The sequence below is a fragment of the Polypterus senegalus genome, chromosome 4, assembly GCF_016835505.1.
Source record: "Polypterus senegalus isolate Bchr_013 chromosome 4, ASM1683550v1, whole genome shotgun sequence".
In the NCBI taxonomy this organism is placed as follows: domain Eukaryota; kingdom Metazoa; phylum Chordata; class Cladistia; order Polypteriformes; family Polypteridae; genus Polypterus; species Polypterus senegalus.
Window position 1 is genome coordinate 228,580,743 of NC_053157.1, and position 144,179 is coordinate 228,724,921.

Genomic DNA, 144,179 nt, shown 5'->3' on the forward strand with positions numbered 1-144,179 from the left:
TGTGTGAAAAATAAGTTGTGATAATAATGAAATCAAGAATAAGACCTTTACTTGTTTCTGAGATTAATTTCTAAGTGATGTCTTGAATGCAATATTGTGAAAAAGTATTTGCCCCTCCCTGATGTACTCTATTCTCTTCTGAACTGAGTATTTTCAGTCCTTCAAGCAAAATCTAACATTAGATGAACGGCGTACATTACATTTGTAATTTAATTAATGACTAAAACTATTCAAACCCTAACTGGCATCATTTTTAAAGCAATTTTCCCTTACACGTAATAACTTGTTCTGCCATTTTAAACTATAATGACTAGAATCACTTCCTAAATCATTCAATTCAATTTCGGTCTTTCGGTTTTTAGCCAAATCCTCTATGAAGAACTTCTTAAATTTGAAAATATGAAATCAGAGAAGAACAGGACATTGGACAAAAGAGAGGAGACCAATCAGTCCATCCACCTCTTGTTTGGTAAGCTAATAGCTAAGTTATCACAACATCTCATCCAGGTACTTCTTAAGTGTACTTCTCAGTAGTTTGTTCCAGATTCCAAAAAACCTTTGTGCATATACGTGCTTTTTGGTTTCAGTCTTAAATATACTACCCTTTGGGTTTTCAAGAGTGAAGTAATTGTTTCATGTCTTTCCATATCATTATGGAATTCCATTATCTTTAGGTCAGGCTAAACAACCCTAATTCTGCCTTTTACAAGCCATTCTGATGTGGTCTTGCTTTTGTGTTTTGTTATTGCTGAGTGATCTAACACAGCTGATTTATAGAAAACAATACAATCTCCTATAGTGTTTTGATCTACAAATCTGAATTATGTGGACGCTAGAGGTCACTGTTGCCCCTTTAAACCCAACAGACAGACACTCAGGACACAGGGTAAAAGCACTGAGTATTTGTATTCTTCTGTACTTCTATAAATAGTGCCCTACACACCAGACACACCAATAAACAGGCAAGTAATCACAATGCACAATACTAATAAACACATTTCTCTCTATATATATCACCTCCACACCTCACAGCAAGATTCATCCACCTTCACCCGACTCTGGCTCCCTTGCTGGGTCTTTAGCAGTCCTTTTTATAGTCCTCGACCTGGAAGTGCTTCTGTCCTCAAGTTTTCTTCAGCCCGGAAGTACGTCTGGGCTTTCGTCCCCGTGACTTGTTAGTATTTCCAGGCTATGGGTGAGAAATGACCCCCCAGGTTCTTTTGCAGCATCTCCTGATGGCACCCACAGTACCTAGCTGGGCTGTGATGTTAAACTACATGTTCCATAGTGCCCTGCAGGAATCCTGGGCACTGCTGCAGTCCAGGGAAGCTGACATCCAGCGTCTTGTAGGAGAGTGTCCTAAAAAAGCTCCCTTCCCCCATCCTTCCATCTCAGGGGCATCCCAGCCAGATTCAGCTGCTGGCCATCTGTTACAATTAATTGACCCTTCAATTCTATCTTGTTGTCCCAAGTATCGTGACATTATCAATATAACACCCACGTGCTAAACTTCTGCCATATTTTTGCCTTACTCCATAATGTGATCCAAAAATTTCCATTTTCTGTCCATAGGTCATTCTTTCAAAAGTGTTGGAGATTATCCATGTGCTTGTGTGTGTTCCATACCTAGTGGTATGGATCGTGGACTACCTTACAGACAGATCTCAGTATATGCATCTCTGGAACTGCAGGTCTGACATTGTGGTCAGCAACACAGGAGCGCCGCAGGGGACTGTACTTTCTCCGGACCTGTTCAGCCTATATACGTCAGACTTCCAATACAACTCGGAGTCCTGCCACGTGCAAAAGTTCGCTGACGACACTGCTATCGTGGGCTGCATCAGGAGTGGGCAGGAGGAGAAGTACAGGCACCTAATCAAAGACTTTGTTAAATGGTGCAACTCAAACCACTTACACCTGAACACCAGCAAGACCAAGGAACTGGTGGTGGATTTTAGGAGGCCCAGGCCCCTCATGGACCCCATGATCATCAGAGGAGACTGTGTGCAGAGCCTCTTCTACACAGTGGTGTGTTGGGGAGGCAACATAAAGAAGAGGGACGCCTCACATCTGGACAAACTGGTGAGGAAGGCAGGCTCTATTGTAGGCACGGAGCTGGACAGATTGACATCCATGGCAAAGCGACGGGCGCTGAGTAGGCTTCTGTCAATCATGGAGAATCCACTGCATCGACTGAACAGGATCATCTCCAGACAGAGGAGCAGTGTCAGCGACAGACTGCTATCACTGTCCTGCTCCACTGACAGACTGAGGAGATCGTTCCTCCCCCACGCTATGTGACTCTTCAATTCCACCCGGGGGGTTAAACGTTAACATTATACAAAGTTATTATCTGTTTATACCTGCATTTTCATTTCTCTTTAATTTAATATTGTTTTTTGTATCAGTAAACTGCTGCTGAATTATTTGACTATCTATCTATCTATCTATCTATCTATCTATCTATCTATCTATCTATCTATCTATCTATCTATCTATCTATCTATCTATCTATCTATCTATCTATCTATCTATCTATCTATCTATCTAACAAATCAGAGACAAGTATTTATGTTCATTATGGTTAACAGTGGCTTTAGCCATGCTAATCTCCCATAAAGTTTTCTTCTCAATGTTTTTCTGACTGCGTACTCAAAAACATTGGCCTTCACTGAGGAAACAAGAGCCTGCAGTTCTTTTTTGCAGATTTTTTTTCTGGTTGTTTGTGACTTCTTGGATGATTATGTGTTGTGCACAAAGAGGAATTTTGGCAGACCATCCATATGTACTACTGTCCCAACTGTTTCCTATTTCAGAGATTAAGTGGAGCCCAGCAGCCATAGGTATGCCTATGTAGCTCTTCCCTGACTGAAAGATATCAATAACCTTTTTCCTGATCCCTTCAGGAATTCCTTTGAAGGTGGCATTGTGAGTTATTTGTACTGGTATCTTTCTTGATAGTATGTACTGAATGTAACCAAGTCGCTCTGGACTAATTTAACTAGAGGGCATTTGCTTTTTCACACAATGCCAGTTGATGTTTGATAACTTTGTCCATTTGATAAATGAAATAAGCAGAAAAAAAAAACAACAGATAAAGAATATGTTCAATATGTTCACTCAGGTGTCCTTTCTTTAATACTAGCAGTCTCACTCAGCAGTGCCCTGGCTCAGGAGTTGTTTGTTTGGTGCTGGAGCCAGTAGCTCTGACTCTTTAATTTGCAGGTTTGCCCCTTGTCTGTTGTGTTTCTTTGGCCCAGCAGATTCACTTTATTTTGACATCTGAAGATAGTTTTCTAGTTTTTCCGGTGGCATTATATGCATATGAATATAGTAAATTTGACAAAAAAGAGGAGTCAATTCAGTCCATCAAACGTGTTTGTTCAGTTAATAATTAAGTTCTCCCAATATCTCATCCAGATTCTTCTTAAAGGTTGTCAAGGTTTCTGCTTCAACTACATGTCTCAGTAGTTTGTTCAAATTCCCACAACTCTTTGCGTAAAGAATTGCTTTGTGGCTTCAGTCCTAAATACACTTCTTCTAAATTTCCACTTATGCTTGTGATTCACCCTTAATGTGAAAGAATGCTGCTGAATCTGCTCTATCAATACCTTCAAGGATTTTAAATATCTGGATTAGATCCCCTCTGCTTGAGACTAAACAAGTTTAATTCTCTGAGTCTGTCACAGTGGGACGTGTCTGTGGTATAGTGGGTCCACAGCTCCGAAAGAATAGTATTTTTTGTAAATAATCCATTGGCCGTGTCAGTCTCTTTGAGTGCGCTCTCCACAGGGAATTAATGAGGTAATTGGGGCGAGACGCACCTGCATGTGAAAATGCAATCATTCTCAATTGCTTCATTGAATTCCTGCGGTGCATGATTGAGACACTGTGCCTGGGGAGCCATATAAGTATGGGCCGGCACAAGAGATCGAGAGGGATAAAGAAGAAGAAGAAGAAGAAGAAGAAGAAGAAGAAGAAGAAGAAGAAGAAGAAGAAGAAGAAGAAGAAGAAGGTGGTGGTACTGGAGAGAGCGAGTGAGGCCAGACTCGGTGGACAGCAAGTGGCTGGGAGTAGAGCCCTGGAAGAGACACTCGGAGCAGATGGATTGATCTAAAAAGCTCAGCAGGAGTGACCAGGCTCATTGATGGCTCACCGCAGAAGGCAGCCGGAGTCCGGGAGGATTGGTAGGTTGAGCCCCAGTATGACCGCCTTGACTGTTGGGAGAACCCGAGTCTCGGTCTGATGAGTGGGCTGTACGTAGCCAGGGGATGGAAGGCTGCCAGACCAGTAGGAGAGTCAGCTGCACCTGCTGATAGGGCGACTCCCCTGTTGCAAGACCCATATGGGAGAAGCAGGGGAGCTGTAAGTTAAAAGGAGAATGCACCAGGTTTTTAAAAAGTACCGCTACCAGGCAGTATTTTTTTTAAATAGAATTATTTGTTGGGATTTTAACCTCCACAGTCACCTTTTTTTTTATGGATTATTTATTAACTTTAAGGATAGCGCTATTTATTTAGACACTTTTTAGTTTTGGTTTGTTTTAATAAAAGAACTTAAACACTTTACACCTTCCCTTTGCTTCATGTGTGATTTGTCCTCATTGCACAGCTCATCAGGTTACATTCCTGAGGTTCCCAAAACTGGAAGAGGGAGCATGGAGCAGGATGTCCTGAAGTCCTGGGATATACCTGGTTGCTCTCCTCTGCACAGCTTTAAGTGCTGCTTTGTCTTTCTTGTACTGTGGTGACCAGAACTGCACACAATACTGCAGATGCAGTCTCAATAGTGCACTATGTAGTCTGACCCATTGAGTTATTTTCAACAGTTTTTATGATATAATAATAAACATTTTATTTGCCATTTTTAATTGCTTCTGCACATTACTTGATGATGAAAATATCAATCAACCTAAACTCCTACTGTAAATCCTTTTCAGAGGTTTAGAATTAATATTTGGTGTGGGAAAACTATATCAAATAAACTGTACTTTGCTTCCAGCAAAATTTGTTATTCATAAAATGAAGAAAACCATGTACAGTACTTCCTAATCTGGAAGGATCTCCTGTTATCTGTATTCTTTGTCTTCCCTTTCTTCAAATTATTCAGAATCCTTGCTTCAACTTTAAATAGTTTAATCTGCATAAAAGTCTAGTCAGCTGTAAACTGACTTAAAATAGTTTGTTTTGCTTCTGCATTTCTAAAAGAGGAGCGACTCACTCAGTATTCTTGTGGTTAACAATCCACTAGGCCTATGGCACTACTCATATTCCTTTCTTTTGTTGAAATCCAGTCAGCTTTTATTGTCATTAATTAAGCTGCAAAAGTGATGTTAAGTGTAAACATCAAAAAACAAGCTTTTCTTACAACACATTATTTATTTTTTTATGACTGGTTATCTCTCTTCCTCTTTTGATTTTTTTTATGCTCAAACAGTTTTATTTGCCTGAATCTATTGAGAAACAGTAATATAAATTACTTTTTTGCTTTCAATGCACATGGGTAATGGCCGCAGCATTGAGTGCCAAGGTGGAAGAACCAACGCTGGACAGGACACCATACAGCAGAGCACAATAAAATGATATTTGAATGCATTTGACTGCAAATCATATAATGAGAGTGAGTTTATCCTAACATATTAACAGCAATGTTTAGAGAAATACCAGACGGAGTAAAAGTGTGCCTAAAAAAAATTTAGTAGTAGTAGTATCCTGTACCACACTGCTTATGCAACAATGTCTTCTGTTTAACTAGAAGAATCCTAATCTACAATCGACTGTGCTTTCCTTAAAAAGTATTCACCCCCTTGGCAGTGTAAAATTTAATGACAGTGGATTTAATCTGGCTTTTTCACAGTAGCAAAAGACTCTTTAATATCAATGTAAAAGCAGATTATTTCAAAGTCATCTACATGTATTACAAATATAAAACCTCTTGGTGACTGCAGGAAACTGTGATATCCTACCTCAGATATGGAGATCAAGTATCTTATAGGCCTACCTCTTTAAAGGCTACCCAGACCTGCGATGTGCCACTCAAACCTGGTGGTGGTGTAACATTACAGGGCTGCCCTGTTAGTGAAACATTGCAGCTGAACTGAGGGGTACAAACACAGACTGGAAGTCAGAGAAAGTGAGAAAGAGAAAGAGGGACAGCTGTTCAGAAGGCAGAATGTTTGATAGTAATTGGGAAAAGGGAAGTCACCTCATTAGACAAGTTTTGCAAAGTTCTGTGATGAGAAACAAAATGGCTGCAGGATTTGTTTTGCTATACAGCCGTTAACTTTGCTATTGTGTTTCTTCATTGATTGTTGCTGTTTTTGGTGCTTAAATAAATACATCATTTTGATTATTTGAGACGCTGTTAGCACTACGTGAAAACACATGACGGGAAGTATGCCTGTTATAGATTGCAAAGTCATGTTTGCACATTCCCATAAGTCGATCAGTGAATATTAAAGATAAAAAGTATTAGGGGTCACCTAGGCCTGTCAGTGTTGTACTAGTGATTTGTATATTTGTATGTAACGCACTCCTCTCAGGACTACCCAAAAAAGACATCAATCGATTGCACCTTATGCAGAATTCAGCTGCTAGAATCTTAACTAGGAAAAGAAAATCCAAATACATCTCTCCAGTTTTGATGTCACTAAATTGGTTACCTGTGTCATTTAGAATTTACTTTAAAATACTGCTTAAGGTTTACAAAGCCTTAAATAATCTCGCTTCATCTTATATTTCAGAATGTCTTACACTTTACACTCCAAATCGTAACCTTAGATCTTCAAAAATGAGGTCTGCTTATTATTCTGAGAGATAAACTTAAAAGAAGTGGTGAGGCTGCCTTCTGCTGTTATGCACCTAAAACATGAAATAGCTGACCAACAGAAATTCACCAGGTTAATACGGTGGAGCATTTTAAAAACTCCTAAGAACGCAATACTTTAACATGGCTTTCTCATAGCTTCTGATACTCTTTATACACATTTAATTATCATTATCATTCATGGTGGCTCCGAAATCCATACAAAACCTCTACTTTCTCTGCTGTTCTTATTCCGATTTTCTGTGATGCTGATCTGTGCCACCACCACCTGATCAAAGCACCATGATATCCCTACGTTGATGGACTAAAGGCCAGAAGTTCACATGACCATCATTATCAAGTTCTTACATGTGAAGCCTGAATACCATGAGGACTGATTGTAAGGTCATTTATGTTAGGTAGAATGCCTAGAGGTGGTCTCATGGCCTTGGAACCCCTGCAGATGTTATTTTTTTTCTCCATCTGTCTGGAGTTTTCTTTTTTTTTTTGCTAACATTACCTTGACTCAAGACGCAAGTCAAGTCACCACCTGGTCAAAGGAATGATCACATTTTGAGTACTTATCACATTCTAACCCTCTGTCTTCTAAATTCTATCAATGTTTTATTGTGCTTAATGGGCATAAATAATCTCTTAATGGACATTTTCACATTTCCACCCTTATCTTATGACCTAAGAAATAGTTGAGCATGGGAAAGGCTCTATATAGATAAAATGTATTATTATTATTATTATTATTTTTATTATTATTATTATTATTATTATTATTAAGATATAGTTGGCCATCTGGCCATAGGAGTGTCCATCTCTAATTTACTTGGCTCATTACTAAACCTCACTTTTGTTAACATTGGTGGCCTTCCAGATTAATTTAAAGAAAAGGTATGGGCTTTAGCCTTTAATATTTAAATATTGCATTGCCTGAGGCTATCTATTACATTCTTTACACGCTGAAGCAACCCATTGCAATATATGATACAATCCAATTAAGGCTTCCATTACTCATAGTTTTAATTTCTAAAGTGGGAGCAGGTCCCTTATTATTTCATTGACTATTAAGCAGGTCTGAAGAAGGTCTGGAGTCTGGAGGTTGTTACACTGAACTCTTAATATGAGGTCCAAAGAGTTGTCCAAGCAAGTTAAAATGGGCCATCTTTAGGTGGAGATAGCAATGCAACCACAACTGAGAGATAGCAGAAACACCAGGAGTGGTCAAATCAATCATCTTGTACATTCATAAGGAAAAGGAACACACTGGTGAGCTCAGCAACACCAGAAGGCCTGGTCAACCAAGAAAGGCAACTGTGCTAGATGATTGGAGAATTCTTTCCTTTGTGAAGAAAACACAATTCACAACACTTAGCCAAACCAAAAACACTCTCTGGGAGATAGGCCTATCATTGCCAAAATCTACAATCAAGAGAAGACTTCACAAAAGTAAATATAGAGGCTTTACCACAAGGAGCAAACCACTGGTAATCCTCAAGCATAAGAAAGGACAGATTAGACTTTGCCAGAAATTGTTTAAAAAAACAGCCCAGATGTGGAACAATTTTCTTTAGACAAATTAGCTTAAGATCAATATGTGCCAGAATGATGGATCAAGAAGAGTATGGAGAAGAGAATGGATGGCTCCTGATCTGTAGCATACCACATCATCTGTGAAACTTGGTGGAGGCCATGTTATGGCATGGGGATGCCTGACTGCCAATGGAAGTAGGTCACTGGTGTTTACTGATAATATGACTACTGACAAAAGTTGAAGGATGAATTCTGAAGTGTGCAGGGCGCTATACTCTCTGCTCAGATTCAGACAAATGCTTCAACACGACACTTCATAGTACAGATGGACAATGAGACAAAACATACTGTGACAGCAAACCAAGTGCTTTTCAAGGCAAAGTAGTGAAACATTCTTCAGTGGCCAAATCAATCAACTGACCTCAACCAAATTGGACATGGATTTCACTTACTAAAGACAAAATTGATGGCAGAAAGTCCAATGGACAAGCAGCATGTGAAGATAGCAGCTGTAGGGTAGAAAACCATAACTTGGAGATGGTCATGGGTTCCAGACTTCAGGCAGTCATTGACTATAAAAGATTTTCAACCAAGTATTGAAAATAATCATTATATTCATAATTATATTAGATTGCACAAATACTTTTGAGCCTCTGGAAAAAGATGGCTGTCTTTTCTAAATGGCTTATACATTGTTTCCATTTTACACCTTAAATTAAAACTGCAAGTCTACACTTCTTCAATCACATTTCGATTGCTTCATTTCAAACTCATTGAGGTGGTGCACAGAGCTAAAATTGTGAAAATTGTATCACAGTCCAAATACTTATGGAACTAACTGTACACACTCAATCAACTCAGCACAATACTTCTCACCTGACTGATTGTCCAGACTGTAGGCACATGATACCTAACACCATATTTGATAACTACACACTACTCTTGTGCTATTGACCGATTGTGGGAATTTTTGTGTTCCCCCTCATATGTGACACCTAAAGCACCATGAACCTGCATAATTATACAGATGTAAGAATTACTTAGCACAGTCCATTAATAATAAAAAGGAAAAAATGAGGCTTTACTGCAAAAAACCCAAGGCAGCAGATGAAGACACAAAGATTTTTATTCTGTATAAATCGTCTTGATTACAAACCTTTCAGATTCCCCTCTGCTACATTGATATTTGCTGTAGCCACCCACACATTTCTGACATTGTCATATTAGGAAAGACTGAGTTCCTCTTCTAGAGCGGTGTAGTAATATCAGTTACAAGATTTACAATCAGTACACATTCAGCTTAACTTCCTGACAGGTTCTCTGCATGAATGCTCATGTTATTCTATATTACCTGTTTAATATCAGCTAACTCTGATAATGGCATTCTTTAAATAAATATCCATGAAATGTGCTTTTTTAATTGTAATAAATGCTCTGAAAACAAGATTTCTACACAATCACTGTGCTGAAATAATTATTTCACATGTTGCTTCACAAATTGGACCGCACTGAAGTGAAAAGTGTCAATGTGCAAAGCCATCTTGTTGTGTATAATCTGCATATACATTGCAATAAAGTGGAGAAAGCAATCCAGTCCAATGCATAAATTAACAAAAATAATAAAATAGGTAGATAGATAGATAGATAGATAGATAGATAGATAGATAGATAGATAGATAGATAGATAGATAGATAGATAGATAGATATGTGAGGACACTATATAATAGACAAATAGACTATTGTGCTTTGTTGATCCTTGAATTGAACATAATTTGCTTCAGCAGCAACAATGTTGGTTTTGACTTTGCTGACGATGCTGTGATCTTTGCGGAGTCAATGTAGGCTCTGATCGGGGGTCTCGAGAGACTGATTCAGGAGTCTGAGTGTCTGGGCGTGCGAGTATCCTGATAAAAACAACATCAGGTCTTTAATGACCTCTTAGACCTGTCGACAGGTTTACTTACCTTGGCAGTGACATTCATGTCTCTTGTGATACTTCTTATGAAGTCAGTAGACAGATTGGGAGAGCATGGGGGTTTATGAGGTCGCTGGACCCCGTGTGGCACTCCCGATATCTATGCAAACGGATGAAGGTCCAAGTCTTTAGAGTCCTGGTGCTTCCTGTCTTGCTATATGGTTGTGAGACATGGATGCTCTCCAGTGACCTGAGATGTAGACTGGACTCCATTGGTATTGTGTCTCTCGAAAAATCCTTGGGTACCATTAGTTTGATTTTGGGTCGAATGAGCGGTTGCTCATGGAGACCAGAATGAGGCACATTACCTGCATTGTGAGGGAGCGTCAGTTACGGCACTACGGCCATGTGGCCGAGGGTGATTCAGCTCGTAAGATCCACATTGTTGTGGACCCTAGTGGCTGGATCAGGCCAAGGGGTCGCCTATGTAACACCTGGCTGCAGCAGATAGAGGGTTATTTCTGGAGGGTGGGACTGGACCACATGTTTGCCTGGGGGATTGCCAACTGGGATACTGAGTTGTTTCATCATGTAGTGGGTGCGGCAATGCACTGTACCAGTGCATGCTCCCCAACTTGACTTGACTTGAGTGGAACAGCTAATGCAATCTTTATATTTAGACAACTGATAGAAAAGCATGGAGAAAAACCGAAAGTCTTGCAGATGGTGTTTATTGGTTTGGAGAAGGCTTATGATAGAGTATCATGTCAAGAGGTCTGGATGTGCATGAGAGAGAAAGGAGGACCAGAGAAGTATGTGAGGATTGTCCAGGATACTTATGAATGAGTGAGGACTCGAGTTAAGCACAGTGTTGGAGTCACAGGTAACATCCCAGATAAAGTAGATCTGCACCAGGGATCTTCTTTAAGTCCTTTATTCCTTATTCTGGTTGTTGTTTGAGTCATGATATAAAAGACCAGTCCCCCTGGTGCAGACGTTTTGCTGATGACATTGTTTTGTGTAGCGCCAAAGAGAAAGAGAAAGTTGGAAGAATCGAGAAGAGGTTTGGAAGGTTTTTATAAATAAACTTGATAGCTTGGGCTTAATTATCAAGTCAGAAATAATAAAAAAAAGCTTATTTTAATAGATTCAGAATTAAATTTAAAAATGTAATGCATTTAAGATCTATTGCAAAAGTCTGATCTATATATTGACATCTCAGGATGTAAAACATTCATTTGTGCTTTTGCATTCAGCCAGCTAAGTTACTGTAATGCACTTCTGTCAGGATTACCTTAAATAGACATCAATTAACTTCATCAGGTTCAAAATGCAGCAACAAAAATCTCAGCCAAGAAAAACAAAACTGAGCCTGCTTCACCAGCTATGAATGGCTTCTGATATCCTTTAGGATTGATTTAAAAAAATTGTTAAATGCATATAAGACAGTAAACAGTCTCAGTCCTGCCTAGAATTTGAATTGTCTCTCACTCCAACTCACAATCTAAATCTGGTCTGGCCAAGTATACTGAAAACCAGGAATTCCATAACTACAAGCCCTAAACTGTGGAATGCCCTGCTGAGAGAGACCAACCATGCTGTCTCTGTGGAAATGTTTTAAAAAATATTCTAAAGACCCATTTTTCTAATTTGGCCTTTCCTTAATCTATCATACACGCATGTTTTATTTTAGTTTCACTTAATCAGTGACTAATCTGTTTTCCTTTTACCAATTAAGGTGGTCTGTCGTGCGTTAGGATGGCAAAACATCACAATGCAGAAGTAGACCGAGGCTGTACACGTCTGCATAATTAGACTGGATGGACTTAATCTTTAATTTTAAAAGAAGATGATCCGTTGTGGCAACCCTAAAGGGAGCAGCTGAAATAAGAGGAAGACATTCTTGTTGCACTGTTCTTTTATTATTACTTTAATGTTATTTACTGTTAGAGCTATTCCAATTACTACTTAAAACTAACAAATTCAGAGCCTAAATGATTGTTCTGTTTTCTAGATGTTGTCATCTTATATTGAGATGTTTAACTATCATGGTCATCTAGTATTGAGACTACTTCAATCCTGTCTGTACTTTCAAAATATAATACAGTGTACACCTAGATTAGTGTTTTATGTCTAATATTGACTCTTACCTACGCTTTTAAAATTACTGACTCTTTATTGGGTTGTGTGGTTCCTCATACATCAAGAGTAGTGTTTGGGGGTGGCAAATGGGGCGACCGCCCCAGGCCCCGTACTTAAGGGGGCCCCGATTTTGAAGTCCACGTGTCCCGTTCGAGCAGATTTGTCAAGTCATATTCTCCAGTAATATTTTGATAAAGTCTGCATGTTATCTTGCAAAATGTTAGCTGAAAACTGTAATGAGAAAATCAGGTGTATGTTAACATTATTTTTTATTAAATCTGTGCTCAAGTTCATACAGTAAAACATACCGGTAACAGTGTTTGATGTAATCATCCTGCATGGGGTTGGTGAGCCCAGGGCCCCTCATACCCCTAAGGCCGCCTCTGTCATACAGCCACTGCTTGGCAAAATACCATTTCTTTCTGCAAAGAGGTTTTTTGCATATATTGTAACGTTGGTTCTTTATGCTTTGAAAACTTACTAATATGTAGAAATAAACTGAATTTTTTTATGTATTGTGCACAGCAGGATACTAACAGATTAAGAAAATCTGGATTTAGCCTGTGTTATTGTCCTTTTAAAATCAGGAACTTGTATTTACCACCTCATCCCATAAATTAATCACAGTTGCTCTTGACATAATGACAAACATGCCATTTGCCTAAATTGTGGTTATGTGAAGTCCATTCTTTTTGTCCCAAGCCTCAGAAACCTTTCCTATTGGAAACTTTTAATGCCTTATATATTCAGGAATACTACATGCATAAACACATACATATATTCTCAAACCCATTTACAGTAATCCAATTCAGAACCTATCTTGGCAATATCCAGTGCAAGGTAAGACCCAAACCTGGACCGAGTGCCAGTTCATCACAAAGCCAATTCATGCACCCAACCACATATCAAGACTGTACTGTCAGAAAAATGAGCTGCACAAAAACAATGAATACTTAAAAGGCTAGGAAATTATTCACTTTCACAATACCAAAAAAAGTTTTTTACTGAAATGTCAAAACAAGAAAATGAGCATCAAAAGCCAGACATTAAGCAAGAGCAAAGTCAAAAAGCAGAAGATTCAATACCAGAATAGACAAAATAGGCATTCACAAAAAAAGGCTTTGACTTTCAGAATTTTTCCAAATCATGGATTGTGAGCAGAGTCACAACGCTGTTTAACCTCCCGTTAGCTAATCTCACGACGAACTGAACCACGGACCCAAGGAATCAAGAGACATGTATTAGCCATTTGTGAATTAGTAGTGCCCATAAACAAACAAAAAAAGATGTTATGGGACAATAAATAAGCAAGTAAACTTTTCCACTAATGAGAAAAAAATAATGAACAAAAAAGAGATTAATTATTTTTGCCTTGTATAAAGAAAGGTATATTCATATTCATTTATCCTCTTTCACAATATGGCTTTAGTTCAGTATTTTTTTTAAAGAAAGCTGGGCAACCCTCTGGAGCCAGGCCTGGCGGTGGGGCTCGATGGCGAGCGCCTGGTGGCCAGGCCAGCACCCATGTGGCTTGGCCAGGCACAGCACGAAGAGGCAACGTGGGTTCCCCTTTCCATGGGCTCACCACCTATGGGGGGGGGTGAGTGTGAGTTGGGTGGTGCCCGAAGGCGGGGACCTTGGCAGTTCGATCCTCTGCTACAGAAGCTGGCTCTTGTGACGTGGAATGTCACCTCTCTGATGGGGAAGTAGCCTGAGCTGGTGCGTGAGGTTGAGTGGTTCCGGCTAGATATAGTCGGGCTCACCTCAATGCACAGCGTGGACTCTGGAACCAATTTCCTTGGGAGGGGCTGGACTCTCTATCACCACTCTGGAGTTGCCACCGGTGAGAGGCACCGAGCGGGTGTGGGCACACTTATTGCCTCCCGACTTGGAGCCTGTTTATTGGGGTTTATCTCGGTGGATGAGAGAGTAGCCTCCCTCTGCCTTCGGGTGGGGGGATGGGTCCTAACTGTTGTTTGTGCATATGCACTGAACAGCAGTTTGGAGTATCCACCCTTTTTGGACTCCCTAGAGGGGGTGCTAGAGGGCATACTTTCTGGAGACTCCCTCGTACTACTGGGAGACTTCATTGCTCATGTGGGCAATGACAGTGAGACCTGGAAGGGCGTGATTGGGAGGAATGGTCCCACCGATCTGAACCCGAGTGTTGTTTTGTTATTGGACTTCTGTGCTCGTCACGGATTGTCCATAACGAACACCATGTTCAAGCATAGGGGTATTCATATGTGCACCTGGCACCAGGACACCCTATGCCTCAGTTTGAGGATCGACTTGGTGGTCGTGTCGTCGGACCTGCAGCCACATGTCTTGAACACTCGGGTGAAGAGAGGGGTGAAGCTGTCAACTGATCACCACCTGGTGGTGACTAGGCTTTGATGGTGGGAGAGGATGCCGGTCAGACCTGGTAGGCCCAAATGTGTTGTGAGAGTCTGCTGGGAACATCTGGCAGATTCCCCTGTCAGAAATAGCTTCAACTCCCACCTCCGTTTGAACTTCGACCACATCCCAAAGGAGGTGAGGGACCTTGAGTCCGAATGGGCCATGTTCCATGCCTCTATTGTTGAGACGGCTGACCGGAGCTGTGGCCGTAAGGTGGTCGGTGCCTGTCATGGTGGCAATCCCCAAACCCGTTGGTGGGGATCTGGGGACTCAGAGGTGGGCTCCCCCATCTCTGGGACTGAGGTCACCAAGGTGGTCAAAAAAATCCTTGGTGGCAGGGCCCCGGGGGTGGATGAGATACACCCAGAGTTCCTCGTGGCTCTGGATATTGTAGGACTGTCGTGGTTGACATGCCTCTGCAACATCGCATGGACATCGGGGATAGTGCCTCTGGATTGGCAGAATGGGTAATGGCCCCCCTCTTTAAGAAGGGGGACTGGAGGGTGTGTTTCAACTACAGAGGGATCACACTATTCAGCTTCCCTGGAAAAGTCTATTCAGGGGTCCTGGAGAGGAGGGTCTGTCAGATAGTTGAACCTCGGATTCAGGAGGAACAGTGTGGTTTTCATCCTGGTTGCGGAACAGTGGACCAGCTCTACACCCTTAGCAGGGTCCTGGATGGTGCATGGGAGTTTGCTCAACTAGTCTACATGTGTTTTGTGGACTTGGAAAAGACATTGGACCGTGTCCCTTGGGAAATCATGTGGGGGGTGCTACAGGAGTATGGGGTACCGGACCCCCTGATAAGGGCTGTTTGGTCCTTGTATAACTGGTGGCAGAGCTTGGTCCGCATTGCCGGTAGTAAGACGAACCTTTCCAGTGAGATTTGGACTCTTTGTCACCGATTCTGTTCATAACTTTTATAGACATAATTTCTAGGCGTAGCCAGAGCATTGAGGGGGTCCGGTTTGGTGGACTCAGGATTGGATCACTGCTTTTTGCAGATCATGTTGTCCTGTTTGCTTCATCAGGCCATGATCTTCAGCTCTCTCTGGAGCGGTTCACAGCTGAGTGTAAAGCGGATGGGATGGGAATCAGCATCTCCAAATCCGAGACCATGGTCCTCAGCCGGAAAAGGGTGGAGTGCCCTCTCAGGGTTGGGAGCGAGATCCTGCCCCAAGTGGAGGAGTTCAAGTATCTTGGGGTTTTGTTCACAAGTAAGGGAAGAATGGAGTGTGAGATCGACAGGTGGATCGTTGCAGCATGCGCAGTGATGCTGGCTCTGCATCGGTCTGTCATGGTGAAAAAGGAGCTGAACCGTTAGGCAAAGCTCTCAATTTACCAGTCCATCTATGTTCCTACCCTCACCTATGGTCATAAGCTATGGGTAATGACTGAAAAAACGAGATTGAGAATACAAGCAGCTGAAATGAAAAATACAGGGTGTCTGGGCTTTCCCTTAAAGATAGGGTGAGAAGCTCAGTCATCCGGGATGGGCCCAGAGTAAAGCCGCTGCTTCCTTCGTATTGAGAGGAGTCAGATGAGGTGGCTCAGGCATCTGATCAGAATTCCTCCTGGACGCCTCCCTGGTGAGGTGTTCCAGGCATGTCCAACCGTGGGAGGCCCCGGGGAAGACCCAGGACATGCTGGAGGGACTATTTCTCCTGGCTGGCCTGGGAAGGCCTCAGGATTCCCCGGAAGAGCTAGAAGAAGTGACCGAGGAGAGGGAAGTCTGGGCATCTCTGCTCAAGCTGCTGCCCCCGCAACTCGATCTCAGATAAGTGGAAGAGGATAGATGGATGGATAAAGAAAGGTCATTGCAAAATCAAGAAAATAATTTTCTAAGTTGATACATACAATTTCAGATTAACAAAATATACACAGGGATATGAGAAAAAGACAAGAGTACCTGTCTGTGTGTATACAGTATATACATATATATATATATTTTATATTTATTTATATATATATATATATATATATATATATATATATATATATATATATATATATCGTAGTTGCTCGTGTACCACACACCCTCGTGTAAGACACAAACCTAATCGCGGAAAAAGTTTTGCCCCGTGTACAACTTGCGTTGCGATTGTATAGGAAGCGTTTAGAGAGAGAGAGCTCGAGTGCACATGCAAGGGATCATGTATAACGCGCACCTGATTTTCTAATGCTAATTTTCGAGAAAAAATGTGTGCGTGGTACACGCATAAATACGGTATATATATATACCATATATATACGGTATATGTACATTCAGGTGGTCCCAAGGTTACGGACATCCGACCTACGACATACGAACGAGGCCGCAGCTGCGACACATGCACCTCAGTAACTGCTGCACCATCATCTTCAGCCTGAGGACGCTGCAAGCGGTGGCTAGACGAAGACTGGAGGGGGGCAATTTCGCTCCTCGCGCATTGTAGTGTCCCTCGGGCGCCTGCCGGCAGCAAGCGGTTTCACTGCCCGCCCACCACACAGCTGCCCCGTTCGTTCTAGGTGGGCGGCTGGTAATGCTGCAGCAGTGACCTAGTTTAGCATTGTAGTGTGCCTTGGATGGCTGTGTGTTGAATTGGGGCGGTGGTGGATGAACGCTGCAGGCAGCATACTGTAGTGGAGGTGACTGTGAGGTGGGCTGGTGATGAATCGCCCCTCGCTGTTCCCATTCATTCTCAACAGCAAGCCTGCTTGTACTGTTACGCACATAGCAGGAAGTTGTCTCTTGTCAGTACAGGGTGGTCCAGATCTACAGTAATTATGCAGATTCAGATCGTTTGGATGACTTTGATTTATGCAGGGACGATTCCAGCTTGGCGCAAAGGTGAGTCATCAGTTCTCACACTGCTCAATGGTCCAGGATTTTTCGGGTGATTTTCTATGTAATAAACTGAATAAGTTATAGCGTAATGAAAATTGCATAATTAGATCTGGACCACCCTATACATCAGATGTGTTGACGACTGGTGCCTTCCTGCTGTGATAGTGTGTACAGTGCTGTGCAGAAGAGCTCATCTTAACCTTTTGTCTTCACCCTTCAAGAAAAAAAGACTGAAAAAAAGTAGAAATAATAAAAAGGTCAGAAATGGGTGAAACTCCATCATTCATTGCAGAGCACTAGGTTACAGTCGGTCAACAATAGCATTTATTAAAATAATGTACCTGTTCTGACTTACATACAAATTCAACTTAAGTACAAACCTACAGTCCCTATCTCGTACGTAACCTGGGGACTGCAATATAGTGTCACACATATGTGGATATGAGACAAGTTAAGAGCTTATCTAACAGTAATTCCTCCCTGAGTCAAGGGTTGGCGTTCTTGCCTAATGCTTTTCCTGATATCTACCTTGCAAATTAGACAACCGGAAGCAACAGTGACATTTCTTCTGGGCCATGGTTCTCTGGTCTGGCTTCTTTTTAAGGGGTTACACCACCATCATGGGTTAGTCTGTTTTTTGAGTTCTGTTTGAAAAAACCTTTCCTGTATATGCCATTGTTTTTTCCCATCAATTACACAAGGTGCTCCAACAACTCATCTTGCTTTTTGCCTAATATGTATATACATAATACAATATTAATATATATTAAATAAAATACATACAATATAATCTTAAATATATAAATGTCTACACGTGGAACTGTGTGTGTCTATCTGTCCTGCCCAGAAGTGTGAAGCTCAAAGAAAGCAACTCTGTCACCAAAGTAAAACCGCCGAGAAAAGAAAAACTCGCTTAGTCACTAATACACAAGTGAGGCAAGCACATTGAGGTGAGAGAAACTCACTTAGCTGCTAACAGATAATGAAGGAGAGCACATCAGCAAAACAAAACTGCTGAGGAAAGAGTAGCTCACTTAGCCGCTAGTGTATAACCGATGCAATTGCTTGATTGATCTGTCTCCTTGAACCCGGACTTCTTACAGCACAGGCTTACACAGCCAATCCCAGCCAACACAAGGTGGAAGGCAGGAAACAAACCCCATAAAATGTACTATAACAGATAGATAGATAGTGGTTTAGGCGTTGACCTTTAAACCCAGAGGATTGGTTCAAATACTCCTACTGACTCAGGTCATGTCCTCTGTTTGTTCTCCAATTGGAAAAATAAAAGAAATGTAATCAACTGTATCTCAAATGTTGCTTGACTAAAGGAATTAGGCAAATAAGTACACAGTGCAAATTATAGTTCACAAAGCAACTTTGTCTTGTTGAAAGTTCACACCAATTCCATTACAACATATATCAAAACTATTCTTGTTAAAGAACATTCATTTTCCCATTTTCTTCTCCAAAAACCATCATCCCCCCAAAACATTATACCAACATCCATACTGCATACATTTATGTTTGATTTAAAATCAATTCCCAGTATTTCCTAAGACCTTCCATCTCTCTTTTACAGCGGTGAATCCCCACTTCTTAATATCTCTTTTAACTGGCCCTTCTAGCTCCTTTTCCAAACTCTTGTTTTACACACTGCACACATCGCTGGTCACAGTTCTCTTTAACAGAATACACCTGGCATCCCATGTGCTCTTCTTTGCCAGGCTAATAATAAGTACTTACTTCTACATTTGAAAACACAATCAGGCAAATAAGTACTGTGAATGTAAATGGTCCTATGTCAGTCCTTTAGATTTGTTGAATAAAGGATGTCAATTGGGACAATCGCTGTTATTTAAAAGAAAATGCCCAACAACAGATAAGGTGCGTAAAATTGCTCTTAGTGAAATAGATATTTAAAAGACATTTGGTCTCTTTTTTCATCAACTGCTAATATAACTTATTAATCCACATTTCCTTTCATTTTAACATAAGTGAGTTTTCCAAACTAAAAGGCTTACGGATGCAGTCAACCATTCATATCCTTTTAAAAACATTCTTATAAAAGACATGCACTTCTTCCAAAGCCTGTAGCTTCTGACCTGTTAGCTGATTGTTCTGTACCTCCTTCATTTTCTTTTGATTGAAGTTCACAGTAGTATAGAGACACTCGTCAGCCATCCTGCCAAGAAAATTACAAAGACTGAGGCAGGTGAGGTGATTTATGTGGGTGATGGATGGGGTTTGCACCCACAAATTGGTGACAGTTCAGTACAAGGCAGAAAGGCCATGAAATTCTTAAAACTACTATATGTAACGTCACTGGCTACATGAGGGATGTGATGGAGAGCAATGCGTTTATTTGATAGAATTTAATAAGCACACAAAAGTGTAACAAATTGATAACTACATGCAGCCAATAGGCCCCATATTTTACTATGTCCTTGACAAATGAGCTCTCTACAGGCTTCAAAACAACAAAATAATTTCAAAGGATAGTAAATCCAGGAAGATGAAGACACAATCAAGATTATGACTGAATATAGAGAGGAGCAGACTGACTGCAAGTGTCTGAATCAGAAGGACGGTCAGCCACTGATCTAAAATGCAAGAGTTAAAAATGGAAAAGTGGCTCACACCCTAAAGTCTTTGTACTTGAGTAAACCCTTCTTTCAGATACTGACCCCCAGAACAGCATTACCTTAAAAAAAAAACAAAGAAAAAAAAATAATTTATCAATTTCTAACCAAAATTAGAGAGATGCCAGTTGGAGTGCTGCATGCGAGCCATGCCCTACGTACCTTGAATGATTTAAATTCCACTTGTCACAAACATGCATAAGAAACTAAAATCAGTAAAACAGAATTTAAGTTTCAAACCTGCAGTGCAGCTCATCTCATTCACCTTCTCTATGACTGAATGTTTGCTGCTAATGTGATTTTTTTACTTCCTTCTCCCTAGTATAAACTTAACCAAAGTGTTATAAAACAGTCAACACTACAGAAGAACACTTTACTACAAGGAAGCAGACTGCTGCACTCACTGAAGTGTTGCAATCAGAGAAGTTCCAAAAAAACCATCAAGAAGGCAGGCAGGCTAGACTTCCTCTACCGAGGCCCTCAGCCTCCACAGATTGTGTGACGAGAACATGAAGGAAGACAGTCCTCACAACCTTTAAGTGCAAGACTGAGAGACTTAGTGCAAGTTGATCAATCTTTATTCTCAAAGTCTAAAAACAATTCTCAAAATCATTCTGGTTTTAAGTTTGCAGGCTTAAAGATCTCCTGAGTAGCTGTGATGTTTGACTCTGTTAATGTAACTATAACTAGTTTCATAGAATTAGAAAAGCAAAGAAAAATATTTGCTTAATTTTTGTGTAAAATGTACTCTGGCTTGATTTTTGAGTCTCTTGTTATTGGGATGTCTGTAAAATGTATAGTATCATCCATGATTCTTCCTAACTGATCGTTTAGGTATTGCCCTTCAAAACACAAGAATTACCAAATGCTGCACATAGTGCCATCTTTTAGAGGGCACAGCCACACACACACGCACACACTCCAGTGTGAGCCGTCCATTGTCCACATAAATGGATGAGTTTGTGAAAGCCCAAGATGATATTGTAAGAATATTATAAAACTGTAGTTTTAGTGACTGGGCAAAAAAGGGAAAGACAAGGGATAGAAACTATGATGCAGCAGCACTAACAATGTGCCACTGTTTTTCACTCTAGGCAAAGTTTGAATAAAATATGAAATAATAACAAGAACAATATTTATTTCTGTTGCACATTTTCATACAAATGATGTCGCTCAAAGTACTTTACAGGATGAAGAAAGAAAATAAAGACTAAATTTAACAAATAAAATTAGGCAATAATAATTAACATAGAATAAAAGTACGGTCCAATGTCCAAACGGCTGGAGAAAAAAAAATCTGCAAGGGTTCCGAGGCCACGAGACCACCCAGCCCCCTCTAGGCATTCTACCTAACAGAAATGATCTCAATAAGTCCTCATGGTATTCAGGTTTCACATGGAAGAACTTGATGATGATGGTCATGTGGACTTCTGGCCTTTAATCCATCAACGTAGGATTATCAATAATAATAATAATAATAATAATAATAATAATAATAATAATAATATGGGTGATGTGATGGCACAGTATAGTGGTTAGCAGTGCAGTTTTGCAGGCTTTGAAGATTTAAAGTTTGCTCCAGTCACCATCTGGATGGGGTTGGCACGATCCCGCTGTGCCTCCTTTGAGTGCTTTCACCACTAGTTCCTGTCCTCCAAAAGATGATGGTAAGTTAACTGGCTAATCTGACCAATTATGAATGAGTGCAGGTCTGTTCATGAGTGGTACTCCATCCACAGTTGATTCTTTCCTTTTTCTTGATGTTGCTCAGATAGTCTCTGCATTGGTTTAAGTGGTTGAATTAATGGAAGGGTCGAGGATAGTACAAGTTCACATTTTTTATTATCTTTATATAGTACATAATAGAGAGCAGGGTGCCCATGTGGATATTTCACATTGTTTACCTGCCTGCGTGTTGTGTAAGTATTTAAATATCCTGCTACATCCTCAAGACACAGTGGACTTGAGAGAATATGAGTGTGTGTCCTTTGATAGACTGGCATCCCATCCAGGGATGGATTCTGTCACGTGGCTCTCGGTGAAAAGACAGACAAGTATCATTACAACAGTGCTAGTCTACCGGGGATAGACATGATTCTCAAATGAGAATGCACGGCTGGGGACAACCTGTTTAAAAGTGTGTCATGAACAGCGGCAAAATCCTGTGCTGTAAAGGCTACACTCACAGAGCTTCTTCCGAAAGTAGCCGCCCCCGATTTCTCCAGTCTGTGCATTTTAAACTGCTTTCAGGGTTTCAGGGAGAGAGCAAAATATATGAACCAAAGACCTGATGCTGAGATAAAAAGAAAAGCTAAAATTGCTGTTATCCATTCATGAGCTCAAAGCACAAGGAAACTGAAGATCAATAATTAATTTGAATATTGTAATGAGCGCTGTTAACAATCGCAGCTACTGGGCTCCACACATTTGAGAACTGCCTCTGTCTGCTACGATATCTTTCTGCCACTTTAACTTTTGCATGACATAAAAACAGCCCATACACTTTAAATAAGAATTGTGCTCTACAACAACAACAACAACATTTATTTATATAGCACATTTTCATACAAAAAAAATGTAGCTCAAAGTGCTTTACATAATGAAGAATAGAAAAATAAGAGACACAGTAAGAAAATAAAATAAGTCAACATTAATTAACATAGAATAAGAGTGAGGTCCAATGGCCAGGGGGGACAGAAAAAAAAAAAAAAAATCCAGACGGCCAGAGAAAAAAAATAAAATCTACAGGGATTCCAGGCCATGAGACCGCCCAGTCCCCTCTGGGCAATCTACTTAACATAAATGAAACAGTCCTCTTTGTATGTATGGTTTTCACGGAAGGATTTGATGATGATGATGACCACATGGACTTCGGGCTTTTAGTCCATCAATGCTGGGGCATCATGGTGCTTTGAGTAGGTTGGTGGTGGCACAGGCCGCCACCACAGAGAAACCGGAAAAAGAAACAGAAGAGAGAGTAGGGGTCAGTACAGATTTTAGAGCCACCATGAATAGTTATTATGATGAATTGAACATACAGAGTATCAGGATTAAGATAAAGTGAAGTTATAAAAAGGCCATGTTAAAGTAATGTGTTTTCAGCAGTGTTTTAAAGTGCTCTACTGTATCAGCCTGGCGAATTCCTATTGGCAGTCTATTCCAGATTTTAGGTGCATAACAGCAGAAGGCCGCCTCACCACTTCTTTAAAGTTTAGCTTTTGGAATTCTAAGGAGACACTCATTTGAAGATCTAAGGTTACGATTTGGAATATAAGGTGTCAGACATTCCGATATATAAGATGGAGCGAGATTATTTAAGGCTTTGTAAACCATAAGCAGAATTTTAAAGTCAATTCTGAATGACACAGGCAACCAGTGTAGTGACATCAAAACTGGAGAAATGTGTTCGGATTTTCTTTTCCCAGTTAGGATTCTAGCAGCTGCATTCGGCACTCGTTGCAAATGATTTATGTCTTTTTGGGTAGTCCTGAGAGGAGTGCGTTACAGTAATCTAATCGACTAAAAACAAAAGCGTGAATTAATTTCTCAGCATCTTTCAATGATATAAGAGGTCTAACTTTAGCTATGTTTCTTAAATGAAAAAATGCTGTCCTAGTGGTCTGATGAATATGTGATTTAAAATTCAGATTACAGTCAACGGTTACCCCTAAGTTTTTTACTTCCGTCTTAACTTCTAAACCCTAATGCGTCAAGTTTATTTCTGATAACCTCACTGAATCCATTTTATATATATATATATATATATATATATCTATGGATATACAACATATTAAAATGCAGCAGTTACTTTGTCATGGCATGTTTCCATTTCTTTATTTATTCATTTAGACATGCAGTCAGTAGGTGTATGTTGTGCAGCCCCATCTGTGCTTCTACTGCTGTTGTTAGGCAGGTTTGTTTGCATATTTACATACGTTTCTTTTGCTTTTTTTGAGCTGTGCAATTATAGAGGGTTGACCGCAATGTGCCCCAAAACTTTAACATTGCCTTTTCATCTTTTACAATATATGTTGTCACACACACATGCCTGGGAGACAATTTCAGGGATTGTCACATATAACGCCTCCCCTCTCCTTCCCTCTGTAGAGAATATGACATTATTTCCAGTTCTGTGGCTCCTGAACCTGCCTCTTCCATCTCATCACCTTTATAACTGGCACTGCCTCCACCATCATTTTCCAGTCTAATGCTAGACTCATATATATTGCTTATGTTAGGGAAGGAGACAAGGTAAGAGCTGGGGCACTACTGCGATGAACTCCATTTAATGGAACAACAAGACAAAGAAAACCAGTCGCAGTAATAAAGTAACTCAGAGATCAGTGGCCACAACCAGTTTACATTAAGAATCAGCCCTGTAACACCTTTTGGTGCATTACAGTTTTATATATTATCTGGGTGAGGAGGAACTTCCAGGACACTAAAGGAATTAACCTTAGTCAGTTTTTGTGAGTTTATTCAGGACTGTGTACTTGTAGTTATTCTCCCTTCTGGTGTGGAGAAGTACTGCTTATCTTATCTGAGCCCTGATAAAAGATAGACTAACTTCTCTGTGCCTTTTCTATGGAGCCATTAAAAAGCAAATACTGTTGAAAGCTGCATTTGAATTGTAGGTAGTGTGAGCAGTCCTTCTCAGGAACGCACATAAAAGGGTGGCTACAATGGCTCAAGCCCCTGCCCTTTCATCTAATTGGTCAATGTGTATTTTTCTGCCATCGTAAGAAACTGAGAAAAAGCCATTCTAAGAATTATTCCTTGTTAACGCTATGTAGACTACTGTTTACCATCCTGATGTCAACTTCCCTTTATTCTTCCTCTTTTTTCTTCTCTTTTATTTTATTATCTCCTCTTTGCCATGCAGGCTCCCTTTATAGCCCTAACTGGGTGTAGGTGCTGTCCTTCCACTTCTCCAAGCACCTGACTGACACACTCACATTTGTACCTGAAATGCGTGATCAGCCAAGAACCCCAATCCACTCTGGAACAGCATGTGTGAACTTGCACACTCTTGGGACTCTCAATTACTTAGTAAAACCCACACTTCTCTATAGACCTCTTATCACACTAAGAGGCCAAATTTATTATGAAATTGAGAAAGAAGGTCATCTTATTTCACTTCTGCGTTTTCTGGAAGTGGGTTACAAATAAGATTAAATAAAGGTTTGCTATGCAGACCACTGTTTACCATCCCACGTGGAAATATAATGTGGCTTTTAACAGGGGCATCACTGCACTGGGGCACTTTTCTATTTTTTTCTTCTTTTCTTAAACATGCAGACTGCATGCAGAATTCCCAGTACGGAAGTGAACCTGCAGCTTGCCTAACTACTGCAGACAGGTGACATGGAGACCTCTGGTTTCAATACGTTTCCGTGAAGAAGATCATTCACACTGTAAGTAATACAACAAAACTAGGAGTGTTTTTATTGCTGAAATTCACCAAAGTATTTTTTAATGGTGTATTTGATTAGTTCAGTGGTGACCTTGTTCACCAAATGTTTCCCTGAAAATTTCCTGTGCAGCCAGCTTAGACAAGCTTCTCTTTTTGCCCCAGCACCCTGTGATGCTTTGTGAGGCCAGCTTGACTTCCCTGAGCTGTAGTAGCCAATGTTGGATGATACAGAAAACCGCCCCAGAAGTAAATAACACTGATCTTTGCCCCACAGTCTTACTGTCTGTCAGTCCCCAGCAGCAGAACAAAGAGCAGAGGCTCTCATCCAGAGGCGGTCAGCGTGAAGCTCTTCCTCTTCTATGCCCTCCTCTACCTCTCCATCTCCCAGATGCTGGATGTGTAGCATGCCTCTGTTGCCCAGCCACCCCCAAATCCAGTGCCTAAATGGGCACCTGGCAAAACTGTTGATGCTGCAGCTTCTACGTTATTGGCTGGTGAACACAGTCCCATTGACTCCCGAAGAGTTGTGACAGATCTCCAGCTGCCATTACTTTGTAATTCTGTGGGCAGACTGTCATAAAAATGAATTCAGTTCTGGATCAGCAGAGATTTCCTGACCCCTACTGTTTATTCTAGGGTCTAGACTATCTCTCACTTTCAATTGCTCTCCCTCTAGTTTTTTCTAACTCTTATGTGCACTGGGCTTATGGGAACCAAGCCTCCATGAATTCATGCTTCCTGCTCCTATTGCCACCGTTTAGAAGAAACTGTACTGTTCTGATATTTAATTCTAATAACTACATATCAGGATTAAAATTACAAAAATAAAAATACAACAGTTCTTTAAAAAGAGCACTCTTTGGTTTTTGAAAGTCTTTGAAGACAAAAGCCCCACTTAAATCAGTTTCAAAGGAGTTTAAGTCCATTTGGGTCTTCCTGAAATTAGAAGAATTCCGGGGCATTCCATAGAGAGCTGTCCCCCCTGAAGAGACACAAGGCTGCAGGAGGCATGTTTCAGATGGGTTAAGCCAATCATGGATTCAATCACTTATAAAGGTTTTTATTACCATGAGATATCAGAACTGTGCATGATCACAGCTGATCCAGAATTTCTTGGACTTCTGTCTGTGTGAAAGTGCACTGTTTTGTAAGTGAACCCACATTAGAAAGCAACAACACACTCCGATATGTGACATCATTTGATCTCAAGGAGACATGGTGACACAGTGGATGGCACTGCTGCCTAATAACTGAGGTCACATTTTTGGCCACAATAATCCATGCTGTGGAAACTCCTTTGTAAATAAAAAATGTCTCAAGTCATCACTCCAAGGATTGTTGAGGCTCACTGTATAAGCAGCAAAGCTCTCCATAGCAAGTCTGCTTAGCATTAAGAGAACAGCTCCTCTGATCACTTAGGCTCATGTACATTCTGTATACTGTAGTAGCTGGTAAACATGTCAATCCCACCAATGAGCTCTCAGATGAAAGGTACATTCTAGCAATACCACACTGCCATTAATTATTATCCTAAAGGTCCCAAAATAGCTAATCATTAAAAGTTTTGTCTAAACATTACAGAATAAGACCTCCTATATGTAATTTGTTATAACAGGACAAATCATAAAGTTGAATGTCGTATATGATCTCATTTCTTAATATAAAGTGTTCTGGTACAAAGAAACTCGGGATGTTCAAGTATAACAGGCAGGCGGCTTCAAGCACCTTATTTATTTATTTTTTTTATTTTCCCTTACATCATAGCATAGTTGGCAGGTGCTTCCAGCCCTAAGGTTCACCTAAAAGACCACTGCAGCATTATAATACACTCAAAACTAGTTCAGCTTCACCTTCGATTCAATGCATCAAACTTGCAAGGTTTGCTCATCACTAGTCGGCAAACTTTTATACACTGTGATGGACGGCTGGCAACTCAACCCGGCCGGGACGGCCAAAGGATGAAAGGATGGGCGAAGGCAGCTGCTTTCGGACAATGCCTCTCCCTGGATGGCAGCTTCCCCGCAGCATAGCGGTGCCCTGGATTCATGCAGGGCACAAAGGTACCGTGGGTGCCACCAGGAGACACTGCAGGATGACTGGGGAGTTTTTACTTTCTGCATTTCCCTGAACTACTCCAAAGTCACAGAGACAGAAGTCCCGAAGAACTTCCAAGCTGAAGAAAATGCAGGTTCTCCATCTGACCCAGAAGTGCTGGCAAGTCACGGGAACGGAAGGACAGAAGCACTTCTGGGTCAAGGACTATATAAAGGACTGCTGTAAACCCAGTAAGTGAGCCAGAGTTGGGAGGTGTAGCACAGAGCTTGCTGGGAGGTGAAGAGGAGAGAATATTTGATTATTTTTGTGATATTGTGTATTCACTTGCCTGGTAGTTGTGATGGAGGTGATTAAAGGCATTATTACAGGAAGAAAGGAATTAAAGGATCTTCCTGTTGCTTTTAACCTGTGTCCAGAGTGTCTGTTTGTTGGGTTTGAAGGGACAACACTGACCCGTAGCATCTTACAACACATATCACTTTGAATCACTTCCTGAAGGAAATTGCCTAAAGTTGATACTAAATGTATCTGACTGGCTGCTATCATAACTTAATCGATAAACAACTCTACTCTACCCAGTTGCCTGCCTCCTCTCTGTCATACACTGGGGTCTCACAATCCTGACTTTGGCATCCCTCTTCTCTCCTTTTTTTTTCTTCCTTTATATTTTATTCTCTCCTCTCTGCCATGCAGGCTCCCTTTATAGCCCCAATTGGGTGTAGGTGTTGTCCTTCCTCTTCTCTGAGCTCCTGACTGACCCACTCACATTTTTACGTGAAATGCACGATCAGCCCACTCTGGAACAGCACATGCACACGCACATGTGAATTTGCACCCGCCTGGATCCTTCATGCTCTTGGGACTTTCAATTATTTAGTAAAACCCACGCTTCTCCATGGACCTCTTATCACACTAACCAGCAACATTTATTATGAAATCGAGAAAGAGGGTCATCTTATTAAGCTTCAGCGTTTTCTGGAGGTGAGTCACAAATAAGGTTAAATAAAGGTTTGCATTCTTTAACAGGTTAAGAACCTTTGATTTAAGTGCATGTCCACTACAATACTTGGCAGGATACAGATTGTCACATATCCAGGGTGTCCAATGTCAATTGGCAAATCACAATAAAATGGAGAGAAAAGAAGGAGCCATTGTCAGGTGTCTGATAGATACAGCGTCACTGCTTTGCAGCGAGGAGTTAGTGTCGAGGGGACATGAAAAGAGTGGAGATTTCCAGAGAATTTATGTAACAGGCTTGTAGTACTAGGTTGTTGTACCGTGTTAGCTATTATGAATGTAGAGAAAAGCCAAGCAAAATGACACCTTTTATTGGCTAACTAAAAGATTACAATATGCAGCTTTCGAGGCAATTTCTTCAGGCAAGATGATTACATCTTGCCTGAAGAAGGGGCCTGAGTTGCCTTGAAAGCTTGCATATTGTAATCTTTTTAGTTAGCCAATAAAAGGTGTCATTTTGCTTGGCTTTTCTCTGTAACAGGCTTGAAAAGACTACTCATATCTTGACTGCTCATTTTCTCATCATCTGTGTTACTGTCAAAACCCACTCATAATAATTTTATTGCTGTTAATAAAGCTATGGTCCTGCAGGAGATCGAGGATGAGTTGAAAACATATGTTTTTTGGCACATAAATGAGACAACAGGCATTTCTTATTGTGTACAACATTCATTTTAATGAGTTTTTTATGCATTCTACTGGCTTAATTCAGGAGAGTTTTGTTGGTTTCTTTGATGATTCAGGAGAGTGGGATGCAAACAAGACCTCTTGTAAGCTGACAAGATTTTAAAAATAGTTGACCATATTATGCAGTAAAGTATAGATGGAGACAATAGTTATTATGTATTTTATTTTCATGAATGATGGTGACACACACTAGGCTTCAACATGGACAAAGCACTTCAGAAGAAGTCAAGAGGTCCACCTAAAGATAAGCATGTTCGGACCCGGCCAGTACATGGATGGGAGACCATCAAGGAAACATTTGGGCTGCTGCTGGAAGAGGTGTTGATGAGGCCAGCAGGGGACACTTACCCTGAGATCTAAATATCAATGCCCAGTGCAGTGATGGGCACACTGTACTGTAAAAATGGACGCATCCTTTGGATGAGACGTAAAACTGAGGTCCTGGCTTTCTGTGGTTATAAAGGATCCCTGGACATCAATCATAAAGAGTAGGGTGTAGCCTGATGTCCTGGCTAAACTTCCCATCATAGCCATGAAATTAAAATCACAGATATAACGATGCAGGATTAAAATGTACCAAATCTCATCTTGTAAAGTGCCCCTTCTCTCATTTACGAGCCACCGTCCACCAAAATGAATGTGCATGTCAGCTGCCTAAAAATAGCATAAAATGAGTATGAATTCATTGGGTCAGCATTGACAAGAACCACACCAAATTCAAACTACATTTGGACAAGGAGAAGACCTACAGTCCAATTTAGCAAAATGCCAAGTGCTGCCAAGGAGACCGAAAGTGGACTTCTGAGGAGTTATTGGAGATTCTCGAGGCTGAATTCCAGGATCTTGGATGCCATTTGCAGCATCAGTAGAGAAAGAAACACAGTTGATATATACTGTGAGAGATAGGGGGCACTGTCGTCCCCTTGAACCCTCAGACCAGATGCCAGACACCAGATAAAAGTCCAAATGATGAATGTATTCTTACAATAATGTGCACAAAGCACCTCCACCTCCACTATTCTTCAATAATACAATAATCACAATAATCAGTCACAATAATCACATAATCAATAATCCTCCACACCTCCCAGCAGCTCAGTCACCCTTCCTCCCAACTCGGCCCACTGCTGGGATCTCCCACAGATATATGTATATGTGTGTGTGTATTAGATGGATACTTTTATGAAAGCAGCATTCAGCTTTTACAAAATGGTTGATTATTGTTATTTCAACAGGTATGATGGACTGTGCCAATGGAAGGGCATCCCGGCCTGGATAGGGCAATGTTTCTTACCTGGAAAGAAATCCAGTCCTTCAATAGCACAAGAAAGAAGGCAAATCTCACCCTGCCTTAGCATCGGAGACAAGCTGAAGATGCCAGTGTGCCACTGGGTACATTGTCAACACAACAGGGCATGACTGAGCAAAAATACCCAGCTGAGAGACCAGTGTGGTGGAAGGACAGGGGGAGACAGCCTGGGAAGGCTACATTGCTCCCCCGACACCCACAAGACATGCTGGGAACTGCAATTCAATAGGTCAATCTTGTTGGCTTCCGTGGGTGCTGCCAGGGTATGATGCAGGGACCCATCACCCCTACTTTGTAGGACTGCCAGTTGCCCCAGAAGTACTTCCATTGGGCTATGCCCTAGCACCGGAAGAACTGCTGGGTCCAAGATAAAAGAAGCCACTGAGCCTCATCAAGGCAAATTTGAGTTGGGTGGAAGAAGGACAAAACTCGCGTGGAGGGATGGAAAAAGAGATAAAAAAGAGGAGGATAAGAATCCTGTTTTTGTGACTATCATAAGCTTTTTGAAAAGTATTTATGAAAATAAGTCTTTTTTATTGTACCAGGACATGGTAGTTTTCCTTGGGATTTTGGTTGCTACAACACACCCTACTGGTCACACAGGCTATTACGTATTAGCAATAATTATCTAAGTGAACTGGTATATTTAATAGAGGAAAGTACATGAGAGCAGTTAGTGAAATTATCTCTAAGGAGGGTCTGAAAAAAAGAAGCCTAGACTGTGGTCAACAATAGTCCTGATAATAAAAAGTAACAAAACAGGGGAGAGAAAGCATGGCATCAGCAACACCTCTCTTGGAGGCTGGATTAAATCATTAAAAAAATTTAAGAAATACTACAGAAGTTAAATAAATAAATAATAATAATAATAATAATAATAATAATAATAATAATAATAATAAATCAACAGGTGCTGGCCTTTGTACTTCTAATAAAAATAAAGAGAGCTACAGATGGAACTGACAAAGGAAAGAGGCTGGTGGCTGAAATGACAGATTAAGATCAAAGGAAGATTTGGGGAAACCAGAAAGCATCCTGCAGAGATCATCTAGGAGAGGTCTATCAGTCAAAACAATAAGGAAAAATGTTAAATTAGGCATTATCAATGCAAAGGAAAAAACTTGCCCCCAATGGAACATAAGAGGTGAGACACTACCTAAACTCCAAAGACAAGCGATGGCACTAAGATTTTGTGAACGGGGGGCTGAACGCACCCCCAGAAGACACGGACGCTCCTCCAAAACCCCCTCTTAAATGCTGATACAATGGGAATAAATACAGTTTACCTCCTCTTTGCTCCCTTACTTGCTGGACTGGTGCTGCTGCTCTGTTGTGTGATATGCTTCTAGTGCGGCACTTCGCATATTTAAAAGCATGAACAGCACCTGTTCTTATTGGCACTTTGCTTTGTCTCTCTCTCCTCCTCCAGACATCCTCTCCTCCTGACACGTAACCTTATGATGAGGAAAATGTTTTTGCATTCTTTTAATTGAGAGATGTAACTGTCACCTCTGTCTTCACATGGAGTTTGTTTTACTTTTGAAAGAGACATATTTGTTTCAAGTGTTTGAATAAAGTTCCTGTCTCTACAATCTCCTGTGTTTCTATGCAAATCTGTGACCCAAGCATGACAATATGCAAACCAGTCGAAAGGGAAAACATCAGAGACTATTTGGTGTGCCAAGGAGTGAAGTGGAATAAACACGTGACAAGTGCATGTGAAGTCTGTGTGGTAGAGTGATAAAAAATTGTGACAAATTGTTAAATAGAAAACAGGCTGGTGACATACAACAGAGGCAGCTGTTTTCAAATGTTACGAGTTGAGAAAATTCCGGAAATTGCCAGACAACACAGATATGATGGAGGAGTGAGAGCTGTTTTTTATTATACAATATGGAATTTCAATAGAAGATATCAAATGCACACACTCAATAAACAAAGCTCAAAAGTATACAATGCAATGTAAAAATTTTAACTTATTGCACATCGGTTAAACAGCTAAAATTGCACATCCACATCTCTCAACCGTTTCATTACTTTTGGGGTTGGACTGATAAAATCATCTTTATCTCAATGATAAGATCTTATAGGGGAATCAAAGACTATGATTTGTCACTCCGTTCCACAGTCACATTGAGCAGATACCCTGCTTCACAAAAGAATCTGCACAACACCCAGGATTTGTTCTCATGACAATTTAAATTACACCAGACACGCCAGGGCATATTGAAACCACACGGATTCTTGTCCTGTTTAATAAGTGCCATTCCGGAGATGCTTTTCCTAAGCATTCAACCTTTTATCATAATGTAAATTAACATTAAATAACATCATCCTTATCAACCTTTTGGACATTGGTGGGCGTCTTGAGAGTAGTCTTGACTGCTTGGTCTTGAAATTCTTGATAGCTGTATGAATGGGAAGATACTCATCTATTATTATATGCCACTTTAAAAAAGGGCAAGTGTCAGTGTGTCTGTCTGTGTGCCCATCCAGTTGTGTCAAGTTCCAAAAGATGGCGCATCACAAATATTATTAGACCTGTGCATTGTATAGTGCACTGAAAATATTAACTTTGACATCTAGGTTGATTTCAACCCGCCTTAGACAAATCTCCTCTACTGTATACATAATCCTTTAATTAATAATGTATTTTAATCATGTTCTGGAACATTTTTGTTCAAAACAAATTGTAGTTTAAAGTTCTCTACCAGAAAAGGTACAGTATGGATACCAGGGTCTTATTCATATGTAAAGATAAATGGATGTCAGACCAAAGGATTCATATAACATAAGGAGAACAGGTAGGCATTGTATAAAAAACTGGTATCTACAAACTTTGCGAGCCTACCTAAAGAATACACTTTATGATGCCAATGATCAGAATTCACTTACTCTATAGGATGCTGTCAGGAGCGCAAAAATTCAGGAGGACCATTGAGTATAAGAGCTGCTCCTCTGGACAGAGGTGTTTTGGATATGTAGGGAGCATGTTCTATTGGCACTTTCTACCAGAGGTCTATGTGAGATACTTAAACCTTTTAAGTTGACAGAATAACAGTAGTACAGTAGGTCTTATGTCTGAAAATTTTGTCATGCTAAACAGGAGGGAAGTGTATACTGGGAAAGCTGAAAGGTCAAGCAGGATTCAGAGGAGTTTACATTGTTAGAAAGCAATGCAGAACCTCAGACTATAAGTAGAATTGGATTTTCATGGGAAAATAACCTTGAGCTTAATGATGATTACATAACAATGTATTTTGAGAAAGTGAAAAAAATGTGTTGCACTCTGCTAATTTGATGACAGCACACAAGCCAAATGCTTATTTTGGACAAGAAGGGGATAACATGTTGGCCTTATATTGCACTTTAAAAAAATAAAAAGAGAGAGATTTCTCTCACTTCAAATGAAATGGGCATTTTCAACTGCTGTTTTTTCTCACATTTGTAAAAATCTCATTTCAGTTGCAAAAAAGAACATTTGCAAGGAGCGTTCCTCTCAAGTGAAATGGATACATTCATAGAGCTTTCTGTCTGTTGCTACTTAGCTGATGGACATTTGAAAAAGAAGCTTTAAATCTGGCAAGTTATCCTTCTTTTAAATATTGCAGCTAAAGTAAAGAAGCCATCTGGGAATTATCATTGGGGATGGAATAAATACTACAAAAACCTACCCAGGTTGACTAACTCTTTGTATTGCTTATATTTCTTGCTATTGGCTTTGAATCAAATAAATATCAATTTTTAAGTGAAAGCTTAAATCAATGTCTTTGTCTGATTGCTACTAGTGAGTAGAGATGCTAGCTTTCCCACTCCGTGTCTAGCTGCAGTCTCTTAAGGGCACAAAGGACACTTTTTTGACAGCCTCTATTAGTGTTAAACTTGACTAAAATGAAGGTTTGAAAGTAAAAGACAGTCCCAGTCAGCAAGCGGCCTGACATTAGACGTCCCATGAGGTACAGTATGGACAGTGAGACAGGTAAGAGGTTACCACTAATTGAAACATAACTGGTTTTGACATGTCTTCCTATACCCCATTAAGAAAAGAACCTAAGTGGTTAAGTTGGTACCTTTCATGTTGGGTACATTATGTGGACGAAAACTCAGACCAGACAGCAGGTGGAATTATAAAGCAGCTTTATTTTTCAGAGTCACTGTGAGAAGAGTTTCAGAAAAGCAGACAACCAAATATACATGACAGCGTCAGGGCTCTTCTGAATCCCGTCTGTTGGGTGGGGTCCAGTTTTATACCCCTAGAATGCGTGATTTAATATCATTATGAAATGTAACAGTCAACACTTGTTTATACACAATCCTTGAGCCCCTTCAATGCCCCTTTTGCAACTTGATTTCTTGGCCCCTTTTGTTATGGCATTCAGATGTAAGCTAAGGGAAAACGTGATAAGGCAGACTCATGTGTGGAATGCTTAGACCTTGAGTCCTTTGCACAAACATTTTTCTGTTTGCTAAAACAAAACATGCTGTTACTTGGTTTTGTAAAGCTTACTTCTCAGACATGAATTAGTACAAGGGAACGAAGAGAACATTCGTCTTCCACAATCACAATAAAAGAAATTTAAAGAGAGCCAAGGAAACACTCATGATGTGCTGAGAGTGGTGGTGTGAGAGGTTTAGGCATTTTTAAGAATTCTTCCACAGGAGTTGCAGGCTAAGGCATGGGAAAAGTACACCTGTCTAGAACAAAGCAATATGAATACTAATATAAAATAAAATATAATTTAAGGATATCACTAATTAACCCCAACTCCACCGATGGTGTTAAGTTTTCAGGAATACCATTATAACACAATAAATGGCATACACACTTATTACAGATATTCATAAGAAGTAAAAATCTAGACCAACATGAAATAAATGTAAGATAGGGAATGGTTTTAAATAAAGCACAAAGAAGTTAGAAGGGTTTTTTCTTTCTTCTTTCCATTTTATTCTTTGTATTCTTCATTTAGTACTTTTGCTTATTAAAGGCTCTATATTTTTGCATCCTTTTACCTCTTTGTGGATATTTCTAGGTGTAGAAGTCTGCCATGAGGGGTCTCCTGCTATCATAAGTCCATCAAGATCATTTTACATTTGTTAAAGGTCCACTAGTGGTTGAGTACAGCTGCCTTCTGTTATTAAGAGTATCACATTTCTCATTCCAAAGGTGGCAGTCTGACTGCAGATTATCAATTCAAAAACTCCCAGTATAACCAGTGACTTGTGAGTTTGGCACTTTATGGCCACTTTAATGTTAGATGTGAATAAGAGCAGCTGCTGCTTCACAGATCCTTTGTTTGGTTTCACCACACCATGCGTCATACCACCCGTTAAATAGTGTGTTTGTATTTATGTGTATGCAATGCTCTTTTTCTTTTGTGGATTCCTGAAAGTGGTCTGGCTCATATCCTTTATCATTATCTCTTTGCCCCCAGAACCTGCAAGAGAAGAAGAGTTATCAGTCATGTATTGGCACTTGCAGAACATATTGGGCTCAGCTTTAACAAACACATCAGTGATATAAGAAACAGTGGGTATCTTAGACACACAAAATAAATGAAGTGAAATAAGATGCATAATGTGACTTCAGTCATGTCAAGTTCTGTAGAAGGCAGGAGCAGCTCTAAGTGCAATTTCCACTGCTGGAGTGTGTGCATGTGTGAAATTAATATGTACTTTAGATGATTATAGTCTCACTGGTCTTAGTGTGGCAATCTACTATATAATACAATGCAAAGCTTTATCTGAGTGTCCAGTTCATCTCATCTGATTGGTCAGTATGGTTTTGGTGACACAATCAAAAGAGGAAGTGAGTGGGAGACACACATAAAGCAAGAGGCAATCAAATATTTTTAAATTGATTCTGTTACAGGTAACCTGGCTGGTTTCAAGTAAAAACCAAAAGAGAGAAAGAAACACAATCGTTGCATGTCCAGCTTCACAAGGACAATTAATCTTTGTGGTACACAAGACACCTGACCCATTAAGTCCATACTTCATTGGGCAGACCATGTAACAAATCTGGGATTTGGTGTCCTGGCATGCAGGTTATTTCATTTTTCATACCATATACATTCATTTTTGTGGTATTTTGCATTTGTTATAATCTGGCAATGCCATTTTGTGAAATGTTTTGCAAAATGTCAGCCATCCATTTTTTAGTCATTTTGCTTTTTGCCAGTCATGAGAAGAATTGTATAATCATTCTACATAAGAAGGAAGTACAGAGGTTTTAGAATCTAAGGTTAGAATCCATAATAAAAACAAACAATTTTGTTAAGAGATGGTTGTTAACCTGCTTTATTTACTACTTCCACTGCTTGAACCCTTCCAGAGTACAAAGTGTTTAAAAGAAGCATGGCATGTGACATCACAGGGAATAATTAAATGGTCATGGTGGCCATTTTTAAAAGAGAGACTTGCACGCTCAGAAACGATCTGCACCAGTTGTTAAATAAACGAAGGCCTATGGGCCAATTCCTTTTTTGTTTAAACTTCTTTCATCCTCACAGTTATGTCATCTAGCCTTTTTTGATTGGATTATTACATACAGTCCTATGTTAACAATCCCAGCCTGGTCCTGACTACTCTTTACATTTTTCCTTAAGACGCTTACTCTGCCTCACTCACTTTAAAATATAAAGCATGAGAACCTTCTTTTATGGAAATATCTAAACAGGCATGTCAAATAAGGAACAGGGATTTCTTCTCGGACATATACTGATTATCCTCAAAACACTCTTACCAGTCTGTTTGCAAAGAAACTCACAAAATGTTGCCTGAATCAAACAAGGTCACTTTACTGTATGGACAGAAAAATCACAAGTGAGTAATGATTCAGTTTATTTCTCAGGTGCCTGCGTTTTGTTGACAATAATGCACCTGCCACTTCCCACAAGAGAAAACCTTTCTGAAAATAAATTGGCACTGATCGAGAGACTTACAGTCATCATACAAGATCAGCATATTGCATATAGCATATAGTGTGGGAGAATTTTGAATACAATATTGAAGGCATTCATTATAAGCACATTGTCTTGGTGCAGAATATGTTGTGTGATGTAGACATTTAGAGTAAAAAAAACCCAACAAACCTTAAAATTCACCTAAATTTCATTACAAATGGGCCCATTCCGGGCAATAAAAGGAAAAGATGAAAAGTGCAAACAATCAGTGCATATTTGTTCAGCACAAATGACATAGAATTTTTTTTTTAATTATAAATTTGTATAAAATTGTTCATATTCAGTATCTGGTTTTGATGATGCTTATTTTATCTGACAAAAACAAAACCAGATAGTAAACCATATTGTGTAGTAAGCTTTTAAACTAATATCCTAACCCATTAAGTGTACAGTTCTGACTGATTGTAACACAAAACTAAACTCCATAGTAGCTCTTTAACCATACCAAAATTACTAACACTAAAACTGAAACTAATAGATATAAAAATAAAATAAAAATGTCTTTGTAAAATAAAAACTCAATTAAAACTAAATATGCATAATGGAGGAAAACTAAAACTAAACTGAATTTCCAAGCAAGGTCAGAAAAAAGATAGAAATAAAAACTAATATAAAAAGGCAAAACTATAATAACATTGGTTCCATGTATCTTGTTAAGTGAAGCCCCAGGAGGTGGGGCCACCCTAACATTGTTCTTGTGATTTTCCTTGGGCTGTATATTGAGCCAGTATGAGAATCTCAACAGCAGAATATCGAGTTAGTGATGGAGTTACCAAGTGATATTTCTCTTCATTCGCTTTTTTTTTGCTTTTGTTAGTATTTTGCCCTGTTCCTGAGATTTTGCTTTTGGATTGTGCCTTTGGGACTTGTTCGTCTACAATTGTTGTTCAGGCAAATCTTTTATTTATTTATTTATTTATTTATTTTTTTTTTGCTATTTGGGGTATGCTTGATATTTCTTCAATTTTTTAATTAACTCTTAAGGTTTGGAATTGTCTTTACAATCCACAGTTTTCACAGTTGTATCTCCTTTGTAAGGTATTTTTATTTTGGGACTTTAAATGTCTTCTTGAACTTTCAAAGCTAGCCTCCCATTTTAGGAGCCTCTTCAGGGTGTAGCCTCCTGGCAGGAGTAGGGAGGGTTGTCTGATTTAAGGTTGTGGTCAGATCAGTGAAAGTCCTGGGGCCTCATGCATAACGCCATGCGTAGAATTTGCACTTTAACATGACGTAAGCACAAAAGCCAAAATGTGCTTACACACAGAAAAATCCAGATGCATAAATCTGTGCATTCACCAACTTCCACGTTCTTCCACTACATAAATCCTAGTCAGCGTGAAAAGTAACGCTCGTGCACGCGTGTGCTGTCCCGCCCCAACCCCTCCCAGAATTACACCTCTTTGAATATGCAAATCAATTTAAATAGCCCTTAAGCTCAGCATTCTGTGAAAGGACAATGGGAAAAGCACGGGGGAAAATATAATTTCAGCGAATACCAAGTGGAGGCAAAAAAAAACGTACTATTTGTTGGTTTAAACAATGGAATAAACAACAAAAGGAAGTCGATCGCTTGCAATAGCGTGTCGGAGAAATTCAAAAGCTCAAGTTCACAAAGTCGCATAGTGCCCGAAATAAAAAAGAAGTTGTCAGATATCAAAGTCGCCGTGAAAAGGCAAGTCATAGCCCACCATCTGAGTTTCATATGAAAGCTCATTAGGGTACAGAGAAAAAAAAATAGGCACACAGTGGGAAAAAAGCACTAAATGTCAACTTCAATCTAAAAATTTCCACTTTAATCACATACTTTATTTTGTCATTAAAGTAGAACATCATAAACTTCATCTTAAAATCGTTTAATTTACTAGTTTCTTAAATCCCATCGTAACTAAAGTAGCACGTTAAATGCTTTGTTTTGTATTTGATCTTCTATGTGCTCTATCTGTGTGAATCACTACGTGCTTCCGGGTTTTGTCTTCCTCCGACAGGACACAGAATCCATTACATTCGTAATTTTACTGCTCTCTGAATAATTAAAATACTGAGATGTATACTTGATATAATTTTCATTATGATAGGAGTTAAAGCATGTTAATAAACATGGGAACATGGTGGCGCAGTGATTGATGAATTTATTGCAGCAACACTGTCTCTTTCAAACGTACTCACCCCCAATTCCTGTCCTTATCTTTCTTTCTCCAAATACCCAATTGCCACACAATCAGCTCTGTAATAGACGTTAAGCCATCTGTAAGCTTAGAACGCCGATTCTTCAAACCTTTAAGGAACATTGAAATATCTTCATAGTACATGTTTAATTATTCTATCCTTCACGCCAGTCCCAGTGAAGCATACAATGCGAGGCAGGAACAATCCGTGAATGGAGTGCCAGATCCTTGCTAGCTATGCGACACCGTGTCCTTTAATTATTAACGTTATAGATTATTTAAATGAAGTTAAAGTTTTATCTGTATAATATACTGTAATGAACATATTTTGCTGCATTTCATCTTTAAAATGATATTGTCATCATATGTAAATACACGCTTTATACAGTGGCTCTGGTTGTGCAATATTATAACTGTAGTGCAAGTTTACAGTGAGGTGACTGTACTAATAAGTCCGAACAGTTCTACAAGGAGCAGTACATATTGATTGCGTTTAGAGCTCTTGGGATGAAACTCTTCCTGAACCGTGAGGTCCGTACAGGAAAGGTTTTGAAGCATTTGCCGTGTGAAAAGCAGTTCAAATAGGAAGCATGGCTGAGGCAGCGTGTGCTTGATGCTGTATACCGATAATACTGATCAGCTTCTCTGAGTGGTGCAGTGAGAGTAATATGGAAAAAGATGATCTGCTCTGTCAACCCCTAACGGGAGCAGCTGAAAGAAGAAGAAGAAGGTTCAGTGAGAGTAACAACGCTAAAGCAGCTATGGTATTTGGAATAGTTTGGCCATTCCATGGACCATTATATTGTTACAGGTTAATTACAATCAGATGCATTATACTAATAAGCAATATGCGGTTAGTTTCAGTGTATTTATAAAGGGATGTGGATCTGAAAAAGAAAGACTAACCACACAGGAACAGTAGCACTGCTTTGACGCTGGGTGCCGCCAGTCTGCAAGACTGAGCAGAGAACTTGTGTACGACAGGATATGAGGTATCGTGGAAATGTGCGTGGCCTTACTCCAAGTATAGGTTTTATACATTGCGATTTCAATGTGGAAACATTCTTACTGAACATTTCTGTGCGTATGCACCGTTTAAACATGAGGCCCCAGGTCTGCTTTATGGTCACTTTGAAGGCCTTACACATCCTTTTTGCCATGTTTTTGATTCCAACACAGAGCAACAGCATAGGTAGATTTTTTTGCAGAATGGCTAGAATGTCACATAGTACCTTTAAAAAATAAATGTATTTGTTTTCTTTTAATAGGTGTTCTTTTCTATTGTTTTTGTTAGGAATTGTATATAAAAGGAATAAACGAATCATCTCACTGCGAGTACACCATGCGGGAATTGTATCACAAGAAGGAAATGAACGATATGGATGTCTGGTATCCCTGAACATCTTATGGATTTGGAGGAGCTGAAAAGACAAATTAATTTTATAAGTCAAGTTAGCACCAATAAGGAGCTTTTATTCTGGGCATGGGTATTTACAATGGTCCAGAAGACTTAGGAGAATAACAATTAGAAGAGTCCTGCCACTTAGTTTATTGGGGTTACTTAGTAATGTTGACAGTATAAAGGTACAGCAGTTTTTGCTGCTGACTAATGGATCTAAAGTCTAGGGTTCAAATCCCTTGGTCATTCTTTGTCTGTGTGGAGTTTGCACATACTCTGTTGGTCTGTGTAGACCTCTATGTACTCTAGTAATCTTTCCATATTCATCATTTGTGTTAGATTAGCTCTAAATTGGACCTATGTGTGGTAAGCCTGAGCTTGTGTCCAAGTCAGCACAGCAGTGGGTTGGTGTTCTATCCTTGTCTTAGTTTTGCCAGGATAGTCTCCCCCATGATCTTCAATTTGATTAAGTGAGTTTAAAACAGCATAAATATATAAATACTCAGTAAAGTGGAATCCTCTTCGTACTACGTGGATGATGAAATATATAATACTTTGGTTACCAGTTCATTTAAATTAAGTCATTTTGAAGACTGCCCCAGGTAACATAGCCAAAAAAGTGAGAAGCTATCATAAGAGTTTTGGCTTGTGTTAACATTAAACATTTTTGGCACCCTTATTTTCCATTAAATAATTCAGCGGGTTAGAAAATGGATGTGACAAAAAATGTGCAAGGGTCTAACTATGCCAGGGTGCAATCTCTTCTATTGCCCAACATCAAATATAAAGATTGTGAATGTTGAAAAGGGAACAGCTGATGTTGATCCCTCCTTAGACAATTAAATAAAGACAAGATAGAAAACAGGGAAAGACTCTTGTGGACAAGTTGACTGTTGCAATCTGGTGTCTCAGTCTGATACACACTTTACATTATATTACAAACTGAATCCATGTCTGTCTTGGCAGAGCATTTACACTGCTTATGGAATGGGATGTAAAAATGGTGACTCACTGGCATTTGTAAATTATCCTACCAGAGGCTAGATAGAATTTTATCACCTAATTATTTACTAAACAGTTGCATCTTTATGTATTTTGTTTTTAAGCACAACTGTAAAGTCATACAAAAACAGAGAATTCAAACCCGTTGCATGTTGAATGATCACATTCCTGTCCAGAGCACTGAGCCAACAGGTTCTAATGTGAAAAAAAAAAATTCTTACTTGATGCTGTCATTCAGAAGTCTGTTGTCCACCCAGAGGTACTGATTTTCTGTCTTCTGGTCAGTTAAACCAATCCAGTGAGATTTGTCAGTTTTGCTGGCTGTCTTATTCAGTAAGAAGTTCTGAAGAGTAAACAAACTTGTGTCTGTAAAGAAGTGCCTCTGTTACAAGTCAGTGATATCGCTATACTTCACTACCCCAATGTGATATTTTCTATTCAACTCCCCTCTGCAAATGACTTTCTGTGTTATCTCCACCAAGATGAATGGCTTACCTGTTCCTTTTGGCTCTCTATGATCACCAGGTGACCCCCCATTGAGGTGCAATTATCACGACTGTCAGCCCAGGTCTTTTTATCACTGGCGAAGTAGTAACATTTTGTGTTGAATGGCACCCAACTCTCTGGGCAGAAGACACATTGCCTTTCTGTGAGATTAGAGAACAGAAAGCTGAATGAGCGAGACCACCAGAATTCTGTTGTCAATGCTAAACTGAGACCCTCAGGCAAATGCAAGGTCTCTTCTGTGGTACTGGTGATTCAAATACCTACTGTTGACACTGGGATGTACCTCTGGGAGATACACGAGAAAGAAAGGGAGTGCTAGGGGTTGATGGGCCTGGAGCAGGAGGAATCACTTGTGATTAATGAAGGATTGTAACAACAACTCATGACTGCAACAATGATATCTCTTGTTTTTTAAATTTACAAATATGCAGGGATTCATAGAAATAAATTTATGAATAGGCAGGGATTCATTGAAAAAGCACTCACCTGGTTTTGAGACATCTTGTAGAGAGCAGTATTTATTAAGAGATGTATTCAGGGCCGTGTGATTCCCTTGTAATGCTGAGTACCTCATCTGCAGGTCACTAAAGCTCTGTGTCAAATTCATATTTTGGGATTGCAGTGCTGTGTTGTTCCCTTCTAATGCTGAGTATTTCAACCGCAGGTCACTGATACTTTGATTCAAGTTCATATTTTGGGATTGCAGTGCAATGTTTCTTTGATTCAGATCTATGTACTGGGTGTTCAGTTTTAAGAGCTGAACCTTCTGATCTGTGAAGTTCTCATGTAATTTCCTCAGCTCTTCATTGGTATTAGAAATGTTTGTTTCCAGTGTCTCTTGTTTTTTTTGAATTTCTTCATATTTATGGCTAAGGACAACTAAATGACAAAACAAAAAATACTTTTTTCAGTTTTTCAGGGTCTCAATTTTCCCATGCATTAATCCTTCTCCCACACTACAGCTTTTTTGTCCTGTGTCTTTTTTTCTCTTGCTTGAAGAATCTTTCTCCTCCATTACACTTCTTAATGACTGAGATGGTGAGCATAAGCACAGTTAACACTATAAATATAAAAGCAATTACTCTTTTAAATTTGCTCCCTTTCTTATTTCCCTTTTCCTGCAATCTGGCAAACTCCTAGAATCAAAATGTCAATGCTACTCCTAGAAGCAAGGCAATTCCATTACCTGTCACAGTTGGAAATTGTAATATTTTATAGCATTTTACTATTATTATTATTATTTATTTTACCAGATGAACTTTGTGCAATTAAAACATAAGAAAATACCTTTGACAAATGGTATTAAACTGAAACTCTGACCTCAGCTCCACCTTTTCTTCATTTATTTTTTCCTTTTATTTTCATATCACATTTCTTTTATTAATTGTTTCTTCTTTTTCTGAACTTATGGTGGGGCTCACAATTCTGACTACTCAGGTTCTGCTCCTAATGACTGCGCTGCCACCTGAGTACTAATTGGGAGATTCATTTGCTGAGCCATTGTACTGGATTGTCTTGCATGTCCCACTTTACTTTACCTAGTGTGACCTGTACGTTTAAGGTCAACATACCCACTTGCATATTGGCCTCTTTTGTCAGTCTTCTAGAAAGATTAAGGAATGTTCTGCCCTTCTTCCTGCACACTCACTACCCTGGCCTCCCAGCCAAGTGACCAATCCTGACAGGGATGCCAGCCCATACATGCCATTCATCACACTAGTGAACATTTCCTTTCAGTATTAGATCTAGTTCTAATTACTTCTGGTTTTTGGATCTTCAGGTTATGGTTTTATAACTGAAGGTGAAAGAGAACAACACACTCTGTTGTGTGAAAACAATGTCGTAGCTAGAATCCTTGATACTAGATGGCTCGGCTGAGTTTCTCCTTGAGTGAAATGGCAGGAATGGTGCAGTGACCTAGATTTGACCTGGTTGTGATGGTGTAGGGTGAGTCCTCGTGGGAGTCTGAGTAGTCTAAGTGGAAAGGTGGCACCTGAGAGTAAAGTGTGGCCTGAAAAAGCCCTTAAAGATTCCACTCTTGCTAAGGCATTAGTTATAATTGTTCAGCACCCTTTCTGTGATTCACTATTTTTGAGAGTTTTTGGTCTTTTAAACATTTTTGTTGTAGTATTTGTGACCTTTTGTTTTTGTTCTTGTGACCTGGTGAGGACATCTTCAATGTTTGAACTGCAGACTACTTTAATTATTTTACTCAGATTAACTGAATTTACAGGGTTTCAATTACAGGTATTGCAATACTTTCTTGTACATCCTTTTGTATTACGCTAATAATTTATGCATTTTATTCTAGTCTTTCTTTTCCAATTATAGGTAAAATTCTGTTACAACAAACTGCCAGAGACCTAAAAAGTATTTTGTTGTAATGAAAATGTCGTTGTAATGAGATTCTGTATTTGTCACTTTCTTTATTTTGCGTCCAGGCATTTGCAATCATTTCAATAGCTTCTTTCGCATTAATTTTAATCTTCTCCTGTCCAAGCTATGCTGACAAGAATTTTTCTCAGCATTTCCTTGAGATAATACACTTTCAGGGTGCGAATGTTACCCAATTCCAATGGCTGAAGCACTGCTGTGCAATTGGGTGGGAGGAATTCAAATGCGGAAATTATTTCTAAATGCGGAAGCATGTTGTGTGCAGCACAGTCATCAATCAGAAGCTGAATCATTCTTTTCTTCTTCTTCTTCATATTGTAAGGTTTCTGAAATCTTCTTCCCACTCCCCACTCAATGGGAACGTCATGCTGAAATGCGTCCCGAAGCGATTACCACATCTGTGTAAGATTGTTTGTCTGTTGCTGGGGCAACAGCAGGCTCACAGCGATGCAGTAAGGCCACAGAAGCGAATCCTAAAGATCATGGTCACGCTATAAATCCCTGTCTTGCATCTCAAAATACGAGGCTTGGTCTAAGTACTTTAGCAAAACCAGCTTTATTCAGCAAGAAACAGGAACAGCAGGGTTATTTATTGTAGCGGGATCTGCCACTTTCCTATACTCAGGCACAGCAGTCAGGCAGGGTTGTGGCCAGGTTAGTGGCCAAGTAATACTGTTCACTGCATTTACAATGTTCCTTGCATTACCCATCGAGCTTGCTTTGGCGGAGAGCGCAGCAGAGCTGTGAGTCTGCTGTTGCCCTGGCAACATATAAACAGTCTTCCACAGACTTGGTGATTGCACTTTGGGACACTCTTCGTGTGTCGTCCAGTAGGGGAAGTCCCAAGAGAGTTTAGAAACCTCACATTTTCTTGAATGAGTGCGCATTAATAAGAATGTTTCTTGAACGAACATCACTTAACCACATAAAATGGCTTTTCAAGATCTTTTTTTTGCTTGGCCTTTCATGAAAGTTCACAGTGTCGATGGCTAAATTCCAAAACACTGGCAACGTCTTCTTTCTTTATGTGCTGCAAAATGTAATTTTTTTTTCTAATATGAACTGTTATTTTTGTGTCTGCTGTTTCTGTAGGAGGGTGACATTGAGTTAAATTCCAATGGATTTTTTCAAATGTTGATGAGCAATAAGCAAAAGATATCACTGAAAACCACCGAAAAAAAAAAACAGTATGAGCAAAGTTCAAGGAAAGAATTTTTTTTTTACAATGTTTCTGTTTGGGGATCATTGTGCCAACTGAGCTGCGACCACAGAACTAACTGCTCTGTGGATGATTTTTTGGGCACTTTGTTGTAATGAAAGTATCCGCTAAATCTACCTCGTAGTAATGAGATTTCTATAGACTTGTGTCATATGGGGAAACCGTCGGGACCATAAAAATACTGCGTTGTAATGAAAATTTCATTGTAAAGATATTAGTTGTAACAGAATTTTACCTGTAGTTTATGACCAAGGAATGTGAAATAATTTATATCCTTGGAACGGATGGATATCATATTGATAAGAGTTACAGAATTACAGTTTGAGGAAGGAAAGAGCAATTTAAAAGATTAAACACTTTGAGTCATTCATCATCAGGAAAACATAGCCAATCAAATGTGTTTAATGTCACATGTTCCAACATCACATGTGTACATTTTAACATAAATATGGCTGGTCTGAGGGACTAAACAGAAGAAAATGACAGAAGGGAAACATAGAAGGCGATATCAGAGATCGAGAGACATGAGGCCATCTGATTTGAATGTCAGAAAGCGCGACCTGTGATATACACCGATCTCTGAACCAAAAGCCTTCCAAGACAATAGCCACCTCTGACATTTCTAATTTTCAGTAAGCTGTTATTTTTTGTTTTCTATTTGGTATTGTTACATTAATAAATACCATGTTGCTTTTGTATTTTCTATACCTTGTCTTTTATCCAGATTGATTAAAATTTTATGAAGACGTCAATTGTGTGCAAAATTGCCTCTTTCTTCCCTGCAGGGTTTATCAAGGTTATTGAGGTCACTCCTCAATAATTAAAACAACTGCAGTAAAAGTAAGACATAGATTGGCTAGCAAGTGGCACATAGCCAAAAGAGTTCCTGGCAAGTCTCACAAACTTCATGCGAACACATCTGAGTTTTATCTTTTGTTTTTACTGAGTTGATTTGTAACTTAGAGTAACCTTTAGCTTTAAACATTTTCAATAATTACAATTTAGTTCTGTTTCAAGGACAGTGTTTTTTAACAATTTTTGACTTTATTATTGCATGTTGAAATTTGTATCTTTTATGATATTTCTTTGTTTGGCTTTTTCTATACTAATAAAAGGCAAAGCCCTCACTGACTGACTGACTGACTCACTCACTCATCACTAATTCTCCAACATCCGTGTAGGTAGAAGGCTGAAATTTGGCAGGCTCATTCCTTACAGGCTACTTCCAAAAGTTAAGCAGGTTACATTTAGAAATTCTACGTCCAACGGTTATAATTGAATCCTACTTATGTACATATATACGATCATAGCCTTCAGTTCGGTCGCTGTGTGAGGCGGCGTTGCGTCCCCCATCACAACGCCTCCCACGTGGTTGGCTGCCCTGCCTATATTGCGTCCCCCATTCCCACGCCTCCCACGTAATTGACTGCCTTCCCATATAAGGCCGTCTGTCGCTTAAACCATGAAACAAACCAATCATGACAGCAGCAATCCAAGCTGTGAGAAAACAGTAAAAGGAGGCGTGTCAGACGTTGTGGTACATTTTCTGATGCAGCTAGACGGAAACAACTTCGTGACACTGCCGCCAAATACTGCAGAAAAATCCACAAGTTAATAGACATGCTATCGCTAAATACTGCAGGCAAATCCACAACTTAATAGAGATGCTGCCATTAAATACTCGCAGGCAAATCCACAAGTTCATAGAGACACTGTAAGCTAAATACTTGCAGAAAAATCCACAAATTAATAGACATGCTGTCGCTAAATACTCGCAGGCAAATCCACAGGTTAATACCGGGAATGCCTGTTAAACATCTTAGATTCACGAGTAGCGATTTGAGTAGTGAACACTTCGATTAATAAAACTGTTATCTTTACAACGGTTGACAAACACGGAATGTATTTTTTTTTTTTTTTTTTTTATTAATTTTATTACAATCCATACAAAGCAATCAAGTTTTTACAAAAAGAAAAATTAAGTTAAGAACAGATCGATCCCCACCCCTGAGAGAGCAAGCAAAAACGGCGTTAAATTTAAGGCTTGTATACATACCTAAATTAATAAATTCTCTGTGCTTTATGAACTTATTTTAAAATATTACTGATTAGATCCTGCCATGTTTTGAAAAAGTCTGTACGGATCCTCTAACTGAGTATTTGATTTTTCCAATTTCAAATAATATAACACATCGGTTTCCCACTGACTTAAAGAGGAGAGTTTGGGTTCTTCCAGTTTATGAGAATAAGTCTGCGTGCCAACAGTGTAGTGAATGCAATCACAATTTGTTTGTCTTTCTCCACCTTAAGACCCTCTGGAAGAACCCCAAACACAGCTGTTAATGGGTTAGGAGGGATTGTGAGTCCAAGGCTATCTGAAAGGTAATTAAAATGTTTGTCCAGAATAATGTTAATTTGGTGCAGGCCCAAAACATGTGACCCAGTGAGGCTGGGACTTGACTGCAGCGTTGCAGGTTGGATCATGCCCTGGAAACATTTTGGAGAGTTTTAGTCGAGACAGATGTGCTCGATATATAATTTGGAGTTGTATAATTGTATGCTTTGCGCATATGGAGCTCAAGTGAATTCTCTGCATTGCTACTTTCCACTCTTTTTCTGATATATTAATTGAAAAATCTTTTTCCCAGTGTCCTCTTGGAACACGGAATGTAACTTGAACAGAAAGAAATAATGATAATCAAATTCTTGATGACAGCAACACTCATAACAATGACAAAACAATTGCATTGACAATCATGTTACGTTATTTTTAAAATGTTTTCTTTTCTTTTTCATAACTTCTTTAACACACTACTTCTCCGCTGCGAAGCGTGGGTATTTTGCTAGTATTTAATAAATTGATGTTTTTTATTTAATTTTTAAAAATTACATACCACTAACCAAACACATTTTAAATGATCCATTGTTAAAACCTGAAAAAAGTATTTAAAGTTTTTTCATCTGAAAGAGAGTGTGCAGATGGTAATTTATAAGGTGAACCATCCAACATAGTGTCGCTATCAGAAATCAGTTAAATTCTCAACTGTGTTCAGAAGTTTAGTCTCTTCTGAAATAATAAATCATTTTCTAACTCAACATTTGCAATTTGTTAAAATAAACTTTGATCATGCATCTGTCCACAATGAACACTCGGCAGCTAATATAGCATTGTTTAACTTAAGATCTCTTAATGACAAAGTGCTGGTGCTGTCAGAATTCATTACAGACTGCAACCTTGACATGCTTTACCTAACAGAAACCTGGCAAAAAACTAACAATTTTACGTATCTCACAGAGGCGACACCATTCAGATATGTCTCCTTCACATAGCCTTGCAGCTCAAGACAGGGAGAAGGAGTCGCAGGCATTATTAGAACTGAACTAAACATCAAACGAATCCTAATTGACTGCCCATTGTTATTTGAGTGTCTTGCTCTTAAGCTAATAACAAAATCAGGTCCTGCCTTATTCATTGTTCTCTATCCGCGCCTTCTGCTGTTATGCACCGAAAATCTGGAATAGCCTGCCAATAGGAATTCGCCAGGCTGATACAGTAGAGCACTTTAAAACACTGCTGAAAACACATTACTTTAACATGGCCTTTTATAACTTCATTTTAATCGTAATTTAACTTAATCCTGATACTCTGTATGTTCAATTCATCATAACAACTATTCATGGTGGCTCTAAAATCGGTACTGACCCTACTCTCTTTTCTGTTTCTTTTTCCGGTTTCTTTGTGGTGGTGGCCTGCGCCACCTCCACCTACTCAAAGCTTCATGATGCTCCAACAATGATGGACGGATTAAAAGGAAGAAGTCTACGTGACCATCATCATCATCAAGCCCTTCCATGAGAATCCTAAATCCAAAGAGGACTGTTTCATTTATGTTAGGTAGAATGCCCAGAGGGGACTGGGCGGTATCATGGTCTGGAATCCCTACAGATTTTATTTTTTCTCCAGCCGTCTGGAGTTTTTGTTTTTCTGTCCCCTGGCCATTGAACCTTACTCTTATTCGATGTTAATGTTGATTTATTTTTATAATTATGTCTTTCATTTTTCTTTTCTTTAATATGTAAAGCACTTTGAGCTACTGTTTGTATGAAAATGTGCTATACAAATAAATGTTGTTGTTGTTGTTGTTGTTGTTATCCCCCCCAAAATACAATGTATCTTTTTTATCTGATCTGACTGATTATTAACCCACTTAAGTTCCCTTTTGCAGAGAGTCATTCTTCTTGATGATTTCAACATCCATATCAACATTACTACATGTAAATTAAGAAATTAATTCCTATCCTTACTGGACTGTTTTGATTTTCCTACCCACTCTGGTAGTCATATATTGGACTTGATCTGCACATCTGGCTTATTTTTAACAATGCTTATATCAGTGATTTGGGACTATTTCATCATAAAAGAGTTCACAGATCACTGTCTCATTACCTCTCCCTCCTCTTACCTATAAATGTAGGATTTCTTGCAGAAATCTTAAAAATATCTGTCCTTCTACCCTTGTTAATTCCATTTCTAATCTTATTCTGTATTCACCTATTCGATCAGATAGTCTTGATGATCACTATGACACAGTCCTTCTTTCAGAACTAGATAAAACAGCCCCTTTAAAGCATAAAGAGGTTTCCTTTAAGCATCCAGCTCCATGGAACAATAAAGAGATACGGTCTAAGAAAGCAGCTAGCCAATGCCAGTATGCCACATAAGACTGGCCTCACCGTGCACATCCAGGCTTTCTCTGACCATCAAACAGCTTACAGGGATCCACTAACTGCAGCCAAAAGCACACATTATGCAGAATAATAGAAAGTGGCTATGATAACCCAAAGGTTTTGTTCTCTAGTTAATAAACTACTTCTAGCTATATCTGGCCCAATTATATCCTCTACCAAAGCCTGGGAAAAAGTCCTCCACATTTTACGCAAATAAAATTAAATCTAAATAATTCAACTAACATAAATCTGTCATCCATTTAAATCTTTCCCTGTCTTCCCGCTCCATCCAGGTCCTTTTCTAAATTTTCACCAGTCACATCTGCATTTGTTATTGACCTGCTTTGTAAGATGAGGCCCACTACCTGTGTTCTGGATCCTATCCCCACTTCTTAAATCCTGCCTTCATGCCATAATCCCAACTGTTAAAACATTAATAAATACATCCCTTGAAAGCCAATACATCTTTGTGTCAGCCACTTTTAAAATCGCTTCTGTAACCCCATTGTTAAAAAGTCTGGTCTTGATGCTGATAATCTTAACAATTTTCAGTCAATTTCTTACCTACCTTTTCTGTCAAAAGTTCTTGAGTGTGTTGTAGCCTCCCAACTCACCAATTACTTAACTTCTAATAATTTGAATGAACCCTTCCAGTCTGGTTTCAGGGCACAGCTCAGCTGTGAAACTGCTCTGCTGCGGGTAACCAATGATTTGTTTATGGCAGCAGACAAACCAGCATATTAGTTCTATTAGACATAAGTGCAGCATTTGACTCAGTCAGACATGACATTCTACTGTACTATCCAGAATGGAGAGCATGTTATCTCTGACACTGCCCTCCAGTGGTTTAAGTCCTACCGGACTGACAAGCAAGAGTTTGTTAGTCTTGGCAACAGCAGATCCAGCTCAGTGCCAGTCACACAAGGGTTTCATCAGGGTTCTGTCCTTGGCCATCTGCTCTTCTGTATCTGTATGCTTCCCCTTAGCCACATCATTCATAGCTTTGGACTGGGTTATCATTTTTATGCAGATGATACTCAACTCCATATCAATGTTAAAAGTGAAATTTCTTCAGAGATTTCTTAGCTCACAATTTGCTCCAGTGAAATTAAAACCTGGATTGAGCAGAAGTCTTTAAAATTAAATTGCAACAAAACTGAACCCCTGAAAATCGGCACTAAAGCACAACTTAAGAAAATGAGCTCCTTCTCAGTTACTCTTGATGATGATCTCATCAGATCTTCTTCTGATGTAAGAAACCTTGGTGTCATTTTTGATTCCTTCCTTTCTTATTATTCCCACATAAACCACATTAAGAAACTTTCCTGCTTTCACCTCCATTACATATCCTGTGTTTGCTCATTACTCTTCCTTTCTTATGCTGAGAAACTTGTCCGTGCTTTTATCACTTCCCACATCCATTATTGTAACTCTCTACTGGCAGGTGCCCCTTCATATCTTATATCACAGCTCCAGTTGATTCACAACTCTGCTTCAAGAGTCCTAACATGAGCCAACAACAGTGAGCACATAACACATCCTGTTTCACCTCCGCTGGCTCCCTGTGTCTTACAGGACTGAATATAAAATTCTATTATTAACTTACAAAGTTTTAAATGGCCTCACACCAGACTACATCAGTGACCTTCTCCATCGCTCATCTCCTGTTCACCCGCTAAGGTCCTCTGATTCTGGCAATCTTCTTCTGCCCCACACTAACCTGCACTCTATGGGTGACAGGGCCTTCTGCTGCATAGTGCCCATACTTTGGAATGACCTCCTGAAATTAATTAGATCAGCTGATGCAATTAATTTAAAAAAAAAAAAACAACTTAAAACTCATCTGCTCAGGAAGGAATTGAACGTAACCTGACATTCTATGCCTTCTTCCAGTCTTGCTCTCTATCCAGATGCTCAATATAATTTTTCTGTGTGTTACATCACAAATGGTGTTATTTGCTAGGCTTTCTTTAAGTATTGAATTTAGCATTTTACTCTGATTTATTGTCTTTTATTTTGTTTAATGCCTTTGTATATCCTGTATCTATCTGTTGCAGTGTTTTATTCAGAAAATATTTGTATCTAATTTAACATATACCTGCTGTTTCTTTATGAAACTCTGTGAAACATTGTGAGCATGTGAAATGTGCTATCTAAATAAAATGTATTGTTATTATTATTAGTATTATTTTTTTCAACACACATAGAATTTGGCCATGATGACAGAACGATTTGACGTTAGATTGACCAATTTGGCATGGCCTTTGGCTAATATTTTGTCTTCTGGTTCCTATTTTTAGGCCTATGTGTTATTTACACTTTGAGAAGACATTATTCCTCTCCCTTTAAAATATAAATGCATGAGCATGGATGGAGCTTACCCTTTCAAATACAGTGCTACATTTTTAAATGGTAAACTCCTGAAATGTGAGTTCTTCTACTTATTCTTTTATCCTTTGGGTCTTTATTCCCTCTTACAAAGACTTAAGTGCATCCTTAAAAATATTTATTTTTCACATACATTATGTTTTTAGATTACAGAAATATCTGTTGGCAAAGGCAAAAATGCATCCCCAAACACCACTGAAAGATACTTACAAAACACAACAACTGCAGCAATGGCAGCCAGAAAGACAGCACACAGGAACGTTAACAACAACCACATTAAAAAGGTTTTATTTTTCTTTTTAGTAGGAGGTACCAATACATCTGGAAGAAAGAAAAATGAGTTTGTTAGTTACAGCAAGAATATTTTGCAGTGAATTATCACAAACTTCAGCTAGGGGAATGTGAGCTCACCGGTACTTTTGTTTCCACTTGACTGCTTGTCAATTCCAGTCATTTTCCAGCCTATATTGCAGTAGGTATCACTCTCTGCATGAGCAGCTGAAAAGCAAACATTGGAAATGACCCTTCATAAACTTTTCTTTCATTAATTATTCTAATGTTTAACTTAATTAACTTTGCTCTAAACAACTTTATTTTTGAAATTTGAGCTTGGGCTACCAGAGCCAGTGAAGAGGAAAGTAAATCCCATTATCCTGGCTAAGGCTGCAGTTAAGATGTAAGATGCTAAATTTAATCAAACATGAAATATAAGCAATCTGTTAAAAACTACGATGGGCTAGCACATGTAAGGCTGTACAATCCACTTAATGTTGACGGTGCTGATAAATGTGTTCAGGAAGTTAAAATGGAAAATGGAACATTTTATTGAGTTATAGATTTTATTTTAAATGGATATATGTGGCATTTTCAATCTATACCCAATAAACTATAATGACAAAGTGAAAGCATGTTTCCAAAATGATTTGCAACATTTATTAAAAATCAAAAACTGAAATCTCTCTTTCATATAAGGAGCACCTTTGACAGCAATTATGGCTTTGAGTCTTCTTGGGTAGATCTCTACAAGCTCTGCACATCTGTATTTGGGCAGTCAGTCCCATTTTTCCTGGTATATCCTCTCAAGGTCCTTTAGATTGGATAAAAAGTATCTGGAAACTTCAGGGCTCTCGTGTATAAATGGTGTGTATGCACAAAAAAGTTGCGAACTCCCATGTCTACGCTCAAATCGCAATGTATAAAACCTAAACTTGCCATAAAGCCATGCACATTTTCACAGCAGCTAAATGTTTGGCATACGCAAGTTCTCAGCTCGTTTTTGCAAACTGAAGGCATCCAGCATCAAAGCAGAGAGAAATGCGGAGAGACGTCATGCATAACACCGTGCGTAGAATTCACACTAAAACATGGCATAAAGACAAAAGCAGAAATGTGCGTATGCACAAAAAAAATCCAGAAGCATAAATCTGTGCGTTCGCCAACTTCCACGTTCTTCCGCTCCATAAATCCCGGTCAGCGTGAAAAGTAACGCATGTGCACGCGCCTGCTGCCACTCCACAAACTCCAAGAATTACACCTCTTTGAATATGCAAATCAAGGTACAGTAAATAGCCCTTAAGTTCAGCGTTCTGTGAAAAGGCAATGGCAAAAGCACAGGGGGAAATAAAAGAATTTCAGTGAATACCAAGTGGAGGCAAGGAAAAACATACTATTTGTTGGTTTAAACAGTGGCATAAACAACAAAAGGAAGTTGATTGAGTGACATAGCATGTCGGAGTAGCAGTTGCACAGTGCCCGACATAACAAAGAAGTTGTCAGATATCAAAGTGGCCATAAAAGGTGAGTCATTGCCCGCTGTTTGAGTGTCATATGAAAGATAATTGGGGTACAGAGAAAATAAAATAGGCACAGAGTGGGAAAAAAGCAAGAAAATTCAACTTTAATTTTTAAATTTCCACTTTAATCACATAGTTTATTTTGTCATTAAAGTAGAACATCATAGACTTCATCTTAAAATAGTTTAATTTACTAGTTTCTTAAATCCCATCGTAACTAAAGTAGCACGTTAAATGCTTTGTTTTGTATTTGATCTTCTATGTGCTGTATGTGTGTGAACCACTACGTGCTTCCGGGCTTTTTCTTCCTCCAACAGGACGCAGAATCCATTACATTCGTAATATTACAACTCTCTGAATAAATAAAATACTGAGATGAATACTTGATATCCTTTTCATGATGATAGGAGTTGAAGCATGTTATTAAACATGGGAACACGGTGGCACAGTGATTGTTCATGCCTCACGCAAGATGCTTGCTTTGCATGTGCAACCTTCAATGAAATACTTTATTATAGCAGTACTGTCCCTTTTAAACGTACTAACCCCCAATTCCTGTCCTTACTTTTCTTTCTCCAAATACCCAATCGCAACACATTCAGCGCTATAATAGCTGTTAAGCCATCTGTAAGCTTAGAACGCTGATTCTTTAAAACTTTTAACAAACATTGAAATATCTTCATAGTACATGTTTAATTATTCTATCCATCTGTCCTTCCAGTGTCACACCAGCCCCAACAAGAATACAGCGCGAGACAGGAACAATTCGGTAACGGAGCACCAGCTCCTTGCTAGCAGTGCGACGCTGTGTCCTCACATGTTTAATTATTAACAATTTAGATTATTTAAATGAAGTTAAAGTTTTATCTGTATAATATAATAAACATATTTTGCTGCATTTCATCTTAAAAATTATGTCATCGTAAAAAATGTCATCATATGTAAATACGCGCTTTATAAAGTGGCTCAGGTTGTGCAATGTTATAACTGTATCGCAAGTTTACAGTGAGGTAATTGTGCTTATAAGTACAAACAGTTCTACAAGGAGCACTTGATGGGCTGATTGAGTGTGTTTACAGTTCTTGGGATGAAACTTGTTTCTGAACCACGAGGAAAGGCTCTGAAGCATTTGCCATATGAGAGCAGTTCAATAGACAGCATGGCTGAGGCAGCATGTGCTTGATGCTGTATACTGATAATTCTCTTTCTGATCAGCTGTTGTAAAGCTGTGATTCCACACTCAGATACAGTGATATAAATACTACGAGTGGTACAGAGTTAAAGAAGAAAGAAGAGAAGTTAAAGAAAAAGGAGAAAAAAAAGAAATGGAGGCTGCAGGAGAGGGCGACAGGAACCAGGGAGTGGAAAGCCGGTGCAAAGAGCTAGCGAGCGAGCAAGCAGCTGAGAAGAGAGCCTGGGTGTTTGGCCGGCACCCGAAGAGCAGTCGATATGCTCGTTCCCGCGAGTTTATTGTGAAGAGCGGGAGTGACCAGAAGAAGGATGGCTCACCACGTAAGGCTGAGAAGGCAGCGGGAGTAGGGACTTGGGATGTATATACCCCAGCATGAGCGCCCTGGTCACTGGGGATCCCAAGTCACTTTTTGGTGGAGGCTACCGGAGCCAGAGGTCGGTGAGGCAAACGAACCAGCAGGAGTAGGGAGAGAGAAGGTCAGATGCAGGTAGGGTGACTCCCCTGGTACATAGGCTTTCTCTGACCACCAAAGAGCTCACAGAGAAGCAATAACTGCTGTTAAGAACACCATCTATGGCAGAATAATAGAAAGTGACCACAATAACCCAAGGGTTTTGTTTTCTGTACTTAATAAACTACTTGAACCCGCATCTGGCCCAACTACCTCTTCTATTGAAGTCTGTGAGGAATTCCTCCACTTTTTCCATAACATAATTAAAGATCTAAATAATTCAACTAACATAAATACATCATCTGTTTATATCTCTCCCTGTTTTCCCACTCCATCCAGCTCCTTCTCTAAGTTCTCACCAGTCACATCTGCATTTGTTAATAACCTGCTTTGTAAGATGAGGCTGACTACTTGTGTACTGGACCCCATCCCCAGCACACTACTTAAATCCTGCCTTCATACCATAATCCCAACTGTTACAACAATAATAAACTCATCCATTGACACTGGCTCTGTGCCTCTCACTTTTAAAATCGCTTCTGTAACCCCAATGTTAAAAAGTCTGGTCTTGATGCAGATAATCTTAGAAATTTCCGGCCTATTTCCCATTTACCTTTCCTGTCAAAAGTTCTTGAGCGTGTTGTAGCCTCCCAGCTCACCAATTACTTAACCACTAATAATTTGATGGAACCCTTTCAGTCTGGTTTCAGGGCAGCACAGCTGTGAAACTGCTCTGCTACGGGTAACCAATGATTTGCTTATGGCAGCAGACTCTGGACAAACCAGCATATTAATTCTATTAGACCTCAGTGCAGCATTTGACACTGTCAGACATGACATTCTACTGTCCAGAATGGAGAACATGCTGGGTATCTCTGGCACTGCCCTCTAGTGGTTCAAGTCCTATCTAACTGATAGGCAAGAGTTTGTTAGTCTTGGCGACAACAGATCCAGCTCAGCATCAGTCACACAAGGAGTTCCTCAGTGCTCCGTCCTCGGCCCTCTTCTCTTCTGTATTTATATGCTTCCCCTTGGCCATATTATTCATAGTTATGGACTGGGTTATCATTTTATGCAGATGATACTCAACTCTACTTCAATGTTAAAAGTGGAACTTCATCAGAGCTTTCTCAGCTCACAACCTGCCTTAGTGAAATTAAAACCTGGATGGAGCAGAACTCTTTAAAATTAAATTGCAACAAAACTGAACTCCTGCAAATTGGGACTAAAATGCATCTTAATAAAATGAGCTCTTTCCCAGTCCATCTTGGCGGTGATCTCATCAGACCTGCCTCTACTGCAAAGAATCTTGGTGTCATTTTGATTCCTCCCTCTTTTCTCCACCCACATAAATCACATTAAGAAACTTTCTTACTTTCACCTCCGTAACATATCCCATGTTCCCTCCTTCCTCTCCTTCTCTAATGCTAAGAAACTTGTCCCTGCTTTTATCGCATCCCGCATCGATTATTGTAACTTCCTGCTGGCAGGTGTCCTTTCTAATCTTATATCACAGCTCCAGCTTATTCAAAACTCAGCTGCAAGAGACCTCATTCAAACCAGCAGCAGTGAGCACATCACACCCATCCTGCTCCATCTTCACTGGCTCCCTGTGTCTTACAAAATCGAATATAAAATTCTACTAACAACCTACAAAGCCTTAAATAACCTCGCGCCAAACTACATCAGTGACCTTCTCCATCACTATGTGCCTGCCTGCCCACTAAGGTCCTCTGATTCTGGCAATCTTGTTGTGCCCCACACTAACCTGCACTTTATGAGTGACGGGGTCTTCAGCTGTATAGTGCCCAGACTCTGGAATGACCTACCGAAATTAATCAGGTCAGCTGACTCCATGAATTCTTTTAAAAACAACTTAAAACTCATCTGTTCAGGAAGGCTTTTAGCTCTACCTGACTTTATTCCCCTTCTCTCAGTTTACCTCTCTGTCAAGATGCTCATGTAACCTGTGTGTGTGTGTGTGTGTGTGTGTGTGTGTGCAGAACATCAATTATTTTGTCTGTTAGACTTTTTTTTTCTCTGAATTCACTATTGTAATCTTCTTTATTTATTTATTTGGTTTGTACAATGCTATATACTGTATACCCTGCCGTTCTTTCTTATATTCTGTAAGTGCCTTGAGCATGGGAAAGGCGCTATATAAATAAAATGTATTATTATTATTATTATTATAGCCTGGGAAGTCATCAGTAGAAAGGCACCGAGCTTTGTGTTTTCAAAAGGACAGCTTCCAGCTGTTTTTTAACCTTGGGTTTTAAAGTATTTTTTTTGTATTGGATTTTAACCTCCACGTTTCACCTATTTTATGGATAATTTTTTAAGGAACTGTGATGCACTGCACTTTAATTGGAACACTGTTTTGAGTTTTGTTGTTTTAAATAAAAGCATTTGGCACTTTTTGCACCATCCCCTTGCTTCATTGTTTGTACCTCATTGTACAGCTTATCAGTGACATTACCAACGATGTCGGGTTCGAGGGCTCCCAGAAGCAAGATGGGAGCATGGGACGAACCCGCATGTCACATGACCCAGTTGGTGGCCCAAACTTTCTTTTTGTTGTCTCAAGACCTGTCATTCCCACACTTGGTCACAATAGATTTATCATAGTCTTCATGGATTTACAATAGTTATTAATGTCTACCTGCAGTGGGCTGGCGCCCTGCCTGGGGTTTGTTTCCTGCCTTGCACCCTGTGACCCTGTAGTTAGGATATAGTGGGTTGGATAATGGACGAATGGATTAATGTCTACTTTTCTCTGCTATCATTTTTGGTTGTTTGGTGGTGTTGTTTAACTGCTTTTTAAAGGAGGCTCCTAATTTTCCTACCATCTCACACAAGCACTAGGCACTCAAGGAGCATGTTCTTCTAAGTTCTAGACCCAGCAACATTACAATATTTATAAAACACAAGAGAATAATTACATTCAGTTGTGGTTCTGATCAGTTTCATGAAGGTTAATGGGTTTTTATAACTGCTGTCCAGTGAATTGTGCAGTTTTTGATTCAAAACAAGAAAAAGCAACTCAAAAGTAATGTACTGTTTGTAATGCGTTACATTTCAAAATAAGTAACTATATGATATATTTAGTTTTCTTTTGTAAGTAAAAACTAATGTAACAAAGTTACTCTTAAAAAAGTAACATTCTCCAACACCTCTTGTAGGCAAATCTTTTGTTTTGCATTTTTTTAAATATAGACTCATTATTTATTAATGATGCTTTGTTGTTGTCAATTGGTCCAGGAATTTATGGTTCCCCTCTTTCTTTTCTGTTTTTTATTTATTTATTTTTTTAACTTATAAAAGTCTTCCCAAGTTACTGTTGGGCTTGTGCAGACCAGGAAGCCTATTTATTGAGTTTGGGGCCAGGCTAATTTTATGCTGGTGTATATCATACCTGATATAGGAGTACATATCTGACGTTCAATTGGAGGCCTGCCATACCTGTTTGAGTTTCTTTGAGTTTGCAAATCATAACACCAAACAATTATGGGTGTCTTATTTTTGGATTGCTGATTTTTAGGCCTGTTTTTAGAGCAATTTTTTATCACTTGCCCTAGATTGTTTGTGACAACTTAGCACAAAGTTATCCAAAAATATAGCACTAAGAGTCATTGAAGTATGCAAGCTCCCCGTACACCGTCAGCATGGCACTGCCAGATTTAAACACTAGCGTGGCGAGTTACTCGTGTAGTTATGTGACTTTAGCTACAGGTGGAAGTCCCACTTTAATTACAGTGCCAAGCAGAGTTGTGTCACAGTTCAGAAGCCTATTAGCCAGTGAGAGTGCTGTGAAGAAGCTGTATGTTGTTACGGTGCTGCCTTTGTCTAGAAACAGCTCCATAAGCTTTATGACCACAGACTCGGAAAGTCTTTGCCCTTGGGTTGTAATTCAAAACACAGTTCTCAACAAGACATTGCCAGATGTTCGAAATCACAGCAAATCTGTAATACAGTGGTGTGAAAAACTATTTGCCCCTTCCTGATTTCTTATTCTTTTGCATGTTTGTCACACAAAATGTTTCTGATCATCAAACACATAGATAGATAGATGTAACCATTAGTCAAATATAGCACAAGTAAACACAAAATGCGTTTTTAAATGATGGTTTTTATTATTTAGGGAGAAAGAAAATCCAAACCTACATGGCCCTGTGTGAAAAAGTAATTGCCCCCTTGTTCAAAAATAACCTAACTGTGGTGTATCACACCTGAGTTCAATTTCCGTAGCCACCCCCAGGCCTGATTACTGCCACACCTGTTTCAATCAAGAAATCACTTAAATAGGAGCTGCCTGACACAGAGAAGTAGACCAAAAGCACCCCAAAAGCTAGACATCATGCCAAGATCCAAAGAAATTCAGGAACAAATGAGAACAGAAGTAATTGAGATCTATCAGTCTGGTAAAGGTTATAAAGCCATTTCTAAAGCTTTGGGACTCCAGCGAACCACAGTGAGAGCCATTATCCACAAATGGCAAAAACATGGAACAGTAGTGAACCTTCCCAGGAGTGGCCGGCTGACCAAAATTACCCCAAGAGCGCAGAGACAACTCATCCGAGAGGTCACAAAAGACCCCAGGACAACGTCTAAAGAACTGCAGGCCTCACTTGCCTCAATTAAGGTCAGTGTTCACGACTCCACCATAAGAAAGAGACTGGGCAAAACGGCCTGCATGGCAGATTTCCAAGACGCAAACCACTGTTAAGCAAAAAGAACATTAGGGCTCGTCTCGATCTTGCTAAGAAACATCTCAATGATTGCCAAGACTTTTGGGAAAATACCTTGTGGACTGATGAGACAAAAGTTGAACTTTTTGGAAGGCAAATGTCCTGTTACATCTGGCGTAAAAGGAACACAGCATTTCAGAAAAAGAACATCATACCAACAGTAAAATATGGTGGTGGTAGTGTGATGGTCTGGGGTTGTTTTGCTGCTTCAGGACCTGGAATGCTTGCTGTGATAGATGGAACCATGAATTCTACTGTCTACCAAAAAATCCTGAAGGAGAATATCCGGCCATCTGTTCGTCAACTCAAGCTGAAGCGATCTTGGGTGCTACAGGACAATGACCCAAAACACACCAGCAAATCCACCTCTGAATGGCTGAAGAAAAACAAAATGAAGACTTTGGAGTGGCCTAGTCAAAGTCCTGACCTTAATCCAATTGAGATACTATGGCATGACCTTAAAAAACCTTAAAAATGCTAGAAAACCCTCAAATAAAGCTGAATTGCAACAATTCTGCAAAGATGAGTGGGCCAAAATTCCTCCAGAGCGCTGTAAAAGACTCATTGCAAGTTATCGCAAATGCTTGATTGCAGTTATTGCTGCTAAGGGTGGCCCAACCAGTTATTAGGTTCAGGGGGCAATTACTTTTTCACACAGGGCCATGTAGGTTTGGTTTTTTTTTCTCCCTAAATAATAAAAACCATCATTTAAAAACTGCATTTTGTGTTTACTTGTGTTATATTTGACTAATGGTTAAATGTGTTTGATGATCAGAAACTTTTTGTGTGACAAACATGCAAAAGAATAAGAAATCAGGAAGGGGGTAAATAGTTTTTCACACCACTGTATGTCACACGTTCTTTGTTGTCAAAGCGCAAATGCCACATAGTAGTCTGATAGCGGTCACGGAACATCGTATTTTTGATTGCCAGTACAGCAAATAGTTCTGAGCAGGCATCAGCCACAGCACCAACTGTGGTCATCGCTGCTCTTGTGAAAGAATGGAGATAAATGCCATCAACTCAGAGAGGGAGATGGAAGTTTGTTGTACCACATGAATGTCACTGAGAGAATAAAACTGAATAATAAAAAAAAGCACTAACTTTTACAAGTAGCCAAAATTTACACCAGGTGTTACAGACTCAAATCAAATGTATGTTTTTGTTATATTATCGTAATAACATTAGCAGCTCACTACTCAAAATGTGGAGCACCCGGACTCAAACCTTTTGGTTATAAGGCAGTAGTTCTTACTTCTGCACCATCTAAGACTACATATTAACTTTCTGTTGATTGACACTTGAGATTAGATTTGTTCCTGTGGTGGGTTGGCACCCTGCCCAGGATTGGTTCCTGCCTTGTGCCCTGTGTTGGCTGGGATTGGCTCCAGCAGACCCCCGTGACCCTGTATTCGGATTCAGCGGGTTAGACAATGGATGGATGGATGGATGGATTAGATTTGTAACTCATTGATAGCAACATGTAAATTGAATGATTTTTTTTTTTTGGTAACACTCTTGTATAAAAAGCCCAAATGCCAAATGTATAAAAGTGCACATGTTTATTTGATATTTAGACTAATGTCTCCCACATTATACACTTCACGTCATTATTAGTATACGTTTTAGGTATGTGTTCAGCATTTCTTGTTACACATTTCCTATCATCCTACACTTACCCAGATCTTCGTAGAGACGGAACACACATGAAATATATGTATTCCAAATAACGATATATAATTTACCCTATACAACTCCAGGCACCTCGCATGCAGATAAAGAGACTTGCTGAGAGAACTGTTTGTCCAACTTGAGCTGTGAAGGTGGGGAGATTGGGATAGCAGGCTGCTTGCTGCTTGTGCTGATTGACATATTTACAGACCAAAAGACAATGATGCAGAGGTGTGAAGGAATTTAAGATGGGCCGGGATTACAAGTGTTTTCAACGGCTTCAGGGATTTTAGTGTTAAATAATGAGTTCTGAATTTGTCAATAATTCATCTACCTCAGTAGGAAAGAAAAGAGTTTTCAAAAAATGTTTGTTTTATTTTTCAGTATGATTTTCTGATAACTCTATACACTTCATCCATTTTTCCTGCAATGACATTAACCCCTTTGAAAAAAAATCTTCTGTTTGACCTTCAAACCAGGACGTCACAGCTGCCTTGACATCTTCATCACTTGAAAAAGTCCATGAAAAGATTTCTTCAAAACTCAAAACAAAAAAATAATCTGGAGGCACTAGGTCAGACTGTATGGTGGATAGTTCCGCTGCTGGAACCCACATTCTCGGATGGCAGCCTGTGATTGATGTGACATGTGAACTTACGCTTTGTCATGAAGAATCTTACTTGGTTTGCACAAGGATTCTCCTGACATCTTGTCTCTTGGAATGTTAGACTCACACTCAACTGTGCATGAGTAACCTTGAGACGTGGTACTGCATCCCCTGACTTGTTTCAGCATGATTGCGGCTTTCTTTCATAGTCATATGGTACCCAACAGGGCTGAGATAAAGAACTCCAAGTCCCATGTTGTACTGTGGGGAAAAGGAGCACTGCTGCAATCGAGGGGAACTGCTATCTAGGATTCTGGGGGAGCAATGCAAAGCAATCCTTCCATGTCTTGGTAGTACCAGTTGTCCCTTACAATATATATGTGTACTATGTGACCTCTACAGTCCACTTTTGGAGTGATGATTGACCTCCAAGGTTATTCCTCTTTTTATTTTATTTTATTGTAGAATCAACTCTTGGCAGTGGGTAGCAGGGCTGCCATTTGGTGCATGTGTAAGGGCGCCGTTTTCACCCTTACCTCCTTTGCTGTTATTTCCCTTACCTCTTAATATCTTAAATCATTCTTGAGGCAAATTGAACACTTTTTTGCCAGCTTAAGTGAATAATTAAAGAAAACATACTAAGTAATTGCAACACAAACACTGACTTAATCAGTTTTAATGCTAAAAGCTGACAGTGTAAGAAGAAAAGAAGTGGGCCGCTAGGGTGGAGAAAAGACGAGTAGCTCAGGAAGCAGCAAGTGCATCAAGCAAACAAATGGTAGACGTACAGAGAAAGAGGATGACAACTATGAATGCTCAAGTCAAGTGTATTCACATACAGTTCATTTAGAAAGTGCCTTTATGTTATAGTATTTAGACAAGTGATTGTTAACCTTGGTTTGGAGGTTTTCACAAACACAGTATGGAAATGAATTTGCGGCAGACTTCTCTATTATATAAATAACATGAACAATGAACTCCTTTCAACCATTTCCTCTTATCACACAGTTCAAGAGCTGAAACCATTTCAATGAACACATGCACCGAGCTCATTTGCTTCCTTTGGCTACAGCACATAAATATATCATTAGCGCAATTGCTGAACATAAAGAAAATAGTATATAGTAAACTACATAATACTCACCTTTTCTTTTACAACCATGAAAATAAACAAATAAAAATGGATCAATTTAAATATAGAAAAGAACTGCAATGCAGATTGTTGGCAGATCAGGAATAACCAAATCAAGTCATGATAATAACTGAAAAACAATGTTACATTTATAAGTGAATGAAGCAGATGGTTACTTCCACTTTCCTTTTGGTTTAAATGCTAATGGAGGACCTTTGCATTGTTGGTGATACTCAGCTAAAACTGTTGTCCCCAGTGGATGACCACATGGTATTAGCTAGAATACTCTGCATGTTTCACTAATATTACAACCTGGATGAAGAAACACAATCTTCAGCTCAACCTGGCAAAGATAGACCTTCTTTTTATTCCAGCCCATCCATCTATTCAGCACGCCATTTCTGTTCAGCTCAGCTCACTATCACGTCAGTATGCAGCCTTGGGGAGGTGATCGATGACCACCTGTCCTTCAAGAACCATGTTGCTACAGTCTCTATGTCTTGCAGATTTCATTTTATACAACCTGTGCAAGATCACACTGTATGTAACAGAGAATGCAGCATTACCTCCTTGTCCAGACCTTGGTCTTGTGCATGTATGAACTACTGGCAGGAGTTTCAGAATTGTGTCACCAAGCTGCTGCACATAGTTCAAAATGCTACAGCATGTCTGTCGTTCAACCAGCTGAGGTGGGTACGTTTCACTCCTCTCTTTGGATCACAACATTGACTCTATTTTGCAGAATGTATTAAGTTCAAATCCTTGATCCTTGCTTACAAAGGAATCAACAAGTCAGTACTTAAATATATAGAGAGATACTTGTGAGGTTCTATGCACTTTCTTGTCCACTCAAGTCTGCCGACGAACAGTGTCTGTTGATGCCACCACTGCAGAGCATCAAATCTCGCTCCACTGCAGTTGTTTCATATGTAGCTTCTAGCTGATGAATGGGTCTTCCTACACCCTATGGATATGATGACTCCCTGCTGTGGTGAATTTCAGTGTAACTGATATTAGCTATCAGTTTGTGTAACCTAGGAATTTTGATTCACTTGTTTTTTTTTTCTGAGCTCTTGACTTGTGATGATCAATTTTTCAACCTTGTCCCATAACACTTGTTTCCCAAATAACTGCCAGACTGATGTTTATTCAGTTATGTCGACCTTCTTTTTTGTAAGTCACTTTGGATAACAGCATCAACTGAGCAAAAAAAGAAAGGAATGTAATGTGTCATTTTCACACTGTTGTCAGTTTTCTGAGGAGATGAGCCTGCCACCACTTCCACAGTAGAAAACACATTTTGGTCCACTAACAGCTTTTTGCACAAATCAATGAGTGGCTAAACTATTATAAATGACAGGTTATGCTCTGGAACAAATGTGACAAAACAACATTTTTTTTCTGACTCTATTCATGTTCTAACATTGATGCACCAGCAGTTCTGATGGCTGTCACTTCTGCCAATGTTAATGTAAATGAGAAAGCACCAATAGCTACTGTGTGCCTTTGATGCCATAATGAAGATTTTTTTTTCAGTCATACTGTAGCTACTTAGAACTCACAGTGCACCAGGTTTATTTAATATGTGATATCAAGAAGCCAAGGTGTTATTCTTCAACTCCTTTTCCCTCCATCTAAGCCCCCCACCATCCCACCATATTGTTCTACTGTACTTGCATCTTCATCAGCCTTAACAAACTTTGATTCCACCTCGAGGGACAATTTTTAATCCTAGTTGTGCTTACAGAATGATGCTGAAATGCATCAAAAACAAAATACTTTGCTGTTGCTTTTCTTACCAGGTTGTTGCTGCTTTAATAAAATGTTAGAACAGCATTTGAATATTTTTATTAATCTAGAATGGCTTCTCACTGGAAATCTAGCATGTTGTCAGAAAACTTTTAGCTCAGTTAAAGCCAAGGATGAGAGGTGCAACTGTTGTGAACCTGAAGAATATATAGATTTGCTTCAACAACAACAACAATACTGTATTTATTTATATAAATGTTGCAGCTCAAAATGGTTTACAGGATGAAGAAAGAGAAAAAAATGACAAAATATAAAAATAAAATTAGGCAATACTAATTAACATAGAATAAAAGTAATGATGGCCAGGGAGGGCAGACAAAACAAAAAAAAAAAACTCCAGACGGCTGGAGAAAAAAAAAAATCTGCAGGGGGTCCAGGCCACGAGACCGCCCAGCCCCCTCTAGGCATTCTATCTAACATAAATGATCTCAATCAGTCCTCATGATTTTCAGGCTTCACATAAAAGAACTTGAAGATGATGGTCACGTGGACCTCCGGCCTTCAATCCATCAATGCAGGGACAGCACGGTCACAAAAAAATGGAAACATTAGGCAATAAGTACGTAAAATCTATAATTTGAATAATAATAATGGTACTATAGTGATATTTTGAATTTAACAGAGTAGTTTTAATAAACAAGGGCTGATCCTGATAACTACTATCCAGTCATGTGTAAATGGTTGAATGTGTACCTTCTTCAGATTACCTATGAAATACTGATTTAATAACGCTTATATTAAACACATAAGCATGTCCACCTTGTTTCCACAAGTAACAATGAGCATTCCTAAAAGGTCCATGTAAAACACACTTCTGAGTCCAAGAAATGTGGGATGGAAGAGAATAGCACTAATCCCATAACATCACAATGGCTGAGCTACTTCATCAGGCAGGGTGAAAGGGCATGAAATATCCCCCAGTGGCAACAGCTTGGACTGACACCTACTGTAGAAGTGAGTGGAACCTGATAACTGACCTGAACCAGCAGTTGAAGTTTCCACTTAAAATCATCTCACTCCCTTCTGAACAAATATCAATGGTGGAAGGATGGTGATCATGATCAAACTCACTTTCCGGTGGGAGGATGGGATAGAGGAAGACTATTGAGAAGAACAGGGAGATGTACAAGGAGTTGGAAGAATCATATGTGAAAGCAGGTTGGAAGACAGTAGCCTGAGAGAGTTTGCTGTACAGGCGTCAGTGGAAAATCTACACAACAGTTTCTGAACGCTGTCAGAGTTACTGGATCCAGGGAAAAGAAGCGAACAAAGAACTGATAGAAGAGGCACATTAAGGGAGCTTCTGGCTTTGGCCAGAAAACACAAAAGGGGGAGAGAAAGGACCCTAGGGCTGGCTAGGAGTGGAATGGAGACATCTCTGCCACTGCCCCACCATCCTGAGATATTCTGGGACTAAAGGGGTGAAGCATCAGGGAAGGGTGGCTCCTGGGCTGATGACCCTACAGCCGGCCCATTTACACTGGTGAAGATGTGTTAGGTAACAATGATTTGCAGGCAATGAATACACGTGTTTCCATACACTTAAACTTTTAGTAAGGTTTACTGGAATAGAGAAAAAAAGAACCTTCCACTTAAACAAACTTACCTGCTTGAGGGCCTGAATCCATTTGTTGTGTTTTTTTAGGTTTAACCTCTGCATAGGTGACATCCTCATTTTGGTCTGTTTAAGGAAGAAAAGAAAAAATATTAAGCTATACTTTATACAAAATTAAAGATATAAAGTCATATATCCATTAAACTGTATATAGGTAAATAAATGTGATTTTATGCAACATATTACAAACATTCAACACAATCAGCTCCTCCATGTCATACACTTACAAACACTTTTATTGTTAAAGGGGTGCCCAGGCGCACACCGTACACTTTAGACAGATAATACTTTATTTGTCCCAGAGGGAAATTAAGACTCTACAGAAGCTCAGGAAAAATATAAATAATGTAACAAACAACACCCCAAACACAAACAAGAGATTCTGGCTTGGATACCACTTGACATTGGGCTAGCAGGTTGGATCATTCTGTGATCAGATCTCCAGGTGCCACAGGTTTATATTTACATTAAACAGGATGATAGAATTTAACCCTCTAGGCAGTAACATGGACAGAATTTAACAGTCAGTAATTCAATATCTGGATGATGCATTTTAGTTTTAAATGTAATGTGCTCAAATTTACAACATTGGTCAGTCACAAAGATTTACAGTTCCCTCCTGCCTTTTTTCACTCCATCAGATTGAAGCAGATGAATTCTGTTCACCATCTGTAGGATCTGTAATAAGAAGCTTAAGTCTTTCTCTGCAGTGCAAAATGCAACAGGACTTGAACTTGCCACGACTTGCTGTAAGATAACAACAGTTCATCCAAGTTATTCAACACTAATAAAAATACCTCATATATGGAGGTAGGCTAGTTCTGAAACCTTTTCACCTTACTTTAATTATCGATACGGCTTTTCTCCTTTTCCATCTTTGGACGAGTTGCTAATCCAATAAGGTGTAACAGAACTCCTTAGGAAGCAGTGATTGCAGTGCTAACAGCTGACTACGGAATATTTAATACAACACGCTTTATGTTCTTCAGCATCTCTTTCATTCTCCGATGTTGCAGAGGAAAGGTAGGCTTCAAATCTTCTTGACTCTTCTTTGACTTCTGTCAAGTTGGCAGCTTCTCCAAATGGCAATTGATAAATAAATCATCAACTATCATCATTGTAAAATACATTAATACATTTTTGTTGAAAGCTGTAGCCAGACTCATCTAATATTAACATCAGATAGATCTATCTATCTATCTATCTATCTGATGTTAATATTAATGAATTAAAAAAGAAAAGTTGATCAAGAAATAGTAATAACAAAGAAAAAGAAGAACAAATAGAGATAACATTTAGCTTCTGTCCTGACGCATGAATGGAAACAACAAGCATTACATTGTAAAATTCTTCAATAACATTTGACATGATAATTCTTGTTTTACTGGGAACTTAAAGTGAGGAAAATGTAAATTTATAATAGCTGAGAGAGCAGGAACTGTGTCTGACAAAAGCATTCACACGAATGAGAGGTGAGAGGATATTGGGTGTGATTGAAAATGGTTGAGAGGAGGGTGGGACTTGAAAAAATCTCTTGGCAATAGTCTTGTCTCAAGATTTTCTTTTAAAATAGAGAGATATATTCTACCACTTCTATTGTTCACCATATATTTTAAAAAGTTTACTAGTACTTCCCAACAATTGTGAAGGAATACATCCACCTCTTTGATACTGCAACTTACAAAATCATTGTGATGCTGTTAGCAGTGACAATGTCTTGAGATCTTAGGGTTTTAGATACTGCTCAAAATGCCTTTCTATGCTTTATGGTTCATGGCAACTGCCCTTGCTTGATTGAGGACAAGGCGCTGGCTCTTCAAATCTAACAGTACATGCTTGATCCAAGTTTTTTTGGGTGCAGTTCATTGTATTCTCCATTGGGTGTGGGACCTCCTCCACAGGAGTTGATTTGATAGGTGGTCTGGGCCCAATTGGCAGTCATGACCAAACCATCTGAGCTGCTGATGCTGGATTTGCTTTTCAACAGTGAGTTTTGTTGTGCACAAATTGGCCAGATGACTTCATCTGAGATGTGGAGAATCTGTTCCAGGCATCACATTTGAAATACCTTGAGTTGGTTCAGGTCTGATTGAAGTAGTGTCCACACTTCCAATCCATTTAGCAGAATCGGCAGGATGTGTGCATAAGAGACACATTTTATTGCTTAGGGTAGTGTTCTTCCACAGGCACCACTTGAGTGAGGTAAATGCTCCAGTGCCATATCCAATCCAGTTCATCCAGTTCCAGTTGCAAAATCTCATCTATCAAGTAGCATACATACCAAACAATACAACATCCATTTTAATAAGGCAAAGGAAAGCAGTATAATTCATTGTAGATTGTTTCAGGTCTTAACACCATTGTGAATACGCATACTGTGGTGATGTGAAAACATAATCACACAAGTAATGTCATTACTTATGGCAATGGCAATGGTGCATCTGCAATTCAACAAAATAGCAGCACCCATGTTAAAAATGTCCCATGTCCAGAGGAGCATGACATGTAGGATAATGTTAATTATTGCATGTAAAATTATTTCATTTAAAATTAAATAATACCTGTAAGTAAATATTGTTTATCTTGTCTCAAAACAGTTCCTTTTCTCTCTCTCTGTTTGTCTCACTCTTTAACAGTCACTTTCATGTCTACATTTTGTCAATTATTACTAAAACATGAAAAACATTTCTGTTGATGTGTTTACTGTGCATAGATCGTTGTAGACACGGAACACACATAAAATGCAAGTGTTCCAAATAACGATATTGTATTTATAAAAGGTGTTATTTTGCTTGACTTCTCACTCTATACAACTCTAAGCAACTGACACGCAGGTAAACAGACTTGAGCTGAGAAAACTGTGTAGGGTAGTGGATATGATAGCAGACTGCTTGCTGCTTATCAACACATTTAAAGGACAAAAGACACCGATGGTGAGGTGAGAAGCGTTTTAAGTTGGGACGGATCTACGAGTCTTTTTCATTGTAGACAAAAATATGTTAACAGTCCTCCCATCATTATCCCATCGTGATTGAAGACTGAGTGGCAGGTGGTGACTGGAGCATGAGACATACTGTACTAACATGCTGACATCATCTTTAAGATTGGAAGTGGAAAGTGGAGTTTTATGTTACTGAGATGTGAAAGTTAGTTAAAAGATGAATTTCACTACTAAAAACGTAGCTTTTTGCATTTAAGAAGTCATGCAAGAAGTTTTAACTTTTTATTTCCTTTCTGATGAGTTTTTTTCTTGTTTTTTGCCTGCAGAGGAGCAAAAGTAGCTGAGTGTTTGGGAAACATTTGCAAAAGTTACGTGTTACATGTACTTGTTATTTGAATTCAAAAGTAGGGCTGTAAGCGGCAGCTGAAACTAGTAAATCTTTAAGTAAACAACTGTCATCTTAATGCCGAATGGTGAAAAGTAATAGTGATTTCTGTAGTGGGAAGAAGTTAAGGCATATAAAGAATATTTAGATAGAGCACCATATAGACCTTGTGCAGTTAAGCATTAATGCAGTAAAAAGTGAAGGCACACGCATTCATAATAAAGAAAGTATTTATTTTAAGTATAGGTAGGTCACTAACTTGAAAACAGCTAAGAGAGGGGCTTGACTGTAAGCAAACAGGCATCTAGTGAGGAAGTCCTGATCAGGCACAAGTGACTGTAGAAACAGACAAGAAAATAAATAAATAACTTGTGTCAGATATTCATTAGAGAAATTTTCTTAGCATGAAGGAAGAAGTGTGTAAAAGTTTACTAGACTGAACAGTTTTCAGCGGTCAGAAAAGTAGAGCAATTAATAGGAAGACAGTGTAAGTTCATTAATACAAAGGAATACAAGTGGTGTTAGTGGAGAGCTTTTATGTAAGGAATAAGAGAAGCACAAAGTTAGGACAGCAGACAAAGAAAAGTAAAATTAACATATAGAAGGACAAACAACAGGCAGCTGAGGGGGAGAAAATTACATGAGCTTAAGGGGCCAGAAAGAATAAAATAAATAAAGTAGTTATTTAATCTATTTGTTTAGTTTAAGCTTTTAAGTCAAATCATTTAAATTTTAAGCAGTTTTAGTAATCCAAAGCCTATTTTAATAATGAAGTCAGTTCAATGCAAGTTGGATGTTGGACTTTTCAGAGGACAGCTTGGAGAAGCCCCTCTTCTATGAGGGCTACATCTGCAGGAGATGCCATCTGGTCCAGCATCTCAAGCTCAGGGTCACTGAATGGAATATTTTATATTCCGGTAACCACTTGGGAAAAAAAAAACATGTTCAAATGAAAACTCATGTTCAAATGAAATAGCATTTTCAAATACTGTCTTTTTCATGTATGAATGTGTGTGTGTGTGCGCAAGAGAGGCAAAGAAAGATTCGATCTCATTCAAGTGGATACTGCAATATAAAATAAACACTTTTGCAAAGGTATAATATGAAACAAGTGTGCTTTTATTCAAGAATTCAAGTGACAAGAAGATACAAAGTAGACATGATTCATTAGCGTTTGTGTGTCTGCTTATACCCCTTCAGTGATATGTTTGACAAGCAGCATAACTTTACACCAGCTGTTACAGACTGAATTTAAAGGCTTCTTCTTTTTGGGTGCATGCACTGTCAGCGTGACACTGCCAGATCTAAACACTAGCGTGGTGAATTGCTTGTATACTGAAGTGACTTTAGCTGCAGGTGGAGGTCCCATTTTACTTATGGTGCCAAGCAGAGTTGTGTCACAGTGCAGCAGTATACTAGCCAGTGAAAGCGCTGTTAAAAAGCTGTCTGTTGTTACAATTCTGCTTTTGTCCAGAAACTGCTCCACAACCTTTATGACCACAGACTCAGAAAGTCTTTGCCTTGGGTTGTAACTCAAAACACAGTTCTGAACAAAAAGTTGCCAGATGTCAGAAATCGCAGCACATCTGTTGCTTTTCAAACTTTCTGCATGGGTGTCTTCGTTGTCAAAGCACAAATGCCACATGATAGTCTGATGGCAGTCACAGGACATTGTATCTTCGATTGCTGGTACAACAAGTAGTTCTGAGCAGGCGTCCGCCACAGCAGCAATTGTGGTAATCGCTGCTCTTGTGAAAAGAATGGAGATAAATGCCATCAACTCAGAGTGGGAGAGGCAAGTATATTGTACCGCGTGAATGTCACTAACAGAATAAACCTGAATGATAAAAAAACAAGTGGAAACTTTTACAAGTAGCCAAAATTTAGACCAGGTGTTACAGACTCAAATCAATTTATGTTTTTATTATATTTTAGTAATAACAGTAGCAGCTCACTACTCAAAATGCGGAGAGCCCACTCTCAAACCCAGAACCTTTTGGTTATAAGGCAGCAGTTCTTACCTCTGCACCATCCAAGACTATGTATTAACTTTCTGTTGACTGACATTTGAGCTTGGGTTTGTAACTCATTGAAAGCCACATGTAAATCAAATGCTTTTTTTTTTTTTCCTTGGTTAGATTCTTGAATAAAAGTGCAAGTTTATTTGATATTAGGACTAAAGTCTTCACACATTATGCACTTCATGTCATTATTGGTATAACATGGAAAAAGTTTCTGCTTTACGTAAGTGTTCAGCATTTGTTGCCTCGCATTTCCTGTCATCCTACACTTACACAGATCATTGTAGACACGGAACACACATGAAATGCATGTATTCCAAATAATGATATACTGTATTATTTACCCAATACAACTCCAGGCACCACACATGCAGATAAGGAACCTTGAGCTGGGTGAACATTTTGCCGGAGTTGAGATTCGACGTTGCTTGCTGCTTGTGCTGACTGACACATTTACCAAACAAAAGACGCTGGTGGAGAGGTGTGAAGGAAAATAAGGTGGGCCAGGAATATGAGTTTTTTCTTGGGCTTCAGGGATTCTAATGTTAAACTTGAAAATTGGGATGAAGGAGTTGATGACAGGCCAGCTTTAGAATTGTACAAGAAGGGATGAACAATGGTGTCCAAATAAATAAGCATAGTAATGTTAATTCTAACTCAAATGTTTTAGTGCAAAGGTGAAAAAAAAGCTTGCTTTCGTGCTAGAAGTACTAGAATAAAACAAGTGAGATGGTGGTGTATGTAGCTCAGCATAATTATGATATTAGAGCAATAACAGAAAATTGGCACAGTAACAAAGATTGGAATGGGTATAGCATGAAGGAATACACATTTTTAGGAAGGGTGGACAGAAAAGAAAAAGAAAGTGGAGTTGATGTTTATGTCAAACAGAATGTATATTCTTTTGTTAGATGATGAGGCCCATCTTAGTGAGGGCATACAGATTCACCTGGAAAACATTAAGGAAAGAGTTCTTATTTTAGAAGAGTGTTAAAGACTGCCCAATACAGACAATAATTTTATATACTTTATATATTTTAATTTTAATAATACTAAAAAGGCAGGTTTGCACTGGGATATTATATTCATGGGGGACTTCAACTACCTGAACATTACCTGGGATAACCATGCAAATAGCGGAGCACAAGAGCAGGATATTTTCAGTTATCCGTGACTGTTTTTTAACACAATATGTTAAAGTCACCAGCATGAGGAAAAGCTTTTCTAGAATTAGTATTATGTAATAATCAGGAAAGAACTTTGTGTTTAGAGGTGATTGAACCACTAAGGTGAAGTGACCATACAATTCTCAACATTTTGGAAGAGCACTGATGCAAAGACCAAAACTGTTTAGTTTAACATTTGTAGGGCAAATTTTGAGCAAATGCAGCAAAGTCTGAGGAGGATAGACCAGGATAAGCTATTAAGTGTGGAGACAGCTGCGAAGTAGTGGATCAGGGTTTAAAATGTTTTATATATAATGCAGTGCAGGCACATTCCAAAATTTAAAATTAGTAGAAAAAAAGAAACTACAGTGGGTAACTAAAGAGTTGAAAAAGAATCTGCAAAGGAAAATACAGCAGTTAGAGGCATATAAAACTAATTACTCCAATGGCATATGAGAGCATTAGAGCAACCATTAAGAAGGAAAGTAGGGAAGCTAAAAGGCAGATAGAGAGGAATGTAGTAGATAAGTTGAAAGATGACCCAAAAAGGTCCTTTCAGTATTTTATTAATAGAAGAATAATCAAGGAGGAAGTGAAGTGCATCAGGAATAGTAAAGAAGAATTAAAAAATACAGATAGTAAAATAGCAGATGCTCTAAACTTGCATTTTTCTGAGGTCTTCACATAACCTCCTAGCTGTAAAACGGACTACTGAGTGATTTGGAAATTGTAGAGGGAGAAGTGCTGCTTAGAATAAATAAGCTGAATTCAAACAACATCACCAGGACCAGATAATATTTACCCTTGAGTTCTTAAGGAAGTTTGTGAGTACATTTATAAACCCTTGACGCATATTTTAAAAAGTTGCTCTGCACTGGGGAAATGCAGGGCTCCAAGCTGTAGAATGATCTACCTGCTAACATAAGAGATACCTCTTCAATCTCAAGGTGAAGACTCACAACTTTAGTCTAGCATACCTTGACTATAGCAGTTGATCAGCTGTCCATACTGCATTTTTGTTGGTTAAGTCATTTGAACAGAAATGTAAGTATCTCAATATTTTTAAACCGTTAATACTTGGGATCAGCAGTACAGAGTAATGGGGATTGTGGAAGAGAGCTTGAAGAAGAGATGCAGACAGGGTGGAATGTGTGGAGAAGAGTGTCAGGAGTGATTTTTGGCAGACGGGTATCAGCAAGAGTGAAAGGGAAGGTTTACAGGACGATAGTGAGACCAGCTATGTTATATGGGTTGGAGACGGTGGCACTGACCAGAAAGCAGGAGACAGAGCTGGAGGTAGCAGAGTTAAAGATGCTAGGTTTTTCACTGGGCGTGACGAGGATGGATAGGATTAGAACTGAGGACATTAGAGGGTCAACTCAGGTTGGATGGTTGGGAGACAAAGTCAGAGAGGTGAGATTGCATTGGTTTGGACATGTGCAGAGGAGAGATCAGGGTATATTAGCAAAAGGGTGCTAAGGATAGAGCTGCCAGGTAAGAGGAAAAGAGGACGGCCTAAGAGAAGGTTTATGGATGTGGTGAGAGAGGACATGCAGGTGGTGGGTGTAACAGAGCAAGATTTAGAGGACAGGAAGATATGGAAGAAGATACACTGTGGTGACCCTAACGGGAGCAGCTGAAAGAAGAAAAAGAAGAAGAAGAAGACTAACTCTCCTCTATTCTGTTTCTCTTCTCATTATCTGAACGTGGCACTCAGATGGAAAAGTCATTTGAGATAAACGAACATCTGAATTGTCAGACTGGAAAGATTCTCTCATCAGCTTGAAGTGCCTCTCCTGTAGATGGCTCAGGAGGGGGTAGACAGCTAGATGGTTGAGGACTCCAAGGCTAAAGTTGTCTTTGTCTTTTACAATTCAAATCTCCTCCATTGTCACCTGGCCATAGTTCATCAATTATGTAATTAAAGGACAGATATTGTTGGTTTCCACTTGTGTTAATCAGTTTATACTTTGTTTTCTGTGTGTCTAAACAAACCTGTATCTTTATAGGTACTAATTCGGTGTTTAGTAATTTGTGAAATCTATACTTAAATTTTCTGTACAACATTCTGTGCCTGTGTGTAGAGTGCTATACAAAAACAAGTAGTATTGTATCGTAAATAAATGGTGTTGCTGTGGTAAAGGCATTTTCTCACTAGTGTTAACACAATACTTGATTTTTATATTTTTTGACATCCATACTGTAAAGACTATAATGCAAGAATTATTCACAAATGTCAGAAACTTGCATCTGATATATTATTGTACACAGGAACTAATCTTTGGCCAATTGTAAAACCACAACCATGCAACATCCCTTCCAGGTTCCAGCTCAAAACCGTTTGATATCTTACAGTAAAAAGGTTTCTACATACATATTGCACAATGTTTTAATGCTATAAGGCATACAGTGTTCTCAGCTTGCAAATGGGTGAAGTGCCACATAATGTAAATTCCAGCCATTCTTCATCAATACTATTTAATTCAGTTTGGGGTCAGAGTACTGGATCTTATCACAGCAACATCAGATACAAACAAGAACCAACTCTGTATCGGGCACCAGTCTACCACGAGGCACACTCCATGCCCACTCTTACTGTGCCAGATTTATTCACCAATTAGCTTAACACTCATAATTTTGAGATGTGTGCGAGAAAACCAGAATACCCAAAAAAAGTGAAGACACACACACGCAGGGCACACAGACAAAGGCTGAGCCTGCATTCAAATTCAGATGTCTGGAGTTAATGTGGCAGCAACACAAAATTCTGCTCCAATGCACCACCCAATTATGAAACAAATATTTATTAAATTATTCAAACACACAATTATTTCTCAAATGCCTGCAGTTTACTTTTATTAAACAGTCCCTATTTCTCAACACAGTCTAACGATTCATATCATGAAAAGACTAATATTCAAATAGTTCAACAAATGGTGTCATGTTTGATCTTAACGTAACGTTTTCCACTCAGCCCCAATTACTTCCATTCCTATTTATAAATAGTAATATCAAATTACTGCTTCTCAACTTTGTCTGTCAAAAAAGCTTCTGAGATTGTCCCTTCTGTTATGGTCATTTGTCACTGCATTGATTCAAACACACAATCATCTTTGCTTCTGTCCAGAAGCTCACTTCACCTCTTCATCAGAACCCACACAACTCCCACATTGGGTTTTTCAAACCTTTGTGTGTTTCTCTCTAAAACTGTTTCTGTCTGCTTATTCTTCTTCTAATCAACTCTTTAAGTATTTTGTTTCTCCACCTTCACATCACGGTCATGAGCAGGCTGGTGTAAAGTTCAAGGTCTCCATTATTTTCTAATTTTTCTCTGTCCGGCTCATAATGAAGTTATACAATCAGTAGCCACTTTATTAGTTCTTCACAAACAGCCAGCTAATCAAGTGGTTAGAAAAATTAAAATACAAAATTAAAAAGCTAAATACTACAATCAATGAAACAAAAGATGTTATCTGCACAGACGTTTAAAAATGAAGATAACAAAATGAATGATACAAAAAGGAGGATCCAAAAAGAAAACTCTGAAAGGGCAAGTGAAAAAATATCCATAGCTGTTACTATCCTAAGAGAGAAATCTCACAACACTTTTTTCTTACAAAATTACAAAAATGGCAACCAACTTCAAAATGTACAATTCAAAATAAAAAAATAACGTAAAATTAAAATAATAAAAATAAAAAAAAACAGATACTGTACTTCAGTGAGCTCATTGTAAACCAATCAACTACAACATTGTAACCACTGACAGGCAAAGTGAATCACATTGATTATCTCGGTACAGTGGCATCTGTCAAAGGGGTGGGATATATTAGGTAGGAAATGAATGGTCAGCTCTTAAAGGTGATTTGTTGGAAGCAGGAAATATGGACAAATGTAAGGATCTGAGCGACTTTCACAAGGGCCAAATTGTGATGGCTACACAACTTAGTCAGAGCATCTCCAAAATGTCAGGTCTATTGGGGTGTTCCCGGTATACAGTGGTTAGTACCTACCAAAAGTGGTCCAAGGAAGGATAGCTAGTAAACCGACAACATGCTAAAACCCAATAATGTGTGTGGCTAGCCTGTCTGGTCTTATCCCATAGAAAAGCTACTGTAGCACAAATTGCTGAAAAGCTTTAACACTAGAATTACCAGAGCAAACGAAAAACTCGTAATTCCGCCCACCTTAATTCCCTTCGCACCTCTCCGTCAGCCTCTTTGTCTTCTAAATCTGTCGATAAGCCCAAAGCAGCAAGCAGCCTAATACATTCCCCCATCGCCTCAGAACGGCCAAGAAGTTCTCCCAGTTCCTGCCTTGATTGATTATCTGGGAGTGAGATGCTCAGAATTAGAAATGAAAATAACTTGATGTGCGTTTGTGTCTAAACAATCTATGTAAACAAATTGTTAAAACAGAAACATTTTTCATGTTTTAATAATAAATGACAAAATGTACACATGAAATATATAATATGTAAAGGCTGATGGCCAAATATCAAATAAACACTTCCATAAAAGGGCTACTACAATACAACAGCGTATAGAGCTGTCGACTTCTAATCCAAAGGTTGTGAGTTTGAAGCCAGCTCCTGTAAATTTACCATTTTGAGTAGTGAGCTGCTCTTATTGTTACTATCATACAATTAAAACATACATTTCATTTGTGTCTGTAACAGCCGTGTAAATTTATAGGACTTGTAAAGTTAGCTGTTTTTTCACTCTTATTTTCTCAGTCACGATCACGATATAATGCCCCACGCCCCACCACAGATCTGACATGGTTATTTTTATCTAAAACTGGGAAAAACTGGAGATGTGAGTGGTGTTTTGAGACAATGGAACTGGAAATTCTCTGATCTGGAGGGTAAGAGCTGACACACAAACACTGGTGAATCTGCCTTCTTCTGACCATCACTTGATTTTTTATTCACTTTTATTGAGTGTTCCTGCTTACGCTGAATTAGTACGCACCTTATGGTCCATGATGTCAAATAACCCATTTCATGACCTGTATATTACATTTCGGAAAACATTGTGGCACTGATGCAACATTATTCATAATATTCATATTCATTCACCTGCCTTCTTGTGCTTCTAATCAGTGATCGGGTTTTTTTATGATCTTGCCAGTGTCCACATTTTGGTGTACAGTACTGTTTCTTTTGTATTCCAGGACATGCAGAGGAAAGAACAGTAGAGAGGTCAGTTCCACACTATATGCAATCATCAGATTCCAATGTTAACAGTTCACATACACCCAAGGTCCGTCCTTTCTATGTTTAGGGCGTGTGTACCTGTTGCAATGTACACACTTCTCTCTGTGCTGTGGTTCCTATTACACTGAAGAGGCGCCTGACACTGACGGAGTTTGCTTTGCTGAGGAAGCGGTCGTCTTGGAACAGAAGTTGTCGATGTTGCATCCTCTTTGCTTTATCCATCGCCTTTTCTTGTAAGAAGCGACAACGAAGCTCCTCTACAAGTTGAGCAAAGAACACACTTCTTTTCTCAGTGCTTACCGTGCATGCCTTGTACAGTACATGCGCGGATCGCCAAGTCAAGCGTGTTATATCACACAGCAACTAGCCACCTGTGTGCTCCTGATGCACTGAATAAGCTCATGCCTTCTGGTACACGATGTCAACGCAGCACCAGGGAAAAAGAAAGAGACGAATATATGTGACATTTTGAAGAAAATCCTTTTATGACCTGAATAGTACCAATCAGAAAACAGTGTTGCACTAATGCAATATTATTTGAAATTGAACAGCGCAGATCGGGTGTGAATTTATACTGGTGCGAGTCAGATCAGAAGGGGCGAGGGAGAGTGTGAACGAGACTGAGATGATAAAACTGAAAAAGCTAACTTTTAGAAATGCCATACATTTACAGCTGATCTGACGCTGTTCGCTTTCAAATAATATTGCATTAGTGCGACACTGTAAATGCATTTCTAAACAAATGCATTGTTTAGACACAAAACGCACATCAAGTTATTTCCCCTTACAATTCTGAGTACCTCACTCCCAGATAATCAACCAAGGCAGGAACTGGGAGAACTTGTTGGCCATTGTGAGGCGGTGGGGGATTCGGGGATGGTATAAGGCTGCTTGCTGCTTGGGCTTATCGACACATTTAGAAGACTAAAGAGGCTGACGGAGAGGTGCGAAGGGATTTAAAGTGGGCTGGAATTACGAGTTTTTCGTTGGCTCTGGTAATTCTAATGTTAATGTTAGCCATGAGAGAAAAGTCCACATTCTGACCCCAGTCCACCATCAAAAGCGACTACAATGGGCAATGTGTATCAGAAATAGACCATTGTACAATTGAAGATGGTGGCCAGATTTGAAGAATCCCATTTTCTTTTAGTTTGCATGAATGGTTGGGTGAGTGTGCATTGTTTACCCAGGTAAGATATGACAGCAGGATGCACTATGGGAAGAAAGCAAGCTGGTGCTGGGAACCTTGGGTCCTGGTATTCATTTGGAAGTTACTTTGACACGTACCACCTAAACATTGTTGCAGACATTGGAAATGATATTCCCTGAAGGTGGTGGCCTCCTTCAGCAGGTTATTGCACCCTGCCACACTACAAACATGTCTTTAAAGAGCTTCTGTAAAAGTCAAATTTCCCACCAGCGACAAATTATGTTCCATCTATCCATTTATTGTAACACAAGAGGGCACCGTCGCTCCTCTAACCCAACACAGGCACTGACAACACGAGTTAAAAGCACCAAGAACACATTTTATTCTTTTTCTTTTCTTCACAGTGCTCTTCAACATCACTGCCACAAGTAATAAACAATTACGGAGCGCATGTACTATTCTTTTCCTTTCTCTTCTCCTCTACACCTCCCAGCAAGCTTTGACCACCTCCACCCGACTCTGGCTCACCTGCTGGGTTCACAGCAGTCCTTTAAATTGTCTCCACCCGAAGTACTTCTGTCCTTCCAGTCACATGACATGTCAACAATTCCGGGTCAGATAGGTAACTTAAGTTTTTCTTCAGCCTGGAAGTACTTCTGGCTTGCATTCCCGTGACCTTCTAGTACTTCCAGGCTATGTACAAAATAAGAGTCACAAGGTCTTCTCATAGCGTCCCCTGGCATTGCCCATGATACCCAGCAGGGCTGCGATGCTGAACTCCAAATTCTATGATGCCCTGCAGGAATCCAGGGCACCATTTTTCTACAGGGAAGCTGCCATCTAGCATCCTGGGGAGGCAGTGTCCCAAAGTAGCTGCCTTCCCCATCCTACTCTTTTGCGTCCCTCCCAGGTTGAGCTCAATCTATCTATCTATCTATCTATCTATCTATCTATCTATCTATCTATCTATCTATCTATCTATCTATCTATCTATCTATCTATAGCAAAGAATTTGGCCTTCAAATTGTTTCATATCTCAGTTCCATCAAGCATCTGTGGGATATGCTGGAAAAATAAGTCTGATCAGTGAAGGCCCCACCTTGCAACTTAGAGGGCTTAAAGCCACTGACATCTTGGTGCAACGTACCATAGGAATCCTTCAGAGGTCTTCTTGAGTCCATGAACTGATGGGTCAGACCAGTTTTGATGTCACAATGGGAACCTACACAATTTTAGGCAGGTTGTTTTAATTCTCTGTTTTATCAGTGTTGTGTGTGTTTGTGTATATACATATCAGTATATACTACATATATGTATATAGTATTCTAACAATGTCAAGAAATTTAATTGTTGTCTTATTAAATATTAGAATGGCGAAGATGTACAGTCTAAGGGACTTTGACCATGTTCTAATTAGTGATGTCAGACGGGTTGATTGCAGCTTTTGCCATATGATTTCCACACACTTCAGTACAGAAAATGGGTGACGGATTAAAAACATCTTTTTCTTCCTCTTTTGTTGCCCTCTTTGATGCATTTATTATTAGTGTAAAGTACTTTGAGCCTCTTTTATTTGTGAAAATGTGCTTTATAAAAATGTTGTTGAGAGGCAGTTATGTGGACTATAACACACTAGCAATGTGAAAGGTTGGAGGAGAACAACAAAACTCATTCAAGCTACCAGAAAGGTCTACTACAATGACATCACCACTCCCGAGAATTCTCTCTGGCTCTTTAAAAAAGGAAAAAGGGTGATGATGCGTTGAGTTTCAGGGAGTTTTTGCTTGTTTCATTTATATTTCCTGGGTCTTTGATTTCTTCCATTCTTTTCTTGTATTAAATTTTCTGGAACTGTGTATTGGGACTTGATTGCCGTTCTCCTGCAGATAAGTCGGGGCTTAATTTTACCCTATAATTTCCGGTATTTTATAATGTCGGTCGTATAAGTTGAATTTGAAAAACTCACGCTATTGGTCCAAGAGATTATGATATGCTTACGTCCACCTGAGAGAGTAACCACGGAGCACACTGCCTTTTTTTCTATGTATCGTGCCTACATGACCACACAGTAATACCCAAACTATTCCGAAGCAACGTTTGTACTGATTTGTGTTTTTATTTTATCTCACACCCTTATACACCTTTATCGTAAGAGCATCTCTTACCCATTAATGTGCATTCGATCAGATGAAAATATGAAGCTGATTTTAAATTAAAAGTCTTTGAAGTGGCAAAAGAAATTAGTAACTGCGCTGCTACAACAAATTTCGATGTGTTTGAGAAACTGGTGCAGAGGCAAGAAAATGTAAAGAAAAGAAAAATAATTAAGTGTCATATTTTTGAACGGGTATATAAGTTGGGGTCTGATTTTATGAACAATTTCTCGGGTTTCAAGACCCAACTTATACGCAAGTATATATGGTAAATATTTTCATTAAAAACAGATTTTTATTTTCTTTGATTGCAAGACAATAGTTTATCAACAGTTCCTCTAACTTTTGAGCCATGTTTTGAAAATTTTTGTTTATTTTTGAACTTTCATTCAATATCTCCATTTTGGGGTCTGATAGGCCTGAAGCCTACTGCTCTAGTTTGGAGTAAGCTGCACTGGGTGAGCCTCATCTGAGATGGCTAGTGAGGACCCTGGCCTGTTTCATTGTCTTCTTTTTACAGGACATCTTTTTGTTTTGTTTGAGACTCCATCCCAGAATAATCACTACATTTAGCCAATCTCAAAAATCCAGTTATGCGCCTTTATACAGTCGTCCCAATGGTGTCATCACCTCTCACTCCCAATACATCAAGGAATGGTGTTATCATTAGACGTTGTTGGCTAGCAGATCTGAGTGGACAAGATGGAGCATAGAAACTTATGAACACATATACTGTAGGTGCTGACCGACTCACTACTCTGTAGGCAAACATGAAGGAATTGAATTTAATGTGTGATTCTACAGGAGGCAAGTGTGGTGATCTGAAAAGAGGAGTGAAATGCACCAATCATGGCTACTTGAATATAAGACCTGCCACTGCATTTTGGATTATCTTCAGTGGCTTGAGAGCATGGGCAGATACTGCTGCCAGAAAGGAGCTATAGTAGTCCAGACATGAGAAGACCAATGTCTGAAGCAGATGTTGTGCTGCATATTGTGTTAGATATTACCCGATCTTTTTCTGCAGTTATATTATTGAATTAAAGCTCTGTTTTGTTATACTTGTACCTTTGGTGAAAGTGTTTATTTCATATTTGGACTTCAGGCTTCACACATTTTACACTTCAGGTCTACATTTTCTCAATTATTACTAAAACATGAAAAACGTTTCTGTTTTAATAATGTGTTTACATAGATTGTTCTAGACATGGAACACATATGAAATGCATGTATTCCAAATAACAATATATTATTTACCCTATACAACTTCAGGCAACTCACACACAGATAAACAGACTTGAGATGAGAGAACTTTCTGCCCTTTCTGCATTGGTGGGGGGATGAGATGGCAGGCTGCTTGCTGCTTGTGCTTATTGACACATTTACAAGACAAAAGATGCTGATGGCGAGGTGTGAAGGGATTTAAATTGGGCCGGGATTACAAGATTTTTCATAGGCTTTGGTAATTCTAGTGGCAAGGGATAAATGACTAATCCCTCTGGTGCATGCTTTTTGCTGATGATACTGTGTTGTATAGCACTAGAAAAGAGGAAGTGGAGAGGAAGGGCTTCGAAAGATAGATGGTTAAAGATAAAAGAGAAGAACACAGAATATACTGTATGAGGTTTAATAATGATCAAGATTAGCCTGTAGGAATGAGTTTTTGAAAACAGTGAAATTTTAAAATTTTAAATATCCAAGATCACTAATTCATTCATTCATTTTCCAGTGCTTATTCAAAGGTGGTTCGCAAGGGCAACAAACTTAGTAGTGAGACCCATACATCCTTTTCCCCAGTAACACTTCCTAACTCATATTGTGGGATCCCAAGGTGTTCCCAAGCCTTCTGAGAGATAAAATCCTTCCAGTGATCTCTGCTTCTTCCTTGTTGTCTCCTTCCAGCTTGTTGTTCCTGTAAAACCTCCAAAGGGATGCGTCCAGGAGGCATCTGTCTCAGACATCCGAAACACCTCAATTGGCTCCTTTCGATGTGGAGAGTCAATGGACTACTCTGAGCCTTTCTCAGATTTCTGTGCTTCTTACCCTCTCTCTAAGAGAGAACCCAGCCACTCTTCAGAAAAAGCTCATTTCGACTATTTGCACCCTCAATCTCATTCTTTTGGTCATTATCCAAAGCTCATTACCATAAGTGAGGGTAAGGACGTAGATTGCCTGGTAAATCGAGACCTTCGCGTTCAGGCTCAGCTCCTCCTTCACCACTACTGATCAGTATAGTGACTGCATAACTGCGCTACCCACACCAATCTCTCTGTTAATCTCACAATTCCTTTACTCCTCACTTGTAAACAAGACAACAGGGTACTTAAACTCTTCCACTTGAGGCAGTAACTCACCTCCCACTGGGAGAGGACATTCCACCTTTTTACCTATTGAGGACCATGGCCTCAGATTTTGAGGTACTGATCCTCATATCTGCCACTTCATGCTCAGTCACAAACCATCCCAATGCATGCTGGAGTTTACAGCCAAATGAAGCCAATAGGACCACATGTGGTGTTATTCTAAGGCCACCGAATTGGAACCCGTCCCCTCCCCAGCTGCGCCTTGATATCCTGTCCATGAAAATCACAAACAGGATTGGAGACAAAGCACACCCACTGGATAGGGTGCATATATTTTTTATGCAGACACAGCCCTCACTGTGATCATACAGTAAGTTAATAGACCTTATTAGGGACCCCAGATTTCCATACTTTCCCAGCACACCCCACAGCATCCCTCAAGGAACACAGTCATATGCCTCTTTATTTTCTCACTCAGGAGGCACAGTTCTTGATGACCACGCAACATTGAAAAGACATGTGAGCCATAACAGCTCAACAATGTCCAATGCCTTCTGCATTTCTGGGTGGATCTCATTCACTCCAGGGCTTTGCCACTGAGGAGTTGCTTAACTACCTCAGTGCCTTTCCTAGGCAATTGGTCATTGATCCCCCATTCTGGCTCTGCTGCCTCCACAGAGGGCTTGTCCATCAGGTTCAGGATCTCCTCAAAGCGTTTCTTCCACTGCCTAGACAACATCTTCAGTCCAGCTTAGCATTATTCCACCTTTGCTGCGAACAGCATGGTTAAATCCCTGCCTTCCCTTTCTGAGTTGCCTGAATAGTCTTTCAGAACCTCTTTGAGCTCAGTCAATAGGAGCTTTCCATGGTCTCTCTGAAAACCCTCCCACACCTGGGTTTTTGATGCAGCCCTTTAGGCCCATTGGTGCCTCTCTGCTGCTTCAGCAATCTCTCATGATAACCATACGTGGAAGACCTTCTTTTTTGGCCTAATGGCAACCATTACCTCTGGTGTCCAATGTGTCCTTGGGTTTCCACCTCGAAAAGCACCTATGGCCCTCAGGACGCAGCTCTCTGCAGCCACTTCCACATTTGGACATTATATTTCCAGTTTCCCCCTAGATGTGAAACAGTTCTTTTGGAGATTGGAGTTGAATGTCTTCTGGACAGTAGCCTCCTCTAGACTCCCAGTCCATCCTCACTACTTACTTGGGCTTTCCAGGTCTGTCCAGGTGCGTCCCCCACCATCTGACTTAATTCACCACTAGATGGTAATCAGTTGACAGCTCTGCCCTTCTCTTTACCTGAGTGTCCAGAACATACAGCCACAAATCTACGGAGTCCACTGCTCTGACCCTTTCCAGGATCCCCTCCAGTGACTCCAAGAAGGCCTGATGCTCCAATCTGACATATGGTGCATAGGCACATAAGGCAGTCAGAGTCCTCCAGTCCGCTCCCTTCAGCCACACATAGGCAACCCTCATTGACCAGGCAGGGACTCAGTAAGAAGCCCATTCCTGCCTGACACCTTTTCCCCCTGGGCAACTCCAGGGTAAAGGAGAGTCAGCCTCTTTTGAGTTGTTTGGTTCCAGAACCAAGTGAGTGGGTGGACATTAGCTCAACTGTATCTAGTTGGAACTCTCTGCCTCACCCACCAACTCCTGATCCTTCCCCCAAATAGAGGTAACATTCCATGTCCCAAGAGTCAGTCTGTGTGTCTCGGTTCCAGTCCACCAAGACCTTTGCCTTCGACTGCCGCCCAGGTCACATTACATTTTGCCCCTACTCCTCCTGTAGGTGGTGGGCCCACAAAAGGGATCTAGGAATAGTGGTAGCCCAAAATGGAAGATTAGGTGCAGAGATGATCCATTGAGTACAGTGTGGATGGAACAATTGGAAGAATGTATCAGGAGTATTGTGTGATCAAAGAATTAAGGTGAAGGTTAAAATTAAGGTATTTAAGACAGAGGTAAGAACAGCAATGATGTATAAAGCTGAGGCCTCAGCAGTAAAGGGAGCACAGGAGAAAAAGCTAGATGTGGTAGAAATGAGAATGATAAGATGAAGATGAATGTGTGTATTTACAAAGAAAGACAGAAAAAGAAATTAAAGTAATCAGGGGTACAATAAAAGTGTGAAGGATATCTAAGAAAGTAAGTTGAGATGGTATGGAAATGTGATGAGGAGAGATAATGAATATTTAGGCAAAAGAGTGATGGGAATGGAAGTACAGAGGTAGAGAAAATGAGGGAGGACAAAGCAGAGGTGAATGGATAAAGTAAAAGAAAATCTGAAGGAAAAGAGCTTGACTTGTGAGGAGGTGCAGACTAAGCTGAGCCTAGAAGGTTAATCAAACACAATGAACCCAAATAGAAGTGAGAAAAGATAAAGACAAAGAGGAAGAAGAAGAACGTCTTCTAAACTCATGAATATAGTCTTAAAGTAACCATGTTCCATCGGTGCTTATACTAGCCTGCTATTTTATTGAGCTATCAGATCACCATTGACATGCAAAATACTCTAAAGTCTGCTTTGCCTTTCTGCTTTCCCAGTATCTTTCTTACATGACATGGCTTTTCTGTTTTCAGCCATATATTTAAAATCTGTCATTTGAAAAAGTTAAAACATCTCCCATTCATCAAGTGCCTGTATCACTAGGTCACATGTTTTAAAATCTCCAATAGCTGGAAAACAATGTTCAATATATCTTAAACTGGAAAAAATCGATGTCTCTGTACGAGGATCAGTTAAGCCATTTTTCAGAATGGCACCTGTACTTAATCTTATTATTTTGGTTTTAGTTTTATCCAAAACAAATAACCATTTTAGTCTGTCTACTTGTAAAGCTCTCTTGCTAAGGTAGGGGCTTAATGACAAGTTTCATGGATTGTTGATGAAGCAGGTGCTGCACTTGCTGTTATTTTCTTTTGTTTGAGTTGTGTTCTGTTATAATGCCTAGTTCCCAAATGAAAGGAATTAGAAACAAGGAAGGAATTCATTAAAGGGAAATTATCCCCTAGTGGTACCTGTCTACATTATGGAGTTGACTGATCAAATAACCACAGTACAGCACCATTGCTCTTAATTCTCCTTCTGTTACACCATATTCTCTGATTCCTTCACCAGTTGAGCATTTGACAAATTGCCATCACTGGTGCCAAGCTCCAGCTTAACGATATGGACAACCATGAACCACATCCAGGCTCCTAGATGGTGTATTAAAGTCCTGGAGAAGCCCAATCATATAGTTAAGGGGCTCTTCACTGATACCAAGCAACTTAAGGATTCTTCATGCTTAAACAGAAATTCTCTGCTACCCAGCATTGTTTTTCGTTGATTGGAGATTTTTGTTTTCCTCTCCTCCAGTGTCAACAGGCTATAGTCCAACGAGTAATGGACTCCATTTATGCTAATCAGTTTCTAACTATTTTATGCCTTTATGTACTCATTATGTAAAAATTAATTGTATTTATCTACGAACTTATCAGCGGCACGGTGGTGCAGTGGTAGCGCTGCTGCCTTGCAGTTAGGAGACCCGGGTTTGCTTCCCGGGTCCTCCCTGCGTGGAGTTTGCATGTTCTCCCTGTGTCTGTGTGGGTTTCCTCCGGGTGCTCCGGTTTCCTCTCACAATCCAAAGACATGCAGGTTAGGTGCATTGGCGATTTTAAATTGGCCCTAGTGTGTGTTTGTATGTGTCCTGCGGTGGGTTGGCACCCTGCCCAGGATTGGTTCCTGCCTTGTGCCCTGTGTTGGCTGGGATTGGCTCCAGCAGACCCCTGTGTTCGGATTCAGCGGGTTAGACAATGGATGGATGGATAAGAACTTATCACAGCACTCTAAGCCTGCACTCAGCAAAGAGCGCTATACAAAAATAAACTGAATTGAATATTTTTGTCTAAGGCTTCATAAGACTCCTTATTCACCTGGTAGTGGCCACTACTGGTCATAGGTACTTTTCCTACATTAATTCCTTTCACAAGATAGATTTTGTATTTGGAGTACAGGTAGTGATCTGCTTAGAGTTACACAGTGTCTTGACCACTCCACAGTAAGATGAGAGTTTGACAACATATAGATAAGTGCTTGACAATGTCTCACAAAATTAAGTGCATCTGTGAGAAAATGTACGAAAGAAACAAATACAACAAACAAGCAAATCAGCAAACTGTAATTAATCCAAAAATGAAAAAAGGCAAGAGACTACAATCTGCAATGAATGAAATATTTAAATTCATCCTTCTTATTATATTTAATTTCTAACAGAAAATGTTAAAAAATAACAAAAAAAGAAATGTACCCTTCTTACCATCAATTAGCACCCCTAATTAAAAGACATAATAAGCACAGCCTTCATAAACACACAACTTTCAGAAATTGTGAAATAACAGACTGAATTTTTGTTTAAATTCTCTAACCTTTTGGCTTCTTGCTGTCCAGTTCTGGCTGTTGGTTCCCTTGAGAGAAGACCACAGAAGCATAAAGGACCTGTTCAGCCATCCTGCAGAAAACAGTACAATGGGTGAGGAGAGTCTGAACGACAGCTTTGAGGTTCACTGTCCACACACAGATGGAAGTTTAAAACATCATAGGCAGGAAGAGGAACAACTTTAAAAAAATATGCTGAATAGCTGGCAGAGGTTGTAACCAACTGTGCATTACCAACAGCAATAGAAAGTGTTGCATGATATTTAGGAAACATTTACATCCTGGTAATTCACCTTCACAGATTACAGAATTACAAACCACTTAACATGACACACATGATTAGAATTCAAAGTAAAGATTTCACCAGAAAAGACCCTGACTTGGTGCTACTCTGGACTGTAATATTTGCTGAAAATATGTCATAGGGGAGTCCTGTAGTTGGTCTTAAGTCCAGAATAATCACAAGAGACAAAGGTTGACAAAAGCAGATCATTTATTTTTTATTTATTGAATTTATTTAAAACAAGTAACTTTACATACAATCAAGTCAAATGTAACAAAATGAAATTTAATTCAAACACCATCCATGAGAAAGAGAGGCATACAGCCAAAGTAAAAAAAAATTTTGAGTGGTATAGAGGAAAAGCAGTCTTTTTCCCCAGTATAAGTGCCTATTCTAAAATATTATGGATTAGATCCTTCCAGGTTTTTAGAAAGTTTTGTACAGATCCTCTAAGAGAGTGAGAATTTGTTTTTTTCCAATTTCAAATAGTATATAACATCTACGTGCCAATAGCGTAGTAAAGGTAATTACAGTTTGTTTGTTTGTCCTTCTTCACTTTAAACCCATCTGGGAGCCCACCAAACACAGCTGTAAGTGAATTAGAAGGGATTGTGACACCAAGGCTGTCTGACAGGCATTTAAACATTTTTGTCCAGAAAGATGTTACTTTGGTACACGCCCAAAACAGATCATTTATTTAAATAACTATGGTAGCAAATTAACATAACGAATAAATAAATAAATAAGGGGTCCTTAACTCCTGTCTGTCAAACAGGATGATTTTCCGCTTGCCTACCTCCAACTGTCGTAAACACTCCAGATCTAACCTGCCAGCTCCTTCTGCTTCTCCTGCCACTAACTCACCTCTGCACTCCGAGCTCAGAAAGCATAAGAGCTCAAGGTGGCTTTAAACATAAATCGTAACTATGAAAGACAACTTTACTTTTATAACCAGGACAAAATGCTGAGTACCCTCTGGTGGGCTCTTGGTGTCAAGGCAACACAGAACCATTATTTTACTTTAAGGAATTCTCTACCCAAAGGTGATACTTTTTGTATCTTTTACTTATCAAGTGTGTGATAATCAAGAAAGAAAATTTAATCAAGGAGACTAGTGATCACAACATTGTTGTTACAGTGGGCTTCAATGGAGAATCAGATTGAACAACAGCAAACATTATAAAAACTAATCTCAGATTACTTATGTCAGATATGCAACACATTGTCCCAAGCACATGCATTCTGGTGAAAATATTGTTAAATAAACCACTTCTGGAAAATCCTCTTATGCATCACAGTGAAGCACATTCAAACAGGACTGAACATTTGTTGGTCATTAAGCTACAACTGCAATAATTTATGTTTAGTCAATGGCAGCCATTTAATCGACCTTGTGCTTGTTGAAGCACCACACATATGATGTTTTCATTTCCTTTTCTTTAACTTCTAATCCCTTATTGTATCCCCCTCTCAAACCACACTCAGCACTGGTAGCCTATGAATGAGCTATCACATGGCTTCTGACCAATGAATGGGGGTCTACACTTTATGGAAGTCAGTTAGTTGTTTTCTACCCCACTTAGTCCTAAACATGGTTGCAAGGGGTGCTGCAGGTTATCCCACTCCACATACACACACACAACCCTAACCACACACGGGGCCAATTTAGTACCACCAATCCACCTAACCTGGATGTCTTTGAACTGTGGAAGAAGACCGGAGCACCCTGAGGAAACCCATGTAGACATGGAGACAACATGTCCACTCCATTCAAGGTAGACCTTTGTCGTGAACCCTGGTCTCCTTCCTATGGGGCAGGAGCGCTACCACTGTGCCACCGTATTTTATAGAAGTGGTTTGTTTAATAATATTTTGTCAAAAATAGAAATATATGAGATGTTGTTAGCATATGGATTATGCAACATAAGTAAATGGAGATTTTTCTTCATAAAAAGTTTGCTACTGTCTGTTGACATTCAGCATTGTGTAGAATTTTGTCATCTCATTCTCCATGAAAACATGACATGTAATGTTTTTCTCAGCCATCGCTACAAACTAAATAGACTAAGTAACGGATAAAAAAAAATGAAAACTGTTGATTAATCATCATTAACACATGTGAGCAACAAGTTACATTTTTTTGTGATTCTGTGTTAATTTAAACCGGTCAATTTGACTGCGCTTCACACTTAATAAGGCAGTGCCAGATGAATGCAAACCTGTTAATAGCATATGATTGTTTCCTGTTTTTTCTTGATAATGGTTTTCATCCACACATAGCAGTAGAGTTGCCAGTTGTCCCTTATAATACAGGATTATCCGGTATTGAAACATAAGATACAGTTTTGCATATTGTATTAGTAAATGACCCGATTTATTCCATAATTTCATATACATCTTTTCATATATATTTTCTGGCTCTTCAAAGTGCAGAGAACAACAAGATCAATTTAGATCAAACCAGTTATACAAGCAGAGTGAAATAGTTTTATTTTCGTGTGTTGTGTTAATGTTGCAGACGCACAAGTACTGGGTGAAGTTGTAAATTAGCGTTATCATTGCCATTATACTACTTTCAAATATTGGCTGTAAATAAAGCACAGTATAATAGAACTCCAGAACAAGATGCCACATACAGTGATGTATCTTTACCAGTGCAAGCCTGCCTGTGACATAAGAGTCAGAGTCAGAGAGAATTAAAAGGCAATCAAATGTCCGTGGGTCAGCCTCATCCCTGGCAAAAAAAAACACTTGCCATCAAGCTTTTTCATTTGCCCATGGGGGAATATCAGATCTGAAACAGCACAGTGCAGGATCTATTCATGTCCTAACAGATCAATCAATCAACATTTATTTATATAGCACATATTCATACAAAAAAATGTAGCTCAAAGTGCTTTACAAAATGAATAGAGAAATAGAAGACACAATAAAAGATAAACATAAGTCAACATTAATTAACATAGAATAAGAGTAAGGTCCGATGGCCAGGGTGGAGAGAAAAAGATTCCCTTACACCTCACTTACACTTCCTCCAACAAAGACATGGTATGTTATTGTTTAATTAATTTTATGTTACCTACTGTAGCCTACACTATAACCTTCATTAGTGTATATTATTATATGATATATAAAGCTAGGCAACACTCCATGCAAACTGATAATGCGATATTTCCACACATCTGGGAATTATTTTATAATTCATTAATGATGCATCCTATGATAATTTACAATTAAATAACCCTATACAATTCTTATTTAGAAGTTTTATTTAGTCCATCATTTGCTATTAAAAAGCCTGATCAATACATATTTTCAGTCTAAATAAAAACTCCTTCTCTTAAGGTAACGGCTGCAGAGTTGACTTGTGGGGATCACACAGCTACGAACTAACCTGAGCTCTAACAGCTCTCATTGTGAACAAAACATGAAGCAGGATTTGTTGGTTATGTTTTTTAATATTTAATTGTGTAACATATATACTTGCGGATAAGTTCTCCCGCGGATAAGAAGGGATTTGATTTTATTGTATAATTTCTGGTATTTTATAATGTCGTCATATAAGACGAATGCAGAAAACTCCCGCTATTGATACAGGAGATTATGATATGCTAACGCCCACCTGAGAGAGTAGCCATGGAGCACACGGCCTTTTTTTTCTATGTGGGTGTGGCAATGCACTGTATCAGTGAGTGCTCTTAACCTCTCTCTCTCTATCTCTCTATTGTGCCTACGTGTCCACATGGTAATACCCAAACTATTCCGAAGCAACGTTTGCACTGTTGTGTGATTTTTGTATCTCACACACTCATACACCTTTATCGTAAGAGCATTCCTTATCTACGATGGAGCGTTTGATCAGAAGACAATATGAAGCTGGTTTTAAATTAAACGTCGTTGAAGTAGTGAAAGAAATTGGTAACTGCGCTCCTGCAACAAAATTCGATGTGTCTGAGAAACTGGTGTGAGACCAGAGGAGGTAAGAAGATGTAAAGAAAAAAGAAAATGAAGTGTCTCATTTTTGAACGGGCATATAAGACGGAGTCTGATTTTATGATCAATTTTTCGGGTTTCAAGACCCGACTTATACGGGGGTATATACGATAATTGTTAGTGCTTTTGGTATGTTGTCTACCATATAGCAGTCCAAACCATACATATTGGTTTTCCCAAATATTATAGTAACCCCGAAGTGTGTTTGGTTACACAAAACTATTCAATAAACTAATTAGATTAATTTAATATGCATAGGCAAGTGATTATTAAAACTGTTTTTTTCTGCCTTATAGAAAAATATTATTATGCTTGAAGAAAATATGATCAGTTGTGATTAATATGTGGTTAATTTTCATTAAAAATTTGTAGTGCGATTAACCACTATTACATTTTTTACTCAAACAGCAACCCTAAAAAATGTAATTTCTGGGTAGAATATTCCATTAAGATAGTAACCTTTTCTCTTGCTGTTGCACAATTTTTAAAGTTTTACTCAGACTCTTTGTGTTTCCCTCCCTAGACCTGAAAGTCTGTTAATCCTCTCTCAGCACTCCATGGCCTCCACTGCTTTTTTAAAGTATTGTATACTCCTGACAACTCCTGAGTCTTATATCCCAGATGATGTTTGTCTGTTTCCATGCAGGGCACAACTCAATTTCAGTTTCCCAGAAGCCCCAGCCTATGGCCTTTTGGGAGCACCCCATACCAATGGAGAAGATGCTGCCTTTCAGGCTGTGCCCTTGCATTTGTATTAAAAGTGCCAATTCATGCTCTCTATTCTTTCCTGAAACTGCCAGTATCTGCCTTTACCCTGTGCCACCTTTCTCCTGTCATTTCCTCTGTTATCCTGACAACTTATTCCAGTAAGTTTGAACAATGCATAGATAAAATGGAGACAATATAATGTGCAATTCATCACAAAGCGACTTGAATACAGCTTAATTAAAAAGGAAACAAACACAGGATATTGCTCACAAAAGAATAATGAAACTGTAGCAGTTTTAACAGATAAGAGTTTATAGATTTAATATCAAAATGGAAGAGTAAGTTAAAAAATGAACAAAGACCATTCTGAAATGCATGAGGGAATGGATGCAAATTTAAACCCTACTAATGGTGGAGGGGTTATGTATTGAGGCACCCTTATTGCTCATTATTTAGATTAGACATACTTTGTTAACACTAGAATTACCAGAGCCTACGAAAAAACTCATAGATCTGTCCTATTTTAAATCGCTTCACACCTCTCCATCAGTGTCTTTTGTCCTTTAAATGTGTGGATAAGCAGCTGCTATCACATCCCCCCACCCCACACAGTTTTCCAAGCTCTGTTTACCTGCATGTCAGTTGCTTAGAGTTGTATAGAGTTAATGTTAAGTAGATTACCCAGAGGGGACTAGGCCGTCTGGAGTTTTTTTTGTTTTTTGTTTTTTCTATCCACCCTGGCCATCGGACCTTACTTATTCTATGTTAATTAATGTTGACTTTTTTTTTTTTACAGTGTCTTTTATTTTTCTATTCTTTATTTTGTAAAGCACTTTGAGCTACATTTTTTGTATGAAAATGTGCTATATAAATAAATGTTGTTGTTGTTGTTGTTGTTGTATAGTGAGAAGTCAAACAAAATGACACCTTTTATGAATACTATATCCTTATTTTGAACACTTGCATTTCACGTGTGTTTCATGTCTACAACGATCTATGTAAGCACATCGTTAAAAGAGAAAAAATTTTCATGTTTTAGTAATAATTGACAAAGTGTAGACCTGAAGTGTATAATGTGTGAAGCCTGAATTCCAAATATCAAGGAAACACTTTCACAAAAGTTACAAATACTGTATAACAAAACAAGTGCACTTTTATTTAAGACTTTAACCGAAGAAAAAAGAAAGCAGGTTATGGTAGGCGGTTGATATGTTTTCACATAGACGCGCTATAACAGTCCTCTGCATCTCCTGGAGTTGAAAAGACATATCAACATGCAGCAACATGTGGACACTGGCTCGGAAAAAAAAAAAAACAAACAGTCACGTCATTACTACACAGCATGAAGGTATGCAAATGAATATAATGTTGCATTAGTACAACAACGTTTTCCAAAATGAACAATACAGGTCATAAAATGAATTATTCCAAATGTCATATATATAAGTCTCTCTTTTTTGTCAGAGCAGCTTTGATATCATGGATCAGAAGGCACATACTAATTCAGCGTGAGCAGGAACACTCAAGAATAAAATTGAATAAAAACAATTCACATCCACAGTCATTCTCAGTCACGCACGATACTCACACCCATGTCCGCAGTTTTCCCAGTCTCGTTCGCGCACCAGATCTGACATGGTTTTCAAATAAATAGAGGGAATAACAAAACAAGTTTGTACCCACCACATCTTTATCTGAAAAAAGCGTCACATTGTGGAAGCTTGAACGTTAAAGAATAAAACTGAAACAAAAAATCGACAAGTACTATAAATTTACAGACGCAAATCAAATGTATGTTTTTATTGTATGATATAAATAATAAGAGTAGCTCAGTACTCAAAATGGTAAATTTGGGAAGCGGATGACATTGAAACTGTGACCTCTTGATTGAAAGGCAGCAGTTCTTAGCATTGCACCACACAAGCTGTCATATCAACCGCCTACTGTAACCTGCTTTCTTTTTTCTTCGGTTATATTCTTGAATAAAAATGCACTTGTTTTGTTATACTTGTACCTTTTGTGAAAGTGCTTATTTCATATTTGTATTTCAGGTTTCACACATTATATATTTCATGTCTACATTTTGTCAATTATTAGTAATACATGAAAAACATTTCTGTGTTAAAAGTGTTTTTACAGAGATTGTTGATGACATTGAACACACATGAAATGTATGTATTCTAAACGATGATGTACTTTTTTACCCAATAAAGCTCCAGCACTTCACTCGAAGATAAACACTGAGCACTGCGAAACTTCTTTGCAAATTGAAATGTGGTGGTAGGTGAGGGGAGGGAATAGCCGGCTGCTTGCTGCTTGTCTTAAAGGACAAAAGACGCAGAGGGAGAGGTGCAAACGGATTTAAGGTGGGCCAAATTTTCGAGTTTTTTCGTAGGCTCTGGTAATTCTAGTGTTAATCACCAAGGAGAACTTCAAAAAATTTCTGGGTTCCTTATTTTAGCCCCCTTTTCAGGTTCAAAATCTAGACAGTGCAACTCTACAGTCTACATAAAGCTATCAGGCTAGAAAAAAACAAATAGACCCAAGCATATTTACCAAAGAAACATCCATCCATCCATTATCCAACCAGCTATATCTTAACTACCGGGTCACAGGGGTTTGCTGGAGCCAATCCCAGCCAACACAGGGCGCAAGGCAGGAAACAAACCCCTGGGCAGGGCCCCAGCCCACGCCAACTGCAGACCAAAGAAACAGAGACCAGAAAACAAAAGGCCAACAATACAGAGTTACAGGTAGCACCCCTGTCAAGTTACAGTATCCCCATATTCACATGCAAAATGAGTCTCATTAACACAGGCAACACAGATCTACTAGTGCCAGGCATAGATTTTACCAAAAACCCATAACGGCCTACAAAATGATAATCTGCCGGACAGCAAAAAAATTTAACTTTGAGAGATATGATCAAGAATGAAAAGGTCAGAGAAATGGTCGGAGCAATACTGGTCCAGCAGAACATCCAAATGCAGAAGGACATCTGGTTTAGACACCTAATTTGAATGGCAGTGGACCAGCCAGACTCAAAGGTGTTCTGGAGTCCATGCAAGAGGAGGACCACAGAGACAATGGACCGGTGGTGTGGCATAGACTCTCTTATTGGTCACCAAGTCTTTTGACCTCACACTTGGACACACTCCACTATGTGATGCCCCAGGACAGGAGTGGAAAATGAAGAAAAGAAAAAGAGCTTGTGGAAATAAATAAGCTGACCCATCCGCTTTGCTGCAGGTTAATAAAGCTTGGACAGGACTGCAGCTGGTGCAGTCACACCATTCATAAATCACAAACATTTACAAACAGCACTACACACAAGAAATGCAGAGAAACTGCAAACCTGACTGATGTCGTTGTCTTCTTTGTGACTGAAATGCTGTTAATAAGAAAAAAGTACTCTGTGCTTTCTTCCCCTTTAGCCAAAGTGTCACACAGCTGAAATGAAGTAACCTCGGTATTGAAGCTGTATTTGACAATTTATACAGAAGGAAACAGAGCTCAAAGCTCAATTAAAACATAGCAAGCTGGTGTTACAGGAAGAGCACTCTGAAAAGGGGGCTTTCAAATGAGCAATCAGAATAAATAAAAAAAGAGAAACTGAGCAGCCTCATCTGATGGCAGAAGGTGTACATGCTAGGACCTCTAAACAGTCAGACGCACAGAATGTTCAATGCAAGCATACAAATATTTTTTGTATTAATAAGCCTTTTCTGATACAGAGATTTGAAATCTCAAACTCTTGTTATACCACTTGGTAAGATGCTGATTCAGTTATTACAGTTCTCTCCTCACTGCTTTCTTTGGAATGCCAAGAGACCTTCTATTAAGCACCATATTTCAGCTCAAGATAAGGAAGTGTAATATATTCGGTAACTGCTTTTCCCGCTTTTCCCTTAGTATGGAAGAGGAAAACATTCAAACTGCTTTATTAAAAGCTGAACGTCCAGAGAAGCATTCATGTCACAACCTGCTGCTGAAAAGAACAGACCCTCCTAAGAGGCAGCAAATATTTTTGGTTGAAAAGTCCTCTCTATACAATAGACTGTCCCAACGTAACTTGTAATTTGTGCTGTTAGATGACTTTTGCAGCAAAACTGTCTCTCATTGAATGGGGTATCCACCCTGGATCTCCAACCCTTTGACTGTCTCAGCTCTCTATTCTTAGACACTTGGTGACATTTATGATTATCCCACATTGGAATGTTCCAGTTACTGAGGTCCTAGTTCTCTGTCCTCCTTCTTCCTTCTTTTGCAATCTGCAATTCAGATCACTCCTTAAAGCAAAATTGTGCCCCCTTATCCTCTCTACTCCGTTCCCACCCACTAAATAACTTTTTGTGTTTTGCTATCTCCAAATATAAAGCCAGAGACTTCATAATACACAAGTCTACATAAGGCATGTAGGGCTTTACCTTTATTTTAAGTCTGGTGGTGTCACAACCATTTTTCTCCCTGCATTAGCATCCTAGCAATATGTCTGTATTCTCCGAAAACCCAAATGATCAGTGTGTTCAATTTAAATTTATACATCACCTATACATCACCCTGGTAAGCTATACACATTTGGCTGCTAATCCCATCTGTCACTTGAACCCTTGAATGCCCAGGGCGCCTCAGTTTTCTCCTTAAATATTTCTTCCCCTGGTTATTTCTACTCTTACTCCCACTTTAATCCAGCAATATTATAAAGTTCATTAAATGCTGAATTGATTTTTATGACTTGTATTTTATTGAGCTTTGATCACAAAAAAAGAACCAGGCTCATGTAATTATATGCCCATCTACAGGGAAAAAGTTTTTAATATTTGAATACATTTCTATAGTTTTATTACATTGTCGTGTGTTATTTGGTTTCTTGTGAAGGCAATTTGTGAAAGATTAATTATAAAAGAACTAGCCAACCCGCCGCATACCATATGCCTCATAATCAGGCCTGTTTTTTAATGATTTTTAAGCACAGGGAGAAAATTAACATTTGAAAAATCGGTAATGTAATAAATCAGCAAGAAAAGCAACATTGTAACAATGCACGGAACGAACCAACACACAATCATCTGTGACTGAAAACTGGCGGACCGCAATCGCGCCTTCTCTTGCCAGATGGAGGGATGGGGGTGCACGGAGCGGAGTGTGGAACGGGAGGAGAGGAGAAGGACGTCCATTCCGCTCCCTCCGCTCATGCTATTCTCCTGAATTCTCATTCAGTATGTACTGCCCACTCATGTGCCCACCTTCAACTTGTTACTTGAGTCGTTGGCTGCTTTTATAAATATAATCCACCAAGACACCCGACCACGGTAGTAGCGAGGTGGGAGGGGGGTGTGCACAAAGGGTAGGGACACAACCAGTGGGAGCGTATGAGTCGTACTTAGTGGGAATTCCACGGTTTGCAGCCCGAATGGGGTTCAACGGCTTACCCACGCCTCTCTGCATCGTGTAGACACACGCTCAATCTCATGCATAATTATTTATTGAATGCTAAACACTTCTGGAAAGACACGATTGTCTAAAACGGGTTGGTGTGAGGATACAACAGAAAGTGAATGAAAAGATGGAACTCTGGAGAGAGCAACATATAATTGTCCATGAGTGAAGAAGACACATGTTTGTCGCGGATGCGAATTGCTGTATGTAACGTGTAAAACAGTTTGCTATGGTGCACGCGGTCGTGCATCGTAACCGAAAACTCGGTTTTTAAAGACTTCTTACTTCATTGTGTTTTAACCTCAGTTGTAAAGGATTGTTTTAAGGCTCCCATGGGATACCCCTCGCAAACTGTTTTACACGCTGCATATGGCGACTCACCTCCGCAAGAAACATGCCTCTATGAACAGTCAAGGTGACTCAGAGGTACATGAGGCCTCTACGACAGACAAATATAAATGACGCCGTTCTTTCTGTGTCGTCGCGCCCGAGTTGGCGGCCGTGGCTCTGCGAGTTGTCGTCATATCCAATGGTCTTGGCCGTGGCTCCTCCCTGCGTGCGCCATAGGTGTCTTACTTGTCAGCGGCTTAGTGAATCCATGCCCCTTCCGGCGTGCTTTCCATGGGTGTCTTGCCTTAGTGAATTATATATATAGATAAGAAGATTCATTAAAATCATTCACAGTTCCATGGACTTGCCATTGATTTGTGCCACTGCAGCTGCCTATGTGGTGTTTGCACATTCTCCCAGTATTTGTGTGGGTTTATCCCCAGGTACACCAGTTTCCTGCCATCTTTCAGATATGTGTATTAGGCTGAATGGTTTCTTTTAATGATGCATCAGCACCAAGGAATTCACTTGGACATCTCTCTCATCCCTAACTCACTGCTACTAGATGAAAAGTTGGTCTGCTGGATTCAAAGTGAAGTCCCGTCTTAGCTAAAGAATTGTCCTTGGTTGAGGTTGCCAGTCTACCTCTTTCACAAAAGCAGGTGTGCCTCTTTCATCCTATCTACACTTCAGCTCCATAAATCCTGGTCAGCATGAAATGTAACGCATGTGTATGTGTCTGCCGACCCACCCCACCCCAACTCCTCACAGAATTTTTCATATTTAACACCTTCTGTTCAGTGTTTTGTTAAAAGACAATGAAAAAAGCACATTGAAAAAATCATTTTAGCAAATGTGAAGTGGAAGAGGGAAAAATGTACTGTTTGTTGGCTTAAGCAGTTGTATAAGGAAAAAAGGAAGTGATACAGAGAAACTTGAAAGTTCATGTTCAGAAAGTCGCACAGTGCCAGAAATAAAAAAGTAGTGGTCAGAAATCAAAGTCACTGTGAAAAGGTGAGTCGTATCCCACCATCTGAGTGTCATACTGAAGTGTATTATGGTATAGAGAAAAGAAAAAAATAGGAACACAGTGAAAAAAAGGTGGAACTGTCAACTTTAATCTCGAAATTTCTGCTTTAATCTTGTAGTTTATTTTGTCATTAAACTAAAAGGTTGCAAGGATTTCATCCTTAAATCAATGTCTAATTTACTAGAGTTTCTCAGATCCCATCGTAACGAAAGTAGCACGTTAAATGCTTCGTATTCTATGTGTTCTATGTGTGTGAATCACTACGTGCTTCTTAAACAGACTTTCTCTGTAGACAGGAGCACGCAGGCACTGATCTCCAAACAGAACATTACATTCACGATATTACAGCTCTCTGAACATTTTTGAATAGTAAGATATATGCTTGATATCACTTTCAGGATGAAATGCATTAAAGCATGCGTTAAACATGGGGGCACGGTGGCGCTATGGTAGCGATGAGCTGGCGCCCCATCCTGGGATTGTTCCTGCCTGCCGCAAGATGCTTGCTGGGACGTGTGTGACACTTGATTAAATAATTTATTTCAGTAGTACTTTGTTTGTCAAATGTAGCAACCCCCAGTCCCTGTCCTTTCTTTTCTTTCAACACTTAGTCAATCGCTAAACAATAACCTCTTTAATAAATGTCAAACCAGCTGTAAGCTTAGAACACCGATTCTTCAAAACTTTTAAGGAACATTGAAAAATCTTCATAATACATGTTTAATTATTCCATCCATCTATTCATCCAGGGTCATGCCAGTCCCAGCAAGCATACAGCGCGAGACAGGAACAATCCCTGAATGGTGCAGCAGCTCATCGCTACAGCTGCTCCACCATGCACCCACATGTTTAATCATTAACAGTATACATTATTTAAATTAAGTTAACAGTTTTTCTGTATATACATTCTTTAATGCATTTCATCTTAAAAATGATATCAAGTATACATCCTAGCATTCTAACAGCACAGAGCTCAAAGAAGATATCTCTTGGAAATCTAAATCGACTTAGAAGCCAGTCGTCATCATCTGTAAATAAGCACACTCTTCTATTGAATTGAATTGAATTGAATTCCTTTATTGTTATTGTATGGTACAATGAGATTCAATATGCAAATCCTCCATAAACTTATTTTCCTTTAAAATGATAAGATAACAATAACAATAATAATAATACAATAAAAAACAATGAAAAATATACAATATGAAAGCATAAGTACTATATACATGTACATATAGCGCAGAAAGTGCAAATGGTTCATAAAGTGAACCTTAAGGTCCATGCAGGAAAGGTTCTGAGGCATTTGCCGGATGTTAGAAGTGCAAATAGACAGTGTGCATGGCTGACGGGAATCTGTGCAGATACTGGTGGCTTTCCTGAGGCAGAGTATGTTATAAATGTCCTCCACATAATCCTCTGCGCTGTCGACACAACTCTCTGTAGAACTTTCTGATCAGTTGCTATATACAGTATTTGTGATTCCACACTCAGACACAGTGGGTTAAAATACTCTGAATGGTGCACTGAGAGTAACAACACTAAAGCAGCTATCGTATTTGGAATAGTTTGGCCATTCTATGCACCATCATATTGTTACATGCTGATTACAATCAGGTGCCTTAAATTTATAAACAATATGCTGTTCATTTCAGTGTATTTGATAAAGTCACATCAGGGATATGATTCTAAAAAAGAAAGAGAAACCACACAGGAACAGTAGCACTGCTTTGATGCTAGTTGCCACAAGTTTGTAAAACCGAGCTAGAAACTTACAAATGCAATGGATTGAGCTGGTGTGAGAATGTGCGTGGCTTTACGGCAAGCTTAGTTTTTATACATTGCGATGTGAGCATGGCACGCACCGCTTATACATGAGGTATCAGATAAGGCCACACTATTGAGTTATATATGGCAGCTTCACGTATACCCCATACACACTGTCTGGATGCATGTGAATAGTGATGAGTCCATCATAAATACTTTTTTTTTTTTCTCAAAATGTGCGCTTTCAAGTTTCAGGCCACCCATTATGTGCTCATATCTAACATACAGTATATACTTTCTACACATAAAACCCTATAATTATTTGCATTAAATTTCATTTACCGCAAATCTGCCCAGGCCTGTATGCTACCCAACTCCCTCTGTAATGATTAAGCTGATTCTAGATTTGCATTTAGTTTGGTATCATCTGCAAACTTAGCTAGCTTGTTATTTATATTCTTACCCACATCATTTATGTATATTAAAAAGAGCAGTAATCCAGCACTGACCTCTGAGGGACACATAATCTCATAAAGTTCCTCTCACTATAACCTTTTGTTTCTGTTTATTACGCAAATTATCTATCCACCTACAGATAGCACCTTTGAACTTCTGTTTCTTTTACTTTAATGTTTTAAAACAAGTTTATCCCATTGTTTATGAAGTGAGCTAGAAGACATTCGCTTTTAATGGAAAGAATTGCCCTTACCAGTTTGTTCTCAAGATGCACACAGGTTGTGCTGAGTGTTGTTGGCTTTAGGGTGGACAGCATTAAAACATTAGAACAATCTAGAAAAGAACAGGCTATTCAGCCCAACAAAGCTCATTGGTCCTATCTACTTAATTCTTCTAAAAAAACATCAAATCGAGTTTTGAAAGTCCCTAAAGTCTTACTGTCTACCACACTACTTGGTAGCTTATTCCAAGTGTCTATTGTTCTATGTGTAAAGAAAAACTTCCTAATATTTGTGTCAAATTTACCTTTAACAAGTTTCCAACTGTTTCCGTGTGGTCTCGATGAACTTATTTTATGATAACAGTCTTAATCCACTGAACTAATTCCTTTCATAATTTTAAACACTTCAATCATGTCACCTCATAATCTTCTTTTGCTTAAACAGAAAAGGCTCGGCTCTTTTAATCTTTCCTGATAGCTCATGCCCTGTAGTCCTGGATTCAGCCTGGTCGCACTTCTCTGGACCTTTTATAGTGCTGCTATGTCCAGACCAAAATTATACACAGTATTGCAGATGAGGCCTTACCAGGTATTCTGGGTGGATACATTTTATAGGCCCCAGAGAAGATACTTGTGCCCCCCACCTGTTGGATTCTTCTCAATGTTCTTCATATGACTAGGGACAGGGGTCCAGTCAAGTATGTTTGGATAATTTGCTATGAGAGGAGCAGATCAGTTTGGTTCTGGAGGAGATCAGACCTGTGGCGTAGCAATGGATTGTGCAGATTGTGCAAAGCACAAAGGCCTATAAGCTTGGGGGGGCCCACTCAGGGCCGTATAGATAAAATTGAATAACTTAAATCACTTGCACAGTTCATTGCGTTAATAATTCACAGTTTCAGTGACATGTTTGCACCATTGCCAGGCCAATTCAATCCTGTCCATGATGATATTGCATATTTGGCAGACCTACAGTTTACACAAATTTAGACTTCAGGAGTTTGGAGGCTGCAAGTCACAACGCATCCTAGTCCAACTAACAAAGAGGTGCAAATTCCCAAATCTGGCAACCTTTTGCGTGCCATAGCATGAACGGAAGAAGTTTTGAAGAATGTCACATGAATATTGTAAATATACATTATTATTTTAAATAATTGTTACTTTGGTACTTTGATTTGATGTCAACGGTTTTCATAATTCAAACTGATAAACAGTATATCATAGCAATTCTGTTGTTATAGTCCCTGTTTGTCGGCAAACACTTTTTATACTCTCATGTCAGCCACTAGCAGTGGATCCAACAAATATTATAAGAGTGGTGCTACTAAACATAAGGCGCACCTGCAACAGGAATTGAAAAATGCTAAGCTTACCAAGATTTCTACCCTTCTCAAAACTGAGAAAGGGCCAGAGGTATGAACTGGGAATGCTGATGCTGGTTAATTGTCACAACATTTGTAAGCAGGTTATGCAAGTGCAGTGAGTGAAGTGGTTGCAACTACTGAGTCTGGAAGTAGCGATACAACAGATTCAGATCAGGTGTTATCTGCTAAAACTGTTCAAAATAGAGGAACAACTAAAGACAAACAAGCAATATACAGGTATATGACAAAACAATCTCCTACCGACAAGGCAAATTCCTTGGAACCATTGACACCTAACTTTATGATGTCTATTTTCTCAGAACTTGTGTAAAACAGGCCGATGGTGTAGTAGAACTCTGTCAGCCGATGTTGTCATTTTAATTTGTTCCAAATTCAAATTACTTCATTTTATAGCACAGAATAGTTTCTTCTTCTTAGCTTACATTACATTTTAATCACTCTCCTTCACAAAGTTGTCTTGGAAAAGCAAGCAGGTCCACATCTTACATATTTTTATGTGTTATTACTACTACCCACACCTCCCACATTCCATTCCCACAATTTATTTTATTTTTGCTATCTTACAGCTGCTCTAATAAAGTGAATAAAAAAAATGGTTACAAATTCCATTTAGAGAGCCGGTTAGTTTGTCACCAGCGTGTGATCTGATAGTGTTGCAGTCGCAGGCACCACTGCCTAGCCAGCCCCTAGGATGTAGCTGGGAATAAATGACTAACAGTTATGCTGGACAGGATGGAGCTGCACAGGGTCTTCAGCAAGCCAGCTACACCACTGGATCAGACTCTCAGTTCAGGGACATATTGAGCGAAGCTCATGTGAGAACAGAACTGCAGTGGGACGGCAGCTGTTCAGTTGCATTGTTAGTCCTGTTTTGCTAGGGTAAGCCATCTTTCCCTCTAGGTATTGGAGAGACAATATAGAAGATTGTAAGGGCTGACTACTTAGACCCCATCAAAAAGATTGATTTTGCTCAGATTTTGTTGAGTTTGTAAAAAAAAATTACATACTTTTACTGAACACTAATGTTTTATCATTTATTTATTCAGGCATTTATGCTAAGTTTCAGTTTTACATTTAAATGATTATTGACTCTGGCACAATAAATGCACCTTTGTTCTTGCTCCAGCTAATTTAACCGTACTGTCATTCCTACTACACATCTCACCGCAGTCACAATATCCTCATTCATATCCTGCACAACCCCCACATATTTTTCTGCTTCTTCTGACTTCCTCATACAGAACCATTACTCCTCTCTTTGCCCTCTGTCATAAGCTTTTTCTAAGTTAACGACATGCAATGCAATTTCTTCTGACCTTCTCTGTACTTCTCCATCAACATTTGTAGTACTCTTTAACTTTAACTTGAAATTTTAACTAACATGCAATAAAGCTTTAAAAATGTAAATGGAGAACAACAAACTTTCAGGTTTAGCAGTTTGCAAACATTGATTGTATTGAAGAATATAGGAAGCTATACACAAGAGCTGCTGTAAATATTTCTCCAGACTAACAGATAACAGCACACACTCAGTACCTTCTTTATGGTGTATCATCTTATTAATCTGAAACCACTTCTCCTGGTGAGGGTTGTGTTGGCAGCACATCAAACAGGTCAGCACACCTACAGATTCCAGCTCCCACATGTGCTCAAGCCAGCTGAGAAATGTAATCCCACTGGTGTGTCTTGGGCTCAACCCATGTTGCTTCCAGTTTGGCCTGAATTCTTTGAGGGTTAGCATTATCAAGGTGCTAGAAAAGTTTCAAAGGGATTTTGGTCAAAGTTGACCTGATAGCATTACTGACTTCCTGCAGATTTTTGAGCTATGAATCTCTCATTTCACCTCATCCTATAAGTGTTCATTTGGGCTGAACTCTGTGGACTGTGTACTAAACTGAAGCCACTGTCAGGTCTGTGAAACCAGTTGGAGATGATATGTACTGATATACCTCACAATGCCTTTAAAAAGTATTCATCCCTGTGATTGTTTTCACATTTTATTGTTAAACTACATTGATCAACATCGATAGACTCATTAATGTCAAAGTGAAAACGGAGCAAAGCAATCACTGCAAAATATCTTACCTTTATGTTGTGTGGTTGCTATGGTGGCACAGTGGGTAGCACTTCTGCCTTGCAATTAGGAGACCCGGGTTTGATTCCTGGATACTCCCTGCGTGGAGTTTGCATGTTCTCCCTGTGTCTGTGTGGGTCTCCTCTGGGTGCTCCGGTTTCCTTCCAAAGACATGCAGGTTAGGTGCATTGGTGATTCTAAATTGTCGTGTGTGTGTGTGTGTGTGCACCCTGTGGTGGGCTGGCGCCCTGCCCAAGGTTTGTTTGCACCCTGGGATTGGCTCCAGCAGACCCCCGTGACCCTGTAGTTAGGATATAGTGGGTCGGATAATGGATGGATGGTTGCTACGCCTTTTTTTTCTAGGCAGGCCAACTGAAAATGTGCACTTCTGGGTTTGCAAATTTCTATCAAAAATAAACATACCACATTTTTAATCTCCATCACAAATACATCATCAATTAGTTACTTTATATTCTAATGTAGCATAATGAGAACTTTTTAAACAAAGTTGGATTTTTTTCTGTTTTTAGCAGTTTACTATTAAGGCTTTAAATAATTTGTCGGATGGAGAGAAAAGCGATGAATCTGGGGTTGTACAACATTTTTTTGTGCATTTGATTTAAAAGTGCTAGTTGGAAGTAGAAACACAGCTTCTCTGCCTTGTTTGTGTTTGATGTGATGTGAAATTTTGCATCAAAGTTGGTTAATATTTTGTATGTCTTTATTTGTAACTTAGACAAAGCAATGTAATATTAGTGCTACATTATTGATAACAATAGCAATGGTTTGATGGTTTAAGAACCCCATCCCCCCTTTTAGTGTAATTTTACGCGCCTCAGACAAGTTTGGTAAGTGTTTCTCTGCTAAAGTCTCTCAGCCAGCCCCCATAGAAAAGACAGACTGCCTAACTGGCAAACTTTAGCTCAACAAATGTTTTTGGGGGGTGGCAGGTGTGAAGATGTTTTCTGTTCCCCCATTGGTCTGATGGCTGTTTGGAACTGTCTTGTATCAAAAGCCTTTAAGTACCATGACACCCTATTGGCTGTAAGGGTTGGACAGAAAACCTATAAACTCCCTCACTCTCTCTCTCTTACCAAACTGATGAAAGACCATATAACACCATGAACTGAAAAAGACAACACAATGGAGAGCACAGCTCGGCAGCCATATTGAGACAGGCATGTGGACTGTTCTAAAGAAAGCTGACCAAAAATGATGCCTGAACTAGAGACATTTAAAGTAACTAATAAGTCTGTGTACCGCCTAAAACTACACATCAACATTTATCAGGTTGTATGGTTGCCAGTATTCAAATGTACTTTGCATATTGTTATTATTTATTAATATTATAAATAATACATCATTTTATGTGTAACTTAACTCGTGCTTGTCTTGTACTACACCTAATTGACTGAGGTTATAAATGTAGAAGGGAAGGTGGGGAGAAGTTAAATGGTACAGTACCTTATAAACAGTGGTAAGTCTGTGAGATTTGAGGCATTCTGACAAAGGCTACATATTAATAATACAAAGGGCCCAGCCTCACTAGGTCACATGTTCTGGGCCTGCTCCAAATTAACATTATTCTGGACAAAAATTTTTAATTACCTCTCAGACAGTCTTGGACTCACAATCCCTCCTAACCCATTAACAGCTGTGTTTGGGGTTCTTCCAGAGGGTCTTAAAGTGGAGAAAGACAAACAAACTGTGATTGCATTCACTACACTGTTGGCACGCAGACTTATTCTGATAAACTGGAAGAACCCAAACTCTCCTCTTTTAAGTCAGTGGGAAACTGATGTGTTATATTATTTAAAATTGGAAAAAATCAAATACTCAGTTAGAGGATCTGTGCAGACTTTTTCAAAACATGGCAGGATCTAATCAGTAATATTTTGAAATGATTTTATAAAGCACAGAGAATTTGTTGATTTAGGTATTTTTAAAAGCCTTAAATTTTACACCGTTTGGCTTGCTCTCTCTCTCAAGGGTGGGGATCGATCTGTTCTTAGCATAATTCTTTTTTTTGTAAAAACTTGATTGCTATGTATTGATTGTAATAAAATTAATAAATAAATAAATAAAAAAAAAAAAAGAAAATAATACAAAGGGGAAAGTAGAAAAATATATTAGTCTACCAAGACAAAACAGTTTTGGAAAAAGGAGAAGTTTGAATGTAATGATCGAGTTGGAGCACAGGATATGTCAAGGCTTAAAACACATGGTTACAGCCATGTTTGACTAAAAGAGGCAGAATATTTAATGTATGTCCACTGCCTAGAATTTATAAAGGTAACTGAATTGTCAGTCATTTTTCTAACCTTCTTGGTCCTGAACAGGGTCACGGGGGAGCCGGAGCTAATTCCTACAAGAATAGGGCACAAGGCAGGAACAAACCCTGGACAAGGCAACAGTCGATCACAGGGTGAACACACACACACACAACAGACACAAACAAGGACCAATTTAGTACCACCAATCCACCTGACTTGAATATCTTTGGACAAATGGGAGGAAATCTGAGTACCCGGAGGAAACCCACGCAGACATGAGGAGAACATGCAAAGTCCACACAGGGCGAAACTCAGAACATAAATCCTGGTCTCCTTACTGCAAGACAGCAGCTCTACCACTGCAACATCATGCTGCATGTAACTGAATTTTAAGTTTTAATTTTAATATAAAAAATATTATGATTGTATGGTATGTAAACATGTGCTAAAGTAGTGGTCGCCAACCCGTCGATCGTGATCGACTGGTAGATCTTTATCACTGTCGCGGTAGCTCCCGAAAATAAAAACGTTTTCAGTTTTGCAAGCATCTGTATCTCTTAATCCAACTGCTTTATTTTCAATGAAGTGACCAATCAGATAAAAGAAGAGCACCCGTAAATTAACTGTCGCAAACGTCAATATGGATCTCCATGGTGATAGCCCGCGCGAGGTAACATACTACAAACTAGAATGGCGGAGGCTCCACGAAAGAAGGCAAAAACATACAATTTTCATCCAGAATGGGAACAGGAATTTCTGTTTACCTTGGTAAAAGAGAAGTGTGTATGTATGTTGTGCTACTAAAAACAAGCATTATGTAAAAGAGGGAATCTGGAGCGGCATCACAATACCAACCACCCGAAATTTAAAGACCGCTACCCGCAAAAGAGCGCGATTCGTGCACGGAAAGTTGACGAGCTGAGATCTGAGTTGAAGGCCCAGCAATTACTTTTTACAAAATCTGCTGATCAAAATAAGGCAGCTACTGAAGCATCGTTTTGTGTAAGTTACTTTCTGGCTAAAAACAAAAAGCCTTTTACGGATGGCGAATTATTCAAGGAAGCCATGGCCATTACTGCAGAGACTATTTTCAAGGATTTCAAAACAAAGACGACATAAAAGCCTCACTCCGTGCTGTGCCTCTCGGCCCTGCATCAGTGGCAAGGAGGGTCGAGTCACTGTCAGAGGACGTGGATCAACAGGTGTTAAAGGACTTGTCACTCTGTGAATATTTTTCACTGCAGTTCGACGAATCTCTGGATGCAGTGGACACAGCTCAGCTTGTTGTTTTTGTCAGAATGGCTTTCCAGGATTCTACAAAAGAGTACTTCCTCACTCTTTTGCACTTAAAGGAGAGAACGCGAGGTGAGGATATTTACACTGAGTTTAAAAAATATGTAAGCGAAAATGATATCCCCATTCATAAACTGGTAGCAATTACCACCGACGGAGCACCGGCGATGTGTGGCGTGCGCCTGGGTTTTATAGCACTGTGCCGTAATGACCCTGATTTTCCCGAGTTCAAGAATTATCATTGTGTCATTCATCAGCAGGCCTTATCAGGGAAAGTCGTAGATTTTTCACACGTAATGTCATTGGTGGTCAAACTGATAAACTCGATCGAGCAAAAGCACTTCAGCGTCGCTTATTCATGGCGTTACTGGATGAGCTCGATGCCGCGTATGGAGACCTACTACTTCATGCTGATTTGCAGTGGTTGAGCCGCGGGAAAGTGCTCCAGCGGTTTGTTGACTTACTGCCTGAGATAAAGACATTTCTATCTGCAAGAAACAAGGAGCACAAGGAACTGTCAGATGATGCGTGGCTGTGTGACCTGGGGTTTCTGACAGACTTGACCGCAAAGCTGAATACACTCAATAACGAGCTCCAGGAAAAGACCGCCCCCTGCCACACATGATCAGCGCAGTGAATGCTTTTAAGTCTAAGCTTGGTGTTTGGATCACACATCTTAAAACGGGAGGCTAACACACTTTCCCAACCTGGAAAAATGTCACAGAGCATTAAAGACAAGGACGTTTTCACCCTGAGAAATACTGTGCTCACCTGGACAAAGTTGCAACAGAGTTCAATATGCGTTTTGGTGAGTTAAACGAAATGGAATGCATTGCTGCATTTGTCTCAAACCCATTCATGCTCATTGATATAGAACAGGTTGCAGCCAAATTCCAGCAAGTATTTTCTTTGTCAAGTGGAGTTGACATGGAGATGGTTGATTTGCAAAATGACATTGAGCTGAAAGCCAGATCAAGGGACAGTGACTTTTGGGGACTTGTCAACAGAGAAAAGTTTCCGCTCCTCACTGCATGTGCACTAAAAGTGAGTGCCTATTTTGGATCAACTTACCTCTGTGAAATGGCATTTTCACAGATGAAAATAATCAAATCAAAATACAGGAGCCGCCTTACTGACAGACACCTCACAGACTGCCTCAAACTGGCTATCTCTAGCTATGAGCCAGACTTCAGAGGACTCACAGAGAGTATTCAGTCACAGCCATCACACTGACTTGAGTGAGTAACATTACTTCAGCAGTTTTGCCTTCTGGTGGCATTGAGAAAAGGGATGTTGCATATGATGGGACATAACTGCACTTAGCTTAATTTGAGATTGTTGATAATTTTGTTGATAAAACAGTTCATTTATAAAATGTTAAGGGTAGGTAGTACCGTCAGAAACTTCAGTGAATAAGCACTTTACTGCTGACAATGGCATTTTTCTTGAGTTCAGTGCTACTTCATATGATCTAATTATATAATGGTTGCTTCCGAGTTAAGTAAAAAAAGAAAAAGAAAATAACATTTAATGTATATTAAATTCAAATACAATTCAAATACTAAATAAAAGGCCTCAAGTTGGAAGTACAATCTGGGCTGTCTTTTTCTATCTATTCTTCGATAGGTAGATCTTGCCTTTCATTAAGGGCCGAGGTCAGGGATCTTCGGCTTGAAAAGGTTGGTGACCACTGTGCTAAAGGATCAATTTGATTTATTAAGCACTTTTCTTTCTAGGACTGAAAACTGTTTATAACGATTTAACAGATAATGAGTTCTGACGATAATCTATGAAAATAACAGTGGCATTTTCTGAGGAAGACTATTTCTTATTTGGACTGAAAGAACAACTAAGAAGGATGGGGCTGACGAGAAAGCCTGACGTGCTGGAGGTTAAAGATATCTTCATGTGACACTCCAGAGCTTTTGTAAAGGCACTGACAAGAAGCATCCACCTGGCACCAGGTATGAGCTGGCATTATATCACTCAAATGAGCAGCTTCAAAACCAGCTGCAAAGAAGACTATAAAAAATATAAGCCAAACAAAGTCATATATGAATTTAAAAGACCTACAGACTGACTCAGCAAAGTGCGAAGTGCCACAGATGGCCAAAATGGACTTGCCGGGCTCTTCTGAGGAGATACTGGAGATTCTCAAGGCTGAGATCTAGGATCTGGGATGCTTTATGCTGATTAAGTACAAGAATGAAGACTGCAGAGGCACTGCTTCTTTGGCAGCTCCAGCACTGCTTCTTCATCTACTAAGGTCCAATTACTGACAGAGCTACTGGCTCATGTAGCTGAGGAAAAGTGTGGCAGATGTTGTTTCCACCAATACCAGGTGAACAGTGTGAGGCAGAGTCAGAGGTGAGACTGTACAGGCAAAGGATGAGGTGGTGTTAGCAAGCAGCCACAACAGGGGAGTCTCAAAGCTGAGATCAAGGAATTTCAGCATCAGCTCAGGAAGGATGACAGCCAGAAGACTGGTAAATCTTCATTGTTCCTTCCAAAGTCACTAAATATTGTAACTTCAGGGTTTATTCCTCATCAAAGTGGAGTCAACATTTTCAGTAGGAGGAATATAAACATAAAAACAATAAAGTAACTTATCTCCCTAGGCCAACATTGTGGACACATTCCCAGAGCCAATATATTAATGTCTGGATTACAAATATTACTTTAATTGTAAAATGTTCTCTACTACACCATCATTAATTTACCTAAATGACCAATGTCACTCCCGCATTTTTTCCGCACTATCTGATTTTATCAGATGAAATTGATCCAGTTTTAAAATCATGCCAGGAATGTGAGGTTTAAGCTAGCTGTCTGGATTACACAAAATACCACGTACATAAGCACACTGCGAGCCAACAGACTGTCTAGTAGGTATTTGTGTGTGTGTGTCCATCTAAATATATATAGTCAGCATCTGAAATAGATAAGGTGAAATTTGGTACATATAAAACCATTCTCTATCTATCTATCTATCTATCTATCTATCTATCTATCTATCTATCTATCTATCTATCTATCTATCTATCTAAAGGAACCTGATGTCAGAAAGACATCTGCTCCACTACCCTAAACACCCCCCATCCCCCTTTTAAGGGGACGACCGGGTTTAACATAGAAAGTGACTGTTAAAGAGAGAGACAAACAGAGAGATAAGAAACTGTTCTGAGACAAGATAAACCATATTTACTTACAGGTATTATTTAATTTTAAATGAGATAATTTTACATGCAATAATTAACATTATCCCACATGTCATGCCCCTCTGGAAATGGAACACTTTTAACATGGGTGCTGCCATTTTGTTGAATTGCAGATGCACCATTGCCAGCTACATTACTAGCTCTGTGTCATTATATTTTCGCATCACGACAGTATGCATATTCACAATGGTGTTAAGACCTTAAAACAATCTACAATGAATTATACCGCTCTCCTTTGCCATATTAAAATTGATGTTGTATTGTTTGGTATGTATGCCACTTGATATTACTTGATAGATGAGATTTTGCAGCTGGAACTAGATGAACTGGATTGGACATGGCACTGGAGCATTTACCTCACTCAAGTGGTGCCTGTGGAAGAATACTACCCTAAGCACTAAAATGTGTCTCTTATGCACACTCATCCTGCTCAATGGATTGGAAGTGTGGATACTACTTCCCTGAACCAACTTGAGGTATTTCAAATGTGATACCTGCAACAGATTCTTCAAATCTCAGATGAACTCATCTGGACAATATGTACACAACAAAACTCAGTGTAGAAGAGCAAATCCAGCAGCAGCAGCTCAGATGGTTTGGTCATGACTGCCAATTGGACCCAAACCACCAATCAAATCAACTCCTGTGGAGGAGGTCCCCCGCCCAATGGAGAATACAATGAATTGCACCAAAGAAAACTTGGATCAAGCATGTACTGTAAGATTTGAAGAGCCAGTGCCTTGGCCTCAATCAAGCAAGGACAGTTGCCATGAACCATAAAGCACAGAAAGTCATTTTGAGCAGCATCCAAAACCCTAAGATCTTAAGACATTGTCACTGCTAACAGCATCACAATGATTTTGTAAATTGCAGTATCAAAGAGGTGGATGTATTCCTTCACAATTGTTGGGAAGTACTAGTAAACTTTTTAAAATATATGGTGAAAAATAGAAGTGGTAGAATATATCTCTCTATTATAAAAGAAAATCTCGAGACGAGACTATTGCCAAGAGATACTATATATATATATATATATATATATATATATATATATATATATATATATATATATATATATATATATATATATATATATATATATATATATATATATATATATATATATATATATATATATATATATATATATATATATATATATATACAGTGGACATCTAAGGTGAGCACCGCTGACCCAGCACAGCACAGACAGATGCAGAGGCACAACTGCAAAACACACGGGACTTTTATTGTTCTCTTCCCTTGTGGTAAGCGCCTTCCCCATCTCCCTCAAGCACAACACAATTCTTTTACTTTTCTTACTCTTTCTTTCTTCTCTTCTCCTTCACTCCTCCCCACAAGCTTTGTCTACCTCTTCCTGACTCTGGCTCACCAAGTAGTGTCTGCTGGCACCTTATATAAGGCACCCAAAAGTGCTCCAGGTGTTTGATGACCTACATACAGGTGTGGTGGAAGACCTGCCCATGAGGGCTCAGCAGTTGCTGTAGCACCTCCTGGTGGCACCCATGGACCCCAACAGGGCTGTACCAAACTCCAAATCCCATGAAACCCTGTGAGAGTCCTAGGCACCACTGCAACCCAGGGGAGCTCCAGAGGAGGTAACACTCTGGCCATGTTAGCTGCCCTGGTCCACCCAGCATGGAGGTGTCCCGGCCAGGAAAGGGCCTCGGCTGTCTGACACAATATATATATATAATATATAGGCGTTGACCCAGCAGTGACTGAACAACAGAGGCACAGGTAAAAATAAACAAAAATATTTATTTTTGGTGTTCTTCAGCCATAGAGCAAGTCTACCCCTTGTCCCACAGTCCCTAAAACACACACCAAAAGAAAACACCCAAAAACCAAACTCTTCTTCCTCAACTCCTCCCAGCCAGCTTTGTCCTCCTCCTCCTCCTCCTCCTCCCAACTCTGGCACCTAGAATAGTGGATGCAGGCTCCTCTTATAGCACCACTGGAAGTGCTCCAGGTGCTCATTGACCTACTTCAGGCTGCACTTCTGGGTGTGGCTGCATCACAGCCCACACAGGCTCAGGAAGCCATGCAGCTACCCCTGGTGGTGGCCTTGGAGCCCAATAGGACTGAGCTGGGATGTTCCATAATTGTGGCCCTGATGCAACCCAGGGGGGCTGCCACCAAGCATTCCTAGGGATGTAGTGTAAAGCCCATGTCTGCTCCCCCGGTTTCAGTGCCAAAGGAGGCATGGTTCTCGGCCGTCCACCACTATATATATATATATATTGAACTTCACATGAAATGACCCTGGGCCACTTAGGCATAGTTCTATCCATATGACCCCAAAGCTTATAATATCCCGCAGGATCACAGAATTAGTTACAAGTGCTTGATTGATTAGGGAGTAGGGCAAAAGTTCTTTCCAATTTCATTTCACAAAATAGTTTCCCATGTTTTCTAGTATGAAAGTAAATCCATATATTACATTACAGATTCCGGACTTTCTTTTAAATCACTCATAGGTGGTCAAAGTGCAGGACACTTTTTAAAAGGTCACTGTCTTAAATCCAGGGGCTCCTTGAGGTTGTGTTCTGTCTCCATTGCTGTTTATGCTGTATTCTAGTGACCTGAAACAGATGGCTATTGATAGATAGATAGTGCTTTACTATGTTGGGTCAAAATTGACCCAAAGGTGTTGTGAGGGTTAAACAGCCTGTGCATATGTAGTTGCGTTATGTTCTGGATCGTGGACAGCTCAGTTCTGTACAATTTAATAAGTTCTGGTAATATAGGATGACAGTTTATGATATTCTGATAGTAACTGGTAAATTCTCTGTTTCCCTGAGTGCATCTTTCATTTTACTTTACTGCTAACATTGCCGCACACCCAGTGAGATGTCTTTCACCTGGATTGCAGCAGTGTCCTGTTTATCATTACAGAATTACATTAGCAGCCTCAGTAACAAACTGTAATTATTCCACTTGTTACCCCAAGCTTTCTCTGTGCTTATTTTTTAATTCAGACATGCTGATGCATAGCTTGTGGCCACTAAAACAAGGAAGAAAATGATGATGAAAAAGATAGTGTGTGTAGAAATAGTAAACTAACTCTGAAAAAGATAGTAAAGGTCTACAGCAATATTTGAGTGTTAAAAGATAAGAAACAAAATGGATGACAGTGACATTCAAGCAAGAAAAGCAAATAAACAGAAAAGGGGGAAGTAGGAGAAATGGACATTAGTGATTATTTATTTAACTACAAATCTGACCATTCTAATACTGGTTAATGGAGGCCTTCACAGGAAGTATTGGGCCTAAGGTAGACCCCGAACTCTAGACAGGTGCCAGTGCATTAAAATCCACACATGCAAACTTTCATCCTTACAGGCATGTCCCAGTCTAGAATTAAAAAATTAAAAACACTTCAGGCTAAGCGGGTGAAAAATAGTAGCTGTTTAAATACAGTTTTCACCCATCCACCCTGCCTGTATTAGTAGTGTTAGGCTGAATGTAGAAACAAGCTCTCAACTGGAGACGATTCCATTTCAGGGCACATTCACTCATACTAAGTTAATTTTCAATTGGAGAAGAAAGGGTGGGGAGTAAGAGAAAAGGAAATTAGCGACTATTCATTTATTTTCGAATTAGATTATTCCAACACTAGTTAGTTCATGAAAGCTAATCCATTCAACATTGGGTGCATGGTAGAAGCCGGCTCTAGACAAGTGCAAAACTATTGAAGTCCAAACATAAAAACCCTTTAACCCTAAGGCCGTGTTTATACTTCACTCGACGCGACGCATGCTGCAGCGGACGCTCCTGCTATACAAGCGTTTTACTGTTTATACTTGCGCGCATACTTTACATTAATCTGGAGGAATCCAGCAGGTGGCAGTGTGAGAACAGGAACACACATTAAATTTACCACAATATCTCTGAAAAGGATGTTTAATGACTAAATCCAGGGATGTGTCCATTCCAGCAAGCATTGGGCACGAGGCAGAAACAATCCCTGGACGGGGCATCAGCTCATTGCAAGGTGGATACAATCACTCACATACACTGGTGTCATTTTAGTGTCACCAAATCTGCATATCTTTGGAATGAAACCGGAGCACACTGAGGAATCCAGGCAGGAAAACATGTAAACTCCAAGCAGGGATCACCAACGACGTGACTCCCTGCGAGACAGCAGTGCTATTGCTCTGCCACCATGTCACCTCTATGTGTGTAATTATTAACAGTATTCATTATTTAAATGAAATTAACGATTTATCTGTAAAATGTAACATACATACTTTAATGCATTTCATCATGAAAGTGATATCAAGTATAAATCTTAGGATTCTAAATGTGCAGAAAGTTGGGATATCATACATGTAATGTGTTCTGTGTGGTGATCTATTGCTGTTTCCTGCTACTGTCAGGTCAGGAGGAAGCCTCAGAAAAAAATGGCATGTGAGACTTTTAAAATGAATCATGTGATTACGATGGGGAATATGCGATGCTAGAATATAAAAGCACCACAAATGCATCTGTATGTCAGCATTTTGCTTCACTACATTGAACCATTCATCAAATATTGAAGCGCGCACATCAGTCTCATAGGATTCTCTAAGCAGCTTTCTGTTACATGTAGATAGTAAACAGAGACTCTGACATCACATTCCAACTTTTATCACACTGCCCTACCCCCACCCCCCACCCGACTTTACTGGGACTGCAACTCACGCACACATCACGTTCATTTCTGAGGACCTGCTCAGAGGACACGTCAACTGAATGCTGGGAATGCGTGGCAGCCATGATGTGTGTGCGTACGCATTCTGAGCATGAAGTATAAATGGGCCCTTACACTATGACATATCCCAAACATAAAGCCATTTCAGGTTGAGTTAGTGAAAAAGAATTGCAGCTTTAACACATTTTTCATTCAGCCATGCAGGCCACTTAAATAGCATTAAGCCAAGAATGTCAACCTCAAGGCCTGCAGGGACATTTTAAAGCGATTCACTTGAGCAGCATTCAAAATAAGTTATATACGGCCTACTTGGACCATTAGTTTTCTCAAAGACTATTTTAAATGTGTTTTGTAATGTGGTAAAGCTCCATCTAAGCGTGGCAAATGTTATTTCAGGCATAAACAGATGTACTGTAGCTTGCTGCCTGTATCTCATCTCACTCAGTAAATTTCCGTCCCATGGCTGTTCTCAGGTTTCCTGCCCTGCTACAATGTGCAAGAAAAGAGAAGCTGATGAAGAAGGAAGACAGTTTTAAGAGAAATGCTAAACAGATTGTGATGAGTAGAGGGGGACCTTTATGTCTTGTTTCTAAATATAATGTGGCACAAGTTGTTTGTTGGTGTATTCTATACATATACACAGTATTGTTTTTGGTCTCAAGAAAATTGAGTTTGACACCCCCTGATTTAAGCTGACTGTAGAAACCAACTGTCAATTAGGTGCCAGTCTGTTCCATTGAGCCTGATCTTGAATACAAGAAATCTTTGCTATTTACTGTGCCACTATGCCACCCAAAAGATAAACAAATGAAAAAGTAATTGAAAGAAACAAGAAATCATTACATGTACTGGAAGAAAGAGGGGACAGAATGAAAAATAAGAATGGAACAAAATATGAAAGTGAAAAAATGGAATAAGAACACGAGGATAAACAGCAGAAAGGGAGTAACAATTTACTTTAGAACAACCAGTGATGGGCGGCACGGTGGCGCAGTGGTAGCGCTGCTGCCTCGCAGTTAGGAGACCTGGGTTCGCTTCCCGGGTCCTCCCTGCGTGGAGTTTGCATGTTCTCCCCGTGTCTGCGTGGGTTTCCTCCGGGCGCTCCGGTTTCCTCCCGCAATCCAAAGACATGCAGGTTAGGTGGATTGGCGTTTCTAAATTGGCCTTGGGGTGTGGGTGTGTTTGTGTGTGTCCTGCGGTGGGTTGGCACCCTGCCCAGGATTGGTTCCTGCCTTGTGCCCTGTGTTGGCTGGGATTGGCTCCAGCAGACCCCCGTGACCCTGTATTCGGATTCAGCGGGTTAGAAAATGGATGGATGGATGGACAACCAGTGATGGATAAGAGGGTGATAATAAGAAAGTATCAGTCCCGTCAAAAAAGGTCAGACACAAGCATAATAATAATTTGCATAAGAACTACCATTTGTAAGGAGTAAGTGACATTAAGAGACTGCCAGCTCTATAAAAACATCTAAGCCATGGAAAAAGATCAAGAAAACTATCTGAAATCAGCAGAAAAAAAAAAACAAGGAAAGAGGGAAAAAAAGACAAAATAGAAATGAAAAACTGCAAGAGTTACAGAAGAAGTTCTTACCAGCTCTGATTAGGTCAGGAGACACAAATCCACAGAAGCCCCTCTAGGTAATACTTGAAGAGTGTTTGTTACAATTAAGCAAGAAGAAAATGCAAAACATAAAAGAAAATGTTTTCAAGCCTTGTTCCACTGAGCAAATCAGGAAAAACACATTTTCATAGCAGATGAAGGTGAAAAAACTAGAAGATGTTATAGCGCGTATAAGATTAAAAAAGGGACCTGAAAAAGCCACTGTACTAAAAACAGACTTGACATCAAGTTCTACTTCTAAAAAAGGAAACTTTATAAGACAGAAGCGGAAAATGAAACAGAGGTCCTGTTAATGTTTTTATTTGTTTTTGAATAAAAAGAACAAAAAAGAACTTGTGGCTTCCTTCCTCATTATGCATAGATTTAATATTTAGAGGAAGGACTGCTTCACTTCTTTACTTTGTATACAAATTAGGAAAAGATAACAAATTGTAACATTTTCTGTAGTGTCACTTGTTTGTTACAAGCACAGCAGCCTGCCTACGGACAGTACATTATCAAGTCAAGTCACGTTTTTTTGCCTTGTGTATTCAGTACAATTAAATTTGTACTTGCATGTCTCCTCAATGATAGATAGATAGATAGATAGATAGATAGATAGATAGATAGATAGATAGATAGATATTTCTCCCTAGAAGGGATATACTGTAACACACACAGACACAACAGTAATTTCATCAAAAGCAACAGTAACTTCTATTATGCAAGGCAACATAAAGATAAACATAAAATTCTAATATCAGGAATTAAATTTGTTTTTTTAAAAAGGAATGCACACAGTCCACACTCTAAAAGTCCATTAAAAACATGAAATGGAGGATAGATAGATAGATAGATAGATATACAACCTTTAGTGGTACAGAGTCCAGTTTGCACACCGCGTTACCCCAACAATTAATCGTTCAACTGTCCACACATGCACTCTGTTCACCAGATGCTCATTTCCCAACAGATGTTTTCTGAAATGGTTAAATCCCTGTTAGCGTCTCTTCATCGTTCCTTTTTTCCTACTCTGTGCTCCTTGTGTTGCTGCAACCTAGACATGCCTCACTTCTCGTCCACCAGCTTCGTTCAGTCCTTCCATGCGGCTTCCCTCTCTCGCTGGACCCACAACCAGCATCTTCTTGTGGAGCTGTCTCTTCTTCCATGGATGTAAGTCGTATCAGTCACATACTCTAGTCTGTCTGTGAGCTCCTATACTTTGAGCGAGTGTCTTGCCAGTGTTCTCAGTGGGCCATCCCTCACCCCTGCTCTCTTACAATGCAATACAATACAATTTATTTTTGTATAGCCCAAAATCACACAAGAAGTGGTGCAGTGGGCTTTAAACAGGCCCTGCCACTTGACAGCCCCCCAGCCTTGACGCTCTAAGAAGACAAGGAAAAACACCCAAAAAAACCCAGTAGGGAAAAAATGGAAGAAACCTTGGGAAAGGCAATTCAAAAAGAGACCCCTTTCCAGGTAGGTTGGGTGTGCAGTGGGTGTCAAAAACTGAGTTAAATGATGACAAAATATTGTTGTGATCAGCATCATTCTCTCCAACAATTAACATCTCTGTTTTATCTGTGTTTAAAGACAAGTAGTTCTCATCCATCCACTCCTTTAATTCACTAACACAACTAATTAAAGACAACATTGGAAAAACTTCATTTGATCTACAGTAAATGAAAGGTATAACTGGGTGTCATCTGCATACGAGTGAAAATTAACATTATGTTTCCTAATGAGAGATGCCAGTGGAAGCATGTAAAATGAAAACAGTAAAGGCCCCAGTACTGAGCCCAACGGGACACCATATTGAACTTCTGTGTATAATGATGGAGTCCTGTCAGCACATTTCTGTATATATTGGAATTGATTTGATAAATAAGAACTAAACCAAGCGAGCACAGGGCCTCTAAGCCCAACATCATTTTCTAGCCTGTGCAGTAAAAAAGAATGGTCAGTGGTGTCAAATGCTTCACTTTCTTCTGCCCAGAAGTTTATATTCGCTTCAGTCCCTGCCTAGATTAACAGGACGATGGATTAAACAATGGCAAATCCAAATTTCCTGGGCTTAACAAATATTGTAAACACAGGTTAACAAAAAGTATTGTTGCCAACTATCAATGAGTACACATATGCTGATTAGAAACCAATATCCCCAGACAAGTTCATTTCTAAGTCAGGTAAATACAAACATTTTCCAAGGAAAGAGCAAAATTTTGTATTGTTTGTATGTTTAAGAAGTGGGTGACTCTTTTGCAAGGCAGCAGATCTGTATCTATATCCTGTAGACAGCCATCACAATAATCAGTAACAGACTTATTCAGAAAATTTGCCTTTCAATTATCACCCCAGTCTCAACAATGGGTGCCTATTGCTCCTTCATCTTCTGACTTTTACATTTAATATTTACATTTTTCCTTGCCTAAAGGGAAAGAAAGAAATCACCCATTGTACAGAAAAAAAATGTTCCCTTCTGACATATGATAACAAGCCGCAATGAGAGGGGCCACTGTCACTAACATTCTCTTCTCGTTCTCTTCCCACAGGTTAGGGAAATCACCCAGTGAGTGCTCTTAGCCATATCCCTCCCAGTTTAAATGATAAAAGAAACCTGCACTGCTCAGAAGGAGGAATCTTTTGCAATCAGAGAGACTTGTAGGACAGAGCTCCAGTAATTGGCCCACAATTCAGTGGTGTTATTTGCCCTGCAAAGGGCTGCTTGGCAAATGCACCCTGTTGGTGTTGCAATTTTTCTTTCTTTCCGTGATCTGTCATTCCTGCAACCAGCCACAATACATACACACACACATACACACGCACACGCATTCACACCAGTGGCCTGCTGGTGGTCATTTTGTAGGCTCTGGCAGTGCTCATCCTGTTCCTGCTTTCCCAAAGGAGCAGATAGCGGTGGGTCCTGCAGAGGGGCCAAGTCCAGCTCTCCTCAAATAACTGCCTGTCTCCTGGAATCTCCTCCATGCCCTTGAGACTATGCTGGGAGACACAGCAAACCTTCTGGCAATGGGAGGCACAGGTCCAGGTATGGCCTCATGCTACCAGTAGTGACACTGACCGTAGCCAAATGCTAAACTAGTGAAAAAACAGATGAGGAAGGAAAAATGTCAGTGGCCTCCCTCCAGCTGTTAAACTATTCATTCCTGTTTTGGGCGTTGTCTCATTGTTGCCCCTCTAGTGCACCTGTTGTTAATTTCATTAACACCAAAGCAGCTGAAACTGATTAACAAGGCCGCTCTGCTACTTAACTGAACAGATGAATAGCCCAGAATTTTGAATGACTTGATGCTATACTCACATTAAAAAGTGGTCCTTTAATCTTTTGAGCAGTATATAACATGTTCAATGTGTATATGCAAGAATTTCACATACACAGTATTTGTAATGTTACAATATTTGGAATTGTATATTTAGAAACATTCCAACTTGTGGGTAGAAACTGTCCCTAAACCTAATGATGTGAGTGGCAAAAGTCCAGAAGGCGTATTGACTACATGAGCTGGCTAACCCTAACCCTAACCCCAAAAAGACAAGTTCTCAGGTTGTCTTTCAAGTATCATAGTCAAGAAACAGTACAGGAAGTTTTGATAAACAAAAATGAAAATGAACAAGTATCCAGAGCCAGATTGTAAATTGCAGTCATTAAATATTCTTAACCAGGAATACAGAAATAAAATATGATCACAAATGTCATTTCAAAGAATCCGATTTTGGATGTTGACTGGTATACCTTTGACGTTGAGATGTCATGTGGTGAGTACTTCTGCTTGTCCTTAACAGTAATGGTATTGCAAGAGTCAACAAATAATCCTCAAAATTATAGAAGATTATTCATGCCTAAATTAAATGCAATCCAATGTGTTAACTACATTGTAATGCAATGCACATACACATGATGCATTTCATTTTTTTGCACAGTTTTCATGTCATGACTAAAAATACATAAACCAAATGATTGATTGCTTTACACTGCAGTACACAATTTTCATGTCAGTTTAAAGTGCAGCACAAAACATCTTGCATTTTATTTCATGTCCATAGACTGTGTGCCATAAATGTAAAGCAAAGCAAACATATTGCAGTTTCTCTGAGTGTATTGCATTTCGATTCAAGACCACGCATTAATCACAGCAAAACTAAATGTAATCAAATGATCAATCAGCATGAAATAAAGGAGCAAAGGGTTTCAACAGTTAGGTAAGAGGGAATTGAATTACTGATGTGTTCACTCTGTACGAAAGATGGGGAATGGGGAGTTGATAATGCAGAGGATCCGCTGTCTCAGTGAACAGGAGGAAGCTGCCAATGTAAATAACAATTTAATTCTCTGCTATGTCAAACTGGTTACTGGAAAGGGCTGGTGTAACAGAAGCAGAAACAGGTCTAGAATTTCCAGCCGTTTAAGTAACACCCTTTGAACACATTCAAGAGCTGTTGTCCCGAGTTGCCGTATACGATTATGTAGATCATCAGTCTTGGTGTCTGCCCAGCAATATTTCCCTCAATGTGGTTTGTGAATACCTGCAGATGGGGATGACTGTACTGGTTATTGCTAAACTTCTTCTTCTGATAATCCTGACCAACAAATCAAGAATTGAACAATATGATATAAGGCAGCATAACATATTATTTAGATAATTTAACATTTAAGAGTAACCTTCTTCAGCGAGACCAAAAAACATACTGCTCACAGTTACAGTTCTTTTTTGATGAAACTTGCTGGCAGAACATGGAAATATTTAGAAGTGAAACACCTCTTAACTCAACTTTTGAGTTAACATTTTAATGCTGATTGGTCAATTGATTACATTTAGTTTTGCCGGTCTTGAATCAAAATGTAATAAACTTGCAAAATTCTTGTCTTTGGACATGAATTAACATGCAAGATGCTTTTGTATTGTATGTTAAACTACCGTATATACTTGTGGATAAGTTTTTCCACAGATATGTCAGGATTTTGCTTTTACAACATAATTTCTAGTATTTTATAATGTTGGTCGTGTAAGTTGAATGCAGAAAACTCATGCTATTAGTACACGGGATTATGATATGCTAACACCAACCTGTCAGAGTAACCATGGAGCACACTGCCTTCTTTTCTATGTGGGTGCAGCAATGCGCTGTATCAGCATGTGCTCCTAATCTCTCTCTCTCTCTCTTTATTGTGCCTGCGTGACCACACGGTAATACCTGAACTATTCCAAAGTGACGTTTGCACTGATTTGTGTTTTTTGTGTCTCACACCCTCATACACCTTTATTGTAAGAGCATCCCTTATCTACGATGGAGTGTTCGATCAGAAGAAAATATGAAGCTGGTTTTAAATTAAACATCATTGAAGTAGCGAAAGAAATTGGTAACTGCGCTGCTGCAACAAAATTCAATGTGTCTGAGAAACTGATATGAGATTGGAGGAGGCAAGAAGATGTAAAAAAAAAAAGTAAAATTGTGTCGCACTTTTGAACAGGCGTATAAGTCGGGGTCTGATGTTATGATTGATACAAGACCCGACTTACACGTGAGTTTATATAGTAATACAGAAATTGCGGACTAAAGTGAAAAGCAGTCAATTATTTGGTTGACATGTTTTTAATTATGACACACTAAGACCATGCCAAAATTAAGTGCATCTGATGTAATATCTCTTGACCAACATTGCAAATGCTTTTCAGGATTTTGCTTTTTTTTTCTCTTTAATTGGAGTTTGGGTCATCAAGGTTGACTTTACAGATGCAATATTGTCATCTAGCAATCTTGGAGTTCAATGCAATTCTCATCAAATCTAATCTTTATGGTTATTCTTTGTTGATCCTGGTTGTGCTGTCTGAGAATGACTGATGACAGTAGGTTAATTATTAATAATAATAATACATTTTATTTATATAGCACCTTTCCCATGCTCCAGGTGCTTATTTTGTATTCATTAGGCTAAAAGTTGAATTCTGAACTAGGGCTACGTTTAAGGTTAAGGTCATATATATTAGTGTAGATGACAAGTTATGTTTAGCATTCTGGCAGGGATGGATGGTTCCTTCCATTTTAATACACACAGGGCTCAGAGGATACAGCCAAAATTTTAATATCTGAATTAGTACTAGGGTGATCATGTTAGCCACTAGCAATGACATTTTTTAAACCCCAAGCCAAAATTTTAATATCTGAATTAGTACTAGGGTGATGTTTCTGACATCTATTAACCCTTTATGCGATAACCACTATGCAACGAACCTCCTGAATTGGGACCAGATTGCAGCGGGCAACCCCTCAGTACCACATCGGAACAGTGTGAGGTTTTTTATGGTAGCCTGAGTGCCAATCCTGCCACCAACCCCCAGGTTTTCCCTGAAAGCTGGAGGAGCTGCTTGCATGCTATTTCTTTAAGATGAATGCTATATTTTAATATGATACGGAAAGCAAATAAAAACACTTTATCCTAAATTACTATATGACTCCAAAGTCAAATTTTTCTTCCACAAGAATAAGAAGAGAGTGAAAGGCTCGATTTTTGAGAGGATGTAAAGCCAGAGCATTGAAGAGTGGGGTGACAAAGCAGAGCAGAGGAAACACATTTGTACCGTGGGCATGTGGATCAGCCACCCAATAAGGTAGATGGGCACCGGGTTCTCAGTTAGGCCATAGTGGACCAGGTATCGGTTGATTTGTCCTTTGTATTTTTCTATTTCCCTGTTGCAATTCTCCCTTCCTTTGTTAATGAAAGCCTATTGTGTTGTTAGTTTGGCCTGCTGTGTTGGCATTCTGGCACAGCTCATGACTCTCCCCTACAGTGCATAGTAGTTTTATACTGTAGATGTGCTTGATTTATATTGTATGGATTTTTTTATTTTATTTTTGCATAATGTTTAAAAATTTGACATTACAAGCTCTTCCTATTAGATGTCATTGATGTTTTTATTGAGCTCCTCTCGCTGTCTTTTCTAATAATGTCCTCAATATCTGTTTGCTCTAATGGGTGCTTTCTCCGTTTAATTTCTTTCAGATTATAAACCAGCAGATTAACTGAATGAAAAACTGAGCATTTCTTCTCTGTGTGGAATTAAAACAGCCAGACTTTAAAGACTTGTTTGACTGGTTTGATTTGCATATGTCAGCAACGTTCTCACTTGATTTCTTTCATGCATTTGAGAAGTGGTTTAAATTTGAATTTAGTTTGTTAATCATTGCTGCTTTGTTTGTTCGCATTCCACTCACCACACTTACAGCCTCTTTTAGAACTCACGCAATATGTTTGTCTTTGTGTCATAAAGGGTCTTTTATTATGGGCAGCATTAAAAAGTCATGATCGTGTGATGAACCAAGTTCAGTGGCTGTAGAAATAAAGCAAATATAGAGGCTGCCACTTAACTTATCACAGACACTGGGAAAAAAGGTTGGAGAAATAAAGTTATTTACCTGATTTAGCACCCCCTTCCCAGATTAACACGGCAGCGCACAAAGTTTCACCGCCGTTTGAGCCCAAGGTTGCTCAAAGGGCAGCCAGGAGGCGTGCCGGGCTCTGAGAGGAACCCGTGTAGCTCAAACTAGCCTTCGCAGAGACACGCGTCTGAAGCCGTCTATCGAGCGCGTTCACGTGTTTTGGCGGCCGAGTGTTAAGGCGCGCTCCCGTAACTGAAGCAGGCGAGAAGGCGAAAGTGCTATACAGTAGAGTATTTCAATCTAGGGGAACAGGTCAGAAGGATAGAGAGGACAGTCTCAGAGTAGCCGGTAAAAAGGAATAGAAAAGAAAGCGGTATAAAGTAAAACAGCACTCACTTACTAGAGGATGAACGAGGAGTCTTTACGTCACCAAGACAGACGGGTACGCGCACGAGTGCGGGAACGTTTAAATAGGCTGAACGACACTTGAGCAGGTGTTGATGAACGGTGCACGTCCCGATGTGACAGTTTATTGGTAACGTTAAGCAGGATTGGGGGGACAAAAGGGGTCGCAGTATAAAACCATGGTTCGAACGCCAGGGGTCGTCTTTTGACCAGGTCTTGGGGCTTAAATGTAGATGTGTACTACTGATTTGTTTCCTTGAGTAGTGGAAATACTACCGACCTTTGCATATATAGCAAGTCAGGGGTCCTCAGTCAAAGTTCTGGAGGGTCGCAGTGGCTGCAGGTTTTTCTAACCCAGTTGCTTAATTAGAAAGCATTTCTTGCCAATAATTTAATTTCAAGGCTTGTTAGTGCTTTAACTCTGTTATGTCGGGTAATTTTCATATCCTAGATATTCTTCCGCTTTCTAAGAATATCATCCAAATGATTTGAAGTCTAAAATGGATGAGTAATTCTCAGTCCTTTTTTCTCTTCACTTTTCATTCCAAGTATTTAGTTAAACCCAATAGTGCATGATAACTATGCACAGGTATAAATGGTAACAAGGTAAATTGAAAAATGCTTGTCTCTTTTGTCATATGCATGTTATTACTATCCATCCATCCATTATCCAACCCGCTATATCCTAACTACAGGGTCATGGGGGTCTGCTGGAGCCAATCCCAGCCAACACAGGGCACAAGGCAGGAAATAAACCCTGGGCAGGACACCACCTCACCACCGATGTTATTACTAATAAGGAACAATTAAAAAACCATAAAACATCTGTATAAGACTAAAATAAGCAATATGGGTTCAAAATCTTAATGAGTGAGACAACTGAAATGAAGCAGAAGTGTCACTTAAGCAATGAAGGCTTCTTATTAAGCAATTGGGTTGAAGCAATAACCTGTAGCCACTGCGGCCCTCCGGGACCGTGAATGAGGACCCCTGTAGTAGGTGCTTAGTTTTTCTTTTTTAATTTTTCAGCCTGCCCTTCGTGAACTGTTTAGTAGCTGGAAGAAGGAGGAGCAGTTTTTTTTTTCTTTTTTGTTGAATTTTTCCCCCTTTACTTTTATTTTGTAGCCACTGTAAATTTTATAAGTAACATCTGAACTAATTTTCTTTGGTTTTGAAAGAGTCTTTGTATTGGAGTCAAGAGCAGCATTTGGTGGTGGCAAGTGGGGTGACTGCCTCAAGCCCCGTACCTAACGCGGCACCGCTTTTGAGGTCCCACCTGCTTATACTGTAGCAGCTGTATCTGAAATAGGCCTCAGTTCCCAGAATGATGCAAGATGACTATGTCACCTAACTAACAAAAGTAGGCGCCTGTGAAAGCACTAGGTTTAAAAGAGTGTGATGGAGCAGACAAGATCTTGATTTTCATTTATGTATTTGTGTTTGTTCTCTTTTAGTTTCATGTTGCTTGTTTATCATTTGGATTGTTTCTTGGATTTGTCAGTTTGGAGCAAACTGCTTTCATCAAATCATTACCAGCCATTAGGTTGACAATACATTAGCACAAGATTAACATTTTCCAGAGGGTTGGGATTTTTTGATACCTCACCATGAACTTGACTGTGTTTTTAGACTGTGTTATTCATTGTTAATTTGTTGTGCGTCATCATCATGGGTTATTCAGAGAGGTCCTCCTAAATGGGTGTAAGTTGGCTTGCTGTTTTAAAGCACTTCTCTAAAAACATTTTTTGAATTTTACCTTCAGTGCAGTTTGTCTGTGTGGGAGGAGTGTGTGAGACAGTCCATGGTGGGCAGAATTCTGGCTTCCCCATTACAGAACAAAGAAGTCACTGTTATTCAGAGTGAATATCAGGTTTGCTACAATACTACATCATAACTGAAATGTTTTTTTTTTTTTTTTCTGGTATTAAATGTGTTAAAGCTGGGAAGCATACACTTTTTATTTTTATTTTTTTTAAGAAATCTTTGAATATATTCAAGTTTTGAATAGTGCTATCTTCAGTCTGAGTGGCATTAAACAAAGATTAAATGTTTGAACAATCAAGTGGAAATTCCACATTTAAGTGACTGATCATTTCTATAGAAATGTTCAATTCAAAAATATTCTAGCATCTTAAGAGATTCCATTGTGCTATTCGAGAATACATAAGGGCATGTGCAAACATTTCTTATGTGAAGCACACAAAATAGAAATTAAAATAATTGTTGTTTTATAATAACCCTCTTAAATGTCAATGACAAACTGAGCTTGGGGTACGGCTGGCATAGACAGGGCCTGCTCATTTGTAATGACCATGTAATAAAACTTCAAACAACATGGGACAGAGTGACAATTAAATGAAACTGCAACCAGGAAAATAAGGGTGTGGAGGGACACCCAAAAAAGAGATGGATGGGGGAATGCAGTGACTGAAGGACACTGCCTCCCCCAAGATGCCAGATAGTGAGTTCCCTGCAGTTCAGTATCACAGCCCTACTGGGTACCATAGATACCACCAGGAGATGCTGCAGGAAGATCTGGCGATTTTTATTTTCCATATAGCCCAGAAGTACTCCCAAGTCACGGGGTCAGAAGCCCCAAAATACTTCTGAGCTGAAGAAAACCTCAAGTCCTCCATCTGACCCAGAAGTGCTGGCAAGTGATGAGAACAGAAGAAAGGAAGCATTTTCGGGTCAAGGACTATATAAAGGACTACTGAAGACCCAGCAAATGAGCCGGAGTTTGGAGGTAGAATATAGAGCTTGCTGGGAGGTGTCGATGAGAGATTTGATTTGGTTGATTGTATTTATAATTATTGTATTGCCTGTTTATGGTGGAGAAGGTGCTTCAGAGCACTACAACAAGAAGAAAAATAATTAAAGACCTTCTTCGTAATTTTACCCTTTGTTTAGTGTGTCTGTCTTTTGAGTTGAAACAGCGACCCCTAGTGTCTTACAAGGGATATATATTCACATTCACATGGACTTTAAAGAGAGACTTCATACAACTGATGAAAAACATGAAAAGAAATACTGTACTTTAGAAAATGGCTTAAACAAATGGAATCAAAAACATCTCCTAATGATAACATCATATTCTCAATATATTCAGTCCTAATGAAGGAATGTTTCCCTCATAGACAGTTGTGTATTTCATGTTCAAGAGTAAATCGATACAACTGGAAACATTTCTTTTGTTTTCCAAATTGGAGCACAGGCAGATGGGGTGACTTGATCACACAGTGTCAGCAGCAGGACTTGGACACAGAGCCTCAGGGTTTGAAGTCCAAGGTTCAAAGCTTTAAACACTACAACTCATTGCCTGGCAATAATATTACCCCTTGATTAAAAAAAAAAGAGCAAAAACATTACAAATATTACATACAGAAAATTACTTAGTTACATAATAACTTCTGATGCACCGGCAGTAGATTAACTTGTGACCAGTTACTAAAAATTAAAATTAAATGATTCAACCTAATTCGTAAAACTGAAAAAATGTAGGTCAAAGAAGCTGGATTATAGAACTGCTGCAGCTATTTTATACCTTCTGATCCCTTAAGTCCCTGTAATATAGTGAGATTCACTCAAAAGAGGCCCTGAATATTCTGTTGCAACTCCCATAAGAATGAAGCAATCTGAACAAAATTAAATATGCTGTATACCTTGACGGATGTGTAATCGAATACATTATAAGCGATACTGGAAATGGTTTCCGTGTTCTGCCAGACACATTTAGACATGGTGCTCCATGTTCCTGAACATATCAGCAAGTGTCTTGAGGGGAAGTAGCAGCAATTTCACGTTGAATGTCTCCTTTCAAATCTTCCACAGTGTAAGGCTTGTTCCATTAGACTTTTCCTTTGAGCAGACCCCAAAGGAAAAAGTCTGGTGGTGTCAGATCCGGCAACAAATGTGGCCTTTGAAATTACCCTGTTGCCAAAGAAGGACTCAATTTCTCCCCCGCTATTTCCTTGCTGGAAGTAACCTTCCATTAACTCATGATCATCCAGTTGATTCTGACATTGCTTAAATGAATTGGTGACCCAATAGGTTAACACAATGAAGACGCACTACTCAATACTGTACAGTACCATCCAGATGAGAAGTCGAGCAACTGAGTGAAGGGGTACGAGTGATATGTACCCAGAAGTTGCAAATGGAGGTTAAACGTCGTGATGGTTGTAAAGCGCCTACCCCATCATTCCGACACAGGGGCATCCTGGCTTGTTGGAAGCTCTTTTTAGTTAGCCAATAAAAGGTGTCATTTTTCTTGGCTTTTCTCTTTTCTCTGTCTGTTCTCCTAACTTAGCACTCCTCTTATGCTCTACTTAAAAGCTCTCAACTTGCACTGTTTGAGCTGCTTTGTATTAATGAACATCCTTAACTGCTCTGCTTCCTGACTGCTAAGAACTGTTCAATCTAAATTAAATAAAAAAAATAAAAACTTGCTTAGTGAATTTTTGCTGCTACTTAACTTCCTACTATCTTATCTGCTCCTACAGCCCTTTGTGCCTGATTGGATGTCTTAAAGATGGCGTTCTACCTATGCAATGCTGACCTGTCTCCTTTATTACTTGAAGACTTTATTATTATTATTTTTTTAATCTAAGGAATCACTGTTTCTGTTAGTTATTGACTATTTACTGCAACAACGCTGGATATATACTTGTTTATGTACTTTCAGATGTCGGTAAAACTACCGCTGCTTCCTGCTATGCCTTGTTATCGTTAGTTCAAATACAGATATAAAAACGAGTACACGTATTCCAAGCGCATTCCCAAAAACCCAGCTGCTTTTCCTCCTGTGCAGGAAAAAAAAACCTTCTAAAGGGAAAAAAAGCTTTAAAAGTTCCTGCATGGTTCTTTAGCAGCAACCAAAACCCAATTTCATAGAAGCAAAATGTATTTTTAACTAACTCTCAGCATCTCCCAACTGCTTCACTCTCGATTGCAAAGGTGGCATCAGTACATCTCCTCATCACCAATCAAATGAAGATTAGGATTCTCCCTAAATACTTCTTATGTTTTTTTCTGAGGTTGGAAAAATTCTTATCCTACTGTGACTTTTAGTGCAATTCCTATGAGTAATTATGGACAACACCTCTAGCTCTGTAAAGGACACACAGTCTCAAAAAGGACCTAAGAGGACTGTGATACCCTCAGACACAGCAGGCCACAAGGGAGCTGCAATGGACCCCTGTCCCATTAAGGCTGTGATGGAACATCAGGAGCCAATAGAAAATGTTGTAGTCTGGTGTTCCTGAGGCAAAACAAAGGCAGCTTTGACCCCAGTCAATTTCCAATTCTTGGGCACAAGTCAGCCCAGGATAAGGTTTAAAGTAGCTTTAGGGCCAGAGGTCCCAGGGATGCAGTGTTACAAGTGGTGTCTATAATGGCACGAGGAAGAGATTCCAGTTTAGAGTAAAATAAGTAAGTTGAGAAAATTAGAAGAAGGAAAGGAGTGCTTTTGTGTGATGTTGTGGAGGGCATGCAGGCAAGCTAACCAGTGACTTAGATTAAAATTTTAAAATAATTCAGGCATGCACAAAGGTTTTACTCCTCCTTGAACCGTCACCTTATCGTGGTGGAGGGGTTTGCGTGTCCCAATGATCCTAGGAGCTATGTTGTCCGGGGCTTTATGCCCTGGTAGAACCACCAAGGCAAACTGGTCCTAGGTGAGGATGAGACAAAGAGCGGTTCAATAAACCTCCAATGAAAAATAAAACTGTGGACGACGTTTTCCCTTGCCGGACGCTGGTCACCGGGCCCCCTTGGAGCCAGGCCTGGAGGTGGGGCTCGATGGCGGCGCTGGTGGCGGGCCTGCACCCATGGGGCTCGGCCGGGCACAGCCCGAAGAGGTAACGTGGGTCCTCCTCCCCATGGGCTCACCACCTATGGGAGGGGTCAAGGAGGTTGGGTGCAGTGTGAGTTGGGTGGTGGCCGAAGGTGGGGACCTTGGCGGTCTGATCCTCGGCTACAGAAACTGGCTCTTGGGACATGGAATGTCACCTCTCTGAAGGGGAAGGAGCCTGAGCTAGGTCGAGAGGTTCCGGCTAGATATAGTCGGACTCACCTCGGCACAGCTTGGACTCTGGAACCAATCTCCTTGAGAGGGGCTGGACTCTTTACCACTCTGGAGTTGCCCCCGGTGAGAGGCGCCGAGCAGGTGTGCATACTTATTGCCCCCGACTCGAATCCTGTGCATTTGGGTTTACCCGGTGGGCGAGAGGTGGCCTCCCTCCGCCGGGTGGGGAAGGTTCCTGTCTGTTGTTTGTGCGTATGCGCCGAACAGCAGTTTGGAGTATCCACCCTTTTTGGAGTCTCTGGAGGGGTTGCTAGAGGGCATACCTTCTGGGGATTCCCTTGTTTTGCTGGGAGACTTCAATGCTCACGTGGGCAATGACAGTGAGACCTGGAAGGGCATGATTGGGAGGAATGGCCCCCCCGATCTGAACGCGAGCAGTGTTTTGTTACTTCTGTGCTCGTCACGGATTGTCCATAACGAACACCATGTTCAAGCATAAGGGTGTTCATATGTGCACTTGGCACCAGGACACCCTAGGCCTCAGGTCGATGATAGACTTTGTGGTCGTGTCGTCGGACTTGCGGCCATATGTCTTGGACACTCGGGTGAAGAGAGGGGTGGAGCTGTCAACTGATCACCACCTGGTGGTGAGTTGGCTTCGATGGTGGGGGAAGATGCCGGTCAGACCTGGTAGGCCCAAACGTGTTGTGAGGGTCTGCTGGGAACGGCTGGCAGAGTCCCCTGTCAGAAATAGCTTCAACTCCCACCTCCGGCAGAACTTCAACCACGTTCCGAGGGAGGTGGGGACATTGAGTCCGAATGGGCCATGTTCCGTGCCTCTATTGTTGAGGCGGCTGACTGGAGCTGTGGCCGCAAGGTGGTCGGTGCCTGTCATGGCGGCAATCCCCGAACCCGTTGTTGGACACCAGCGGTGAGGGATGCCGTCAAGCTGAAGAAGGAGATTCTGGTCCACCGTCCGGCGTCTCAGGAGGGGGAAGCAGTGCAGTGTCAACACCGTATATAGTGGGGATGGTGCGCTGCTGACCTCGACTTCGGGCGTTAGGGTTGGTGGGAGGAGTACTTGAAGACCTCCTCAATCCCACTAACATGCCTTCCAATGAGGAAGCAGAGCCTGGGGACTCTGAGGTGGGCTCTCCCATCTCTGGGACTGAAGTCACCGAGGTGGTCAAAAAACTCCTTGGTGGCAGGGCCCGGGGTGGATGAGATCGCCGGAGTTCCTTAAGGCTCTGGATGTTGTAGGACTGTCTTGGTTGACACGTCTCTGCAACATCGCATGGACATCGGGGACAGTGCCTCTGGATTGGCAGACCGGGGTGGTGGTCCCCCTCTTTAAAAGGGGGACCGGAGGGTGTGTTCCAACTATAGAGGGATCACACTTCTCAGCCTCCCTGGAAAAGTCTATTCGGGGGTTCTGGAGAGGAGGGTCCATCGGATAGTGAACCTCGGATTCAGGAGGAACAGTGTGGTTTTTGTCCTGGTCGCGGAACAGTGGACCAGCTCTTCACCCTTAGCAGAGTCCTGGAGGGTGCATGGGAGTTTGCCCGACCAGTCTACATGTGTTTTGTGGACTTGGAAAAGGCATTCGACCGTGTCCCTCGGGAATCCTGTGGGGGTGCTCGGGAGTATGGGGTACCGGACCCCCTGATAAGAGCTGTTCGGTCTCTGTACAACCGGTGTCAGAGCTTGGTCCGCAGTAAGTCAAGCCCATTTCCAGTGAGAGTTGGACTCTGCCCTTTGTCACCGATTCTGTTCATAACTTTTATGGACAGAATTTCTAGGCGCAGCCAGGGTGTTGAAGGGGTCCGGTTTGGTGGACTCAGGATTGGGTCACTGCTTTTGCAGATGATGTTGTCCTGTTTGCTTCATCAGGCCGTGATCTTCAGCTCTCTCTGGATCGGTTCGCAGCTGAGTGTGAAGCGGCTGGGATGAGAATCAGCACCTCCAAATCCGAGAGCATGGTCCTCAGCCGGAAAAGGGTGGAGTGCCCTCTCAGGGTTGGGGGAGAGATCCTGCCCCAAGTGGAGGAGTTCAAGTATCTCGGGGTCTTGTTCACGAGTGAGGGAAGAATGGAGCGTGAGATCGACAGGCGGATCGGTCGGCATCCGCAGTGATGCGGGCTCTGCATCGGTCTGTCGTGGTGAAAAAGGAGCTGAGCCGTAAGGCAAAGCTCTCAATTTACCAGTCGATCTACGCTCCTACTCTCACCTATGGTCATGAGCTATGGGTAGTGACCAAAAGAACGAGATCGCGAATACAAGCGGCTGAAATGAGTTTCCTCCGCAGGGTGTCTGGGCTTTCCCTTAAAGATAGGGTGAGAAGCTCAGTCATCTGGGAGGGGCTCAGAGTAGAGCCGCTGCTCCTCCGCATCGAGAGGAGTCAGATGAGGTGGCTCGGGCATCTGATCAGGATGCCTCCTGGACGCCTCCCTGGTGAGGTGTTCGGGCACGCCCAACGGGAGGAGGCCCGGGGAAGACCCAGGACACGCTGGAGGGACTATGTCTCCTGGCTGGCCTGGGAGCATTGGATTCTCCGGAAGAGCTGGAAGAAGTGGCTGGGGAGAGGGAAGTCTGGGCCTCTCTGCTTAAGCTGCTGCCCCCGCGACCCGACCTCGGATAAGAGGAAGAGGATGGATGGATGGATGGATGGATGGACAAAGGTTTTATTTTTCTTCTGTTTATTTTGTTCTTGAAATTCTTTCGTATGTACATTTGTGTATTAAAGACTCCAGGTTTTTGCATTCTATTACTTTTTTGTTATTCCTATGTGTACCAGGGTGCCATGATGGCTCTGGAAGACACAACATTTTTAAATCAATTCCCATTTGTTAAAGTGTTGTTGGTGTTGGAGAATGGCTATCTGCTATTATCAGGACTGCTACATTTCTTGTTTTGCAAGTGTTGGTCTGAGGATGCCAGTCTCAACTTTATCAATGCAGAGGCTTCCAGTGTAACCAGTAACTTATGAATTTGATGACTTCTTCCCCCTTTTTTAATTTTCATGTTAGATACACAGAAGAGTAGCTGCTGATTCACAGATCCTATTTTTGATGTCACTACACCTTCCATCATACCACACAAAATATGTTCTGTTTTTGTTTAGCTCTACACAGTCCTATCCATCTGGATACCTTTGATTTTCGGTCCAGTTGTCTGGTTTCCATCCATTATCATCATACCTTTGCCCCCTGAATCTGAAAGAGAAGAGAAATTCTCAAAGTCCACTGGTGCCTGAACTTTAGAATGTGATTCAGATTTAACAGGCACACCAGTGATACACACAACCTGATGCTAACTTTAGGTTATTAAAAAAAATAAAACAAATCAATTAGATACAAAAACTTGAAAAAAGTAAGGCATCTGATGTGGCTTCATTCATATTAGAACATTAGAACATTAAAACACTCTAGACGAGAACAGGCCATTCAGCCCAACAAAGCTCGCCAGTCCTATCCACTTGTTTCCTCCAAGAAAACATCAAGTCGAGTTTTGAAAGTCCCTAACGTCTTACTGTCTACCACACTACTTGGTAGCTTATTCCAAGTGTCTATCGTTCTTTGTGTAAAGAAAAACTTCCTAATGTTTGTGCGAAATTTCCCCTTAACAAGTTTCCAACTGTGTCCCCGTATTCTTGATGAACTCATTTTAAAATACAAGTCTCGATTCACTATACTAATTCCCTTCATAATTTTAAACACTTCAGTCATGTCACCTCTTAATCTTCTTTTGCTTAAACTGTAAAGGCTCAGCTCTTTTAATCTTTCCTCATAATTCAACCCCTGTAGCCCTGGAATCAGCCTAGTCGCTCTTCTCTGGACCTTTTCTAGTGCTGCTATGTCCTTTTTGTAGCCTGGAGACATAAAAAACTGCACACAGTACTCAAGATGAGGCCTCACCAGTGCATTATAAAGGTTGAGCATAACCTCCTTGGACTTGTACTCCACAGATCGTGCTATATAACCTAACATTCTGTTAGCCTTCTTAATGGCATCTGAACACTGTCAGGAAGTTGATAGCTTAGAGTCCACTATTACGCCTAAATCCTTCTCATAAGGTGTACTCTCGATTTTCCAACCACCCATTGTGTACTCAAACCTAATATTTTTACTTCCTATGTGTAATACTTTACATTTACTGACATTAAATTTCATCTGCCTCAAATCTACCCAAGCCTGTATGCTATCCAAGTCCTTCTGTAATGATATAACAGATTCCAAATTATCTGCTAATCCACCTATCTTGGTATCATCTATAATCTTAACCAGCTTTTTATTTATATTCCTATCTAAATCATTTATATATATATTTAAAAAAGCAGCAGCCCTAGCACTGACCCCTGTGAACACCACTCTTAACATCGGCCAGTTCTGATGAGGTTCCTCGCACCATCACCCTCTGCTTCCTGTGTCTGAGCCAATTCTGCACCCATCTAAAAGCATCACCCTGAACTCCCACTTCTTTTACCTTGATGCCCAACCTTTCATGTGGCACCTTATCAAATGCTTTCTGAAAGTCCAAATAGATAAAATCATACGCTCCACTTTGATCATATGCTTTTGTTGCAACCTCATAGAATTCCTGCATGTTAGTAAAACATGACTCCCTCTTCTGAACGCATGCTGACTGTTCAGAATAACTCCTGTTTTTGCCATGTGTTGCTCAATCTTATCCTTAATAATTCCTTCCATTAATTTTCCTGTGATGCATGTAAAGCTTACTGGCCTATAGTTGCTTGGATCTGCCCTATCACCACTTTTATATAATGGGATGATATTTGCCATTTTCCAGTCCTTCGGAATCTCTCCAGTGCTCAGTGACTTCCTAATATGGAGTTCTGCAGGCTACTCTGCTTGTAATTCTAACTGCAAGTCAAGTATACTGTGTGTGTAATTAAAATGTGCTTTATAAGGTCCCAGTGTCAATGGTCTTTGTGTTGTAATTACTTTTGAAAATGAGAAGAAAGAGAAAGAAAGAAAATTATTGTACGTTGAGTACCAGAAATGCCCAGAGATGAGTAAGCAGTACACCAGACACTACAATAAAGTAACACAATGCAGAGAACCACAAACTAATTTTTAATTCATCTGAGACTAATACTTGGAAAATGCAGACACTGTCATGGTTCCTTTATTTTTTAGGTGCATAAATGTGAAAAGCACCTACTGTGGTTGCCATGTCCTTCTGTCCATCTTTTTACATGAAACAGCTCAGCTCCAAGTGGACTAATTTTGTTGAAATATGGCACACTTATTCTTCAAGGAAATTTGTCAGGAGAGTTCAGTTTTTTATTAAGATAACTTTAGCAGAGAATACTGTACTTATCTCTCTATTATAAAAGAAAATCTGTCTCTGTTTTAACACAGTGGCGAAATTTCCAATGTTTTTCAAATTTTAAAATCTCTCTTTGAAAAGAATTGGAAATTTCACCACTGTCTTAAAAGAGAGACACATTCTTTGCGACTTCAGCTAATGGATTAGCTTGCTGTTTCAAATTTCACTTGAGGGAGGTCACTTCATCTTGTGTGTTTTCCTGATGAGATGTCATCATCATTTGTAGCACATTTCACACCCTCATGGCTGAATTTATCTGCACTTTCTAATGATTCAGTCTTTGCATCCTGGCACTGAGGGATCTCATGGAGCGCAAATGCAAATATCGGCAGAGCTTCTTTGCAGCCTTTGTTGATTTTTACAAACTGTTCGACTCAGTTGTTCAAACTGCCCTGTGGGACATCCTGAGGGTTCGCGGGATCCCCTTGAGGTTGCTGGAAATCATGGCTGGCTTGTACACTGGTACTGTGAATACTGTGCAGAGTAGAACAGGACCTCTGCATTTTTCCCAGTTGATTCTGGGGTTCATCAGGGGTGTGTTGCTCCTACTCTTTTCAATGCTTTTATGGACTGGGTGTTGGGCAGGGTCGTGGGGTCCAGCAGCTGTGGGGCATCTGTTGGTGAAGAAAGGTTCACGGATCTTGACTTTGTTGATGATGCTGTGATCTTCACTGAGTCAATGGAGGCTCTGATCGGGGTGCTCGAGAGACTGAGTGAGGAGTCCGAGTGTCTGGGCTCGCAGGTGTCCTGGATAAAAACCAACATCCAGGCCTTTAATGACCTCTTGGTCACAGCCATCAGCAGTGTGTCTGTTTTTGGAGAGAGTGTCGGCCTTGTCGAGAGGTTTACTTACCTTGGCAGTGACATTCATGTCTCTGGTGACTGTTCCTATGAAGTCAGTAGATGGATTGGGAGAGCATGGGGGGTCATGGGGTGTGTGGCGCTCCCAATATCTATGCAGAAGGAAGAAGGTCCAAGTCTTTAGAGTCCTGGTGCTTCCTGTCTTGCTATATGGTTGCGAGACATGGATGCTATCCAGTGACCTGTGACGAAGACTGGACTCCTTTGGTACTGTGTTTCTCCAGAAAATCCTTGGGTACCATTGGTTTGACTTTGTGTCGAATGAGGCACATTACTTGCATTGTGAGGGAGAGTCAGTTACGATGGCCATGTGGCGCTTTTCCCCGAGGGTGATCCAGCTTGTAAGATTCTCATTGTTGGGGACCCGAGTGGCTGGACCAGGCCAAGGGATCATCCACAAAACACCTGGCTGCAGCAGATAGATGGTCATTTCCGGAGGGTGGGACTGGACCGTGTGTCTGCCTGGGGGGTTGCAAATTGGGATCCCGAGTTGCTTCTTTGTTTAGTGGGTGTGGCAACGTCGTGATGGTTTGTGACAGCATCTCACAGCTTCTAAAATTTTACTTAAATTTCCAAGAGCACCTAAGCACAACTTACCTCCCATTAAATGCAGTTCTTACAGAACAGTGTCTGCGTGTATCAAAAGCTGCAGGCAGTACTGACAGATCACTCTCAAAATTTGTGAAGTTCTCCTTTAGTAGTCTCAGTTCTTCTTTGTATTCATTTCTAATGAAAACTAAATATATAGCACATATTAAAGTTAGACAGGTTGCAAGTTTTAATTGTTAAAGAGAAATCCTGCATCTTATTAGGTCTCATAATTTCCATGCACTGTTCCTGCTCCCACTCTATGACTCTTGCTCTCGATTGTTCTTGTGTCTTCCTTTACATCTCTTTCTCTTCAATTCTTCTCATTTTTAAATGAACTGTGATATTGACTCTATATATACCATACCCCTCAAGTAAACTAATCCATTTGTTCATACTGAAATTCGCAAATACCCAGTCCTCGACTCTACATTCAAGACATTCCAAATTTCATTGTTTTCTTCTAATGCGGATAACTTTGCTTAGTTTAATTGTTACTTCAGTTTATACATTTTTTGTCTGAATCTTTGTATTTTTCTTCTTAGGGTTTGAATCTCATTGTATGCAGTTGTATTTTCATTGTGTTGATTTAATCTTATTATATCATTATCATATTTTATCATGAAACTATCTTGTTTTTAGCTCCTCACTTGAGCTCGAAGGTAACATCATCTGGGGTCTTTTCCTTAACTTTACGACCTGATTCAAGGCAGAATTCTTAATGTCACATTACGTAATTTGACTGCTGCAATTTTCAGTGCCTGACATCATCTGTATAATCTTTGCATGTCAGAGGCAGTCACGACACAGTGAACACCAGTTATGTAGTGTGACATCCCCAGTGACTCAGTCCAACCAGTCTGCTACTTGCCTTAACAACATTAAAGAGCATTTATTACTTGTGTTAAGTTGTGTGAGAGCTGACAACCATTGAGTGCTCAGCCTAATGTACAGTGCATATAATGCAGCTCCAAGGACTAAAGAACACAGGTGTTTGTGACCTTGCAAAAAGAACAGAAACTTGTCTATCTGATGTCTCATGTTTCACAGGGAATGACAACATGGGAGAAAAGAAGGGCAGAGATGGTGGCTGAACCAGTTGGCAAGGGCACTGGCTTTATCAGGCTGCACATTATTGGTTGTTAAGTAAAAAGACGACTTCAGCTTACCTCGAAAATATGCTGGAATGTCATTATTCAGTCCTCTAATTTGGCACATCCTGTGAAAGCTAGTTGTGTAACTTGACATACTTAGTTAATGAGATCTGTGGTGGGCTGGCACCTTGCCCAGGGTTTGTTTCCTGTCTTGTGCCCTGTGATGGCTGGGATTGGCTCCAGCAGACCCCCGTGACCCTGTAGTTAGGATATAGCAGATTGGATAAAGGATGGATGGATAGCTAATGAAATTGGCAGCCATGTATAATTTGACATTACCTTAATGAGACATGTTGGTGCCCACACAACCTCGCTAATGGATTTTCAAAAAGCAAAAGTGCATCCACAGTGTTGTCCTGGCCAGTGCACTCTGTCCGCTCTCCTTCTCCCTTGATCTGGAATGGCTCCTCTTATTGCTGACTTCTAACCCCACTGATTCTGGCATGTGACATTTCCTTTCTCAAGCTTTTGTCCTCTTTATACTTTACTAATTAGTTTCTAATGATATTGCCTTACAGCTTTATTACTTTAAAAAGTATGCAGAAAATAACCAAAAAACTCATTTATACAAACTTCAAATTCTACAGAGCGCATTTCTATAAAAGAGAACAACTATTACATGTAGGGAGATAATCAAAAACTACCACAGCTCTCTAGTGGATTTGCCCTTTTGGTGTTGTGCATTCAAGTTCAACTTCATTGTAAAGTAGCTTCAATTTCAGAGCATTCATTTGCTAAGTTATTATTTTATATACACGAAATAAGTGACTAAGCACTGTGGTAGACAGTTGGACTTTGAGGACCTTTAATATCCTGATTTGATGGAAATTTTTACAGAACTAACCAAAAAGGAATTAAGAGGCCTTCTAAAATAAATTTGCAGGCTTGATCTGCCAGCTGAAATAAGGGATGGCCCTTCAGTCTCAGCTTTTAAATCTCAGCTGCATACTCACTACTTTAGTCTAGTATACCCTGACTAGAGCTGCTGAATAGCTGTGCATACTGCATTTCTGTTTGTAAGTCATTTGTACAGAAATATAGCTATCACAATATTTTTAAACTGCTACTAACCCTCCTCTATTCTGTTTCTCTTCTCAGTATCTGATGTGGTACTTGGCTGCTCTACTGCATATGGAAAAGTCATCTCAGATAAAGGAGCATTGGAATTATTGGATGGAAAGATTCTGTCATCTGTTTGGATGACCAGTACAGATTCAGCTATAGAAAAACCAGGAGCTGGTAGGTGGCGAGTTGGCTCAGGTATTCAGGATTATGATTTTAATTTTGGCCTTCTTTTCATAGTTTTTACAT

At 39.7% G+C, this 144,179-nt stretch overlaps 1 protein-coding gene across 1 annotated transcript; it reads right to left on the bottom strand.

Moving 5' to 3' along the window:
- Nucleotides 1-35,268: 35,268 nt before the first annotated feature.
- Nucleotides 35,269-98,718, bottom strand: LOC120528095 (C-type lectin domain family 10 member A-like). Its single transcript, XM_039752118.1, has 9 exons — nucleotides 98,641-98,718; nucleotides 90,292-90,374; nucleotides 68,531-68,605; nucleotides 53,933-54,019; nucleotides 53,732-53,842; nucleotides 43,279-43,671; nucleotides 42,781-42,932; nucleotides 42,507-42,628; nucleotides 35,269-36,192 (listed from the first exon to the last, which is right to left on the bottom strand). Exons 2-9 carry the CDS (start codon nucleotides 90,371-90,373, stop codon nucleotides 36,009-36,011), a joined length of 1,206 nt encoding a protein of 401 aa, XP_039608052.1. The 5' UTR covers nucleotide 90,374; nucleotides 98,641-98,718; the 3' UTR covers nucleotides 35,269-36,008.
- Nucleotides 98,719-144,179: the final 45,461 nt, after the last annotated feature.

Coding starts and splice junctions, on each gene's coding strand:
- LOC120528095 (XM_039752118.1), bottom strand. CDS start 90,373: ATGGCTGAACAGGTCCTTTATGCTTCTGTGGTCTTCTCTCAAGGGAAC. Junction 68,606..90,291: donor GGACAGCAAGAAGCCAAAAG/GTTAGAGAATTT, acceptor TTCCTTAAACAG/ACCAAAATGAGGATGTCACC. Junction 54,020..68,530: donor GGATTCAGGCCCTCAAGCAG/GTAAGTTTGTTT, acceptor TTTGCTTTTCAG/CTGCTCATGCAGAGAGTGAT.